We start from the raw sequence: 144,179 nt of genomic DNA, 5'->3' as shown, positions 1-144,179 counted from the left end.
CCTGAACTATGGACAGCCTTTTGGTTATAATGGCTGTGCACACCTGCACACTCAGCCGGCTGATCTCCTGTAAGACATGGACATAGGGTTAGATGTTTGAACTCTTCAAAACCATTTGACTTCAAAACACCAAGAGCAATGTCACAATTTATATATACAGTATATAGCTGACCTCCTTGCTAACTTTCCCCTTAACCCTCAAAAGTTTGGAAGCCATCCCTTGAGGCTTAAAAGGATATTGAGTGACTAGGTCAGGATAGGAACAATTAGGGAGAAACAACAGTGTTTACCAGTAACTAGATAATTATCTAAGAAAGAATACTCTGATGCTGATACAAGCTTTATAATATTAGAGGAGATTCATAGGAACAGAAGTGATGGGAACAGGATACTGACACTCAAAAAGAAAGATCTTTCCACCTTAAAACCTTATGGACCATCAGAGATCATGATTTGTACCTCCAACTTTAATCGTATATAGTATGATTACATTCACAGTGTTATGAGGGGAGTGATTTAAATAACAATCAGGGGCGGACTGACAACTCATGGGGCCCCCGGACAATAGGGGATCATGGGGCCCCTGTGTCCTTGCCCAAACTCAAAAAAGCCTATGAAAAAGGTACCAGGGGCATCTCATGGGGCCTCCTACTGACCCCAGGTCCTTGGGCAGTGCCTGAGTTTCCAAATGGCCAGTCTGCCCCTGGTCACAATACATTTGCCGACACTCTGAATCAGTGTGATCCCGCTAGAGAAGAGATTCTTTTGTATTCACAGTTGACTTTTGCTTACTATTGTTTACACTACCGGTTTGATGCTGTGTTTCCTCTTACGGAATATAATTGTAATTCTTTGGTACACTTGTGAAGCTTCACCTCATTTACTAAGCTCTGGAGCAAATGCCCCTGTAGAGTGCAAGGGCACTTGCAAAGTGCACAGTTTATTTGCCTTTAGTAAATCAACCCCACTGTGTCTTAGGGTGTCTTGCCTCTGGATTGAGGAGGATAAAATAGGGCATGGAGTTAGATGTTTGGACTCTTCAAAGCCACTTGATTTCAGAACACCATTCGGGTTTTACCAAGAGCAATGTCACAATTTATATATACAGTATATACCTGACCTCCTTGCTAACTACCCCCTTAACCTTCAAAAGTTTGGGAGCCATCCCTTGAGGCTTAAAAGGATATTGAGTGAATAGGTCAGGGTAGGAACATTTAGGCAGAAACAACCGTGTTTACCAGTAACTAGATAATTATCTAAGAAAGAATACTCTGATGCTGACACAGTTCTTTCGTACACTTGTGAAGCTTCACCTCATTTATTAAGCTCTAGAGCAAGTGCCCATGCAGAGTGCAAGGGCACTTGCAAAGTTCACAGTTTATTTGCCTTTAGTAAATCAACCCCACTGTGTCTTAGGGTGTCTTGCCTCTGGATTGAGGAGGATCGGAGAAGACACCTATGCACTAGAAGATTTAGATGGACCTACAAATTAAAAGAAATCCCCTACTACTATTTTTATTCCATTGCAGGAACAGTTTTTTTCTCTTTATGATAACGATTTGACATAATGAAATAAACGTTGACTGTTTTAAACGCTGCTGTCAGTGGTAAATGGTTTGTTTCAACGCTCTAACTGCCACCTCTACTTGACAGCTTAGTCTGTTAAAGGCAGCTGAAAAATAACAGGCGTTATAATAAAGGAAAAAAGCCCTAACAAAATAAAACTAATACAGCCATCACATCTAAGAAATGGTAAGTTGCAATATAATACATTTTTGATTTGGGGTTTAATACCAATTTAGGCATGAATGAAATGACAACTTAATGAACATGTGACCTTAGGCAGCACAATACCTGCCCTATAATCAACACAGGAAAATTTTGACACCTAAGTGCAGTCCACTATAAAGCTGTTCTTTGTGTGTACCCCAAGGGAGCGCCTGTCTGCAGGAAAACATAATCAGTATAACATTCTGATTATGTTTTTATGTTGGGGAGAACATTCTGCGGGGTGTGAGCATTTAGAGGGATGCTAAATATAGAACAAAGACTTGTATCAGGAACTGCCTATATAAAGTATTTACTTAATGTAAAGCATGTGAGAAGAGATGTTTAACTAGCACTTTATTTAATTAGAACATCAACAATAACATGACAAGCTGTACACTCATGTACTGAACCATGGAAAACTATGCCCATCTACTTGAAGAAAAACAATATTGATAGTGAATAATGGCAGAATAACCTAAATAATAAATAAACTAAACTTAAATAATAAATAAACTTAAATAATAATAATAACTTAAACCAATGTACTATTCGCATTGCTGAACTAAATTTCCCTCTGGATACTAGACCTAATAAGGTGCTAAATTTAACATAAGAATAACCTTGCCTTCTGGGATATGAGGACAACAGGCATACTGTCACCTCCCTCAATGTCTGGGCAACCTAATGCCAGAAGTGGGCTTTCTTACAAATCCAAATAATGACTTTCAAAACATTAGCATATGCATAAGAATATTTCAAGAGCCAGAATTAGACTGCAGTGGGAGAACACTTTACAGATACCATTGAAACATTATGGTATGTAGTGTCCAGGGGTTAACAAAGTTTATTTCGGCTATAATGTTTTTCAGTCCCACACATAATGCAAGGTCTCCAGTGGTCTGATATAACCCCTTTGGCAGCACTCACAATCCCTGAAGAGCAATGAAGGAGTGTGCAGACAGGCCCAGTGCTAACCTATCCTTTTCTTTTTCCCAAAAAAATGATCCTTCGTGCTATGGGTAGCTTCCCCATAGACTTTAGATCATTGCCCAATTAAGTTTTTAGACCTTAAGTCTATGGGCACCTTTGATTTTACAAAATCTACAGGCTGTTCTGCAAAAACAAGGACATAATAGAAGGTTTTGCTGAAAAGACAGCCTGGAGCAGTAATCTTTATTTGGAATGGCCACTAAATTTAAAAGTTAGAGTTATTATTATCTTTCTTCTAATCTGTAAATCAGTTTTACTTTACATAGTTACATAGTTAGTCTGGCTGAAAAAAGACAAACGTCCATCCAGTTCAACCATCAAAAAAAAATATGTTATAATCCTACACCCACAGTTGATCCAGAGGAAGGCAAAAAAAAAAACAGCAAAGCATGATCCAATTTGCTCCTGCAGGAGAAAAAATTCCTTCCTGATCCCCCGAGAGGCAATTAGATATTCCCTGGATCAACTTTACCTATAAATGTTAGTATCCAGTTATATTCTGTGTATCTAAGAAACAATCCAGGCCTTTTTTAAAGCAATCCACTGAGCTGGCCAGAACCAACTCTTGAGGGAGTCTATTCCACATTTTCACAACTCTCACTGTGAAGAAACCTTTCCGTATTTGGAGATTACATTTCTTTCCCTCCAGAGTGCCCCCTTGTCCACTGTAATGACCTCAGGGTGAATAGCTCTACACCGAGCTCACTATATGAACCACTGATGTATTTATACATGTTGATCATATCCCCCCTTAATCTCCTCTTCTCAAGAGAGAATAAATTCAGTTCCTCTAATCTTTCCTCATAGCTGAGCTCCTCCATGCCTCTTATCAGTTTGGTTGCCCTTCTCTGTACTTTCTTCAGTTCCCCAATTTTCTTTTTGTGAATTGGTGCCCAAAATACTTAGTTTTAATATTGTAGCTCTTCATAGGCCCTAAAGATTCTACAGGATCTGCAAGTAGCGTTTGGAAAACCCAGCTGTCAGATTCCTACAAATCCATCAAAGTTCTTATTAAACAGCTGAAGCTACCATGACCATGAGGCCCCACTTGTTATAGATTGTCACAGTGAAAAAAGATCATTCCCTCTTCTCTGGGAAAAGGAAATTGCTCTTCAAAAAAAATGTTTGGCAGAAAAGTTTTGAAGTGCACTAAACTGAAGAGTTGGCACATTTCAGCTCTGTTTTAATAAATTTGAGTTTGGAAGCTGAATAAATCTTTATAATGGGACAACAGCATTTTAAAGCCCCTCTCAGGAATGGGTAAAGAAGGGAAAAATTCCTGATTATAAGCCAACATTCCCAATAAAACAATAAAACCGGGACATCAGAACCCCCCACAAAAGGCTTCAAATCACAAGGGCATCCCAGGTCACTGCAATAGATGACTATGTAATGAGTAATGATGAAAACATGCTATACATCACACCAAGCTGTCATTATCGTTTGTAAAACAGGGGACCCACCATAAAGTGTATATACCTCCTATAGAGGTGGGGGCTTCTGATGTCCTGGTTCTTTCGGGCCCCAGCTTTATGAGGCTACATTTCTGAAGCATTTATGTCTTTTAACCAATTATCCATTTTGCATTTTCATATACTGTAAGTATATCTACAGATTATAAGGTAATATATGTTGTTATGGATATGAGACATGATCCAAACAAATATGTTTAATCTTGTAGATGATGTCATCCATATGCAGGGTTCTGCTCATTTCCCTGAGGAAGGAGTGGAATCACTCTGAAACGCGTTGGAACAATTAGATTAGTATCTCTGCTTTTTTGTTACATCTATGATGATACCAATTTGTATCTTTTATGACCAGTCAAACACAGTCATACTGGCTATCCGCATCATGTAATTTCATTTTCTGATTGTGTTGCTTTTTTATGACTCTGTATGATGTATTGTTTTGTATGTCTTTGTGTTATCACCTTTTTTGGCAAATAAAATGTGTACTTTTTTAATATTTCTAGTACCTTCTAAGCCCTTAAAGTGCCAGTGTCAGGGGTCTCTCCTTTTTCCAACTCTCAGGAATGGGTGGTTAAAAAATAGTTTTAGGCTGCAATGAGACTTTAATGAAAAGATATACCTGGTAGTAAAGAAGTGTTCTGAACTCTTGGCCCCTGATACGTTGGCCATAGGCATGATGATACCATGACCTTATGATGCCATGTCATTGTTGGGCCTGAATGTCTGTGAAACTCGAACATGAGTTTGATTTTGTTGACAATACCTCAACTTGTGTCTTTCCCCATGTTTTTATCCTGTAGACCCTGAATATAAGGTACACAGAGTAATAGGTCAGTAACATACTGAGAAATGAGCATGTGTGTATTATAAGAAGCCATTCATTGCCCTTAAAAGCAAGTATAGGACTAATCTATCATACAGAAAATGGTTTCATTTTCCAAGTCATACCAACAAATCAAGCAGGAATTCAGTTCCAGTGAATTCCCCAACAAATAAGTACCTTCCACAGAACATAAAGTTTAGTGATCATGTGTAATTCTAGGCTTGGAACATTGACTGTACAGAGCAGGGGTCAAATGCTGCAGCTGGGATGTACTCGAATCTGACACATGACACATCTAATCAGAAAGGAACACCTTCCTTATGCACAACTCTTTCATTATTTCATTCTGAATACAGACTGACATGTTTTGGTTGAAGGAAACCCCAGAAAATGCAACCAATCATTTCTAAATATAGCTAGGCCTCTTATATTTCATGCGTTCTAGTGTACATTCTGTTCATAGAGATTATTTGTTTAACTTTTTTTTCTCTAGTAATATTTTGCGCTTTTTTAAATTTTTTTCAGAAACTGAGATTTAATATGCATTTTAGTTTATAGTATAGTTGGAAATAGTTTTCTGTAAAAATCTTAGCAAATAAATGTTGGAACAGAAAACTTAAAAAGGTTTATTTAATAAAACCTCAGGCATTATTGACTTAAAGCGGAGCTCCACCCAAAAGGGTGCTCCCCCTCTCCCCATTAAGAATTGGCACCTTTGGGAGGTGGGTACCCGAATTTGACAGGTACCCCACTTCCAGTTCGATCGCCTAGGCGATCGGTAGCGGAAGGTGTCCTCCCTCCCCTCCCTGTAGTCTTTTGGGACACTTGACAGGTCCCGGAAGACTACAGGACCATTCAGGAAGAGCAGCACTACTCGCGCATGTGCAGTGGGTACCCGGCTGTGAAGCTGCAAGCTGCACAGCTGGTTGCCCACACTGAAGATGCCGGCCTCCTGGAATACAGGATAGCCAGTGAAACAGGCTGCGGGGGACACACCGTGGGACCGAGGGACAGGTAAGTGGCTGTTTTTTAAAAGTCAGCAGCTACAGTTTTTGTAGCTGCTGACTTTTATTTTTTGACAGGGTGAGTTGAACTCCACTTTAAGCTGGCCATAGATGAATTGAAATTTGGCCGGTTCAGCAAGAACCGTCTGAATTTTAATCGATCTATGGCTGGTTTTACTTGACAGAAGTCGATCTAACAATCAACTTTCATCAAACGGGATGTTAGAAAATTTTTATTCGATCAGCAGCTGCAACATTGGTCAGTGTATTCTGACAGCAGAGGATAACACTAACACTGCGGGGAGGATTCCTCCATCAACCTCAGATGAATGGATGAAGGAATTTATTCCGTTTTTTCGATCTGCCAACTTGCTGATTTAAAAACAAAATGATCCATCTCTGGCCAGCCTTACTACTTTACTACCTTGCTGTGGGAAGCTTTATTTGCTAAGGTCTAATTGACAGTCTAATGTAAACTGGGACTTTGCCAAACCAATCCAAATAACAGCTTCATTTTATAGCTGGAAGCACAAGGAGTACATACTTCCTTCCACTTTCATCTCTATCAAATAGTTCATCTGAGTTGCATGACGGCAACCGCTGATCAGTGTATTCTGGCAGGGGGAGTCCCGCTGTCAGAATACAATAGCTCAGCAGGGAAAGTTCCACTTTAAGGACTGCATCCACATCCCCTCAGGGGTGTCAAACTGACGGCCCTCCAGCCAGTGGTGTATTCAGACTTTGTGCTGCCCTAGGCAACACACAAATTTTGCGCCCCCCCCCCCCCCCAATGAGAGAGCGAGAGAGTCAATGAGTATGTGTGTGTGTATATATATATATATATATATATATATATATATGATTCTCTGTCTCTTCCCTCTCTCTTTCTCCCTCTCTCTCTTCCCTCTCTCCTCTCCCCCCTCTTCCTTCTCTCTCCCCCCCCCCACCTCTCTCTTTTCTTTCTCCCCCCCTCTCCCCTCACTCTCGCCCCCCTCTCCCCCCCTCTCTCTCTCTCCTCCTCTCTCTCTCTCTCTCTCTGCCCTCTCTCTGCCCTCCCTCTGATCTCTCTCTTCCCCTCTCCCCTCTCTCTCTCTTCCCTCTCTCTCTCTCTTCCCTCTCTCTGCCCTCTCTCTTCCCCCTCCCCCCTCTCTCTCTTCCCTCTTTCTCTCATCCCTCTCTCTACTCACTCTCTCTCTCCCCTTCTCTCTCTTCCCCCTCCCCTCTCTCTCACCCCTCTCTCTCTTCACTCTCTCCCACCCCCCCTCTCTCTCTCCCCTCTCGCTCTCTCTTCCCTCTCTCTTCTCTCCCTCTCTCTTTTCTCTCCCTCCCTCCCTCTCTCTTCCCTCTCTCTTCTATCTCTCTCCCCTCCCTCTCTCCTTTTCCCTCACTCTCTCTCTCTTTCCCCCCTCTCTCCCTCTCTCTTCCCTCTCTCTTCTCTCCCTCCCTCTCTCTTCTCTCACTCTTCTCTCTCTTCCCTCACTCTCTTCTCTCTCTCCCCCCTCACTGTATTCTCTCTCTCTCCTCTCTCCCCCCTCTCTCTCTTTCCTCTCTCTTCCCTCTCTCTCTCCCCCTCCCCCCCCTCTTCCCCTCTCTCTCTCGTCCCCCCCCTCTCCCCCCCTCTCTCTTCCCTCTCTCTCTCTTCCCCCCTCCCCCCTCTCTTCCCTCTCTCTCTCTTTGTTTCTCAGATCCTATGGGACTGCACACACACACCTCCTCCAAGGGCTGCTGATCTCCATGCAGCAGGAAGGGAGGGGAGGTGTGTGCAGTCCCATACTATCTGTCAGTGTAGGGAGGGAGTCAGGGAGGCCCCACAGAACACAGCACAGCTCACCTCCTCCGGGTCCTCTCTTCTCCCTGCTCCAGGTTGTCCCCTGGTCCTGGCTTATCAGCTGCTGGAGGGAGAGGTACAGGAGCATCGCTCTGCAACTGCCCTCCCGCACATCGATCCTCCTGCTGTCCGGGCCACTGAAAGAGTACCGAAGGTACCCCTCTGATGGCGGCCCTGCATGGCTCTGTCTGCCACTTCTCAAAAGGTCCTTTCTTCTGGGGGGCGGTGCTGCCCCCCTAAAAATTGCCACCCTAGGCAAACGCCTTGTTTGCCTCGCGTTAGATATGCCCCTGCCTCCAGCTGTTGTGAAACTACAAGTCCCTTTATGCCTCTGCCTTTGGGAGTCATGCTTGTACCTGTCAATCTTGCAATGCCTCATGGGACTTGTAGTTTGGCAACAGCTGTTGCCACAGCTGTTGCCAGCAACAGCTGTTGCCAGTTTAACACCTGTGCTTGATGCAGGGATCTGTCAATTTTTTTTTCGTTTAAATATTTTATGAAAAAAAAAAACTGTATATGTATACCCTGCTTAAAAATATAAATGAGGACAAAACAAACACAGTATAAACTTGAATGGCTTTTATTTAGGTATCGGAACCATACAGGGGTTAAAACAAATTAAATCAACCATTAGCAAGACATAACTTTAAAATAAAACTTCAAAATAACGTTTTAATAAATTAACCAAATTACCCAAAACTGCACCAAAACTGACTATGGCTCGGTCATACCAACAGAGAAATACGGTCCACAATCCACACTAAACTGCATGAATGGGTGAATCTCCCAGTACTGGCAATTACAGTCAGGTCCATAAATATTGGGACATCGACACAATTCTAACATTTTTGGCTCTATACACCACCACAATGGATTTGAAATGAAACTAACAAGATGTGCTTTAACTGCAGACTGTCAGCTTTAATTTGAGGGTATTTACATCCAAATCAGGTGAACGGTGTAGGAATTACAACAGTTTGCATATGTGCCTCCCACTTGTTAAGGGACCAAAAGTAATGGGACAATTGGCTTCTCAGCTGTTCCATGGCCAGGTGTGTGTTATTCCCTCATTATCCCAATTACAATGAGCAGATAAAAGGTCCAGAGTTCATTTCAAGTGTGCTATTTGCATTTGGAATCTGTTGCTGTCAACTCTCAAGATGAGATCCAAAGAGCTGTCACTATCAGTGAAGCAAGCCATCATTAGGCTGAAAAAACAAAACAAACCCATCAGAGAGATAGCAAAAACATTAGACGTGGCCAAAACAACTGTTTGGAACATTTTTAAAAAGAAGGAACGCACCGGTGAGCTCAGCAACACCAAAAGACCCGGAAGACCACGGAAAACAACTATGGTGGATGACCGAAGAATTCTTTCCCTGGTGAAGAAAACACCCTTCACAACAGTTGGCCAGATCAAGAACACTCTCCAGGAGGTAGGTGTATGTGTGTCAAAGTCAACAATCAAGAGAAGACTTCACCAGAGTGAATACAGAGGGTTCACCACAAGATGTAAACCATTAGTGAGCCTCAAAAACAGGAAGGCCAGATTAGAGTTTGCCAAACGACATCTAAAAAAGCCTTCACAGTTCTGGAACAACATCCTATGGACAGATGAGACCAAGATCAACTTGTACCAGAGTGATGGGAAGAGAAGAGTATGGAGAAGGAAAGGAACTGCTCATGATCCTAAGCATACCACCTCATCAGTGAAGCATGGTGGTGGTAGTGTCATGGCGTGGGCATGTATGGCTGCCAATGGAACTGGTTCTCTTGTATTAATTGATGATGTGACTGCTGACAACAGCAGCAGGATGAATTCTGAAGTGTTTCGTGCAATATTATCTGCTCGTATTCAGCCAAATGCTTCAGAACTCTTTGGTTGCTTTTGCAGTATGCTTTGGGTCATTGTCCATCTGCACTGTGAAGCGGCATCCAATGAGTTTTTTAAGGGAAAGAAGTGGAATGTTATGCAATGGCCAAGTCAATCACCTGACCTGAATCTGATTGAGCATGCATTTCACTTGCTGAAGACAAAACTGAAGGGAAAATGCCCCAAGAACAAGCAGGAACTGAAGACAGTTGCAGTAGAGGCCTGGCAGAGCATCACCAGGGATGAAACCCAGCGTCTGGTGATGTCTATGCGTTCCAGACTTCAGGCTGTAATTGACTGCAAAGGATTTGCAACCAAGTATTAAAAAGTGAAAGTTTGATTTATGATTATTATTCTGTCCCATTACTTTTGGTCCCTTAACAAGTGGGAGGCACATATGCAAACTGTTGTAATTCCTACACCGTTCACCTGATTTAGATGTAAATACCCTCAAATTAAAGCTGACAGTCTGCAGTTAAAGCACATCTTGTTCGTTTCATGTCAAATCCATTGTGGTGGTGTATAGAGCCAAAAAAGTTAGAATTGTGTTGATGTCCAAATATTTATGGACCTGACTGTATATTGACACCTAGCAACCATGGCTGTCAGAATTCTTGAACAGTGCCTACAGCAGTTTGGCTGCAGTCACTATTCGGCTGACTTTTTTCTGCCCAGCTCCTTCAATTGCCCAATTGAAGTTTGTAGGGCCATCCACAACTCAAATTACAGCCAATTCACAGGATTCAGACACATTTCTAGCAGTGTATTGACAGCTTGACTCCAGAGTTTTCAGTGATCTGATGAAATCAACCACTTGCCCCCCAGAGGATTTACCCCCTTTCCTGACCAGGCCATTTTTTGCATTACGGCGCTGCAGTATTTTGACTGACAATTGCGCAGTCATGCAACGTTGCACCCAAATGAAGTTTACGTCCTTTTTTCCCACAAATAGAGCTTTCTTTTGGTGGTATTTGATTGCCTGTGTGTTTTTTATTTTTTGCGCTATAAACAAAAAAAGACCGACAATTTTGAGAAAAAAAAATATCAATATAAAAAATAAATCAATATTTTTGACTTTTTGCTATTAAACATGTCCAATAAAAAATCGAATTTCATCATAAATTTAGGGCAAAATTTATTGTGCTACATGTCTTTGCTAAAGAAAAACCCAATACATGTAAATTAATTGGTTTACTTGAAAGTTATAGCATTTACAAATGGCGGTATATATACTGGAACTTTTTTTTTTAACCAGTATTGACGGTGATCAGCAACTTATAGCGGGTCTGTGGCGGGCATTCTGACACTGGGGAGGAACTGATTTGCTGTCACTGACATTCCCCGTGACACCAATGCAGTGATCAGTGCTAACAAAAAGCACTGACACTGTACTAATGACACTGGACAGGAAGGGGTTAACATCTGGAGTGATCAAAGGGTTAACTGTGTGCTGTGTGTGTTTTACTATGGGCTGTGTCTGTGCTTTCCACTGTAAGCACACTGCTTTGTATGGCTCTGCTATGCAGAGACATACAAAACAGTGTGATGGAGCTGACAGGGGAGAGCACTATATTGTTTAAATACAGTTCTCTCCCCCCGTCGGTATTACTCGGCGATCAACAGGTGATTGACAGCCGAGACCGCAAACGGTGGCATGGGTAGGGCGTGCGCCCGGCTGACACACGCCCCCTGCCCGGAAATGTGACATCATGTGTGTATATATATATATATATATATATAAAATATATATGTGTAATTTTGCACAGCCCTGCCGCCATGTAGCAATATTTCTGCTATAGGGCAGCTGTAAAGTGGTCACAGGATAACTTCACCTTCATGGAAAAAAATAGCAAAATAATAAAATATAATAACATAGTGTATACATTTGTGACACGTCATATTGTGATTAAATGTTATTTAACCACTTGCCCTCCAGAGGTTTTACCCCCCCTTCCTGACCAGTCCATTTTTTGCGATATGGCGCTGTGTTACTTTAACTGATCATGCAAAGCTGTACATAAATGAAATTTATGGCCTTTTGCCACACAAATAGAGCTTTCTTTCGGTGGTATTTGATCACCTGTGTGTTTTTAGTTTTTTGCGCTGTAAACATAAAACCTTTTTTTTTTAATTTTGCTATAAAACCTATCCAGTAAAAAAATGTAAAAACCAAATTTCTTCATAAATTGAGGCCAAAATGTATTCTGCTACATGTGCGCTATAAACAAAAAAAGACCGAGAATTTTGAGAAAAAAAATATATCAATATAAAAAATAAATCAATATTTTTTACTTTTTGTTATTAAACATGTCCAATAAAAATAATTAAAAAATTGAATTCCTCATAAATTTAGGGCAAGATTTATTGTGCTACATGTCTTTGCTAAAAAAAAACCCATACATGTCCATTAATTGGTTTACGTGAAAGTTATAGCGCCTACAAATGGCGATATATATATACTGGAATTTTTACTTTCATTTTTTTATGCAAGTAATGGCGGTGACCAGCGACTTATAGTGGGATTGCAGTGGGCATTCTGTCACTGGGTGGTAACTGACTAACTGCCACTGACATCCCAATGACACTAATACAGTGATCAGTGCTAATAAAAATCACTGACACTGTACTAATGACACTGGGAAGGAAGGGGTTAACTTCTGGGGCGATCAAAGGGTTAACAGTGTGTTGTGTGTTGTTTTACTGTGTGTACTGTGTGTGTTTTACTGGGGAGACATGCTGTTGTGTATTGCTATGCTGTGCAGAGAAATACACAGCAGCATGCCCTTGCTGGCAGGAGAGAGACCTGTGTTGTTTACACACAGGTCTCTCCCCTGTCAGTTCTACACGGCGATCGTCGGGTGTCGGCGGGGAATCTCCGGCCGGGATCCGGTGATTGACATTCCTAACCGCCAATGGCGGCGCAGGTAGGGCAGCACGTGTACGCCCCCTACCTAACAATGCAAATCACGTATATATACGTGATTCTGCGCAGCCCTGTCATCCTGTAGCAGTGGTTCTACTATAGGGTGGTGGTAAAGCGATTAAAATGACCTTTCCTTTTCAATCTGCAGGCTGAATTTTTCTGTAAAATGCAAAGCAATATGGCAGCCTGGAGACGTTCTGTACACAATTGGTGTACAGAATGCCCACCTGTCGGAGATCGCCGCGCCGCTGGGCTCGGCGCAGGCGCAGTACACCGCTCTGTACGCGGGCGCCGGGACTTGGCCGACCGCGGCAACCAGGTTCGCGCATGCGCAGTAGAGACCACGGGTGCGCGCCTGGCACCAATGACAGCGCAGGGTGGGATATTTAAACGGCCCTGAGCTGTCATTCAGTGCCTTTTGGTCTCTTGAATCCTGTGTACCTTTGAACCTGTTTAAAGTAAGTTGCTGACCCGGATTGTGCCCTGACCTTGCTGTTTTCTCCTGTTCTTGACCCTTGCTTGCCTGACCTCTCTCCTGAATGCCCCCTATTGGATCTGACCTGCTGTTGCTGACCTGGCGTGTGACCCGACTATTCTTTGCCCGCTGCTCTGTACCGCACCGTCCCCATAGTTACCGACCCAGCTTGTATGACCTTGCACTTGCTCAGTCATCCATCCATCCATCCGTCCCTCTCAACGGGGTCTCCAGACCTCCTCATACCTGGCTCTCTCCCGTGGGAGCCCCTGGCGAATACCCCTACCACTGACGAGTGTCCTCAGTAGTCACGACCTGGTCCTGGGGTACTCCAAGTCCATCCCCACCATCAGGGGCCCTGGTGAACAAGTACTCTGGGGCTTAGACTCCGTGCGCTGGGAACATCCGATCAGTGGAGTGCTAGTGGTACCGCCGGGCGGTCCCTTACACCACCAGACATGTCATTTCCTTTTTATGTGATTGGCTCACTGATTTTCCCGGAAGTCTGCACTAAGACTTAGATCTAAGTCAGATTTTTGGTATCCCCTGAAACAAAAATATCCTTTTTGATAAGATACTCCCAAAGGGAAAACATGTCCAAACGGATGCAAACCCTGCAATTTTCCGTATTAGAGCTCTGCAGTTGCAGCAGCTGATTGATAATTATGAAATCACTCCCATACAGATTCACTCTGCACATGGACACAGACAAACAAACAGCTATTTCTTCAGAATAAAAAAGGTAGGACTCTGCAACAAAGGTTGTTCAAATTTTTTGCAATGTACAGTACATTGATCACCCAGAGGGGAATGATTTTTTCTCAAGGAAATTGGAGTTATTTATAAAAAAAACACAAGGTGAAGAAAAACTGATCCAAAGAAATATATACATATTAAATTGGTGAAATAAATAATATTTAAAAAAGGAGGATTCCGGAATATCAATGGGGCCACAGCTTAAATGCCTAGGTCCATACATTGTATTTCCACAAACAGATGACAACATGTAGAAAATATGCAGAAAATGCAAAATCATTGTTCACTGACTTTCAGGGATGTATATTGTCTGAAAGTTAAAAAGTGGAAGGAAAATAGAGTTTCTGGAATTGGAAGAATTCCACAAAGCAACAATGCACTGTGCACCTGCAACGCCTTATACCAAATTTTACCATAGTTAACAATAACTACAGGAAGTTGGTAGAGACTTGGCAGACAATATATTTGGTTTTTATGTTGACTCAGATGTTTTGGCTGACTAGTTCTTCACCTTTGTTGGCTATTTTTCTTAGATTCACTGTTTAAAAACTAAACAAGCCATAGAAATGTTTGACCTGTAACAAAAGCTGGTCAATAGCTGCAGACAGAAAGCATACATAATGAGCCTTGCTAGCCAGTACAAGAAGTTAACTTTAAGTGCTAACACAGTTAAAAAAATCCACAATATTCATTGTTTACCTACCATTTTGCCAATAATATTGTGTAATGTGATTTTTTGTTTCTTTTAACTCACCATAGTTATTACTGTATAGGACAAAGTCCCATGTCTGAAGTAATATATTTTTTATTATTTTCTGTTAATATTATTATTATTTTGTATTATTGTTGTTATTATTATTATGCTCCATTATGGTTATTTTCTTGGGTTTCATCTCCACTCTCAGGATTTTAATTACTGCAGAATATATTGGGTTTTTTATGACTGTATACATGTAGTGAAAGTATTTACTATATCATGAATTGCTTTTTTCCAAATGTCTTTTATAAATTTCTTCACATTCTCCAGTAAACATAATGGATTTGGCACAAACTATAACCCTGCCAAGGATATTTTAAAATTTAAAATGCATACCTTTTTATTCCTTTTGTTCCTATCTTTTTTTTTTTTTTAAGTTCTCAATGTAACTGCCTAAGCATCCCATATGTCTTATGCACAAAAAATGGAAGAATGTTCAAGACAAATAGCATTTAATTTTTACTTGAGCTAAATGTATATTATGAAGCAAAACATCATTATACATTATCCATATATGATAAATTTACCATACAGTGCCTTGAAAAAGTATTCATACCCCTTGAAATTTTCCACATTTTGTCATGTTACAACCAAAAACGTAAATGTATTTCACTGGGATTTTATGTGATAGACCAACACAAAGTGGCACATAATTTTGAAGTGGAAGGAAAATGAGAAATGGTTTTCAAAATTTTTTACAATCCATATCTGAAAAGTGTTGCGTGCATTTGTATTCAGCCCCCTGAGTCTATACTTTGTAGAACCACCTTTTGCTGCAATTACAGCTGCAAGTCTATTTGGGGATGTCTCTGCCAGCTGTGCACATCTAGAAAGTAGAATTTTTGCCCATTTGTCTTTGCAAAATAGCTCAAGCTCTGTCAGATTGGATGGAGAGCGTCTGTGAACAGCAATTTTCAAGTCTTGCCACAGATTCTCAATTGGATTTAGGTCTGGACTTTGACTGGACCATTCTATCACATAAATATGCTTTGATCTAAACCAGGGATCTCCAAACTATGGCCCTCCAGGTGTTATGGAACTACAAGTCCCATGAGGCCTTGAAATACTCTGACAGCCACAGGCAAGACACCCAGAGGCAGAGGCATGATGGGGCTTGTAGTACTTCAACAGCTGGAGGGCCATAGTTTGGAGACCCCTGATCTTAGCCATTGCATTGTAGCTCTGGCTGTATAATTAGGGTCGTTGTTCTGCTGGAAGGTGAACCTCTGTCCCAGTCTCAAGTCTTTTGCAGACTCTAACAGGTTTTCTTCTAAGATTGCCCTGTATTTGGCTCCATTCATCTTCCCATCAACTCTGACCAGCTTCCCTGTCCCTGCTGAAGCATCCCCACAACATGATGCTGCCACCACCATGTTTCACGTTGAGGATGGTGTGTTCAGAGTGATGTGCAGTGTTAGTTTTCTGCCACACATAGCATTTTGCTTTTAGGCCAAAAGGTTCAATTTTGGTCTCATCTGACCAGAGCACCTTTTTCCACATTTGCTGTGTCCCCCGCATGGCTTTTTCGCAAACTGCAAATAGGACTTTTTTGGCTTTCTTTCAACAATGGCTTTCTTCTTGCCACCCTTCCATAAAGACCAGATTTGTGGAGTGCACGACTAATAGTTGTTTTGTGGACAAATTCTCCCACCTGAGCTGTGGATCTCTGCAGCTCCTCCAGAGTTACCATAGGCCTCTTGGCTGCTTCTTTGTTGGTACGCAACTTCCAGTGACAAACTCATGCAGTGCACCTATATGCATGAGGTTTAAGAGTCTGTGTATTGGAGATTACATGTGAGTGTAAATTCTGTTTCTTACTGTTTTATGGATTAAAAACGCTACTGCACCATGGAGGAATCTTTTTTTGTTTCACTATTATGATCCTGAGTGGGGGTGAGCTATATTGTGGTACCTGTGCCAGGAGGGAGCTGAGCGGTGGTACATAAAGGAGCTTGTGTGGCGTTCATTTCCTGGGACCAGTTTACATCTATTATGATCGGGAGGTGATCCTTAAAAGCGTGCTGGCCCTTAGTGGTCACGGTTTGGAGGTGAGGAGCCATTTCGGCCATTTCCGAGGAGTTTGTTCACCAGAGTGAAGATTACTGTTTTTTCACGGCATCAGTTGCATGAATTATATGAAGATCATGATTATATTTAACTGTTGTTTGGACATTATATTTTTTTATATTTTTTCTGTTCATGTTGATGAGAATTTATACAAGTTTAAGGGGGTTTATTTGTGTCGCTTAACACTGTATTATTTGTCCCTAAAAAGGGATTCAATATTTGTGAGGTCTCATTATTGGGACAGGAGGGGGATTTTTAATAATTTATAGTTTATATTTGTTTAGAAGTCACATGTTATTTTATATAACAGGATCTCCTGTTTTTCACTTTTGTACACGGTTGGTCACGATTGGATACAGATTGTATCTGAGCACTGTGTGTGGATCATTATATCATTTTACAGTGTGTGTGTTATGTAGTTCATTATAGAGCGCTTCACTATTTCTTATTTTTTGATGTTTTCATGCCTATTGGGTCAGGTTGGGTGAAAGCAGCTTTATTTAGGGGTTCCATATAAGTGCAAGAGATATATACATATATTGTTAACTGTATATGGTAAATTGATATATATGGTAAGACAGTTCAGCTAAATTTCTATTGATAGAATATATAATTTTGTCTGATGTCATATGTACTTTTGTATAACATTCAATATGTCTGTACGTGCATACCTGTTTATACATACGATGGCATATTGCCCTATGTTGAGAACATTAGAGCGGGTGCTGTTAAGTGACGGGCGTATACTGGCAGCTGCGTGTTCAGGAAGGGCAGACCGGGGCTGCAGCAGACAGACCTTGGACAGAGGGAGCTTCCTGTATTGTAGTCGGAGACGCCAAGCTTAGAAGGCGGGGAGACAGACTATAAACAGACATAGCTGCTTTTGGACTTATCCCTTTTAGAACTGTATGTTTTCAAATAGGCAGGGGGCCCATACTGAATATGAGGGTCATCGGGACAGTTTAGCCTTCTATACCACATTTGAATACTGGATTCAAGAGCAACCCCTTGCATACCAGCATATTCTTAGAAATCTGATTTCTTTCCAACAAGTGACATTTCTTTACTCGGCAAAATATATTTAAGTAAAACAGAAAATCAGAATGTAACAAGAGCAATTGGTTTATTCGCTGACAGATACATCAACATCTTTTTATCTTTATGCTCCGGTTGCTGCTTTGTAGACCAGATAAAGCCCTAAAGCTGAACTCCAGGTAGACAGCTAAATACACAGATCAAATACATATTTAGGAGCTCTTTATCTGCCAAAAAAATGTGTATTTCTGTCTATCCAGTTCTGAGATTTGCACAGGGTAGGAGACCTAATTATTCTCTGCTGTAGCTAGGCAACACTTGCATGTCTTGTCCCTCTCCCAGCCTGTGACTGGACAGTGAAAAGAGAAGCAGCAGACTGATGAGCTCACCTCTCTGTCATCATTGTCTCTGCTCTCTCCTCCTATCAGCATGTCCCTTGTTAGCACATGAGCACTGCAGCATACATGATTGATGCCTTATGCTGCTTTTCATGCTACCAAGTCTGAGCGCTACTGTACAGGGGGTTGTAAGATGTCGATACTAAGTTACATTCGGTGCTTAAACTGCTTTTATAAAATAAAAATATTTTTCTTAAAGTCTTACTAAACTCCCCACACTATAATCAGTCTGTATATGCAGTAAAGCTTGCTTTTTATAACTTAAGGGGTTAATCCACTGCATTATGGAAAAAGGATGTTTGATCTTGTCTTCTCTGATCCTTCCCTTCTTCTACTGTCCCCAGTCCATCTGCTGATATTACAGAGCTCTAGGAGTCACTCTGCACATGCTCAGTTTAGTGTGTATTGCAAGAGAGTTTGAGATCAGCACAAGGCACAGTCCAGACAGAGGGTCAGGGGTCAAGCAGCCTCATAGGAGTATGAAAGCTCCTCCTACAAGATTAACCAGTGCTCAGCTGGATACTGATAAAAGTCACAAGACTGCTATATACTGCTGTTGAGAAAAGGTATTTAGCAGTTTATATTTACTAAAATAATTGCATTTCCATGTTCTGTGTACTGTTGTAGACCAGATATAGTGAATGCAGGGTCCTGGGTTTAGTAACACTTGAATGTAATAATGAATACAGAGCATACATTTATCTTGTACCAGGACAGGTCCAGCGCTACCACTAGGTGAACTAGGCAGCCGCCTAGGGTGCAGCCATGGCTGCTGGTTTCCCTACTCTCTGCCATGGCTGGATCTAGGGGGGTGCTGGGGTGGGCTAAACTCTTCCAGATTTCAGTTGTGCCCCCCCCCCAGCCAGTCTTTCCATGGACACTGTGCCTGGCCACTGGGTGCCTTTCCCCATCAGCGCTATTTGTGCTAAAAGGGGAGGGGGGAGTTGGGTAAAGTGGGAGGATTATATTCTGTGAAGGGTAATTTGGAGTGATTCCTAGGAGAGGAGGAATTTATCCTAGGTGGCGGGATTAAAGGAAGAGAATTGGTGCTGGGAGGGGGGAATGGGGGGGGGGATTTATGCTAGGACAGGAGACTGGGGGATTTGTGTTCGGAGGGGGGGATGGGGGGATTTGTGCCAGGGGAGGGGATTGTGGGGGAATCTGTATTAGGAGAGGGTATGGGGGGGTTGTGCTAGGAGGGAGGATTGGGAAGTATTTGAGCTAGGAGGGAGGATTGGGCAGGGGGTGTGCTAGGAGGGGGGATTTGTGGGGAAATTTGTGATAGGAGAAGGGATTGGGGGGGAATTTGTGCTAGGAGAGGGGGGTGGGGGGGTTGGGAGAAGGGATGGGGGGTACATTTTCCTAGGAGGGGGATTGAAAGGGTTAACCACTTCAAGGCCGGACACTTTCACCTCCTTCCAGTCCAGGCCAATTTTCAGCTTTCAGTGCTATCACACTTTGAATGACAATTGCGCGGTCATGCAACACCGTACCCATATGAATTTTTTAGCATTTTTTTGAGACAGATAAAACTTTATTTTGGTGGTATTTATTCATCACTGGGATTTTTATTTTTTTTGCTATATTAATGAAAATGTCCACAAATTTTGAAAAAAAAGTGTTTTTATTATAAAATTTTGCAAATAAATAATCTTTCTTCATAAATCTTGGCCAAAGTGTATTCATCTATCTTTTAAGTAAAAAAATAAAATAAAATTAGTTTATAACCAAAAATTGTCCAATCAGTGATCACATGAATCGGAACCTCACACAGAGGTCCTATACAGCGATCTGTGTTCCGCTGTGTCCGGAGGACACAGCAGGCACCGATTACGGTGCCGTGTGATCCCAGGGAGCACACACAGGCAATGGATGTGGGGGGATGTTTAGAAACATCCGCCTGCATCGTCAGTGCTCCCGTCCGGTCATTTATCGACATGGGCCGGACGGGAAGAGGTTAATGAAATAATGAATGCAGAGCATATATGTGTATGTTGTAGATTGGAAACCCTACCAATCAGGGCAGAGCCTCTAATTCTTCCTGCATTGAATTGTGTTGTAACTGTACTGTTGGTCCACATGTTGTAAAAGCGCTGCACAAACTGTTGGCACTATATAAATCCTTGGTAATAATAATAATAATAATTAAAATAAAATTTTATATCTGTCTGGTGTTCAGCTTTAATTACAGAGATAACATATCATCATTGCCAGAGATATAATCAAGGTGTTTATTGTGTGAATGTAGGGCTTGTAAATGGCCCTCCCCAACAGGATATTGTGCTAAACCCGTCAGTATATAAGACAGCCTTCGCTAAGTGGAAGAGTGGAACTGATAATAAAGCTGGCAGTGCCTCCACCGAGGACGGGGCCTCTATGAGCAGAGGGAATTCACTTTCTTGGAAACGAATCAGTAATATAATAAAAGTAATTGGGAGCAGAAGACCTACTGCAACCAGCATATAATATTAACCACTTGAGCTTCGGAAGATTTTATCCCCCATCATGACCAGGACATTTTTTTGCTATTCAGCACTCTGCTACTTTAACTGGCAATTGCACTACCCAAATGAAATTTATATAATTTTTTTGGTGGTATTTAATCACCGCTGGGTTTTTTATTTTTTATTATATAAACGAAAAAATACAGAAAATTCTGGGAAAAAACTACATTATATATACTGTATATTTGAAAATGGATCAATCCTGATGTACTGATGGCCTCATTTTGATGGTTCTCATTTCTTGAGGCTCTAAAATGTCATTATATGAATGATGTGACAGTGATCAGGGACACTGACTGGTGACAGTATGTTTAAAAAAATGTTTAAATAATTTTTTATTACATTTTTTATACATTGTTTTTCTTTTTGTTAACATGTTTTTCTTTTTTTTTTTTACATACTGTCATCAGAGTAGTTCAGTGTTCAGAGCGCCATTTACAGCATCACAATAGTACTCTTTACGTCTGGAGGAAAATAAATTTAATCTCCAAACACGGAAAGGTTTCTTCAAAGTAAGAGCTGTGAAAATATGGAATAGACTCCCTCAAGATCTGGTTCTGGCCAGCTCAGTGGATTACTTTAAAAAAGGCCTGGATTCTTTCTTGGATACACAGAATATAACTGGATACTAACATTTATAGGTAAAGTTGATCCAAGGAATATCCAATTGCCTCTTGGGGGATCAGGAAGTATTTTTTTCCCTGCAGGAGCAAATTGGATCATGCTTTGTTGGGTTTTTTGCCTTCCTCTGGATCAACTGTGGGCGTAGGATTATAACTTTTTGTTTTTGTTATGGTTGAACTGGATGGACTTTTGTCTTTTTTTCAGCCAGACTATGTAACTATGTAATAGTAAGCAAGCTGTCATGAATGAAAGCCATTTATGACTATTTTGCTTACATGTAATCACTACGAGCGATCATCACATGACACCCCATGATCTGCTATGTCCACCAGACACAGCAGTCACAGGATCATGCCAATATGCGCCCCAGGGGGCACGTTAGTGTGCTGAGCAAGGCAACAGTGCACTGCTTAGCCTATAGCTGCCGCATGCCCCCAGTATATGTACTGTGGGTGGGTGGCAAGCGGTTAAAGTGGTATTAAACCCAAAAGAAAACATTTATTGTATTGCAGCTTACCAATTCATAGATGTGGTGGCTACATTAATTTTTGTTTTTAGGCTTTCTTTTATTTTCAGCTGGTGATCTGGCCAGTAAGTCTGTTGTTTTTCAACAGAACAAGCTCTTCTGCAAGTGTAGATAAACCATTTACCACTGACAGGGGTGCTTACAATGCTCAGCTTAAATGTATTTATGTGTAGCACTACTCCCTTAGGAGTTGCTGAGTTGTGGGTCCTCCTAAAGCCCTACACAGCCAGGCAAAATGCATTTTCTTCCACACTTTGCACTCATAGTCAGTAAACAGTCCTTGAGCTTGGTTCTGTGATTTTATTAAGGGGTTTAAAACTTGGATGGGGTTGAAGTGTGTATACGATGCTCTAGGAAACTCCAAACTTGAGGACAAACTCCTTATCAACTATGTACAGATGTGGACAAAAAAACAGTCTTTCCTGTAAGAGCATTCCTGCTCTCTGGTGTAATTCCTCAGACCCCAAATGAATCCTCCTCTTCACGCAGCTGCACTGAGGGTATTCCCTGGGCAAGGGGAAACTCCCATTTCAGCACAGCAGCTCTGGATGAGGAGCTTGTTGGGTTTCCACCTGACTGCCCTCTCCACTTATCTGTCCCAGGGGGTGTAAGAGTACTCACATTGTCCTTTCCTGTCAGCTTGGTGGGTTGGTGGCTGCCTTCAGGCTGGCTCCTTCTGTGCTGCTCAGGATGTCCTCCCTAGGAGATGGGGGCATAGTGAAGATAATCTTCTCCAGCAATTGCCCATAGGTAGGCCCCCTCCCAGGCTCCAAACTCCAGCTCCTCACTCCATCTTCCATCCAACACTCTGCCCCTGCTGCACAGACTGTGCCACATTTGAGGGTTGCCCTGGTCACCATGCCCAGCCTCCTGCCCGGGAATTGCCCAGGGTCCCTCAAACATGTAGATCTGGTCCTCCTCCCCTCTTCCACCCCTTTCCAGAAAGTTCTCAAAGTTTGTGGACCGGTGGGAGGGCTCCAGCAGGCCTAACATGTTAGAGCCTCCCAGCCTGTCCTGAGTTAAACTCCTGTCTCACTCACAGGCTGACTCATCCCAGGCTGCTACTGTGCATACAAAAAAAAAACAAACAAACAACTATTTGGCTAAACTTACATCTATAAAACCTTTATCCCAAAAGGAAAAAAAACTGTTGCTGTAACTGTTTGTGTAACTGCAGTGTGACATCGAATTCGGTTTCAATTTGTTAGCGTATCTAAATCTGCTAGTATATCTAACCAAACTGACAATGCTGCTGTCCAAATGTACCCCTTGTGCTCCTTCATCCAGAGTGGGGGGCACTGTAATACAGGACGTGTGTTATTGGCCAGATCAACATGTGAATTGGGGCTGAAGAGTACTTAAAATGACCTTGGTGTCCTAGTTAAGAGGACAGGACATAGACAGCCCGAGCTGGGAACGTGCCCATGACTGCTAACATAGTGAGTAAGAAGTTGAATATCCTGACATTGTCTACCTTGAAGTTTTCAAAGTAATGCTTTCCTGTCAGAGAAAATTAATTGGACTCGCGTCTTCTCATTACCTATTGCCTATCCTATGAACGGGTACCTGGCTCAGCCGGGATGAATGCGAGGTAAAGAATCAGGCATGGTAATGTACAGGGGCTGGTGAATGCACGCTATTTTGCTCCCTCTAGAAGTGTGGACTTCCACTAGTGCATTCTAGGACAAGATTCCTGTTATCGGTAGCCAGGAATGAAACATTGTAGCCACATTCTAATGGCCCTTCCTACATACCACCCTGCCAACCAGCAGATTTAGATCAGTTCAGTCATCTCCCTGCCTCTTCTTTGATTGGATAGTAAAGGACAGAACCGGTGATACCACTAAGCAAATTAGGCAGCCATCTAGGGTGCAGCCACTGGTTTCCCTACTCTCTTCCAAGGCCGGATCTAGGGGGGTGCTGAGGTGGACTACACCCCCTCCCAGATTTCAGTTGTGCCCCCCTCCCTCAGGCCAGTCTTTCCATGGACGCTGTGCCTGGCCGCTGACTGCCTTTCCCCATCCCCGCTATTTGTGCTAAAAGGGGGGGAGGATTCGGGTAAGGTGGGAGGATTGGATTCTGGGAAGGGTAATTTGGAGGGATTTATCCTAGGAGAGGAAGGATTTATCCTAGTTGGTGGGATTGCAAGAAGATAATTGGTGCTGCGAGGGGGGAATGGGTGGATTTGTGCTAGGACAAGGGACTGGGGGATTTGTGTTAGGAGAGAGGATTGGAGGGGGATTTGTACTAGGAGGGGGGATAAAGGGTTGTACTATGAGGGGGGATGGGGGTATTTGTGCTAGGAGAGGGGATTGGAGGGAATTTGTACTAGGAGAGGGGATGGGGGGGTTGTGCTAGGAGGGAGGATTGGGGGGGGAATTTGTGCTAGGAGGGAGGATTGGGGGGTGCTAGGAGAGGGGATTTGGGGGGAAATTTGTGCTAGGAGAAGGGATTGGGGGGGTATTTGTGCTAGAAGAGGGGGTGGGGGGTTGTGTTGGGAGGAGGGAGGGGGGGGTAAATTTTCCTAGGAGAGGGGATTGAGAAAGGTTGTGCTAGATATGAGTGATTTGTGCTGGGGGGGGATTTAGGTGGGGAGGAAGGGTTGTACTAAGAGAAGGGATTTAGGGGGTTTTGTGCTAGGAAATGGGATTGGGGGTATCTATGCCAGGAGGGGAGTTTTGGGGGAGAGAATTTGTGCTAGGTTGGAAAATGTGAGGGGAAAGAGGATGTGTGCTAGGAGGAGTGACGTAGAACGACAGGTGAAGTTTTGAAGTTTTTTTTTTTGGGGGGGGGGGGGGCGCAAGTAGCTGGTCCTACCTAGGGCACAGAGTAGTCTAGCACCGGTCCTGTTAAAGGAGCAACAGATTAATAAGACCATCACTATTCTCCCTGCTCCTTTGAACATGATCCTTTTCAAGACATGTGCATGTAACATCCGACGGCCATCTAGTTGTAGCCTTTCCCTCTCTCAGTCTGTGCTTTGCAGGGGAGTACAAGATCCTAAGTCAAATTCAAGCACTTGTACTAGTTGCAATTCAAAATACATTTTAATTTCAATAATTTTTATTGAAAATTTTAAAAAAAATTTAACAGGAAGAAGACACTTGGTTCAGTATAAATTGTATGTATACAATATAACTTTAATAGGATGTCACCCCACCTTTTGGTTGGGGTTGGAAATAGAGTTGCGGCATAAACATCAGACGTATGCTTGGGGTTGGACTGAACCGTGAGGAGGAGTAGTAAGTAGTAAGGGGGTATTAAACAGGGGGAGAATAATGGGGGGGGGGGGGGTAGTGGGGAGGGGAAATTGTGGTGGAATGGGGAATGAGTACCAGTCTGACATGGATAGGTAGAACAATTGGTTGTAAGGTATCACAAAATACATTTTAATTTATTCATATCTATATTTTTTAAAATAGCTGACTCTATTCCTAATTGTTATGTTAATAAGCTAATAAAAATATAAATGTATTGTAAAAGTCCAACAGAATGTTAAGCAAATATTTAGTAAAATTATTTCTACATAGTGGAGGAGGTGTAGTCTCTAGTCCAACCAAGGACTAGGAAGTACCAAAGCAGACACTCGAGGGGACAAAACAGGGGAGTATATTCAACCTTTGAGTTCAAGCCATTAATGGCATTTTTTCAAACAAAGGATGTGCTGACTGCTAAGAAAATATTGCACAATAGAAAAAAAAAGTCAGGTTTGCAGTATCTGTAGAGAATGAATATTTCAACTGATAAAAAAAACTGCAAATGTGCTGATTTGGTACATGGCATAATTTTTATTAGCATTGCCCTCTGAAGAGTGATCTATGGTGAACAAGCAGCTGGGCTGTGTTATGTCACTTTCTCCATGGCTGTTTTAAACTCTAAAAGCCCAGACTGATGCGCCACAATGCACACAGTTGATTGGCGGTTACGGTGCAGCACCACTTGAAACAAACATTGCAGTGTTGTCAAGTATACAACCTTATACAGCTCCCTTTGCAGTTTAAGGCTGGCCATGGATAACTTGTTTTTTTTTTTCCTTCAATCAGTTACAGGGTTGATAAAAAAAAAAAAAAAAAAAGAATGGATTCCCCTATCTACACAAGTGAGGTCATCTGCCGAGCTATTATTCTCTGACAGCTGGAACTCCTGATCGAATGAAAATGTTCCAACATTCCCATTTGACAAAAGTCAAACTGAAATTCAGTTCAGCAGGGACAATTTCAATTCATCTATAGCCAGCTTTAGGGGGCAGGAAAAACACAGCTCAGCTGCCTGCTTTTACCTGTTTTTAACACTCCACAACTGCCAGGGTAAAGTTAAAGTGGTTTTAAATAATTAACGGTATGTTCACTAAGAGTAATAACAAATATCTAAAATCCTGAAAATGTAAAAAACATAACAGGTCACAGGCCCCGATGGAATTAAATGGTTCAGAATTTTTATTTTGTTTTATTTTGAATAGCATAATGAATATTTTCCTCCTGCAGCTGCTAAATGCTGGTGGGAGGGAAAGGAGAAGAAGCCGGCGAAGGAAAATGGAGGGGATCAGTTCCTGTATATGCCACTATTACCACCTCTCCTGTCCAAGTGTGATACAGAATGCGACAGGAAGGCCGTATGGGCCCCCTGGAGCATGGGCCCATTGCTACTCCTAACACTACACCAGTGGTTGGGGGCAGTGTAAAAAACACATCTCAACTATGAGGTTTTCCTGCCCCCCCCAAACCACAAATGTAAATGAGCTCTTACTGTCCTGAACAAATAAACCCCACAGGTGTAAACAATTGTCCAAAATCGTCTTTTGTTTACACCTGTGGGGTTTATTTGTTTTGGACATTTGTTGGTTCAATTTTTGATTGTGATGTTTGATTGTTAGATAAAGAGAAAAGTTTATAATTTTTATTACTGTAGCATTTCACATACATTTTGTCCCTAGTGCTTTGTCCTGTGCCCTGCCTGCATTTTACTGTTCTTTCTGCCTGGAAACTGAGAAACGTCCATGGCATCCAAAAAGCATCCCTTTAGGTCAAAATCGGTTTTAGACCAGCTAGAGAACAGCGATAGTAAATCAGAACCACTTGCAGAATTGAGTGATAATGATTCGTGGGGAAATTCGTCATCAGACACTGAAAACGATTTTGCGACTAAGATCAGTGATGTGTGAACTTGGCGCTATATTTCAAATTTCAGTGTTTTTGGCTTGATTACATTATTGAATTACATTTATTATTATTGTATTATAAATAAATAATTATTTATTTAAAACAAATAAAAATTATAAACTTTTCTCTTTATCTAACAATCAAACATCACAATCAAAAATTGAACCAACAAATGTCCAAAACAAATAAACCCCACAGGTGTAAACAATTGTCCAAAATCTTCTTTTGTTTACACCTGTGGGGTTTATTTGTTTTGGACATTTGTTGGTTCAATTTTTGATTGTGATGTTTGATTGTTAGATAAAGAGAAAAGTTTATAATTTTTATTTCACAAAGAGAAAAAGCATGCAGCGCTAGAATATTGAGATTACCTCGTAATGCAATATGACAAACTCAATAGAGATAAACGCAGCTAGCATATAAGTACTAGTATTTACAACCCATACTGAAACACACTCTTAATCAAACTAAGGTGTACATGGTGACATGGGTGTCAAAGTCAATACATCAATGGAGTAACATAAGGAAATCTGTGACTTTTGCGGTAGGTAGTGTGGCTGTGGAATGCACTAACCAGATAGCGCATTTGATAGCGCATTGGAGTAAAATGACCTACTCCTGGTCACTGGATAGGGAACTCTGCCGGAGTGTTGGTAGTCTCTGCCACAGTCACCAGAAACATCTGTATCGATAAACGTTCATCCGATATGTTGTGGAATCCTTTCTGACAGCAACCTCCAGGGGGTGCAGTGCACGCTCATAAGACAGGAGTCACCTTGAAGGATGATATATTCACAATTCCAGGTAGGTACAAGAATGGCCGCCCGTATCAAGGTGTGGACCATGTGGACAGTGGTGATAAGTCAAATAGCATCTCCCTAACGCGTTTCGTGGCAATGGCACGAAACACGTTAGGGAGATGCTATTTGACTTATCATTACTGTCCACATGGTCCACACCTTGATACGGGCGGCCATTCTTGTACCTACCTGGAATTGTGAATATATCATCCTTCAAGGTGACTCCTGTCTTATGAGCGTGCACTGCACCCCCTGGAGGTTGCTGTCAGAAAGGATTCCACAACATATCGGATGAACGTTTATCGATACAGATGTTTCTGGTGACTGTGGCAGAGACTACCAACACTCCGGCAGAGTTCCCTATCCAGTGACCAGGAGTAGGTCATTTTACTCCAATGCGCTATCAAATGCGCTATCTGGTTAGTGCATTCCACAGCCACACTACCTACCACAAAAGTCACAGATTTCCTTATGTTACTCCATTGATGTATTGACTTTGACACCCATGTCACCATGTACACCTTAGTTTGATTAAGAGTGTGTTTCAGTATGGGTTGTAAATACTAGTACTTATATGCTAGCTGCGTTTATCTCTATTGAGTTTGTCATATTGCATTACGAGGTAATCTCAATATTCTAGCGCTGCATGCTTTTTCTCTTTGTGACTGTTATCTTATGAGGCGTTTTGAGGTTTGCCTTTCATGCGAGCTGCTTTATATTCTGTTCTGTTCTAATATCATCCAGCGCTCGTTTTACCCCCTTTTGTTTATTTATAATTTTTATTTGTTCAGCCTTCAAGGGTGGAGGTGGATCACTTTTCTGGGATATTACACGGGATTTTGTGCTGTGTATTTTAATATAAATGCTACAGTAATGTTTTACTTTTTAAAATTTTTTAATTTCCTGCCTGTTTCGTCCCCCATACATCCCGACATCACAGGGAACGGAAGCCGGAAGAGGGACGCTGCGGGGGGGACATTGCGGAGCGAAGGACAAGGTAAATGATCAAGGGATCCCGGAGCAACGCTGCAAGGTATTCCTGAGTGTAGCTCGGGGTTACCGCTTGTGGTGCTGAAACTTTACCCCGAGCTACACTCGGGAATACCTCCAGGGAGGTTAATTAACTCCAGTCAATCTGTAAAAAAAAATAAGTCAGCAACAACAGAAACTGTAGCTGCAGACTTTTAAAAAACAGCCACTCACCTGTTCCTCGATGCTGCGGTGTCCTCCCAGCAGCACGTTTCACCGCCTGTCCGCTGTTCCCGGTGCCGGCATCTTCCCACTGTGCATGCGCGAGGAGTGCTGCACTTTCTAAATGGTTCCACAGTCTGCAGGAACCGCTCACATGTCCCAGAAGACTACGGGGAGGGAGGGGGGAGGACAACTTCCACTTCCAATCGCCTAGGCGATCTCAGCGGAAGTGGGAGCGGGTGCCTGTCAAGTTTGGCTACCTGCTCCCCAAAGGTGCTGATCCTTAATGGCGATCGGGGGACCAGTCTTTAAAGCTCTGCTTTAAATAAACTTTGGAATGCAAAAACAAGCTTTTTGTTTTGCAAAGTGGTGAGAAATCTGTTATTAGAGACACAGAAGGCAATAAATCCTGAAAGATATTCCTTAAGCTGGGTACACACTATAATAAAATCAGGCGAATGACTTTCCAGTTTTCCTCGATATTTTACAGCAAGTCAAACCCAAGGATGGTACTAATTGTATGAAAATTCTCACATGACAAAGGTTTTTTTTGTTTGACATAGAAATGAGTGTTTATCGTTTCTGATCATTCGCAAACTTTGGTATCTGATTTTTCTTGTACAAAAACAGTACACATTAAACAAACATTGTTAGTTCTGTTTAAGTACGAGAAAAATTTGGAAAGTCTGAATCAGAAGTTGAAAGTTGTGTACAAACTATACAAACATCGAACAATCATTCCTCATACAGAGTTTTTCTTTTGATTTTCCTATAATGTACATCCATCTGTATTTACAATTAAAAAAATAAATAAATAAAAAAAGTTGAACTTGCACCTTAAAGAGACCCAATTGATAGAAAATTAGTTTCAACAACTGTCTTCCTATTAGATTACATGTGCATGTAACATATTTTATGCGTGTTATTTATCTGTAAAAACCTTCCTTGTGCAGACCGCCAAAAAGCCCCAAGACTGCTGTTGGGTGCCACCATCTTGGGTGAGATGTCAGCACCTCCAGTAGACTCAGAACTGTCAGTCATCTGTCATTCTTTACCCTAGAGCAGGGATCTCCAAACTATGGCCATCCAGCTGTTGAAGTACTACAACTCCCATCATGCCTCTGCCTCTGGAAGTCTTGTCTGTGGCTGTCAGAGTCTTGCAAGGCTCATGGGACTTGCAGTTCCTCAACACCTGGAGGGCCATAGTTTGGAGACCCCTGCCCTAGAGGAACCCTTGAAATAATTTTTAGGACCCTTCTCCCTAGAGGCACCCTTAAGAACATTTTTATCTCTTAGGGTATCCCTGATAAAACCAATGTTCCCTTGGTTCAGTGGGAAAAGTGCTCCTTACCTTGTTGGTCAGTAGGAATAATGCCAACCACTCAAGTGACGCTTTATAGTAGTCACCTTCACTCCTTCCCCAGCAGCTACATGAAAGGTTATGTAGGAAGCTGAGGGGAGGAGCAGAGGAGCTTACCCAGCACATGCAACAATTAGACACTCCTAGATGAGGAGAGGGCTATGGCAAGCAAGAAGGGAGGGCTGCACTGGGAAACTGACTCTTGCATTTGCTAGTAAGTTCAGAGGCATATTGCAAGTGATCGAAAATTATTTATGGAGAGGAAAAACACTGCAAGTGAGCATTTAACCGCCTCCCGCCGGCCATATAACAAAATGACGGACAGGCGGTGGTTCTCTCATTCTGGGAGGACGTCATATAATGTCCCCCCACTGTAACTGCGCAGCACGGCGATCAGTGGTGCGCTTTGTCCCTGGGACACAGCGGATCATCGATCAGCCGAAAGAGCCGATGACTTCAGCTCTGTCATGTGATCAGCTGTGTCCAACCACAGTGCCCATTAGTGCCACCTAACAGTGCCCATCAGTGCCACCTAACAGTACCAGTCAGTGCTGCCTATCAGTGCCAGTCAGTGCTGCCTATCAGTGCCATATATGAGTACTGCCTTTCAGTGCCCACCAGTGATGTCTGTCAATGCCCACCAGTGATGCCTGTCAATGCCCATCAGTGCAATCTACCAGTGTCTCCTCATCAGTTGCGCCTATCAGTGCCCATCACTGCAGTCTCATTAGCGCACATCAGTGAAGGAGAAAAATTGCTCATTCACAAAATTTTATAACAGAAACTAAGAAAAAAACTTTTTTTTTTCCAAAATTTTCAGTTGTTTTTTTATCAAAAAATAAAAACCCCAGTGGTGATTAAATACCACCAAAAAAAAGCTCTATCTCAAAAAAATGATAAAAATTTCATATGGGTACAGTGTTGCATAACCGTGCAATTGTCATTTAACCACATGCCACTCAGCCACTGTAGAAATAAGCTGGCAGGGCGGCACGGCTGGGCAAAACCACGTTTTAAAACGTGTGTTTTCAAAACAAGTATGGGGCGCGCGTGAGGCGCGCCACCGCCCTACCTGTCCCTCCGATCACGGCTGCGGATGTCAGTCGCCGGGTCACAGCTGTTCGTTACCGGCTGTGTCCCGGCGATTAGCGGCAATCACTGACAGGGAGCAGGGCTGCAGTAGCTCTGCTCTCTGTCAGTTCCCTGACAGCTCCTGACAGGCTGATTGGGAGAGAAGAGTTTATCTCTCCCGATCAGCATTTCCCTGTGCAGTACACACCCCCGCCCCCTAGTAAAACACTCCCTTCACACAGTTAAGCCTTTCACTGCATAATAAAGTTAACCCCTTCCTCCCCAGCGCCATTAGTACAGTGTCAGTGTTTTTATTTTGCACTGAACACTGTATTGGTGTCACTGGGGATGTCAGTGACCCCAAGTCAGTTCCCCCCCAGTGTCAGAATGTCCGCCGCAGTCCTGCCATAAGTCGCTGATCGCCGCCATAAGTCACTGATCGCCGCCATAAGTTGCTGATCGCCGCCATTATTAGTATAAAAAAAAATTAAAAATCCCAGTATCTTTCCCGCCATTTGTAAACGCTATAACTTTCACGTAAACCAATTAATTTACACCTATTGGGGTTTTTTTTTAGCAAAGACATGGAGCAGAATGTATTTTGGCAGAAATTTATGACTAAATTTGATTTTAAATTTTTTTTTTACTGGACATGTTTTATAGCAAAAAGTCCAAAATATTGTTTTTTTTTCCTCAAAATTGTCAGCCTTTTTTTTTATAGCGCAAAAAATAAAAAATGCACAGGCGATCAAATACCACGGAAAGAAAGCTCAATTTGTGGGAAAAAAGGATGTAAATTTCATTTATGTACCGTATTGCATGACCGTGCAATTGTCCGTTAAACTAGCGCAGCGCTGTATAGCAAAAACATGGCGTAAATTGCAGTATTTATACCATAGTTTGTAGACGCTATAACTTTCACGTAAAGCAATCAATATACACTTAGTGGGATTTTTTTACCAAAAACATGTACAGTCAGGTCCATAAATATTGGGACATCGACACAATTCTAACATTTTTGGCTCTATACACCACCACAATGGATTTTAAATGAAACGAACAAGATGTGCTTTAACTGCAGACTGTCAGCTTTACTTTGAGGGTATTTACATCCAAATCAGGTGAACGATGTAGGAATTACAACAGTTTGCATATGTGCCTCCCACTTGTTAAGGGACCAAAAGTAATGGGACAATTGGCTTCTCAGCTGTTCCATGGCCAGGTGTGTGTTATTCCCTCATTATCCCAATTACAATGAGCAGATAAAAGGTCCAGAGTTCATTTCAAGTGTGCTATTTGCATTTGGAATCTGTTGCTGTCAACTCTCAAGATGAGATCCAAAGAGCTGTCACTATCAGTGAAGCAAGCCATCATTAGGCTGAAAAAACAAAACAAACCCATCAGCGAGATAGCAAAAACATTAGGCATGGCCAAAACAACTGTTTGGAACATTCTTAAAAAGAAGGAACGCATCGGTGAGCTCAGCAACACCAAAAGACCCGGAAGACCACGGAAAACAACTGTGGTGGATTACGGAAGAATTCTTTCCCTGGTGAAGATAACACCCTTCACAACAGTTGACCAGATCAAGAACACTCTCCAGGAGGTAGGTGTATGTGTGTCAAAGTCAACAATCAAGAGAAGACTTCACCAGAGTGAATACAAAGGGTTCACCACAAGATGTAAACCATTGGTGAGCCTCAAAAACAGGAAGGCAATATTAGAGTTTGCCAAACGACATCTAAAAAAGCCTTCACAGTTCTGGAACAACATCCTATGGACAGATGAGACCAAGATCAACTTGTACCAGAGTGATGGGAAGAGAAGAGTATGGAGAAGGAAAGGAACTGCTCATGATCCTAAGCATACCACCTCATCAGTGAAGCATGGTGGTGGTAGTGTCATGGCGTGGGCATGTATGGCTGCCAATGGAACTGGTTCTCTTGTATTTATTGATGATGTGACTGCTGACAAAAGCAGCAGAATGAATTCTGAAGTGTTTCGGGCAATATTATCTGCTCATATTCAGCCAAATGCTTCAGAACTCATTGGATGCCGCTTCACAGTGCAGATGGACAATGACCCAAAGCATACTGCAAAAGCAACCAAAGAGTTTTTTAAGGGAAAGAAGTGGAATGTTATGCAATGGCCAAGTCAATCACCTGACCTGAATCCGATTGAGCATGCATTTCACTTGCTGAAGACAAAACTGAAGGGAAAATGCCCCCAGAACAAGCAGGAACTGAAGACAGTTGCAGTAGAGGCCTGGCAGAGCATCACCAGGGATGAAACCCAGCGTCTGGTGATGTCTATGCGTTCCAGACTTCAGGCTGTAATTGACTGCAAAGGATTTGCAACCAAGTATTAAAAAGTGAAAGTTTGATTTATGATTATTATTCTGTCCCATTACTTTTGGTCCCTTAACTAGTGGGAGGCACATATGCAAACTGTTGTAATTCCTACATCGTTCACCTGATTTGGATGTAAATACCCTCAAATTAAAGCTGACAGTCTTCAGTTAAAGCACATCTTGTTTGTTTCATTTCAAATCCATTGTGGTGGTGTATAGAGCCAAAAATGTTAGAATTTTGTCGATGTCCCAATATTTATGGACCTGACTGTACATTTTGGCCTAAATTTATAACCAACTTTGAGTTTACTATATATTTTTTATAGCTGAAAGTAAAAAATATTGTTTTTCTTCAAAATTTTTGGTCTTTTTTTGTTTATAGCGTGAAAAATAAAAAGCGCACAGGTGATCAAATACCAAAGAAAGCTCTATTTGTGTGAAAAAAAGGATGTCAATTTTGTTTGGGTGCAGCATTGCATGACCACGCAATTATCAGTTGAATTAGTGCAGCGCCGAGTAGCAAAAAGAGGCCTGGTCATTAAGGGGGGTAAATCCTCAGGAGGGCAAGTGGTTAAAGTGCGACAACACTGAAAGCTGAAAATTGGCCTGGGCAGGAAGGGGGTGAAAATGCCCGGTAGAACAGTGGTTAAAGTACTTTATTTTTGTGTGTTTTTACCTGCAATTTTTTATGACAGGGTCTCTTTAAGCTAAAGAACAGAAGCACAATGTGTTGTTCACTGCTTTCATTCTTTTTAGACAGGTAAAAGAATTTGGTATAGTTGTATCTTTTTTACAAGTTCATTTCCAGTCCCCAGGGAGATATTAAATCCTCTGAGCAATCTTAGTCATCCTATAGTAGTTTCCTCTCCTGGGTCATCACTATTACTTTTTTTTATTGCATCCAATGGGAAGCATTCCCATTTGGCTTGGTGCCTGGGTGGAAGATAAGACAAGTCATATGGAATGCAATGTCTGTTTAACCCCTTCGTGCCAGTGCCTCTCGGCCATTTAAGGGTTTCAGAAGCCGGGAGGTGGGGCAAGGTTTAGGGTCATGTGACCGCCGTGACATGCCGTCATGGCGGTCACATGATCGGGAAAGGTTCCGATTGAAAGAGGAGATCGGGACCTTTCCGTAAGTACTGGACATGTGTGCAGGGCACGCGCTCTCAGCACATATGTTTTTTTTTAATAGAACGCAAATGTGCGGCCGCTCGGCGTCCCAGAGGTTAAGTATCTTCCTCAGATTGATGGTTGTTATGCACCTATTCAAGATCTCTTTGGCAACCTTAATTAATGCCAGACGTTGTGATGCACCTTAGCAGGTATGAAATGATTTCCAAATTGGAACTCAATATGTTCACACATTTCTCCATTTGCTCTTCTACAGTATGTAGCTTGAGGTGATTGTAGCCGTATCAGTGCACTTGCGACGGAAACAACACAGGTGCCATTTAGAGATCGATTTGCATTTCCTCAATAAATACAAAGCACTCTCTGATTGGACAAGATGGAGAGGCGGGGTGGTGATGTCACACTCTCCACCTTATCCAATCAGGTGAGAAAATGCAAAGCGATCTCGGCATGGCACTCGTGCCAACCTCCTGTGTTCAGAATGCAGGAGGGAAATCGCTCAGCACAGAACCGGAAGCAAGTGGAGATCACTGGGGTAGTGGTATCTACTTCATTGATTTCCAGATTCCAGGGACATTGACCAGGTATGGTATATACATAGTTACATTGATCCAAGTTGGACCAATTCAAACTATTCACAAAGTATCCATAGTTGGAATTCTTCTTTCATTTTTACATGGAAGAGAAACAATTGAGTACTGTCCATGATACTTTTTTTATTTGCACTAACATACAATTTTCAGGACAAGCTTTTGGGGTAAGTCCCCTTCTTCATGGTCCAAGCAGTACTACTTCACAAAGTTTTAGCAGAATGTTAAGAGACACAATCTCTGAGGGGGAAAAAAAACAACAGAAAACAACACACACAAACAAATGTACACAGCAATGGTTATAAAACTAGGATTAGACTAGAGATAAGACACAGCAAAAGCAATACAACCCAGCACTAGAAGGAATAAGAAAAATAATCAAAGATTTACAACCCATCATAACAAAGGATGGAACTCTGAAAGAAATATTCCAGCAACCACCAATACTGGCTTTTAGACAACCCCCAAACCTCATAAATAAACTAATCAGTAGGAAACTTCCTTCGGATTATGAGGTCACAAATAATGGAAGCAAACCCTGCAATAAAAAATGCTGCAAACTGCAAATTATTCCATCAAAAAGTGTCAGACACTCAAAAGGGATCTTCAATATTACCGGATCATACAGCTGCACCTCTAGTAATGTTGTGTACCTTATCCAGTGCAGAAAATGCAGCAAAGGATCTTACGTTGGTGAAACAGGACAGAATTTGCAAAGATGAATTTGCACAAACATACCATCAAGGAACATAAAGAAGATGACTTTTGCACACCTGTGGGACACCATTTCGCACAACCAGACCACAATATGGAAGACCTCAATATCTTAGTTCTTAACCACCTGCCATCCGGCCACTGTATATAAACGGCGGGACAGTGGCAGTCCAGGGGCGTGTTGCCGTTCATAAACGGCACCCACCATTATGGACTGTGCCCGCTCCCTGGAAGCGCACAGCACCGCGATCCGGTGCCCATTGTGTCCTCCAGACACAGTGGAACACCGATCGTCGTACAGGCCCTCTGTGTGAGGTCCAGATCATGTGATCACTGATTGGTCAATCAGTGATCACATGCAGAGTAGTAAGCACTTCTGACATCATTGCTTACTACGTGTGAAATCTGTGAATGATCACAGAGGTCACATGGTACAAGGCTATTCACAACAGCCTTGTACCATGTGGCAAGCTGTGACCAATTACAGCTCACACAGTATTTCTCAATGGCTGCAGGAATGCAGTCAGAGAGAAGGAGAAATTATTGCTTTTACAACCTTTATAGGTATAAAAGAAATCGGTGTAAAAAAAAAAAAATCTTCATCACCCTCCACAAGTAGTACAGTGTCACCATGGTGACACTGTACTACTAGGGTGACAGTATGTAAAAAAATAAATAAATAATAATAAAAATGTAAAAAAAATGTAAAAATTATAATTTTTGGTTATAAACTAATTTGGGTATGAGGAAATATTATTTATTTGCAAACTTTTATAAGAAAAACACTTTTTTTCAAAATTTTTGGACTTTTTCATTTATATAGCAAAAAAAAATTAAAAAATCCCAGTGGTGAATAAATACCACCAAAATAAAGCTGTATCTGTCTCAAAAAAATGCAAAAAAATTCATATGGGTCAGTGTTGCATGACTGCGCAATTGTCATTCAAAGTGTGATAGCGCTGCAAGCTGAAAATTGGCCTGTACAGGAAGGGGGTAAAAGTGTCCGGACTGGAAGTGGTTAAAGGATATTTCAAAACTATCCAGGAAAGGAAAACATCTGAACTAATGCAGGCCATACATGCTTCAAATTCCGAATGATTTTTCGTCCAAAAATTGAAAACGCTGTTTGCTCGGTATTCTGACTCAGATTGTTGTGATAGCAATTTATCCCTTGCGAGACCTCTATGCCTAGCCTGTATAAGCAGATATAATCACTGTGGGCAATCCTTATCAGATAGCTTGAACTCACCAATACTGTGTTCATCCAGAAGTTGCTTTATTCTGTACATGTGACAACAGGATACAGCAGAATGAATGGTTTCCAGTATTATGCGGTCAAAAGATGATACTTTCTGTAGCGTACTATGCAGAATACATGTGTCCCTGTTACATGTGGACTGTTAGCTGCATCCATGACACAGGAAGTGCTGTACTCAAGAAGAAGGGAGGAGCTTCATATACAAAGGAACTGTGTCATAGATCTCAGGGAGGTAATATAAAAAGCAAGTGCATTACCAAATAAGGCCACTGGATGGCAGCATAACTAACTATAGAAATGTCCATAGGAAATGGTACAAAGAATAAACTATACGAATTCTCATGTACATTAACATAAATATTAACTGTGTAACAGCATACTCGGTAATCCGATGCTGCCATCAATGATTTTGAAAATTGGCCGACTAAGTCATAAAGTTCACCCCATATAACAGGCAAAACTTCTGTTTTTTCCAGGTCACGGCTCATGCACATATTCTTATCGGAAAAACGATCGTACGATTTGACCATCATTGAGTTGAAAATTGGTAGTTTTTCACAAATTTTCCAACCTGCCCAATCACCGAAAAGGGGAGGAACCACAAAAATCGGCCGGTGCCATTGACCCACTAACAGAGCGAAAATCGACCAATTATTCTTAGGTCCAATTTTCGGATGAAAAATCGGTTGAATTTCGACCCATGTATGGTCGGCATCAGAATGGTATTTCTATTTAATCAAAAGATAATGGCCTTAATTTGAACATGGGATTCCTCACTCATTATCGAACAGTTTTAGGACCACCTCTGTGAGTGTTGTCCCAACACCCCTCCTCCCCCCACTACTCAGTCTTTGCTTTTGCTGTGTCTTTTCTCTAGTCTAATTCTAGTTTTATAACCATTGCTGTGTACATTTGTTTGTGTGTGTTTTTTTCTGTTTTTTTTCCCCCTCAGAGATTGTGTCTCTTAACATTCTCTTAAAACTTTGTGAAGTAGTACGGTCGGCATCAGAATGGTATTTCTATTTAATCAAAAGATAATGGCCTTAATTTGAACATGGGATTCCTCACTCATTATCGAACAGTTTTAGGACCACCTCTGTGAGTGTTGTCCCAACACCCCTCCTCCCCCCACTACTCAGTCTTTGCTTTTGCTGTGTCTTTTCTCTAGTCTAATTCTAGTTTTATAACCATTGCTGTGTACATTTGTTTGTGTGTGTTTTTTTCTGTTTTTTTTCCCCCTCAGAGATTGTGTCTCTTAACATTCTCTTAAAACTTTGTGAAGTAGTACTGCTTGGACCTTGAAGAAGGGGACATACCCCAAAAGCTTGTCCTGAAAATTGTATGTTAGTGCAAATAAAAAAAGTATCACGGACAGTACTCAATTGTTTCTCTTCCATGTAAAAATGAAAGAAGAATTCCAACTATGGATACTTTGTGAATAGTTTGAATTGGTCCAACTTGGATCAATGTAACTATGTATACCACTACCCCAGTTATCTCCACTTGCTTCCGCGGCTTCCCTCCTGCATTCTGAACACAGGTTGGCACAGGTACCATGCCAAGATCGCTTTGCATTTTCTCATCTGATTGGATGAGGTGGAGAGTGTGACATCACCGCCCCGCCTCTCCATCTTGTCCAATCAGAGAGTGCTTTGTATTTATTGAGGAAATGCAAATCGATCTCTAAATGGCACCTGTGCCAAGCAGCCGATCTACAATGTTCAGAATACAGCAGGCCAGCCACTCGACACGGGACCTAAAAACAAATGGAGATCACTGTAGTAGCAGTGACCACTACAGTGATTTCCAGCTTCTAGAGGGATCCCACAGGTATCGTATATTCATAGTTACATTGGCCGAAGCTGGACCAATGTAACCATGTTAAAAATCCAGACCTGGAATTCCAATTAAAAAAATAATTTAAAATAGCTGAGCGGCGGTATTACCACCCCCCAGCCACCCACCCAAACTGTAAACTAACAGTTAGATGGGGCTGTATACATGCCACAGCTGTGATATTTTACTTTGCAGCCATAGTATTTTTAACTCTGGGTTCAGAGTTTGACAAGCAGTGCCATTCACAGTCTTCACTGAAATATCACGTTTGGCGGCTTCAAATGTGTCTCTGCACTCCGGGTGCACGCCATTTGGCGCGCTCCCTCAAATGCGCAGTTTGCGCTAATGCAGAGCGGCGCAGCAGTGCGATCTGTCACCGGCCGTGCACCTCGGACACGGCCGATGACAGATCCGAGTACCGGCTCCCGTTGCTGGTACCATGTGACCTGCTGTGACCAATCACAGCAGGTCACATGACAGTTGTATACAATGGATGGCTTCATTCATGCCATCCATTGTATACTAGTGCCTAGCTGTGAATGGTCACAGCTAATCACATGCACATGTCATGTGATTAGCTGTGACCAAATCACAGCTAAGCACAAAAAAAAAAAAAAAAAAAGCTAAATGAATCGATTTCATTCAGGTAAATGCTTGCTTATAGCAAAGTAATTCTTTGCTATAAGCAAATTGTGTAAAAAAAAAAAAAAAATACTGATCACTTCCCCAAAGTAGTACAATGTTACTATGGTAACATTGTACTACTTTGGTCATAGTAAAATATGAAAAAACAATCTTTAAGAAAATAAAAAAATGTAATAAAAAATTAAATATAATAAAAAATTTAAAAAAATAAAAAAAATATATATATTTTTTTTTTTTTCATACTGTCACCAGTCAGTGTCCCTGTTCACCGCCATGCCAGTTATATGATGACGCTGTACTGCACTGGTGACAGTATGTGAAAAAAAAAATAGTGAAAATAATTTTTTTAATTTTTTAATTTTCCGAAAAATTATGACAAAAAAATACAACTTCAAAAAACTCGCCATTCCTCTTATGAAGTACGTCGGACTGTCTACTCTGCAAAAAGGGGTCATTTGGGGATATCTGTACTATTCTGACATTCTTGGACCTCAAGAAATTAGATTGGCTGTCAGTAGTTCAGGATTGATCAATATTCAGATCTATACCATAGTCTGTGAACTCTATAACTTTCCTACAAACTAAAAAATACATCCTAATTTGGGTTATTTTCACCAAAGACATGTAGCAGAATACATCTCGGCCTAAATTTATGAAGAACAATTATTTATTTGTAAACTTTTATAACAGAAAGAAAAATGTTTTTTTTTCAAAATTTTTGGTCTTTTTTTGTTAATTTAGCAAAAAATAAAAACCCCAGCGGTGATTAAATACCACCAAAAGAAAGCTCTAGTTGTGTGAAAAAATCTATAAAATTTTAGTTTGGGTACAGTGTTGTATGACCGCGCAATTGTCATTCAAAGTGTGAGAGCGCTGAAACCTGAAAACTGGCCTGGGCAGGAAGGTGTAAAATTGCATGGTATTGAAACGGTTAAAGTGTTACTAAACCAACAACAGTAAAATCAGTCTGTATATGCAGTGGAACCTAAGGGGTTATCCTCTGCATTGTGTAAAAATTCTGTTTGATCCTGTCTTCTCTTTTTCCAGTGCCCCCGCTTATCTCCTCATAGGACATATGGAGTGGAGACCCTCTGCACATACTCAGTTTGGTGTGTATTGCTATAAATGATTTTTTTTTCTTGGGAGAGTGCATGTGATCAGCACAGGGTCAATCAGCACTGTCCAGACAGACATCAGGGGTTCTGCATCCTCCTAGAGCAGAATGAAAACTCCTCTTACAAGCTTTATCCAGTGCTCAGCTGGACACTGACAGAAGTCATAAGTCATAAGACTGCTCTAACTGCTGATGAAAAATGGTATTTAGCAGTTAATATTTACTAAAATACAGTAATTGCATTTCCATTTTCTGTGTACTGTGGGAGACCAGATATAGTGAATACAGGGTGCTGGGTTTAGTAACACTTTAAGTCTTTATTACCTAGTCAATGGTAAACGGAAGTTGTTGGGGGGTACAAATAGGTGGTCAAGCCGCAGTTTTACAGCTCCCTGGCCACCCAACTGAACTGCAAAATAAGTCAGATGGGGCTGTACACATGCTGTGCCCAAAATACTTTCCTTTTTGGCATTTGTAACTGCGTTTAAGTGCAGAGTTTGACAAGCGGCACCTCTTGTAGCACTTATTTATTGAGTTCAATGGGGCCATGCCGCAATTACGTACAGTGCTGCGGTATTAGGGTTAAATCTCAATCAGTATCGCTCTTTGGAGGGCACTGCACTTCACCACATGTATGGAAAAGGCCTATAGTGTCCAGAACAAATATAATTTGGCTTTAGTTTGAAGTATAGGGTGGGGTGGACTACTAAAGGAGATAGAATAAAGCTGGCAATAAACTATTAGATTTTTTTCATTCAACCTGCTGGCTGAACTAAAAAAAAGTCTAATAGATCAAGTAAATATATCAGATTCCTTTATCAATGCTTTACAAATTTTACAGCTGGGCTATTAGGTACAGTATGTATTTGAAGGAAGACTACTCTGTGTAGAAGTAAATATAAGTTTGGAATTTTGGCACCTTTGACCATATGTTCAAATTACTTTCTATCAGGGGCGGACTGACAACTCATGGGGTCCCCGGGCAATAAGGGATCATGGGGCCCCTGTGTCCTTGCCCAAACTCAAAAAAACCTATGAAAATGGTACCAGGGGCATCTCATGGGGCCCCCTACTGACCCTGGGCCCTCGGGCAGTGCCCGAGTTTCCAAATGGTCAGTCCGCCCCTGCTTTCTATAGTCAGGTATTCTTTTATATACCAATTTGGAAGTGGCCATTGCAACAAATTCGTCCATCAGAATGAGTATTTAGTATGTTATGAGGATGCTCACATTAACTGAGAATGGGTCCTTTCCCCCTTCCTTTGTCCTTCTGACACTCTTCTGTCACAGATTCAAAAAGTTCCCATCAATGGACTACACACTGCACAGTATTTTTTAGAATTATTGTGCCACTAGGAGTCTCTGAATTTGTTTTTGTCACGTAGTCTTCATCTCATTTGATAGTTCCAGGATCTCCACTGTCCTGGGGTGACTTGTGGGAAATATCTGTCATTTAGTCTAAGGGAAGTACTGAAAGACTTGCAAGGGATTCTAACACAATAGAACTGGTTTCAGCAGCTGGTGTAATCAGGCTGTAACCGTAATATCACAAATCAGACCACATCATCTCTTGTGAGTGACAAATTAACGGATCTACAGACATTCCAAATCGCTTGCCATGAGAACAAAGTCTGTTGTGCCAGCTTTATCTGGGAACCAGCCATCTGCAGTTGCCACATAATCCACACAGTCACTAGAACTAATTAAACCAGATTCAGAGATGCAGACAGGTACTTTCTCGCAAACTGGCATCACATCTGTAGAACTTTGTTTAAAAATGTCATTTTCAGAACCTTCTTTCCATTATCTAAGAGTTAAAGGAGATGATTTGACAATCTGTTTTGAGCAAAGCAAGTGAAAAAAATCAAAGGGCAAAGATTAAACATTTTTGTTGAATCTAATAGGAACATATTCATTTCTAACTGTTGAATTCCCTCCTGGTAAATACATTGTCAAGCTTGAACAAAAAGTCATTCGAAATTAGTCAAGTCCATAAAGGCACCCCTTATACTCCTCTTTACCCTACCCTGATCCCCTCCTCCTATACTCTATACTCCTCTGAACTCCACCCTCACCACTTACACTCCTTTCCACCCTACCTTAATCCACACCCCTTATTCTCTTCTGCATCCTATCCTAATCCGCCTTCACTCTTTTTACTCATCTTCACTTTTCCCTCTTTCCCTCTAACCCTTTATACTCCTCTCTACCCTACCCTCTTATACTCCTCTCCACCCTACCCTGATCCCCCTCACCCCTTATACTCCCTTCTCCACCCTACTATCATCAATTTTACTGCTCTTCACCCTGCCATGATCCCTCCTCACCCCTTATTCTCCTCTGCACTCTACCCTGATCCCCACCCCTCACCCCTTATACTCCTTTCCACCCTACCATGATCCCCACCCCTCACCCCTTTTAGTCCTTTCCACCCTATCCTGATCCGTTTCATCCCTTAGTCTCCTCTCCACCCTACCCTGATCCCACCTCACTCCTTATAATCTTCTCTATTTACCCTATCCTGATCCCCCATCACTCCTTATGCTCCTCTCCATCCTACCCTGATCCCCCTTCACCCTTTATATTCCTCTCCACCCTACCCTGATCCCACCCCTTACCTTTATACTCCTGTACACCCTATCCTGATCCCACCCCTTACCTTTATACTCCTGTACACCCTATCCTGATCCCTATCCTCAAAATTTATACTCCTCTCCACCCTACCCTGATCCTCCTTCATCCTTTATACTCATCTTCACTCTTCCCTGTCAACCCCCCACCCACCCCTTATACTCCCTCTCCACCCTACCATGATTCTCCCTAATCCATTTTACTCCTCTCAACAATACCATGATCCCTCCTTACCCCTTATTCTCCTCTCCACCCTACCCTGATCCCCAACCTTCACCCCTTATACTCCTCTGCACCCTACCCTGATCCCCACTCCTCACCCCTTATACTCCTCTCCACCCTACCCTGATCCCCGCCCCTCACCCCTTTTATTCCTCTCCACCCTACCTTGATCCCTCCTCACCCTTTATTCTCCTCTCTACCCTACCCTGATCCCCCTTACCCCTCATTCTCCTCCCTACCCTGTTCTCATCTCTCCCCTTATATTCTTCTTCATCCACCCTAACCTGATCTCTCCTTACCCCTTATATTCCTCTCCACCCTACCCTGATCCCCATTCACCCTTTATAATCATCTTTCCTCTTCTCTGTTCCCTCCTCTCCACTCTTCCCTGTTCCCCCTTCACCCATTCTATTCATCTTTACTCTTCCCTGTTCCCTCCTCTCCACTCTTCTCTGCTCCCCCCTCACTCCTTATACTCCTCTCCACTCTTCCCTGTTCTCCCTTCACCCCTTATACTCCGCTACAACCTAAAAAAACAGAGTAAGTGAGCGCTTGAATAGATATACAAATAAATAGCAGCTGTACACCAAAAAGGTACCATATAAAACCTTCAAAGACGTAGATATGCAAAAGGAGGGGGAGGTGCAGCGCTATACAAGCTAGCAGACAATAATGAAGTTCAGAATCAAAATCACATAATAAACAGTGACTATGTGCTAATAAATAAAGCCACTGGATGGTGGCTATAAAGTGAAGGAAGTGCAAAATAAATGAAAGAGTCCAATGAAGGGGTGCTCTTAAAATCCGAGATGATCCTCAGACGTCCAATATTTGGAACCGCAAGGTGATAAGTAATGTAAAGATTGCGCACTCACCAGATACGCAATCTTTATGCGCATTTGTATATAATATCACTGGACCTCCGGTGTCATCAAACTGGTCTGGTCAGATCTGGTCAGCATGACTTTCACTGCCTGGTACTCGGATGGATGCGGCTGCTCTGTAGATCTGGCTGGTTCTCACCAGAACTCCTCCTCAGTTGGCACACACTCTCCAGGTCTCACGCTCCAACCATTAGCATTCTTGAAAAAAATATCACTTCTTCCGGGCTACATCCTCTACAACCTACCCTGATCCCATCTCACCCTTTATAATTCTCTTTACCCTACACTGATCCCACTTCACCCATTAGTCTCCTCTTCACTCTTCCCTGTCCCCTCTTCACCCTTTATACTCCTCTCCACCCTACCCTGATCCCCCTTTACCATTTATACACCTCTTCACCCTACCCTGATTCCCCCTAACCCCTTATACTCCTCTCCACCCTACCCTGAACCTCCCTCACCCATTATACTCTACTCTGCTCCACCCCTCCCTGATACTCCCTCATCCCTAAACTTCCTCTCCACCCTACCCTTTACCATTTATACTGCTCTCCACCCTAACCTGATCCCCTCTCACTCCTGCTCACTCATTATTTCCAACTTATCCCCTGCCCCAGACATTCTATTCATTATGTATAGACTGCCAAAATTCAGGAACGGAACAAAAAAAACAACATAGAGCATTTTATCCCCATGTAGTGCATAGCAATGCTCAGTAGTGTTTTACTGTACATTGGAGATTCACTCCTTTAGTGTTTTGGGGTGCCATTCACATGTAGCCTGTCTTGACTTGTTTTGCAGTAGTGTGCTCATTGTTGTGTTACTGCAGACATCTGTGTAGCTCACAGCCCATCTACTAATTGTGAGAAACTGTACTGCACATATACCTTTAAAGTGTATATAAAGCTAAAATGTTTTGATTGAAATAGGTGGATGAGGGGTTAGAATCTATTTCAGGTTTGTCTTCTGTATCCCCGCTGGGGATATTCCCCGCTCTATTTCTCCTAGTGACCCTTATGATAAGGTCAGAAAGTAGTGGAAAATTCAAAATTTTGAGCTGTCCCAGAATATGAATAAAGAGGAAATTTTCCAGGGATGGCACTTGATCAGGTGACAACTGTCCAAGGCCAGATTCGATTCACACCTATGTGTTTACTCCCTGGTTCGGTTTCCCCTGAAGTCAAGAGAAATACATCAAAACACACGTTAAAGAACACCATTGGCGTTCATCGTCATGTGTTTTTTAATGCGTGTTGAAATCCACTAAATGTGACCACGTCACAACACATACCCAAGTGCATCAACAGGATTTGTACTTGGAGGGAGGATGAAAGGTGGGCAAAGATATGTGCTTGGAGGGCAGATTTCAAAAAGGGGGAATTTGTGCTGGGAGAAGTGTGAATTTTGGCATCTTTGTTTGGGAAAATGTTTGCTTTCAGAGGGAATTTGTACTTGGGAGGCGTGACTATGCAGCTCAGTTAATTTTATTTATTTTTTCATGGGGGAAGGGAACATTTTTGCTGAGACTCCATTAAAAAAAGCCAATGGGTATATTATTGGTTATGTGTTAGAGAATACACTGGTAGCTTGTGATGAGGCAGAACACTGTTTTAGTTGTGTGGCTTAAGTTGCAAATATACAGAACACATTTCAGCAGACATCTTGGTTTTGAAGAGAGAGGAAGAGAGGAATAGGAAGAGAGAGAACCAACAAGTTTTACACATATGCACAACTGGTAACCTTAGTGTACAGTGCCATCTACTGGTCAAGTGATATTAACACACAATACTGTATAGTACATGCTGTTGCATTCCCAACATATATTACTACTTTAAGCTCCTCCCGCTGGTAAGATAATTTGGGCACACCCAATGTTTGCTGTAATGCACTGCATGCCCCATATTACTACTCTCCCAAAAGTGCCCCAAGTATTTTATAATACTAGCAACACCCTGACCCGCACCAGGGAAACAATCTGGGTACACACATACAGTTTGTTTTGGTTCAAGGAGTGGCTTGAATGAAAAAGGTATTAACAGATCCCTGCATCAACATCGCTTGTGTATTCTGAATTTGTATTCTGACAGAGGGACTCGCCCCTTCTCAGAATACACTGACTAGCGCTTGCAGCATATGGCTGGCTGCGCAGCCATTGGGAGGTAGGCTGTATTCCCAGCACAACCAGAAAATTGACCACACTGGGAAGGATGTGCTCCTATGCCTAGTGTTGTCAGTTTGAAATACGAACGCAAGGGGACTGGCAGTATCATCAAGCATTTCACACAAAGGAAGAAATACAAAGAGAACAGGATACTTTTTAACACAAGTACATGGTGCAGCAGACACATATCAGGAACATGAAAAGTTGGAGTAACATATTCTTTAAGTGCCAGATACCAAGGTTAAGCAGCTCCAGAAAATTAGAATCTAGAGTTCCTTTAACCCTAATTTTCCACATTTCCTAATATACCTGTCTACCCCCTCCTTTAACAGAATTGCATCTATTTTTGTTTGTTTTTGGTAAATCCTATTTTTGAGATTCCTGTCCCTATACCTCTGTATTTTTCACATGGAAAGAATGATGTAGCCTGTACTGTGCTCACAAACTCCTGGGATATGAACGTCATAAATTCCAGGAGTCTTCAGGCACTCTTTATCCTTTAAGTAAATATGTGCTTCCAGTACAGTACATGTGCACCCAGCGCTCTAGTTGTCATAGTATCAATAACATATAAGGCCCCTTTTAGACGGGACGGATCTGTCAGCATGAAACACCTGCTCAGCGGGGGATCTCTCCGCTGCTTCCCGCTGAGCGGGTAGATGACAGGTTTCTGTCTGCTCTGCAGCTGCAGAGTGGACACAGACACTGCCTGCTGATTTCAATGGGACAGTCAGATGGAAACAGACCGTTTGTCCGTTTCTACCCAATTGTCATCCAATCCGAACCACTGAAAGGATAGGGAACAGATCCCCATCTGTCTATTTTTGGAGTACAGGATCGGATGCCAGCGGGTGTCAGCGGACTATTGTCTGCTGACACCCAAAGGTCCATAGAAGTCTATGGATGGACCAATCGGGTCCACCTGAAAAACGGACAGGAGGACCCCATCAGTCCACTTGTGTGAAAGGGGCTTTAACAATATGATTTCCATGCTAGAGTACTGGGTGTGCATGCGCAGGATTTGCGGTTCATGCAGTAGCTGTGTTGTATACATATTGGCAATATTATGGGTAATGTGCAAACAAAATAATTCCCCTGCTAAAGCACTGGATGTGCGGTAAGTCATTGTGAGGTTCAGCACAGCAAGCCAGGAAGTTAACAGGGGGATAATCCTTTGCCTTTATTAAAAGCATTGTTTAGGTAAGAAACTAGCCACTCCTAGCATTTCTAGCTGTGACCATCTTGAGCAAGGACAGATAATTAACCACTTACCCTCCAGAGGATTTACCCCCCTTCCCGACCAGGCCATTTTTTGCGATATGGCGCTGCGTTACTTTAACTGACATTACGCATTCATGTAATGCTGCACCCAAATTAAATTTATGTCCTTTTTTCCCACAAATGGAGCTTTCTTTCAGTGATATTTGATAACCTGTGTGTTTTTTATTTTTTGCGTTATAAACAAAGAAAGACCGACAATTTTGTACAAAAATATTTTTGACATTTTGCTATAAAAGATATCCATTAAATAAATTTAAAAACAATCTAATTTTATCATAAATTTAGGCTAAAATGTATTCTGCTATGTCTTTGCTAAAAAAAAAATCCCAATACATGTAAAGTTTACGTGAAAGTTATAGTGGCAGTACAAATGGCAGTATATATACTTGAATTTTTTTTTTTAATTTTTATACTAGTAATGGCGGCGATCAGCAAATTATAGGGGGACTGCGGTGGGCATTCTGACACTGGGGGGAACTGACTAACTGACACTAATACAGTGATCAGTGCTAATAAAAAGCACTAACACTGTACTAATGACACTGGGCAGGAAGCGGTAACATCTGGGGCAATCAAAGGGTTAACTATGTGCTGTTTTACAGTGTTGTCTGTGTGTGCTTTACTGTGCTTTACTGTGTAAGCATGCTGCTTTGTATTGCTCTGCTATGCAGAGCAATACAAAGCAGTGTCCTGGTGTTGACAAGGGAGAGATTTATACTGTTTACATACAGACCTCTCCTCTTTCAGTGTTCCTCAGCGATCACCGGGTGCCAATGGGGAATCTCCAGCTGGGACCCGGTGATCGCCAGCTGTACAAACGATAAAGCACTATTTCTGAGTATTCTGTTTTCTACGGATCGCAAGGGAAAGGAGGAGGACAAGATTCAAAGTCTGCTGTGGGAAGGAGTGCCAACAGGGGAATCTGCATCTTATTCTGTCCCATTTAGAGGACACAAGCGTGGCGTGAACAAAACATTGTATAATGTGAGGTCAAAAGCTCCAGGTGAGAGCACAACTTGGATGTTGGTGGAGGAACACTGTTTCATGTCTTATGAAGATAAAGTGGTGAAAGATTAAAGTTACGTCAAGATATAAGGGACTTTATATATTCACAATTGTGCACAAGATTTTTTTGCAAATATGTATATATTTATGATTTTTTTTGGTAATTGGAAGGCTCTGCACTAATTTGTTTAGTTTTGAGACACATTGATGAGTATGTGCAGGGTGTAAGCGACTTTTATTGGAGTGATTATTGATTTTTTTTTTTTTTTGTGTGTTTTGGTTGCTTGCAGGATTTTTTCTATATATTTTGATCGACAGCTGTAGCTGTCAATGGCAGCACGGGTAGGGCAGCACGCACATGCCCCCTACCCAGAAATACAAAACCCATGCATATATACCTGATTTTGCACAGCTCTGCCACCCTTTAACAGTACTTCTGCTATAGGGTGGTCAGGAAGCGGTAATGTAGTATTTACTTCCTGGAATCCATCTGTCCTTAGCTCAGGCATGCAGGCAGGAGGGCATGCTTAGCTGATAAAACCTCTCCTTCAGATGAAAGAAATAAATTTACATGAAGACTCCTGAGATGTATAAAATCATTTTGGCCTAGTTCAGAAACCAGGAAGCAATTGAAGAAATATATTAAAAATAAAAAGTTTAAAACAGGTATAATATATTTTCCTATCTATTTACTAATGATAGCAGCAAAAGGATTAAAAAAGTTAATGTTGATTGAGAGAGTTTAGTTCTGCTTTAAGACAAAGTGCACTTATTTTTTTCCCCTTTGCTCTGACATAAACCAACCCACCATCCCACTTCATAAATGCATTTTCACCTAGATTCAATGGCCGCGGCATCGGGTGATTAGCATCCTGGCCATGCCTGCACATTACATTCAGATCTCCTTATTTGTATGCTTGGGATTTTGGGTTGGTGAAACAAAAAGTACTGAAGCCATGAAATCAGAATGACAGCCAAACAAGCAGTATTTTCAGAAGTGGAGGAAAGCAATGACAGCCTCCATACTTTCTCAGAAAATATTCCCTTTAAGACACTAATAAATAAAACATTCCATTACTATGTAATGGAAAATGAAGGATACACACTTTTTATTTTATAAGATTCAGGCAAGTAAGTATATGGAAAATTTCAGTTCTTGATTAATTCCCACGAAGTCTGGGTGGCGATAGCTCGCTGCTTTTAGAACAACACCTCTTGGAGTTTATGTAATCCCATGGTATTATTTAAATGACTTGGTTAACACGTTGGCTGTCTCTACATTAATAAATATACTCAATGAGCATTTTTAAGTTAATTCCATAAATGTATGCAAATATTCCTGTGTTTTGAAAAGTCCCGCATGCTGCTACATTTGTGTGCTTTCAAATCCTCACCAAAAATGCACCTCCCCATTGAATGAATGGAAAACGCATAAAAAACGCACCACAGCTGCATTTCTGGTGCATATTTTGAGTCACATGTCCATGTTTCACAGGTGCCAACCAGAAAACGCATCAGAAATACATAAAAAATACATATGCATTTTTAACACATTTTTTAAACAGAGCAGTGTAAAAGCACCCTGATTGGAATCATGTAGGCTTCTTATTCCTCTGTGAGAGCTCCCTGAGGCCTTGCCTTAGTACCAGACTCTCCATTCATCAAGAGAATTGGTCTCCAAACTGCTCCTCCTTTTCTTGCCTTTATATGGCCCTTGGGGCACTGTTCCTCCCACCAATGATGGGGCAACATTCCACCTACTAACATCATTAATAGGGCACTGTTCTTCCCATTGTTACCAACAATGGGGCATTATTCCTTCCATTAAAACCAATGATGGGGCACTGATGCCAGGGCATTTTCTACTCCTACTAGCCACATTTTGGCCCTCCTAAAACCTAAAGGGCAGTAAACTGGTGCTTGGCTTAAAAAGATTGGAGACCCTTGATATAGAGTTTGAGTGTTCTGCATATCTGGATGTATTCCCATTTTCTTATTGTAATCTTAGTATTATAAAAAAAAAAAAATTTTTAATTTCTCTTATTTTTCTCCAAGTTTTTTTTGTCACTCAGGATTGTAGGGTATGGCTCTTTTGCCTACACTGAAGTCTAGGTGGAGGATGTGTGGTCCTTAGGTTTCTTTCTCCTCTGCCTTGGGGGGAAAGCCCTCTTTTGTGGTTGGTTGGCTTCTACTTACCATGAGGAGAGAGAAACACCAGGCCTTTTTGGTTAGGTGGATCTGAGTGTGCCTTGCCCCTGTCAGGAGTCTCACACCCTGGGGGTTGGGGAAGGGTCCTCCCTCTTCAGGTGGGGGCCACATGGAGCACCCTATGTGCACTTTTTTGTGTGTTGACATGCACATTTTTGGAATACTTTGGAGTTTTGTTTTTGAGCGCTGTGGATAAATAAAATAAAGTATTATAAAATGTAAAATTAGATGAGACTGGTATAAAACAGTCTATAAAACAGTCTAAGTATGTTGCTGCTTATTGACTTATTTTATTTATTGTATTTATATAGCACCGGAAATCTACACAGCTCTTTACATACAGTATATATTGTTCATTTGCATCAGTCCCTGCCCTCAAGGCGTTTACAATCTACGTTCACTACCTTACATGCATACATAACCATACTAGTGAAAATTTACAGTAGACAGAGCCAATTAACCTATGAGCATATCTCTGAGATGTGGGTAGAAATCTGAGTTCCCAGTTTCTTTTTAATTTGACTAATACTTGTACATTATTACTTGATTTCTCCAAAACATTGCCAGATGTGTAATTCTATATTCCATTCCGCTCCGTGTGTTTAAAAACCAGGAATTGCCTTGAGCTACTGGAAGAGGTAGCACCACTGGGAGATGCCATTCATGCTTTTTCATAATAACACAAACACCATTGCATTTCATGATCGCTTCCACATGTTACTATATGCTAGATTGCTATGATGCACGATAATGCAGAGAAAATTGTAGCCATTTCCGCACAAACACCCCCGTGTGCGGGAATGGAACATTGCTCGTCTCCGAATGGCATTCTATTTATAGCAAAAACACCTAATATAGCACAAAACTTCGGAAATGATTATGGAAAAAGATATATATAGTCTGTACATAGCGTTAGTTTGAAACGGTAATTAAAAAGTACTACAGCTGCAGCTTATTGGAAATATTCAACAAAGTGAGAAAATTGTATTTAACATAGAAATGTGAACTAAGAATATTAGATTTGGGTAAAGGTACTGGGGCAATTAGGCTGAAGTTCCAACTGCAACTGATGTCTGTGTTGATATCCAAAAGCCCTAAGACTCCTGTTGGGCACCATCTTAGCTGTGATATCAGCAGCCCCAGGAGACTCAGAGCTGTCATTCAACTGACCTTCCCCAGCAACCTTTCTCTTTATCCTAAAGGAATCATTGAAATAATATTCAGGTCTCAGGGTACCCCGATAAACTCAATTCACTCAGGTTCAGTGGGAAGAAATGTCCCTCACATTGGTGGTCAAAGGGAAGAATTCCCTATTACAGATAGCTAAAAAGATCATTGGTGTCCTGGCTCAGGACTCAAAACTATGCAGGCATCAAATGGAAAGTTAAGCTACAGCTTGAGATACCCCTAACAATCATTGGAGGAACTCTAGTCAAGAATGACTGTCCTATAGTATTCTTCTTTGCTCCTCTATTAACAGCTACATTAAAAGTTATGTGGGGCGGCGAAGGAAAGGGTAGAGAACCTTGTCCAGCATAGACATTCCCAGAAGACGAGAGGGCTATGATCTTCAAGGAGGGATGGGACTGTGTTAGAGAATTGATCAGTCAATATTTCTAGTGGAAGAACATCCTCAATCACACCAGGACCAGAAGCAATAGTAAACTTAAAAAAGGCAACCATGTGTTGTTGATTGCCAACAGTAAGCAAATGAAAATTCAAAGCATAAAATAATTTTAGGGCTGGGAAAAAATGAAACCAATTTAGTTCACCCCATTTTTATAAATTCTAACACTGGTGGTCCTGAGGAGGGCAAAACAAAGCTTCACACAGAAAGCTGCTAGCACTTAGCCCTTTCGTAGAGTTTTTTTATTCCTAAATGTATAAAAAAAATAACATATTAAAATGTTATTAACCAATGTATCGGTATGTCAGTCAGTCATCTGCAGGTGTACTGTGTCTCAGTGTTCCCTCTTTGCAGGTATCACGGACACTTTTCAGAAAGGTTATAGCATGGGATCCACCAGTGCCCTTTTCCTGTTGTTCCTGATTTACTTCTTGGTTTTTCTTTATCCTGGCCCGGATGCCAGCTGTGGTCACATATTTGGAGACAATGCGGATATGGACGGAACGGATCTCAGTAAGCGCAGAGATGCATTGATTGAAAATGGAGAGGAGATCTGGGTCCTCACTCCTAAGTACATAGTCAGGGAGCTTAGGAGCCTCTTGAACCCAATTAATGAAGTTCCTATGAGCAGGCGGCATGTAATGGCGCATCTTCAGGAGAAAATCCGCTGTAGGGAGGACAACAATTTAAGGCAGAACTTTACCAGTAAGCACAACACCCTGGAATATAGTCATAACCTAACAGAGATATCTAAAAGTTAATTGTAGCCATATTAGAACACTTTCAAACCAAACAACTGAGCACTGTCTTTGATATTTTTTTTTGCCTTTGCCTTTACATTTTCAGGACAAGCTTTTGTTGTGGTTCCCTTCTCAGCTCAAGAAGTATTTTTTATAGAGGCAAGATAAGCTGCAATCCTGAAAGGGAAAACACAAAGTCAAATTTTTTTTTATCCTTAAAGTGGTTGTAAACTCTTATATACACTGAAGTGACTGACCTCAGGTGATTCACGGTGATTAAACAAATCCCCTTACATAACTTGCACCTCTTTCTCTACAGCTCTCTCTTTTCTACATCCACTTAAAGTCCAGAATTTAAATAGCTTTTCTGAGCTTCCAGAGGCAGGGAGCAGTGTTCTGATGTCACACACTGCACAGTTCATAGAGGAGAGCTGAGTGTAATCTGAAACCTGAGTGGAAGGAAAGGACACCCCCTCCCCTGCAGTCTCATAGGGAAAAATGCACATCTGAGGCAGTCAACCAGGTTGTGTACTGGAGCTCCTTTTCCTGTTCCCGTAGAAGTCAACATCAGCCTGTGAGAAACTATAGCAGAGGAGCAAGACTACAGACAGGAATCCCACTCAGTGCTTTGGATTAAGGCAAGTACACACTATAGAAGGCTATGCCTTGTTAATTTTTTTATGTCAGATGTTTACAACCATTTTAAAGAATAAATGCACTTTTGCTATACAACTAAAAATTAACTGTAATATTGCCAGCAGTCCTAAACATTATTTATCTGCAGTACATGTTTTTCATGAAATGTCTTGAAGAAAAGGTGTAAAAAGAAAAGGGGGGGGAGATGTAGCAAGAAGTGCTTTCCATGATGTAAGAAAGCATCCTAGAAGGACATGTTGCCTGCTCAGCCCTACAAGTTGAATGACAGCCAGCCCAAGGATACCTTTTTCATTTTATGCCATATGCAGAGAACGCTATGGGGTTGATTTACTAAAACTGAAGAGTGCAAAATCTGGTGCAGCTGTGCATGGTAGCCAATCAGCTTCTAACTTCAGATTCTTAAATCAGCTTTGACAAACAAACCGGAAATCCAGTTGGTTTTTATGCAGAGCTGCATTAGATTTTGCACTCTAGAGTATTAGTAAATCAACCCCTATGTCTGCAGAAAGTTATACCATGAAGTTAAGTGAAATGACAAAAAATACTAATGATTCTATTACATCTCTCCTAGGACAGCAAGAGAGAGTAAAATCAGATTCTTTTACAAGCTTGCTTGATTTGCCCAGATATAATAATTGAGCGACAGTGTGTATACATGTATTGTTACCATAATGAGAATAATTTTATTCTATATGATTTTGGTGTTGAATCCCTAAGGAAAGGTGTATATAAAAGTACCATTTGTAAAGTGCAAAAAAAAAAAATTTTAAAAACTATATTGCCAAAAGTATTGGGATGCCTGCCTATACACGCACATGAACTTTAGTGGCATCCCAGGGTTAATCTGTAGGGTTCAATATTTAGTTGGTTCACCCTTTGCAGCTATAACAGCTTCAACTCTTCTGGGAAGGCTGTCCACAAGGTTTAGGAGTGTGTCTATGGGAATGTTTGACCATTCTTCCAGAAGCACATTTGTGAGGTCAGGCACTGATGTCGGATGAGAAGGCCTGGCTAACAGTCTCTGCTCTAATTCATCCCAAAGGTGTTCTATCGGGTTGAGGTCAGGACTTTGTGCAAGCCAGTCAAGTTCTTCCTCCCCAAACTTGGTCATCCATGTCTTTATGGATCTTGCTTTGTGCACTGGTGCGCTGTCATGTTGGAACAGGAAGGGGCCATTCCCAAACTGTTCCCACAAAGTTGGGAGCATGAAATTGTCCAAAATGTCTTGGTATGCTGACGCCTTAAGAGTTCCCTTCACTGGAACTAAGGGGCCAAGCCCAACCCCTGAAAAACAACTCCACACCATAATCTCCCCTCCACCAAACTTTACACATGGCACAATGCAGTCAGGCAAGAACCATTCTCCTGGCAACCGCCAAATCCAGACATGTCCATCAGATTGCCAGACAGAGAAGCATGATTTGTCCCTCCAGAAAACACATCTCCCCTCTCTAGAGTCCAGTGGTGGTGTGCCTTACACCACTGCATCCAACACTTTGCATTGCACTTGGTGATGTAAGGCTTGGATGCAGCTGCTCAGCCATGGAAACCCATTCCATGATGCTCTCTACATACTGTTTTTGCGCTAATCTGAAGGCCACACAAAGTTTGGAGGTCTTTAGCTATTGACTCTGTAGACAGTTGGTGACTTTTGTACACTGAGCGCTTCAACAGGTGCTGACCCCGCTCTGTCATTTTATGTGGCCTACCACTTGGTGGCTGAGTTGCTGTTGTTCCCAGTTGCTTCCACTTTGTTATAATACCACTAACAGTTGACCGTGGAATATTCAATAGCAAGAAATTTCATGGATGGACTTATTGCACAGGTGGCAACCTATCACGGTACCACGTTTAAATTCACTGAGCCATGGAAGTGATTGGAACACCTGAATCTAATGATTTGGGGGGGGGGTGTCCCAATACTTTTGGCAATATAGTGTATTTCCTAATGCAATCAGAGCACCATTGAGACCAATGGCAAGTCATACTTACAGCTGTTAGGCCTATGCTGAATTCCCAGTAGTTCATCAAAAACATGATAGATTGTACACTGTGCTGCACTTCCCCCTGAGAAGTGAAGAGGCTCCTCGGACACACCCTCATAGATCAGACCTTCTGGCATGCTGGGATTATCCTTCCAGCTTCAAAAAAAAAAAAAAAAAGGATATACATAAAAAAAATGTTAATTTCTACGTGGAAGCTTATCTGGAAATATGTATACTTCTTAGCTCATAAATCTTAGTACTTAAGTTATGCATCTTAATGCATTAATGATTGTAAAGGCTATGCTTGTTTCCCCCCTCCCCCCCCAAAAAAAGACGTTGCTACTTACCTGCTCTGAGAAATAGCATGGCACAGAGCAATTCTGAACCTCCTCTTTCGGGGTCCCCCACCAGTGCTCTAGGCTCCTCCTCTTCTATGTACACCACCACAGCAAGCCTCTTTCTGTGGGGGCACACGTGCACAATTGCTTCCAAGCTGGGCTGTGTGTGTCCATAGACACACACAGTGTGGCTGGGCACCCTCCTCTGCTCCCTCCGCAGAGAATTTGACTGACAGCAGCAGGAGTCAATGGTTCCCACTGCTGTCTCTGTGTACTGTGAGAGAGAGACCAGCGCTGCTGTATACGGGCACAGTGCTGGACCAAGGACTCAAGTAAGTATACTGGGGGTGGGGCAATACTACTGCTGGGATACTTTTTTTATCTTAATGCAGGATATACATGAAATTAAAAAAAAGTTCTGCTTTTAGTACCACAATAAGTTCACATTTGTTATACCTTCAGAGATTGATTGCTTATGTGTTGCCTTCAGTACCTATTGTGGTAATCAGCAATGTACCCCTTCATAAAGGCTTCTTGCATGCGGAACATTTCCCCATCTCTCCTAGATGCCTTTCCTTCTAGCAGTGGCATTTTGGCAGAAAAAAACGCTTGATGTTTGTAAACACATGTAAATGCAATTATTATTCTGGCCAATTAAATGAATTAACACTCAAGCACTAAACACGCCTGGCGTTAAAAACGCGTTTAGATGTGTTTACAATCCTCAAGCATCTTTTTTTTTTACAAAAATTGATTTTTCTGCCCCTGGACACACCGGCAGTGTTTTTTTCCCTGCCTCTAAACACCTATGTGTGCATGGACACATATTCTAACATGGAGTGGCGTTTAGAGGCAGAAAGAAAAAATATATATATATATATCAGGGGTGAATACAGATGGGAAAACACCAAGACATGTTTATTAACCACTTCAGCTCTCATACATGAATATCCCTTTTGGACCAGGACAGTTTTTACATTTTCACCATGGGCCTGTTTATTCAGGCTCATTACAGATTATTCAGGCCCATTATTTAACCAACTGCCAACCTCTCACTGTAAATATACTGCGATCATATGTAAGTATACAGTATATACGCGATCTGCCTTCTTCCAGGTTTGAGGCGAGCGCATACACGCCCCCTGTTGACGTGTGCTGTGATTGGACACAGCACAAGTTTGGCAGCTAATTTCAGCCAATGATTTTGGCTGAAGTCAGCTGATTGACTGTGTCCAATCACACACAGAGTTCTGTTTGCAAAAAACTCTGTGTACTGTGAACAGCAATCTGGCTGTTTCTTCTCCCTGCAAAGCAGGGATAAAAAACAGCCAGATAGTAAAGTAAAAGCAACACATATTACACACATTACACATTTTAAGGCACACAATTAATCCCGGTTTGCCCCTAGATGTTAACCCCTTCCCATTCAGTGTCATTAGTACAGTGACAGTGTACAGTATTAACAATGATCACTGTATTAGTGTCACTATTGATGTCAGCCAGGGTACCTCCCAGCCAATATCATCTAGTGCCAGATTGCCCACCACACTAGCACTGTCCCACTAGAAGTCGCTATTCACTGTCATTACCAATATAGCGTCATAGCTGCATAAATGCAAGTGCATATACATATATATATATATATATATATATATATATATATATACAAATACACACACACTCTGTAGACTGCAGACTTTTACACACTATATCTTTCACACAAACCAATTAATGAAGATATTTTTTTTTACCAAAGACATGTAGCAGAATATATTTTGGCCACAATTTATTAAGAGATTTTATTTTTTTTATTGCGTATGTTTCAATACAGAAAGTAGAAAATAGATTGGGGGGCGTTAGTAAAACTGGTTGGCTCAGAATCTGGTGCAGCTGTGCATGGTATCCAATCAGCTCCAACCTCAGCTTGTTCATTTAGGTTTTGGCAATAAAACACGGAAGCTGCTTGGTGTCTATGCAGAAGTACACCTGATTTTGCAGTGTCCAGCTTTAGTAAATAAACCACATTGTTTGTTTCCAAACTTTTTGTTTATATAATAAAAAAACATTTTAAAAACCTAGTGATGATCAAATACCACCAAAAGAAAGCTCAATTTGTGTAAATAAAAAGATATAAATTTCATTTGTGCACAGCCTGGGTCAGCAACCTGTGGACCGTGATCTACCAATTGACTTCGGCCAGATGACTGGTAGATGACCTGGGCTTGCCGCCTTGCCGTCACATGCCATGGATGAAGGTGCAGGAGAAGCAAGAGAACTATTTCCAGACATGTAGTGACAGCTGTGTGAGCAGAGTCGCAGCGGCAGCTGGTCCGCGGAGGCATCAACCGGACACATAAGCCGATTCCTCTTCTAAAGCTCCAGCAGCAATGTCAGGCGGAGTGATACCAACAGCATTCCGCCTCTTAATCCTGGCAGCCATAGGATCAACAGCATGAAGCGGCACTCCATGCAATGTCAGTGTCAGTGGGATTAAGGATATTGGACACAATAGTAATCTTATGGGCACAATATCAGTTATATGGGCACAATAGCATCTTCATATAGATGTTGTTGTGCCCATATACTGCAGCTGTTGTTGTGCCCACATAGCTGCTGTTGTGCCCATATAGATGTACAAAAGCAACCATATGGGCACATTTTGCAGCTATATGGGCACAACAGCATCTATATGGGCACAATAGCATCTTTATGCTGTTGTGCCCATATAGATGCTGATGTGTCCATATTGTTGCTGTTGTGCATCTATATGGGCACAATAGCATAAACATGCCTTTTGTGCCCATATAGATGCTATTGTGCCCATACAGATGCACAACAGCAACTATATGGACACAACAGCAGCTATATGGGCACAACAGCAGCTATATGGACAAAATAGCACCTATAACAGGGCTATAAACTATTAGACTGGTTTTCACACTGACGCGCTGTGGACAAGGGCGGACTGACCATTTGGAAACTCGGGCGCTGCCCGAGGTCAGTAGGGGGCCCCATGAGATGCCCCTGGTACCTTTTTCATAGGCTTTTGTAAGTTTGGGCAAGGGCACAGGGGCCCCATGATCCCCTATTGCCCGGGGGCCCCATGAGTTGCCAGTCTGCCCCTGGCTGTGGATGCAGCGCAGTGTAACCACAGCTTTCAGCTTTCCTGTGGGTTAGAAATAGAATTCTATTATACCCTGAGTCTTTGGTGCGCTTTCTGAAAGCACACCATAACTCCTGAATGCCTTGCTAGGTTATCTTTCCAACAAGACCCTGTGCTTGGTGATCTTCGATTTCAGCCATGTTGTTCAGGTAGATCTCTCCCTCTCAAAGGTTGTCTACCCCTGGTGTACAGTGTTGCATGATTGCACAATTGCCAGGTAAAGTAGCACAGTTTACATTATAACGCAAAATACTATTCTGGTAAAAAACTATTTACAAATAAAATAAAGGCATTCTTTTCAATTTTGCCATTTTGTTTTAAAAAAAAAAAAGAAAAAACAAAATGAATAAAAAAAAATAATGGTTAATAAAAATAAAAAATAAAAAAATCAGCTGCTGCTGTAATAGATGTGAGATTCACAGACAAGTGTTTCCCAGGGGTGGTTAGCAGTGGTGGAGTAGGAGAGGGCATGCGATGTCTAGAACTATCTATTCAAGACAAAAAACATAAGCACCTGATATATACGGCAGTGTAACCTAGGTCTAACCTGGCAAACCATGCATGTGTGCTGATCTGTACTAGTCTATACACTGATCTAAAAAAGAATTTAGACTACGGTATCCTAATGCAAATAAATATAAGCAGATGTCAATTTGTTCCTCTTGCCCTATTAGACAGTGGCCTCCTGCACAAACATAGCACACAGAGTTCCAAGGTTTAAGGGATACATGTTTGTAGGGCCGCAGGGGAATATTTAGGATGTTTCCAAAATAAATTGAATTTTCATGGGGGGGCTTGAGAAAGGGAGGAGGCAGTTAAAAATATCATGGAAAACAAAGTCTTAAAGTGAAAGAACAAAAGGGATGAATAACTGAAAAGCTGGTTGGGAAGAGTGTCCTTTGGTTAGGTGCAGAGTGGACACTGTCCAAAATGAAGGATAAGTGCTGCACCTCGAAGAACACTATTATATGTAGTTAGATAGCAAACCCAACACAATGCTAGAGTTTATTATATCTGGACAGGTGTCTTCCATCTATAGCACTACCCCTTTAGGAGTTGCTGAAGATCTGGGTCCCCCTATAGTCCTGCACAGCCAGGCAACATGCATTTTTCACAGACTTGCATTCTGGAGACAGTAAACAGTCCTTGAGCTTGGTTTTATTAGGGGTATTGAACTTAGATAGGGTTGAGGGGTGTATAAGATGCCCAAGGGAATTGTAACTGAGGACAACTCCTTAGCTCTCTATACAGCAAAAATGGTTTCTTCCTGTAGAGCTCTCCAGCCACTCTTGATGTACCACCCCAGATGAATCCTCTCCTCATCCAGCTGTACTAGGTGAATCCTTGGGCAAGGCAATCCAGAATCTGTCTCTTTAGATCTCACAGTCCCAGATGGGGGCTAGTCAGTTTTCCCACTTGAATGCCTTTTCCCCTTATCCAGCCCAGTAAGAGTACTCACTCTTCCTCTTCTGTGATTTTGTTGGGTTGGTGGCTGCCTTCAGGCCTTCTGCTGGGTTGGCTCCTTCCCTGCTGCACAGATGGTCCTCTCTCAGGGGACTGCTGAGGTTGAGAGATCCTCCATTCAGCTTTAGCCTAGAGGTAGACCCTTTTCCACTGGTCCTCCTCTGAGGCTCCAGCATCCCAGCCTCTCACTTTATCTTCCACCCTAACTCTCCTGTTGCTGTCCTGATCCCATGCCAAGCCTCCTACTTGGGGATTGGTCAGGATCCCTTAACCACTTCCCACCCGGCCAATGTACAGAAATGGCCAGGTGGAAGTTTCCCCATTCCGAGAAGACATTCCTGTATGTCCCTCAGAATGTGTGCCAGCGCGTGGCCCAGAGGCCACGCAGCAGCACAATTCTGTGATGGCTGTGTCCCTTGGAGCACATCACAGATCAGAATATGGGCTCTCTGATTGGCCTCCCGATCACATGATGGCTGTGTCCAATCACAGCAATCACTGAATGTAAACAGAGACACTTTAGCCTGTGACAGCTGATATGTGTAGCTGATTATTTTATTGTTCAGCTAGACAGATCTGCAGCCATCCCACACCACTGCACCAAGCACCATTTGTCCCTGTCCACAGTGGTCAACATCTGTCAGTGTCCCATAAACATCTGTCAACATCTGTCAGTGTACAAAAACATCTGTCACAGTGTACCAGTGCTTGTAGACTCTATAACTTTCACACAGACCAAACAATATACACTGATTTGGGTTATTTGTATCAAAGCAATATAGAAGTATAAATTATGGTCAAAATTTAGGAAGAAAAACTACTTAATTGCAAAATTTTATAACAGAAACCAAAAAAAATGTGGGTTTTTTTCAAACTTTTCGGTATTTTTCCATGTATAGCACAAAAAATAAAAACCCCAGTGGTGATTAAATACCACAAAAATAAAGCTCAATTTGTGTGAAAAAAAGGATAAAAATGTCATATGGGTACAGCGTTGCATGACCGAGTAATTTTAATTCAGTGTGAGACCGCTGAAAGCTAAAAATTGGCCTGGGCAGGAAGGGGGTGAAAGTGCCAGGTATTTAGGTGGTTAAAAAATCTGATTGTACAAAATTTCCTTAGATTTTCCAGATCTATGGAACCCACCTCTCTACCCAATCACTCTGTATCCAGTCAGGCAGGCCCTTGCACTACATAGTTGATGGTAGATCTAGAGGAGATTGTACAATCAGATTGTATAGCGCATGTGAACTCTACAGAACCCAGAACACGATTCTCCTGTTTTCAATATGGGCACAATACCCTATCCACATAGGCTGTTATCTGTTCAGTCAGCACACTATGCCACATAAGTGATCTATGCAAGATGAAAGTTAAGGTAGAAAAACAAAAAATCGATGTCTGTGTATTTAGTGAGAACAGTGATCCATGTACACTGATTGATTACTTTTCATTTAAGGGCCCTCGAACCCCTCGTGTATCACATTGTATTAGTATTGTTCTGTCACATGTTCTGTCCCCCTTTGTAATGTACAGCGCTGAGCAAACTATTTGCGCTTTATAAATACTGCATAATAATAATAATAACAATTTAATATTCGTGCACCTGGAAGTGGGTGGGAGGTAGAAGGGTAGATGATGCAGGGTGTGTACTAATGAGGTCAGCTGGTCAACTCCTTCCTGTGTCATGATCTATAGTCTCTGCAGGAAATAAGGCAGAAGTAATGGATAAACGTTTCAGACGGCCATCTGGACACTGACATAAAGGTGGGTAGAAAAAATGGACAGCTTTTGAATTTCTGCAAAAAGAAGTATATTAATGCTATATTGGTACATAAGGGAGCTGGAATTTAGAAAAAAACAAAACAAAAACAAAATGAACAAAAGGTGAACTCATCCATTAAGTATACAGATCAGTGCCTCCTCACCCCTGCCCACTACCTCCTAGAAACTTCTCAAGTCTCTAAAGCAGGGGGAGGTCTCAGGGAACTTATATGCAGTGCCCTCAGCCCTAACCTAAATTGACCCGACAGACTCACACCCAGGCTGACTCATGCCCAGGCTGCTATTCATCCTTCCTAGCTAGCTCCCCCTGGCTAATTAGAGGAGCGCTACACAGCTTTGACAGAAGTACACAAAGATTGGACTAGATGGGAGCCCTGAAAAAGTGGAGTTGGACTTTAAAATGGCCATTCCAGTTCAATCTGCAGATGCTGTAATTATAACTGCTAAAAAGATTTCTGGAGAGTTCTGAGCACAAATGGTGCACATAACACTTATGTCGTCAAATTTTGGGAAGCAAGATCCGAATCTTTATTTCCTACTTATGTGATTGGCCTATTGCTTTCTCCAGATGTCTGTACTGAGCTACAATCCCATCAACTGGGCTGGATTTCTGCATAGCCAGCATATACCATGGCGTAGGGTAGCATGGCTACTATGAGCAGCACACAACCATCCACAGACACTTTAAAGCTGAACGCCAGCCAAATATTTTTTTGAATGAGGAGCTGACATTTTTATGAAAGGAGGAAGAGGAGCACACATAGTTTTTTGCACATGAATTAAACACTTAAAAATTAACGGTGAGAACCTTTGGAGGACTTGAAGACTTTATAGTATGAATATCCTACATGACTGTGAGAAGGGACTTTTTGATTTATGACGGATTTTGATGCTGGGTTCTAGTTTATAATCATAGCTTCCCGGGGGGGGGGGGGGGGGGAGTAATATCCTGGCGATTGGAAATTTCACCTATTTTTATATCATTTGTATCTTGGATTTTGTGTATTCTATAGATATTTGGGGGTGACAGTGAGCATTGGTTTACCCTGGGTGTGGATTTTATTATACAGTGTTCAGTGTATTTACTGCCCGTCTCCCCACACTTAAATTAACTAGTTTGTGCTGCTTACCTGGGTAAGTATGTAAATGAGGACTGACTTTGCTCTGACTTTACTGATTTGCATAACTTTTTCAGGGCAGTGACTTTAACAATAGGGGTCAGTGAAAGATCCAGATAACTACCATCTGCAGGAGGGAATATGCAAGGCAGCACCTAAGTAACTTGGAAAAGGTTTAATTCAAGTAAATGTTATCATGACTCAGATGTGCGCCTGCTGAAAATATAGTTTCCTCATAGAGGTCACTGTACAATAGCAGAAAGATTAAAGTTATTATGGATCCCCAACTGACAGCACTTGAACACCGAGGCAGCTACAAGTCATTTGGCAGGCAAAATGATACTCTCCAGATAATTGTTAATATTAATAATTGTATCTAGGACAACACAGACAATAATTCAACAAGGAGCAAAATGTTAAATGTAAGATGTTCTTCCAGATTTATCTGATGACTAAATGGGAATTGTGCTCTGGGAAAATATGATTATATAACATTGGTTTTGTATTTCTCCAGCATTAACAATACATGGGGACATCATCCAAAATTAATTATTTTTGCTGCCTCTAAAAATAACTGTGGCATGTTCAAATCAGGTAAATTACATTTTTAGGAGATGTACTCAGGGCAGGGACAAGGGGTGGGCAGGAGGGATGGCTGCCCTGGGCCCCGTGGTATCATCTGAGGTGGGGGGGCACCATGAGGAGATTGGGGAAGAGTTTTTGCGTGGGGAGGGGAAATTTGAGGGGCAGCAAGGAGTAAGAATTGTTCTAGAAGGGGAAATTAACCCCTTGATGCTGAGCGCACGCAAATATGCGGCCTCTCGGCATCTGGGCCTTGACACGAAGCAGCCAAATATTTGCATGCAATTAGAAAATACATATCTGCTGAGAGCACGCGCCCTGCGAGCTCCCAGCACATATGTCTGTGACTCACGGAAAGGTCCCAATCTCCCCTTTCTCCCCTAAAGCCCCGCCTCTCGGCTTCTGAAACTCTTAAAGGGTCGGGAGGAGCCGGCGCGAAGTAGTTAAGGCAGGTGTGCTAGGAGTGGTAATTTGGAGGGACTTGTGTTGCGAGAGGGGGGATTGGGGAATAGAATTTGTGCTAGGAGGAGGGATCTGGGGAGTTTGTGCTACAAAAGGTGATATGGTAGAGGGGGAAGGGGATGTGTGCTAGGAGGCGATTATTTTTGGTGGGAGGTTGTGCTAGTAGGGATGATCGGGGCATATTTGTGCAAGAATGGGGGATTGTGGGAGGGAGATTTGTGCTTGGAGGGGAAATTTGAGTGCTCAATTTTTATTTTTTTTTGGGGGGGGGATTTTTGCTGACACACGATGGTCACACACTCTGGGGGGGGGGCAATTTGGCATGTTCGCCTTGGGCTTTCGATGACCTTGTCACAGCACTGAATGTACTGTATATTAAAGTGCAAATAAGTGCACACAGCCTGGAAAGGTCAGTCTACTCCAACCTGATATTTGAGGTTTTGGTAGATACCGAAGCATTAACTGACAGTGTCTTATAGCTATATATATATATATATATATATATATATATATATATATATATATATATATATATACACACGTTACAAAGATTCTCAAATCCTTGCCTATATGCATTCCTGTATTGGCTGTTTTTTTTACTACTCCTTATCATAGTGCAAGTCTATGAGCTGGCTGACTGAAAATAATGCACTTCTAGTAATTAAAAGCCTAATTCTATGTTTAATGAAGTTTAAGTGGTTTGGACCAAGTTTACTTCATTAACACATGCAGCGGCTGTGTACACTGTATGAACTGTATGTAGCCTCATCTACATACAGCTGTGTTCCAGCAGCAGCATGGAAACTTCTTGCCCCACTTCCAGAACATAGTCGAGTGAGGTTGAGAGCTGCTCAGCCATGCGCAGGAAGCTTTGTATTTTCTGATTTACTGCATAAATTAAGATACTACAAAGGATACATAAGTGTAAAAGTGGCAAGACAGTTTTAATTAGGAATACTAGGTCTAACTTTTTTTATCTATAAGGACAAGGGGAAGCCCAAAGAGCTAGCAATCTATATAAAGTACAGTTTCCTAACTGACCATAATCTCTCCCTATGCAGTCTGTCAGCTATTCCTATGCTTTCCCAGCAATGGTTTCCAATTCTTTGTCTCTATGACTACTCTGTGCCCCTCCTTTTATAGTAAAGGGTTGGCTTAACCATAAGCACCCTAATTGTTCCTTCTAAGCCTGCTGGCCATAGATCAAAAGTCATGCAGTGCATTATAGGTTTTTAAAAATTATCCTCTGCAAATTTGCACATAAATCAAACAAATTTCAAACTCATGACATTCACACTAAACCCATGATAGTGGTGGCAAACACAATCCTCATCCTTGGGGATGGTGGGGGGGGGGGGGGTAATGGAGGGAAGAAATTACAGAAAGCTTTGAAGAGTTGAACTAGAAGTTTTAATTTTAAGTAACTGGCAGCACATGGAAGGATTGAATAAGATTGTTGGAGTACAGTGTTCATGTATTTTTGTGCAACAACTATATCAGTATTCATTAGAGATATATTCTTCAACCAGTAGATAGCAATGTTTTTACTTTTGTAGCTGCATCTATTGTATACTCTATGACTTCTATCTGAATAAAGTTTCCTGTTTCCTTGTCGTAGTAAAGCAGAAAAGCACACGTGGACTGTGCACTGTCTGTTCTGTAGGGCTATATACAGCATTTTTAACACAAAGGAGCACCACTGAAAGTGAAATTAGAAGTGGATGTGTACAGCAGCTGATTTAATCACTTACTGATTATGCAGCTTCTTCTAATCCTTGCCTATGTTCTGGGGTGGCTCCTTTCTCTTAGAGTATCCTATAGAGGCACTTTTTTTTTAATAATGTGTTTATTGAAAGTTTTTCCAAAAAAAAAAAAAAACAACAACACATCAGGTAAGTATGGCCAATACCCTCAACAGCTTGACCATCCTGGACCAGCCAAGGGTACACAATTACAGAATGAACTATACCAAGCAAAAGAAAACAATGATATCAGCTGCACACCAAGTATCTGACTGATCGCTTCTCGGCCTTTTGGCTAAGATCAAGTGTAGTATCTGTTCTTATCAGTGTCCAGTAGGGGTGCTCCACCATCATTTCTGCTTGCGGGAAAGATTGGTTGTATAGTACCCCCTGGTAGGATGGGGGTCCTGATGGTTAGTACAGGCTGGAACAGAAACCGAGGTGCCCACAGGCTGCTGGGGCCCGGGAATAATTCCCCCTGGAAAACCGGAGGGGCCCAGTTTCTCCTGATTTGAGCGGATCTACCTTGTCTGGCCAGGGGCCGGGGAGGCAGAGAGTCCGCGAACCAGTGCCCCCTGAGAGTGGTCGCCTCAGGGGTGCTCTTAGTAACACTTGGGTGTGGGACCCCAACGTGTGAAAAGGCACATGGCCACTGTTTCTAACACTTTTTCTGCACTGCGCCTTTTAGGGCTGGGCCTTTTGGCTAAGTCCTGGGCAATTTTTGCTACGGGCCTCAGGGCCTGGCCAGTGCACAATCTGCACGGCCACTTTATTTATTTAATTTATTTTTTCCCATGTTTGTCACTTTCACTTTTGTGTGTGTTTTCTTTCTCACAGGATGGTAGGGTGTGGGTCCTCGGGCCTACCCTGAAGTCTAGGGGGAGGATGTGTGGCCTTTTGGTTTCTTCCTCCCCTGTCACTAGGGGGTTTTCTCTTCGGGAGAGCCCCCTTACCAAGTACTTGGTGGCTGGCTTCGGCTGGCCACAAGGAACGGGGTCCGCCAGGCCTTTTGGCTAGGCGGACCACATGGGAACCTTGTCCCTGTCAGGAGCTTCATGCCCTGGGGGATCAGGGTAGAGGTCCATCCCCTTTGGGGGAAGGACAAAGCACACCCCTAAGTGCACTTTTTTGTGTGGTGTTTTGCACTTGCACGTTTTTTGTGAACACTTACGGGTTTTCGTTTTTCGCACGTTCGCGGACATAAAAAAAAAAAATCTGACTGATTACATTCCAGAAAAAAGAGACCATTGGACATCTTCTATGAGGACTACATTATATCAGGCCCAGAATTATCAGCAGGAGTTACAAATAAGCAAGCAATCCAATGGCTTGGATTTTGATGTGAAAAGTCAGTATAAGAAGAAAAGGGAAAAAAAAGTCCACCAGCAACCCTATTTCTATTTACACTGTGTGCATCAATAGTCCTGTAGCCTAGGATGGCAAAGCACTCCCCTGCTCCTCCATTGTCTTCCCCCCTCCCTTCTCTAAGCTAAAAAACTGGCTAGAGACTGCATTGTCCACTGTTCTCTCTTTCCAGTGAAGACCAGAAGTTCACAGATGCAGCACAGAAAACAGGAGTCTGCAGTATTAAAAACTGTAACCTGCAAGTGCTGGAGTATGACAAAAGGGGAATGTTAATTTTATATTTCAATATTTTTATTAAGAGACTACAAAATGACAAATAGATCAAACAGATTTTGTTTCACGGAGAATCATTATGACAGAAAATCAAAATTCTACATCTAATGAGAAATCCATTGGCAGACCCATCGGCAGATGAGCAAAGAATCAAAAAAATTATTAACTCAGACATAAATTATATGTAAGATAGAGATAATGGCAATCATCAAACTAAATAATGCAAGCCCAGCCCACATGGGACCAGAAACAGAGTGATACCTGACAGCAAAAAAAGTCTGATTTTTGAAAACAGTATATAAAGTTGCAGTAACAATTGTATGGTGGGGAGAAAAGTGGAAGGGGAGGGGGTGGAGGATAAAGGGTAAAAGAGGAATCACTGTCCACTTACTCTGAGAACATAAACAGGTCTCAAGCCATAAAAGGCTTCAGAAACGTCTGCAATCAAATTAGGCAATGTTAATTTTATTGTGCTCAATATTGTATACTAAAAATGCAGAGGGTTTAATACTACTTTAAGATAGGAATGAAGGATAAAAAGATATGAGGAATGTGCTGGGAAAGAACAGAATCACGTAAACATGTGGCAAGACAGAGGATGAACTTGTGATGGCAAAAGAAGTTAGTGGGAGACATTTGGCAACAGCAGGGTCATTCATGTCAATGGGAATGCTGAAACCACTCATATTGATAGTAGGGATGTGAGGCGTGCAGAGAAAGGGTCCACAAATTATCTGGCAGGATTTAAGATATATAAATAGTAAAATAAAAAAAGGAGGAGTAGTAAGTGGAGCAAAGATCTCAGTCTATGTCAAGAGGAGTAGTAGTAGTAGTTGTTCGTATGTCGTAGCCTGGAGAATTGGGACTGTAAGCATGATATAGAGAAGTGGTCTCCAAACTTTGACCTGGGGGCCAGGGGAGGACTGACCATTTGGAAACTCGGGCACTGCCCGAGGGCCCTGGGTCAGTAGGGGGCCCCATGAGATGCCCCTGGTACCTTTTTCATAGGCTTTTTTGAGTTTGGGCAAGGACACAGGGGCCCCATGATCCCCTATTGCCCGGGGGCCCCATGTGTTGTGAGTCCGCCCCTGCTGGGGGCCAAATGTGGTCCTTTGGTCACCTTTATCCAGCCCTTGGGACACCATTCCATCCACTGGCTGCAAAAGGGCATTATTCTTCCCACTGATACAAATGATGGAGCACTTTTCATCCCACTGACACCAATGATGGGACACTATTCCTCCCACTGATACCAATGGTGGGGTGCTATTCCTCCCACTGACACCAATGATGGAACACTATTCCTCCCACTGATACCAATGATGGAACACTATTCCTCCCACTGATAGCAATGATGGAGCACTATTCCTCCCACTGACACCAATGGGGGGGTGCTATTTCTCCCACTGACACCAATGATGGGACGCTATTCCTCCCACTGATACCAATGATGGAGCACTATTCCTCCCACTGACACCAATGATGGGGTGCTATTCCTCCCACTGACACCAATGATGGGTCGCTATTGCTCCCACTGACACCAATGAAGGGGTGCTATTCCTCCCACTGACACCAATGAAGGGGCGCTATTTCTTCCACTAACAACGATGATGAGGAACTATTCCTCCCACTGAGACCAATGATGGGGTACTATTCCTCCCACTGACACCAATGAAGGGGCACTATTCCTTCCACTGACACCAGCAATAGGGCACTATTTCTCCTATAATACCAAGAACAAGGCATTTTCTACTTCCATTAGTCACGGTTCGGCCCTCCTAATGTCTGAAGGACAGTAAACTGACCCTTTGCTTACCAAGTTTGGAGACCCCTGATATAGAGGGCTGAAAGTAGCCATGACTGTTAAATATAGTATCTGACATGAGAGGGAAAAACAAATGGTGAGGATTGAAGCTGTGCTTTCAGTATTCTTGAGAAACATTACTGCATCATGAAAAGGAATGAAGAACTAAAACCAAACACCAGTCTCTAATTACAGAAAGCACAAATCTAGCCTGGGAACTAAAACTGCAGGATACACAAATAACCTTAATAATGCCACAACTTCACATTAAAGTGCGTCTAAACCCTTGAACGAAAACTTAATATATTGCAGTTTACCAGTCCTTAGATGTAGTGGCTGCGCTAGTTTTCTCTTTCAGGCTCAGAACATTTTCATTAAGTACAGAAAATACCTGTTTATCCTGCTTGAAACGCAGCATCCTTGATACTTCCTGTGATATACTGTAAGCTACAAACAGATGTAATGCTACCCCTTTAGGAGTTACTTGGTAATTAGGGTTTTCTGTTCTGAGCCTCAGATGCAAGAACAACCTCAGCCAACCTGAAGCACCTGGTTGAATGAAAGTTACTGCAAGCACTTATAAGTACAGGAGTATAAATACCTTTGCTGTGTTGTAAAAAAGTAACAGGAATTATTACCAGGAAATAGACATTAGACCATTTGGTGGTAAATTAACTCAGTGTATTGGTACAGGTTAGAATAAATGGTGGTTTGAGCATAAATGAACACACAGAAGATAGGTTCAGACACAGTCCGCTAGACAGTATAATCACTATGCCAAGATAATTTGGGATAGATTTCTGCACCACTAGACTGGGATTAACTCATAAAAAAGCAAAGTCAGCAATAAACAGTGCATATAAGCCCTTACAGCAATGTAAATAATATTATAACTAGTTTAAAATGCAGGTAAGGGTCTCTGTGTAGCAGATGTAAAGGGGTATTATTATTATTATTATTATACAGTATTTATAAAGCGCAAATAGTTTGCTCAGCGCTGTACATTACAAAGGGGGACAGAACATGTGACAGAACAATACAATGATAGTCTTTAGTCCTAACTCTTCAGCTAGTATTGGGGCCCAGTTATACCGTTGGTGCATATGAGTGTAGTCCCAGTCACACCTGCAGTCAGCAAATAAGGATACTAAGTGGCAGGGCAGTGGATTTGGGGTACCACCAGTCCTCCTGTACAGATCCCAGGCCAGCAGGGGGGCCCAGGCAGCTGGATGAATCAGATGTGGGCAGGAAGGGTGATCGGCAAGGCAGGGGGGGCAATAACTGGATCTGATCCCCTGTATGATTCTCTCTGCAGCTGCTGAAAACTGGCTTCTTCCCCTCTCCCTCCCACTGGTTTCAGCGGCTGCAGAGACAGCAATACAGGGGATTGGTTCTAGTAATTGCTCCCCCCTTTCACCCTCCCTTTACACCATATGTTTCCCCTGCTGCCTAAGCCCCCCTGTGTGCCCCACCCCTGCAGTTCTGCCGGATGCCCTCCTCTCCTTCCCATTGGCAGATGCAAGCACACAACAGGATCCTTCAGGATGGAAAGTGGGGGAAGAGTTCAGTAAATATGTCACCTTTCCTTTCCTAAATGAACACAATGAGTGATTGGTATCAGTCACTCACTGTGTTCGTTTATAATTGAAGCATACTAAACTGTGCTTTTTGGGGGCAGGAGGCGGACCTGTCAGGTTGACTGTATGGTGCCTCGTGGTTTCTAACAGCAGCCATGCTAAATGGCTGTATGGTCAGTTCCTAAAAGGGCTCAGTCTGTCTATCAGTAGACAGTAAATGCCCACAGCGGTAGTTCACTAGTCCCAGTGGTATGGCAGCTTACTAACCAGTCACTTGCTTTGCACCCAGGTGACTGTCTGTCAGCACCCCCAAACTCAGCTCTTCAGATCCCGCTCAGGCCAGTGGTAGGCACCTTCATGGCAAGAGGAAGCTGTGTCCTTAGAAAATTCAGCTCCTTCCTCTCCTCCTGGCAATCTCTACCTGAGGAATAAAGCTCAAAAGCTTTGGATTACTCTGCAGTGTCTCTCCTTAGTACTACAATTCCCATAGTGCACTGCTGCCTAACTGTCTGTTGAACTCTTCATGCTCAGCAGCTCCTTCTTACTGATATAGCTGTAAACCAGTTCAGCACCGCAGGGTCAAAGCTACAGAAAGCAGCTGCAGCCAGTGTTTCCCTCACACTCATTCTTAGCCAAGCACCTTGCCCACACAAAAAATCTTATCTTTCTTGTGTAAACTCAATCCACTATGAAATGGAGATGTTTGAAGTCTATCCTATGTGACAAACATGGTTACTTTCATAGATACAGTGTAGTGTGCATAGCCACCCAGGAAAAACAAGTGTGTTCTTTGCAGGATCGCTGTCACGGACCATCGCGACGCATGGGTCTACACATGCGTAGGCGTCTGTCAAGACGTGCAGGTAGCAGGGCACTAGGACCCAGGCGCACCCGTCGTCTTGACAGTACTAGGCAGGCACTGGGACCTAGGCGGCGCCTGTCAGGTGCAGGGCGGGCTACTTAAACCAGCCCTGCACAGACGCTTGTTGCCGAATGGTCTTTTGTATCCTGTTGCCTGTGTGTGAGTACTCTGATCTGGATTGTCTGACCTTGTTGCCTTCTCCTGTCCTGACCACTTGGTTTGCCTGACTCTGCTCCTGGATGTTCCCTTATAGATCTGATCTTTTGGTATTGACCCTGCGTGTGACCCGACTATCCTTTGCCTATCGTCTTGTACCTTACCGACCCGCTAGTCACCGACCCGGCTTGTTTGACTCTGACTTTGCTCATCCATCCTGGAGCCCTTGGCAGACTCCTCTACCTCTGGTAGAGATACCTAGCAGCTGCAACCTGGTCCCGGAGCGCTCCAAGTCTATCCCCTCCATCAGGGGCCCTGGTGAACAAGTGCTCCGATACTTAGACTCCGCACTCGGGGGAGGCTCTATCAGTGGACTGATAGAGGTACTGTCAGGCGGTCCGTTACAATCGCCATGTGAAAATAAAAGAGGAAAAAAGCCTGAAAAAGAAAGCTAAAGCTGCCACCTTACCCAAGCACAAGTGGCTTTACTTTGGCTGTACTTTTCCTGTGGATAACAGGGGTGCAGTTAGCTCTGCACTCCTGTGACCCCTTTTTCAGCTGACAGCAGACTGGAGTCCGGGTTGGGATCCTCGCCAGAGTCTGGAGCAGCACCTGGCTCAGCCTCTCAGCAGACAGAGCAGTGACAGTCCCACTCTGCTCAGAGTGGCTGTGAGAACTCAGGGATCAGCAGTCATGTGATCGCTGAGTTCTCACTCTTAGAGCCGGCTGGGGACAGATGCTGCATCCACCTAGGTAAGTATAATTGGGGGGGGGGGGGGGAGACCTACTTCTCTTTTAAGAAGTTTTGGGGGTTTAGATAGAACTTTAAAACTTCAGCTATCTATAAACAGTATCAGGTCTGTAAAGAACATAAAATGATCCTAATATAGGTCTTGAAGCCAGTCTGCTTTTTGAGATACACAAAGTGGTAATTACAGTTGGCAAATGCGTGAGGAATAATTATCTATGTGAGAATGTGAATTATACATAATGAACCACATTATTGAATGACTGAATGAAAAGTGCTACAGATATAAAAAAACACATCAGATAAGTTAGCTTTGTTTCAGTTATAGGTATTCCATATTTGTAAAGGTTATCTCCTGCAAAAAATAATTCTCTTATTATTACAGTAAATGTCTTACTTAACACTATGTGGTTGCATTTAATATCTTTTATAATGGACTTTAAATGCCCAGCTAGTGTTATACGTGATCGTCCCTTAGAATAATTAAAAAAAAGCTTTTTTTCATACAAAATATAAAATTAAAAATTCCTCCCCCATTTTAAAAAAAAGATCATCTAGGTATATCCAAGTTACAACCCTGATAGGTTCAGAATCCATAGTACAATGGTCTAAAAGGCTTGAGCGGCACAATATATCAGTTTACATGTTTCACAGTGTTACCCCTTCTTCAGGACTGTTAAGCAAGTCTTCTTGTGTAATTGAAGTGACCATAATTCATCCATGATGATCAATGGGCCTTTCCACCTACTGTAGGTGTGGTAATGGAGCTCCTACTAAGACCTCCTACCCAGCTTGCGGGAGTAGATGAGACATCCAAAGATGTATAAAGGTAAAACTCATAAAATCACTGTTTAAATTATTAGGTGCTGTGAGATATATCTACACTAGGAACCATAGCAAAGGCCTCAGATGCAATTACAAGGCACCTAAGGGGTGTACTTAAATTCAAAAGTGCTGTATAATCAGGCAAAATAGTTTATGCTCAAGATGGAAAAATAAATATATCTCTATCACTTATACTACTAGATATTGAGGGTATAATTGAAATTATAATTGGCTATCTCTATCACTTCTTATATCACTACTAGATATTGATGGTATAATTGAAATTATAATTGCATCATCTCAATAAATCAAACCTTAGGTGAGATTATCAAAAAAAGAGTCCTTTATCATCAAAACTTCCCCTGTCTCAACCCACCTTACTGCCCTTCCTAGGAGCCTGCCCACACACTGTGTGACTTAAAGGTCATAAGAAATGTGTGTGACTGAATCTTCATAGGAAATGTTCTGCAGTTGTCTCCACATGCACAACAATGTGATGAAGAGGCCTGCACATGAAGGAATTTTGCCAGTGACTAATGTCACGGACCATAAAAAAAACTTATTTTTGGGTCTTCACACCATCTGGTCTGCTGTGGTACATGATTATTATACAGGATTTACAGTATATAGCACCAACAGTTTGTGCATCAGTTTACAATATAAGGGGGAACAGTACAATTGCAATGCAGTTCAATACAGAAGGAATAGGAGGTCCCTGCTCATGAAGCTTACAATCTAAAAGGGAGGGGAAGATGGTACAAAAGGTAATAGCTGCAGGGGATGATATGATGGAGGTGACTCAATACCACTTTTTTAGTTGGAGATGGGGTAGGCTTCCCTGAATAAATGAGTTTTCAAGGATCAGCTAAATGAGGACAGGGTAGAAGCTGACCAGACATACTGGGGTAGGGAGTTCCAAAAGATGGGAGATGTTATGGAAAAGTCCTGGAGGCAAGCATGGGAGGAGGTAACAAGAGAGCTAGAGAGCCAGATGTCTTGGAAGAGAGAGGAAGATTTGGGTGCTATCTGCAGATGAGGTTGGCTGGGGGAAATGTTATGGATGGCTTTGTACATTGTGCTTAGTATTTTGAATTTTATATGTTGGGCTAGTGGAAGCCAGTGAAGACATTGGCAGCATTACTATGGTTTGGTTCGCATATTACCGTTCATTTTGTTAAGGCAGCCGATTCATTTGAATGAGCTTCCCAGCACACCACAATAGCCGATAGCTGAAAAATTTTGCATGCAGTATTTTTTGGTAGTGGGCAGCACTTTAGAACAGACTGCTGCTAGCTCTGTGTTGCTTTGAAATATTACTATGCAGTAAATGTTATTTTACTCCACATTATAGGTTACCCCAGTAAACGTTATTAAAATTGGTAACACTATGTTATGAAAGGTTTAGAGCCACCATGTATTGTTCTATTTAAATTGGCGCCTGCTTTATTTATTTTTTGCCTTCCTGTATCAAATGTTTGCCTTGATCATTTTTTTATACAAATAGAGACATGAAAAAAACATTTTAAACTCAAAATTAAACATAATCTCATTGTAATTTTTTTCTAAGCTTAACAATCTAAAGAAAAAATAAGGAGGCATGTTATCTAAGTTTTGCAATAGTACATATTTGAGAAGTGATCTCTATATACCAAAAGAAACTCCATTATTATAAAACTTCTCTTAAGTCTTAAGACTTTAAAAGGAAATATTGTCCACCGAGCCATTCAGTGGTACAGGATGTTGGACACATGTCGTCAAGAATATGTATATACTGTATCTGGTAGGCACGCAATACTTGAGTGCAATAAAAAGTAAGCATTTCTGGGAATTACGAAATGAGAAGATTGCAGTAACAGTCTTTTTAATGCCGGGAATTCTAATTCTGAAATGATCCCCAGAGGTTATAGTGTTACGGGTCCCTATGTGGCTTTGGTGCCTGTATGCAGTTACATTTTATTCAAATGCACCATGGATGATTATGATACAATTTTGCACTAAACTGGAAGCACAGTTCTCACACAACCTCACATGGGTACATTTGCATCAAAACTACATTTCCTAAAGGGGATTTCTACTTTAAACCCCTGCTAGAGACTAAACTGTGTAGCTAAAATGAGTCTTGGGACCAGGAGCCATGAACTCAGAGATCTGAAGCAGTGTTTTACTTTCATTTAAATGGGTTCACCAGTTCAAACTTAAAGTAACACTTTTTTATTTCAAAAGAGAAGGTTCCCATATATCCATTATGAATAGTCTTTCTATGAAATGTCAGATTTCTGGGGGTCCTAAGGCCACCCTCTAAGCAGCCATCTGCACGTCTCCTTAGCGAACCGTGTGCGAAGGAGACATCCGTGTGTGCTCCCTTCCAAGCTTTATGCATCTATAGGGGGGAGGCAGGGGTGGTAAAAGCAATAGGACTTTTTTACCTTGACGCTCTGAATGCATTAGGTAAAAAAGTGTAGCCTTTAGAACTACTTTAAGCAGAATTTAATAAAATATGAAACCTTATAACAAGAATGTGAATCTCATTTGAAACATGGGAAAAGGATATATTTGGTCATTGTAATTTTTCTAAAATTAGAATGCATTCTTTTGTGCAGTTTTCTAGCAAACAACTAAACATCTGCATTGAGATCTTGTAGGACACCATCTGTCCTATGGAATGCTTCGTCCATGAGTAATTGTAATCTGGAATATCCCTCAATTATCCAGGAAGTGGATGAATTCCATTTATAGAACTGGTCTAAAGCATGCATTTTTTTCTTTAGAGTTCAATACTTAGCCTGGATGACAGCCAAGAGTCTTAAGAAATACTTGTTGACACCATTAATTAAAAACTTCCATTGCCCATTTTTCTTGAAATGGTCAAAAAAGATAGAAAACAGTCTGCTTCATTCAGTACAAAAGAGATCATCGATTACCATTTTGAAATATACAGTATATCTCAGATAATCATTATTTGTCAAATGTACTGCTATTTTTAGGTGTATGTAGACCCTACCGATTCTACTCAAGTTTTGTTCTTGGGTGTGACTACACTTTCAGTAACGAGATCCAATGAGACCTGAAAATAGCAATCACATGGCTGAAAATAAATCAGCATAGCACAAGCTACACGTGTTATAGCTTCTAATTCATGTATCTCTCACCGTAACTATTGCAACTCCCTCTTTGTTGGCCTTCCTCTAAGTGGTCTAGCCCACTTCAGTCTATCAGGACTGCTGCTGCAAGACTCACACCTAACCAGCCACTCAGCGTCTGCCCTCTCCTGCCAGTCCCTACACTGCCTTTTGCTCACCCTATCTCCGCCACTCTTCCCCAAGCTTCATCACCAGCCTCATCGTAAAATATCTTCCAAACCACCCTCTTCACTCCTCTCAAGTTCTCCTGCTCTCTAGCCCCTTTGTCACAATTTCCAGGATTTCTCCAGAATCTCTCCCTTCTTTGGAAATCCCTACCCCAGTCTGTCCTACTATCTCCTACACTGTCTGCCTTTAGGAAAGCCTTTGAACACTCATTACTTGGAAATAGGGAAACCTTTTCCACGTCAGCCTAAAAACTGGACTTTCATTTTCTCCACTAGCTCATTCCTTACAATGAATGCCTTTTGTATCACTTGCCTTTCACTTTGATTGTAAGCTCTCGCAAGCAGAGCCCTCTGAATTCTCCTGTATTGAATAGTATTATAACTGTATAGTCTCCATTCATTTTGTAAAGGTATGCATAAACTTATAATTTTCTTTGTGTCAATGCAAATAAGTCTTTTCAAAAAGAAAAACACTTCTGAATAGCTACCATATTTACATACGGGAAAACCACCAGGAACAGGTAAGTGTTTCAAGGCAGTAAAGGTCATATGATGCTTTAAGGAATAATAAGGGGATGATAACTTGAATGTCTGCCATTTAAATATAGCACATTTCTCAGAAATCATTCCTCCTTTTAAAAAAGGTAACATCGTCCAAGAACTACTGGCTGAGGTCTTCCTACTTTCCCTTGATCTGGCTGAACATGTAGCAAGCAATGGAGTCTAGATGGAGTTGGCCAAAACTATTTCCATTAGGAGAAGATCTGTTCTTAGAAGGGTAATGTGAATAAAATTATGTAAAAAGCCAGCAGATTGAAAATTTTCCAGCTTTTTACCAATCCTGAGCATAATTTAGTTATATGCAAATGCATTTAAATGAAAAATGTAATTGACTTACACCCACCTACCAAACTAAACAGATAAGGGAACTTCCAACTTAAGAAATCAGTAAAAAGCCACATCACCACTTATGATAAGCCAGATAACAACATTTCATTGTGAGTTAATGATTAAAAACAAAAACTTATGTGTGTGGGTGGGGCTCTGTGAGCCCTAAAAGGGAGAACTTTTCTCACTAAGGCCCAACTAAGCAAGCGGAGGCCACAATCTGAGAAATCTGCATTAAGGCAGCACTCCAATATAGAAACAAGCACCACTTTGTGGCACAATTGACTCTTTGTGTACCATTCACTTTGCAGTGACTTCACACTTGTGTTACTGTAAGACTTCCTCATATGCTGCATCACTTTTTGAGGGATTTACATGGTGCCTGTATCTCGCCCTCCAGCCCAGTTTTGATGTCACCTCACTCCCAGTGACATACTTGAGACTTTACATTTAATATTACACAATAGGGTTGATTTACTGAAACTGGAGAGTGCAAAATCTGGTGCAGCTCTACACAGAAACCAATTAGCTTCCAGGTTTTTTTCGTTATAGCTTGATTGAACAAACTGAAGTTAGACGCTGATTGGCTACTTTGCACAGCTGCACCAGATTTTGCACTCTCCAGTTTTGAGGTTCCATATTTCTGAGGATCCTCCTTCACATCCTTCCCCATGAAATACAGGCTAGATACAATACATAGGGGCTCCGTGCCATGATGTCAGCCCCAGGTATAGGGCACTAGTCATTAGGTAGCGGCTTGCACTTAGAAACACTAACTAAAAGAGCACTCCCCAGATAGGCTGCCTCCCCTTGTATTTAAAGCCCACCACATGGGGGCAGGGCTATGAACACCTGCGAGTTATCAGGCTTCACGTCTGCCTAACCCTCTAGGCACCTGCCTTCAAGTATACCAAATTACCAAACTCTCATATAATTCTATTTCTAAAGCCATGGTTGTCACAAAGGTGCTGCTTTTTTTTTTTTTTTTTTTTAGATATTTCTCCTGTTATTAAGTAGCCCTGCTCTCAATAATTCCCTCAATAATTGATATCCTACATTGCCTCTCTATCTTATGCCAACCATCATTGCACAGGCATATTCTGCCATTGTTACCATTAGGAAATCTGCAATGAGCAATGACATGCAGCTGCCAGTGGAGCACATGCATATAGACAGGGAGCTACTAAAAATTGCTGGAAGAGATCAACAGCCTCAAGGCCAATGGTCCATTAGGCTAGCGGCCTTGTATATATACTGTGTATGTATATATAAATATATATCTATATATATCTATATATACCCCCCCCCCCCATCAATACAGTACTGACACATGTCCACAGACAATGAGTACTATACTAAGATAGCCAGAATCATGCCTACTAAACACAATAAGTACTATGCTAACATGTCCACAGTGATGCAATGAGTACTGTACACAGCCATAAAGATATCAAAATAAACGAAAATTAGTACTGTAATAAAACAGCCAGAAACATCTCTACAAGACACAGTCAGTACCAAACTGACAGCCAGAAATCCAAATGGGTCTAACCAGTGCCGACACAAAGGTCATCCAGTGTCCATGGGGAAGATTCCAAACTGCTCTTCATCTTTTTGGTCCCTCTTTATAGTGCCAAGCTCCCCTGGCCCACTGGTGCCCAGTGCCCCATTTTTCCTGCCTGCCCTGACCCAGCCTTCTTTGCCTGCTTGCTTAGTGCATGGCTGCATGGCTCATCATGATTAATGAGGAAGAGCTGCGCACAGCATGTAGACACAAGGCCAGGCTGCCTTAATGGATTGACAAATGGCTCTCCCCCATCACACACACACACACACACACACACACGTACAAACACATGTACAAACACACACAAACACACACACAAAGTGTCCCTAGAAGTTGTACCTATTGCATCCCAGCCCTGGTCTTAACAGAAAGTATGAGTTCACATTTTTAGCTCACGTGGTGAAGTATATGGCGGAAGGAAAAAAAAAAAGAGGTTTATTTGAAAAGTTACCATTTCATGCTGTTGGGTACAAGTTTGTCACCAGGATCTTTTGGATTTTTTTGCACTCAGATTTTTGGACTATACGTGGTTTATTTAATAATTTGACATGTGCTGTAATAAGTGGTAGCGCCTTTTTCTGTTTTGCTTATAAAAGCATATACGGTGGTAGATGAAATCCTTACCAATTACCAACTACGCTGCAAAATACCATGTTCCACATATACTGCATAAGTAGCACTTGCATTGTTGCAGCATAGGCAGCATAAGGATTTTGCAGCATACCATATGCTTCAATAATCAATGTGCCACCTATGCTTAAAAAAACAGGTCATCTATGTGATTATTTATAAAGAAATATATTTAACATTTTTATTTTAATTTGTAAAATGTCCCAAATAAATGTTTAGGAGACCTTTGTCTAAAGTAGGTGCCTAGAAAACCAGGCAGCAGGCAGGAACAAAGTTTTAAGTGCCTTGAGTGGAAAAAACAGCTTTGAGCAGAACTGTAGAAACAGTAAAATACATGGCAATTGTTTATGCTGCACAGTGCTTTCACAAACCAAAGATGGTTTACATCTACCTTTAACTTTAGGAAGATTTTAAAAGAATAATAATGTTACCATCAGGAACTGTATAAGCATGCATGCCCATTAGTTCTGCCAATTATCAGTACAAAATATTTTCTTTATAGTATACTTCCCAGTCTCTGGCTAAGCAGTAATTAAAGCAAAGTGCTGAGTGTGTATGTTGTGAGACATCATTTCCTCAGCCCCATCACTCATTAGATTATTTAATAATGGGAAGTATGGTTGTTACATTTCTCGTATTACTGATTTAGAGGGGAAACAATACCATGATTTGTAATCAAGGTTGCACTTAAAACCTTTCTGCAAATAACTTTAAATGCTGATAGGAATTCCATAGGGGCATTGAAACTGTTCTTTACGTTTGATGTGTATCAACTTTACCATAAAAAGGAGGAGAGCAAAGCTGTCCAGACAGAAATAGGAGTCCAATTATAATAACAGAGAATGAGACATTCACAAACAAACATTCTATGGTGGAGAATAAATCACTCCCATTGAAAACACATGGACCTGGACGATTCTCCACCAGAGATTGAGAATGCGTTTTTCATCAAGTCTGCAGACTGAATGAAAGAAAAAAACAAAAACAACCACTTCATGAAATAGCTCTATGGTAGGTGTGCATGTAAATTTATGTCATCCCTAGACATACAGTACCAGGGGCGGACTGACAACTCATGGGGCCCCCGGGCAATAGGGGATCATGGGGCCCCTGTGTCCTTGCCCACACTCAAAGCACACCCAAAAAAAGCCTATAAAAAGGTACCAGGGGCATTTCATGGGGCCCCTACTGACCCTGGGCCCTCGGCAGTGCCCAAGTGCTTAAATGGTCAGTTCGCCCCTGTGCAGTACATTTGAGCAATTTAACACACACACACACCATAGTTTGTTGGCTCTAACTTTCACAGAGAAAATATTCAATGATTTACCGTATTTTGCGCTCCATAAGACGCACTTTTTTCCCCCAAAAAAGGGGGGAAAATGTCAGTGCGTCTTATGGAGCAAATATAGAGCCGGTCCGGTATTTACGCCGCCGACACCGTGTCAGAATACTGGGCCGGCCGCTCAGCTCTTCCCTGCAGCAGGACCTTACCTTATTCATCCCACGCCGGCATCTTTAGTGTGGGAACCCGGCTGTGACAGCCGGGTGCTCACTGCACATGCTCGAGAAGCGCTGTGCTTTGTGAATGGCCTGGCATCTTCTGGGACCTGTCATGTGTCCCAGAAGACGCCGGGCCATTCACAAAGCGCAGCACTTCTCGCGCATGCGCAGTGAGCACCCAACTGTCACAGCCGGGTTCCAGCACTAAAGGGAAGACACCTCCGTGGAAGTGGGAGCGGGTACCTGTCAAATTCAGGTACCCGCTCCCCCTCCCTCCCCAAAGGTCCAAAGTCTCCTTGTCATCCCTTTTACTGTCTGCAGTGTCTGGTCATCCCCTGTACTGTCTGCAGTCTCTTGGTCATCTCCTGTACTGTCTGCAGTCTCTGGTCATCCCCTGTACTGTCTGCAGTCTCTGGTCATCTCCTGTACTGTCTGCAGTCTCTGGTCATCCCCTGTACTATGTCTGCAGTCTCTGGTGATCTCCTGTACTATGTCCGCAGTCTCTGGTCATCTCCTGTACTATGTCTGCAGTCTCTGGACATCTCCTGTACTGTGTCCGCAGTCTCTGGTCATCTCCTGTACTGTGTCCGCAGTCTCTGGTCATCTCCTGTACTGTGTCCGCAGTCTCTGGTCATCTCCTGTACTGTGTCCGCAGTCTCTGGTCATCTCCTGTACTGTGTCCGCAGTCTCTGGTCATCTCCTGTACTGTGTCCGCAGTCTCTGGTCATCTCCTGTACTGTGTCCGCAGTCTCTGGTCATCTCCTGTACTGTGTCCGCAGTCTCTGGTCATCTCCTGTACTGTGTCCGCAGTCTCTGGTCATCTCCTGTACTATGTCTGCAGTCTCTGGTCATCTCCTGTACTGTGTCCGCAGTCTCTGGTCATCTCCTGTAGTGTGTCTGCAGTCCATTGGTTCAGAATATTTTTTTTCTTGTTTTTCTCCTCTAAAACCTAGGTGCGTCTTATGGTCAGGTGCGTCTTATGGAGCGAAAAATACGGTAGGTTATTTTTACCAAAGAAATGTAGCAAGATACAGTTTGGCCTAAATTTATGAAGAAAGATTATTTGAAAATTTTTGTAACAAAAACTAAGAAAAAGTGTGTTTTTGTTTTTTTTTTTAATTCCATATTTTTCGTTTATATAGCAAAAATAAAAAACACAGTGGCGATTAAATACCACCAAAAGAAAGCTCTGTCTAAAAAAAAAAAAAAAAAAAGATAAAAATGTGTTTTAGGTAAAGTGTTGCATGCCTGAATAATTGCCATTCAAAGTGTGATAGTGCTGAAAGCTGAAAATTGGCCTGGGCTGGAAGTGCATGAAAGTGTCTGGACCAGGGGTGGACTGACCATTTGGAAACTCGGGCACTGCCCGAGGGCCCAGGGTCAGTAGGGGCCCCTTGAGATGCCCCTGGTACCTTTTTCATAGGCTTTTTTGAGTTTGGGCAAGGACACAGGGGCCCCATGCTCCCCTATTGCCCGGGGGCCCCATGAGTTGTCAGTCCGCCCCTGGTCTGGACTTATGGTGGTTAATTGAACTATAGTCAAAATAGAAGAAAACATTTTCTCTATGTTTTTTGTCTATAAATTACATAGAAAATTAAATAATTTTTGCAACACAATAATGGCAAAAAAAAAAAGCCTAGTATGTCCCTACAAAGACCTATGGATTTCTTTAGTATCTTAGGTAATGACAAAGTTATTATTGTGTAGTATAAATGTAATGCAATGTAAAAATGCTCCGTTCTGTAAGGGGTCTAAAATGTACAAGAGCTGAAGAAGTTAAAATGTAATCTGTCTCTATGATGTTCAATTTGTGATGCGCTGGAGCATGAATACACAAAGGGACCATACACTGGGCCATATTTGTTTCATACATTTATCCTTAGTAGAGATGAGCGAAATTTTTCAAAAATTCGATTCGGCTGATTCGGCGAATTCCAGGAAGAAATTCAATTCGATGCGAATTAATTCGCTACGAAGTTAACTTATAAAAAGGGTTTCTAGGCTTCAGAGAGCCTTTAAATTAGTGCAGAACACTGTACCTTTAATTTAAATGCCCTTGGAGATGAGGAAGGAGAAGGAGAAGGAGAAGGATGAGAAGAAGGAGAAGGAGAAGGATGAGAAGAAGGAGAAGGATGAGAAGAAGGAGAAGGAGAAGGATGAGAAGAAGGAGAAGGATGAGAAGAAGGAGAAGGAGAAGGAGAAGGAGGAGAAGGAGAAGGATGAGAAGAAATAGAAGGAGAAGGATGAGAAGAAGGAGAAGGAGAAGGATGAGAAGAAGGAGAAGGATGAGAAGAAGGAGAAGGATGAGAAGAAGGAGAAGGATGAGAAGAAGGAGAAGGATGAGAAGAAGGATGAGAAGAAGGATGAGAAGAAGGAGAAGGATGAGAAGAAGGATGAGAAGAAGGAGAAGGATGAGAAGAAGGATGAGAAGAAGGAGAAGGATGAGAAGAAGGAGAAGGAGAAGGATGAGAAGAAGGAGAAGGATGAGAAGAAGGAGAAGGATGAGAAGAAGGATGAGAAGAAGGAGAAGGATGAGAAGAAGGACAGTTCTGTGACAGTTTCTGTCTATTTCTGACAGTTCTGTGACATTCACTCCATACAGCGGTTTCAACCGCTGTATGGAGGGAATGTCCCAGAACTTTCAGAAATAGTCTATTTCTGACAGTTCTGGGACATGTATGGAGTGAATGTCCCAGAACTGTCAGAAATAGTCTATTTCTGACAGTTCTGGGACATTCACTCCATACAGCGGTTTCAACCGCTGTATGGAGGGAATGTCACAGAACTGTCATAAATAGTCTATTTCTGACAGTTCTGGGACATTCACTCCATACAGCGGTTGAAACATTGTATCTATTTGTTTCCATAAATGGATCCATTTATGGAAACAAATAGATACAATGTTTCAACCGCTGTATGGAGGGAATGTCCCAGAACTGTCAGAAATAGTCTATTTCTGACAGTTCTGGGACATTCACTCCATACAGCGGTTTCAACCGCTGTATGGAGGGAATGTCCCAGAACTGTCAGAAATAGTCTATTTCTGACAGTTCTGGGACATTCCCTCCATACAGCGGTTGAAACATTGTATCTATTTGTTTCCATAAATGGATCCATTTATGGAAACAAATAGATACAATGTTTCAACCGCTGTATGGAGGGAATGTCCCAGAACTGTCAGAAATAGTCTATTTCTGACAGTTCTGGGACATTCACTCCATACAGCGGTTGAAACATTGTATCTATTTGTTTCCATAAATGACATTCTGCAGATACACTTAGAGGAGCTCTGCAGATACACTTTTTGCCGGCTTGGAATTATTCTTATTTTCATCCTACTTCTTCTTCTTCTTCATCCTCATCCTCATCCTCTTCTTCTTCTTCTGAGGATGAGGATGAGGATGAAGAAGAAGAAGAAGAAGTAGGATGAAAATAAGATTAATTCCAAGCCGGCAAAAAGTGTATCTGCAGAGCTCCTCTAAGTGTATCAGCAGAGCTCCTCTAAGTGTATCTGCAGAATAGAGGAACTCTGCACATACACTTTTTGCCGGCTTGGAATTAATCTTATTTTCATCCTACTTCTTCTTCTTCATCCTCATCCTCATCCTCTTCTTCTTCTGAGGATGAGGATGAAGAAGAAGAAGAAGAAGAAGTAGGATGAAAATAAGATTAATTCCAAGCCGGCAAAAAGTGTATCTGCAGAGCTCCTCTAAGTGTATCAGCAGAGCTCCTCTAAGTGTATCTGCAGAATAGAGGAACTCTGCACATACACTTTTTGCCGGCTTGGAATTATTCTTATTTTCATCCTACTTCTTCTTCTTCTTCTTCATCCTCATCCTCATCCTCTTCTTCTTCTGAGGATGAGGATGAGGATGAAGAAGAAGAAGTAGGATGAAAATAAGAATTCCAAACCGGCAAAAAGTGTATGTGCAGAGTTCCTCTATTTCTGACAGTTCTCTGACAGGTTCTTCACATGTACAGCGGTTGAAACATCTGTATCCTAAATGGAAACTAATAGATACAATGTTTCAACCGCTGTACATGTGTTCCTTCTGTCAGAGAACTGTCAGAAATAGCGGAGCTCTCTGCAGGGACACTTTTGCCGGCTGATCGGGAAAAATCCGATTCGCGCACCCGAAGTAGGCAAATATTCGGATTCGCCGCGAATCGAATTTTTCCTGAAATTCGTATCGAATTCCGGTTCGCCTGGTTCGATTCGCTCATCTCTAATCCTTAGCAAACTGTTCTACAATAGATTTACTCATGTTCTGAGTTTTCCCCTTAATGGAATCTAAGCAGTGAAACTTACCCAGAGAGGAATGTGCGGATTGTATTGTAAAACACATCTGAATCCACATAATCTATAGGAAAACAAATGAGAGAAGAGTGGCTGACAGGTAGAAAAAATGGACAAAAATCTATCCTACTGATTAGGCTGTTTCACACCTCTATTTCTTTGCATGCATTACCCCTATGCTAGGTTCACCAAAGAAGCAAGTAATTGCACCAATGAAGCAGGGAGCAGAACATTTTTCTTAAGCAACATAACAAAATGCAGAGGTGGAAAATGAGCTTTGGGAGATGAGAATGGTATTTAAGGTAGTAAAAACGATGGGCGCTTATGTGGAATAAAATGTTTCTCATAGCAGCCTATTACAGTCTCCCTTTCCTATTTCTAGCATATGAAAGGGAAAAAACTAACTGGTTTGCATGGGCAACACACTCCGCTTTCACAACTCGTTTATGACATTAGGTATTCTCAGATTGCTTTGACCTTTTGATTAAGATCAACTGTAGTATCTGTTCTCATCAGTGTTTAGTAGGAGTGCTCTGCCACCATTCTGGTCCTTAGCCTGTGATGGGAATTCTAGCTGTATAGTATCCCTATACTTTGTCTGGCCAGGGTTCGTGGAGGCAGCGGGCCTAGTGTTAGGCGCCCCCTGGGAGTGGTGTCCCAGGGATGCTCCTAGTATCACTATTGGTTTGGGATCTCACTGTGATAAAGGGCACTAGGCAACAACACCGTTTGATTTTTCTGCACAATGCCTTTTGGCCAAAACCAGGGCAATTTTTGTTACCAGGCCGCAAGCTTTGCACCTGTGCGGGCACCTTTTTATTGTTTTTTTTTTTTCTTCACATGTCACTTTGCACTTATATGTGTGTGTGTGCGTACGCGCTTTTTTACACTCAGGATTGTAGTATCAGCTGGGTCTTTTGGCTAGGTGAACCTGAATATGCCTTGCCCCGGTCAGGTGTCTTTCGCTACGACAGACAGGGAAGGATCCTTCCTTTGAGAGGGAACCATATTACAAATCCTATGGCACTTTTTTGCGTGTTCACATGCATTTTTGGTGCACTTCGTTTTTTTTTCACACCGTGGGTTTAAAAGAAAAAAAACACACACCCCAAAACACTAGGTATTCCAGGTGGCTGGATTTCTACTTACTGTATACAGTTCAGTCACAAATATCACATTGCTATAAAAGCATGCCACTATTTTAATTATCTTTCCAGTACTTTTCCATCAAAGGAAAAGGTAAACCAGCCACACACCGATGACTGTAGATCATTCACATTGGGCTTAGTCATAGAGGTGGAGGTGCCAGAAGAGAGGCATCTTATGTACTTTATGTGCCTGCAGTGTATATAAAGTGTCTCCCTTCTGGCACGACCACTTCTACGACTAAACTTGATGTGACAGAAACGTAGCAGAGTGGGTGATCTCCAGGCAGGGACTATGGCAGTGGTGATTGCTAGAATAAAACTTTGATTACCTGTGCATCTGTGTGCAGCTGCTTTGCTTTTTCCTTTGGTGCACTTGGAGTGAGGAGGCTCAGAGTAGAGTAGACTGGGAGATAGTAGGAATTTATGCTTTGAGTGGAGGATACCTGCTTTCCTTCTTAAACTGAGTTTTTCTTTGCCATGTTGACTTGTAAGATACCCAAACAAAGATGATCTTTGAGCAAAATCAACTGGATTTTATGTGTTTTACTACATCTATCAATACTATGAAAGGCATTGAAAAGCCATAGTAGTTGAAGAGCTATAGGACCCTGTAATGAACTTTGTTTATGAGACCCATTATTTATTTTATTTCAGGTACTTATATAGCGCCGTCAATTTACGCAGCGCTTTACATACAGTGGGGATTGAAAGTTTGGGCACCCCAGCTAAACATTTGTATTAATGTGCATAAAGAAGCCAAGGAAAGATGGAAAAATCTCCAAAAGGCATCAAATTACAGATTAGACATTCTTATAATATGTCAACAAAAGTTAGATTTTATTTCCATCATTTACACTTTCAAAATAACAGAAAACCAAAAAATGGCGTCTGCAAAAGTTTGGGCACCCTGCAGAATTTATAGCATTCACTGCCCCCTTTGCAAAGCTGAGACCTGCCAGTGTCATGGATTGTTCTCAGTCATCATCTGGGAAGACCAGGTTATGTCAATCTCAAAGGTTTTAAATGCCCAGACTCATCTGACCTTGCCCCAACAATCAGCACCATGGGTTCTTCTAAGCAGTTGTCTAGAAAACTGAAACTGAAAATAGTTGACGCTCACAAAGCTGGAGAAGGCTATAAGAAGATAGCAAAGCGTTTTCAGATGTCAATATCCTCTGTTCGGAATGTAATTAAGAAATGGCAGTCATCAGGAACAGTGGAAGTTAAAGCAAGATCTGGAAGACCAAGAAAAATATCAGACAGAACAGCTCGCAGGATTGTGAGAAAAACAATTCAAAACCCACGTTTGACTGCACGATCCCTCCAGAAAGATCTGGCAGACACTGGAGTTGTGGTACACTATTCCACTATAAAGAGATACTTGTACAAATATGGTCTTCATGGAAGAGTCATCAGAAGAAAACCTCTTCTACTTCCTCACCACAAAAATCATTGTTTGAACTTTGAAAATGAACATATAGACAAGCCTGATGCATTTTGGAAACAAGTTCTGTGGACCGATGAGGTTAAAATTGAACTTTTTGGCCGGAATGAGCAAAGGTACGTTTGGAGAAGAAGGGGCACAGAATTTAATGAAAAGAACCTCTGTCCAACTGTTAAGCATGGGGTTGGATCAATCATGCTTTGGGGTTGTGTTGCAGCCAGTGGCACAGGGAACATCTCACGAGTAGAAGGAAAAATGGATTCAATAAAATTTCAGCAAATTTTGGATGGTAACTTGATGCCATCTGTGAAAAAGCTGAAGTTAAAGAGAGGATGGCTCCTACAAATGGAAAATGATCCTAAACACACCTTGAAATCCACGGGGGATTACATCAAGAGGCGTAAACTGAAGGTTTTGCCATGGCCTTCACAATCTCCTGACCTCAACATAATTGAAAATCTATGGATAGACCTTAAAAGAGCAGTGCGTGACAGACAGCCCAGAAATCTCAAAGAACTGGAAGACTTTTGTAAGGAAGAATGGTCAAAGATACCTCAAACAAGAATTGAAAGACTCTTGGCTGGCTACAAAAAGCGTTTACAAGCTGTGATACTTGCCAAAGGGGGCAGTACAAGATATTAACTCTGCAGGGTCCCCAAAATTTTGCAGACGCCATTTTTTGGTTTTCTGTTATTTTGAAAGTGTAAATGATGGAAATAAAATCTAACTTTTGTTGACATATTATAAGAATGTCTATTCTGTAATTTGATGCCTTTTGGAGATTTTTCCATCTTTCCTTGGCTTCTTTATGCTCATTAATACAAATGTTTAGCTGGGGTGCCCAAACTTTCGATCCCCACTGTATATATTGTACATTCACATCAGTCCCTAACCCTCAAGGGGTGTACAATCTAAAGTCCCTAACTCTCACAATCATACATATACATACTAGGGCCAATTTAGACAGGAGCCAATTAACCTACCAGCATGTCTTTGGAGTCATACCCATCATAGAATTAAGCTGCTGTTTCTAGCATTAAGAAAATTCTGTAAGACAGCAAAAAGGACAGGACAACCTTCCCCCTTAAAGTTAGCTGCCCTAGGAAATAGTAGATCAGTATGGCTTTCCCTGTGCCTTGTCCATTCTTAATAATGATTGCAGGAAAGAGCAGGCAACATGCAACTTTCCTTCCTCCAATCAGAAATCCAGGGGCAGGTAGAGGTAGCACCAACAAGAATAGCGAAAGTGGCAAGGAATTTGGCTTTTTAGAAATGGCATAAATCAGCAGAGAACCATGAACACTGACTAGTTGCACTAAATGCTGGGAATAAAAATGGGGATAGTTTGATCTAATATAGAGGTGTGGTAAAGAATGGGTATAGGAATAAAGTTCATGCTTACTAACCGTACATGAGATGGAGAGCCTCTCTCATCATGTTTATGGAGTGTTCCATGTCCTGCAGAGCAGAAAACAGTGCTTGCTTGTCATCAGACTCCACAGATTTTACTGCCTGAATGACGGCCTGCAAACAAGACAGCAAAATTTAGCAAATTCGTCACACTGAATTTATCCTATCAATTTAATATCTGTATTAAGCAGGGGTGGACTGATTATTTGGAAACTCGGGCACTGCCCGAGGGCCCGGGGTCAGTAGGGGGCCCCATGAGATGCCCCTGGTACCTTTTTCATAGGCTTTTTTGAGTTTGGGAAAGGACACAGGGGCCCCATGATCCCCTATTGCCCGGGGGCCCCATAAGTTGTCAGTCCGCCCCTGGTATTAAGAATACTCATATCTGGACCAGGTATTGTGGTATGCTAAGCATAAAGAGAACCACGCACAACTATTCTTTTAAAAAATCTTAAATGTTTAGACTTTATGCGACCTCTGACTTGGCATAAAAAAAAATGAAAAACATGCATCAGAAGGTGTACCTTTCTTTATCTTTCATGCTTCCTAGTTTTGGGGGCACGCTACAAAACAAAGAAATTAACGTAAAAGGCTCTTTTTCTCATTTTACTGTCTGATTTTAAATATTTATGTCAAAATCCTGGCAAGGTTAAAAAAAATACAAATTAATGTAAACATCTATTCATTAAAAAAATTTAAATATGTTTTTAAATGCAGTTATTTAGAATTTGTCTTGATGGCTACTGTAATCCCTTTCACAGGGAAGCTCAGACTAAGCGAGGGTGGGGCAGTACTTATCAGGAGTACTCATCAGGAACATGCCAACAGAAAGACAAAGCAGAATAAGCAGAGAGATGTCCAAATAAGACACCTGCTTCTTTGTCTAACAATCATATCTATAGGTGATTATTGATCATCAGTCATCCAACCAAATATAAATGGTGGGACAACCTATTGGCAAAGTGGAGCTATTTTTTTTCCACAGGCTAAACCCCCTCCAAAGAGTGCTGAGAACGCTTATCTAGAACATGTAAAGCCATGTCTACCATATGAACATGCATGCCTATTAGACCATTCAATTAAAAGATACAAAGACTGTTCAACATTCACACTCTTGTTCAGTGGTCTGTAAACTACAGCCCAGTGGCCAGATGTAGCCCTTTGCTTGCCTGTATCTGGCCCTTGAGGCACTATTCCTCCAACTGACACCAATGAAGGGCCATCATCCCTCCTACTAACACAATTGGTGGGGCATTATTCAACCCATTGATACCAACAATGGGACACTATTCCTCCAACTGACACTAATGATGAGGCACTCTTCCTCCCTTTGAAAGCAACAATGGGGCACTATTGTCCCATGAGAATGATGGCACATGGTTGCCTGAAGGACAGTAAATCCTTGCTCTTGTTGAATGCATTCACATTCTTATAAATATGTATTTCAGGTATTTACTGTATATAGCACCGACAATTTACTCAGCACTTTACATTTGTATATTTGCATCAGTCCCTCAAGAAACCCACAATCTAAGGTCCCTACCAGAATTCACATACTATGGCCTATTGGCATATATTTCGAGTGTGGGAGGAAATTGGAGTATCTGGAGAAAACCCACAGAAACACGGGGAGAAAATGCAAACTCCATGCAGGTAACATCCTAATTGGGAATCAGAGGACCCTAGTCCTGCAAGGCAGGAGTGCAAACCACTAAGCTATTGTGCATTGTGCAATAGCTAAGGCCTTTCCTCTTCCAGAATGATATTGGTTTTCATCATCAGTTTGCACAGTTTCATTAATTGCATTGCAAACTCTTTGTATACAGTCAAAAATAGCACAAAGGCGTTCAGATTAGTCAGCAATGCTTGATGTCATCAATAAGTGTATAATGTTTTGAAAAAGCTGAATGTATCAGTGGTGGTGAAAGCAAACAGAGAAATACAAACTGTATCCAGGCAGCCTACACTTCACAGGCGTCATTACAGGGCTTGGGATCTATTTACTTAGCACATTTTATCACACTACGATAAGATCTCACCTTAGCAGGCTGAAGAATAGACTTTTTATGCTTTCCTGCCACTACCTACCTTGGCTGCCGGGATGGCTGCCACTTCCACCATCAAGGTGACCAGTACAAAGCCCTGCAGACTGTCACCTCCTGGAAGAGACACAATGGTGGATAGGTTCCTATGGACAAGACATAAGAAATGTGAGCTGTGCAGAGAATTTCACTTGTGAATTGCTGGCCATACATTATAAACAAATGTCAGCCTCACTACCAATAACTGACCCCCTTCTCCTGAAAATACAAGGTTCCTAGCTGTCATGGTGATCCAGTGATTTCAGCATTTTCTGCCTCACAACAAGTATGCACATTAGAAGATCTGACTGAGCGGTGGCTTTATTAGGGAACTTTAGCTTAGACCATGTTACTTACAAGCAATACAAAGGTTTCAAAACCACCAAACTGCAATATCTGAAGTTTATCAATGAACATATAAATGAATTAAACACTTATGAACCCTTTGTAGTTTGCAGATTCGAAGCCATCCCCTTCTTGAATCTGGTCAGATCTGCCCACAAGACCTTCACCCAAGACCTTCATCACCTGACTATATTAGGGTACCTGTATGTGAGTAACAGAAGAATGATTGTGCCTATGTAGCAGTAAGCTACTTCAGGATAACAAGCACCTCTGAAAATTAAAATAATTGCTTAATACAAAGAGGTTTTATAATGCAATATAGAAATCTCTATCTGCATTGGTTCTGATCTTTCCCTTTTCTTTGGAGAAAGAGGAATGCCACAATCACCATTAAAACAGGAAAAGGTTTACAACAGAACCTGGCAGAACAGAAAAATTGCTTTTGGTGAGACATATAGGCATCTATGCTCAGTGTTAGGTGACCTAAATGTACAAAAGTCACTCCTTGTCAGAATAGGGATCCATTACTGTTCTGTGAAAGGTCACATCACATCATCAATAACTCGTGTCCCTCTGTATTCTCAATACGACCAGGGCCAGGACCAAGCCAGCTAACCACTCACCCCTTACCCTCTTGTGGTCAAATCACATGTAAAAATAGAGATACTCAAAGTTTATATAAGGTCATTTGGGATAGAGTATGGAAGGTATAGACAAAAAGATAGATATTTTCTATTGAGGTTTCACTGAAGATTTACTCCTTTATTTGTCCTGGTGATCACTGTCACCTTGACAAAAGTCATAAGTGCACGTAGTAGAAGGAGGGGGTGAATCTTCTAGTGCAGGGGCCTCCAAACATTCTAAGCAAAGGGCCAGTTTACTGTCCTTCAGAATTTAGGGGGACCAGATGCTCAGTGGCAGTAAACAATGCCTGATCTTTGATAGTAGGGGGAGAAATAGTTGGTGTTGTTGGGAGGAATAGTGCCCCATTTTTGTTGTCAATAGAAATGATTATGCCCCATTGTTGGTGTCAGTGGAAGGAATAGTGCCCTGTTGTTGGTGTCAGTGGCAGGAATTAAACCCCATTATTGGTATTAATGGCAGGAATAATGCCGCAAGGGCCCAATAAAGGCACACATTCAGCCCCAGAGCTGCAGTTTGGAGACCACTGTTCTAGTGGGAAACAAATGTGCTGATGACAACTGTCTAAGATGAGAATTCTTTCCACTCTGGGGACATCCTGGCATGTCTCCAAGACAGGAAGTGAAGAGAAATCTCACCAGAAGAACAGAGAGAGCAAACCAAATAGAATGCTAATCTATGCAAAAATGCATAAAGAAAAAAATTGGGATTTACATATTTATTTATTTTAGGTACTTATATAGAGCTTATATATTGCTTTACACATATATATTGTACATTCACATCAGTCCCTAACCCTCAAGGGGTGTACAATCTAAGGTCCCTAACTTACATTCATACATACACATATTAGGGTCAATTTAGACAGGATCCAATTAACCTACCAGCATGTCTTTGGAGTGCGGGAGGAAAGCGGAGTACCCGGAGGAAACCCACGCAGGCACAGGGAGAACATGCAAACTCCAGGCAGGTGATGCCGTGGCTGGGATTCAAACCAACGACCCTAGTACTGCCAGGAGGAAGTGCTAACCATTTAGCCACTGTGAATTCTGAAACAGTTTATACAGTATTCTTGAGGGAGTGAATTCTTTATTGTATAACATACTACTGGGGGGGTTGGTCAGGGTTCTAAAATACTTAATACATCTTAGTAGACTCTAAAACATGGATATAATAGGTAGTATACAGGACACCAGGGATGGGTCCTGAAAGGTAGATAGGTTTGCCCACTATTTGAGTCATGGTCCCTTTAAGGGGGGTGATAACATACATTTTTGGAGTACTCCAGGGTTCTGGTTCTCACCCATCCAGGTTAAGAGGGTTCCTGGGTGGTCCAGCTGCAGAGGAGAAAACAGGTTTACAGTTCTCTTAGGGTGATAAAGTCCTCATTTGGGACCCAGAATTCAGAGTCTCAGAGAAGCTTTGTGTGGGAAAGAGCCTCCAAACCTTGATTACAGGGAGTTTGGTCCAAAAATGGTTAACCTGCCTACAGGTTAGTCCTGAAAAGAACAGGAAGCTGCCAGTAGGTGTCTATGAGGTAAGTATATCAAACCAGCACTCATAAACCTATTTGTCTCTCATGTTAGTACATGAAGTGTGCTCACAAAACAAATGCACACTCACAAGAGGTTTATGACCCCTTATTACAGGTAGCTCAAACTGTGCTTTAACTCTCAAGGATTCTTTCTCTTTAAGGTGTTCCCCAGATCCTTCTTTATTATGATGGCTGTTCACTCACTCAGTACCAAAGCAGGAGATACCATATAAAAGCATCATAGTGTAGTATTTATTGTAAGTAATAAAACGAGTATAAAACAAATAGGGGATTGAACTCCCATATTACAGTGCCTCTATGACCAGCACCAGTATATCCTCTTGCAGTCCTCCCTATAGCAGATTTTGGTCTTGGGTCTTCAGGCTCCTACACACGTTATTCCATGTACCTATCCAAAAACATGCTAAGTAGCCACTACTATATTGTCCAATTCCTGGCTTATTCTCATATCAACAGAAAATTGCAACCCATTTGTTTATTGCTGCAAAGCGTGCCATAGCTAGGGCTTTGAAGACACCCTCTGACTTGTTTGCAGTGGTGAAAGGCAACCTGATGACCCTTATGATAAATTAAAAGATGTAAAGCATCCTCCATGACTCCTATGCCAAATTTTTGAAAGTTGGACCCCCTGATGGTCGTATGCCCTGCCCACTTTGCACTCGACCAGCCTTGGCAGCCTTTAGTTGTTGATACATTCGCCCAAGCCTGCAGGAACACCCTTCCCTGTCCCTCTCCCCTCCCATCCCTCAGTCTTATTCCTGCTAGAATCTTTCTCCTTCACTCCCTCTTCCTATTCCATTCCCCCTACCAGGACTGGCATGTCCGCTCACCAACCTCCCCCTTCCCATCCTTTTTTTTTTCTTATCTTTTGGTATATCCCTGGGCACTGGGGGGCCCAGGGAAAACGTGTAGACTGATGACTTTGTTCGTACGGTAGTCCCTTAGCAAACTTAAAGTAAAACAAATTGTTACACACCATGCTTAGTTAACTCAATTCTTGTTGTATTCCCCCTGTGTGGGTGATATCTTGTACGTTTTATCTTTGTTGCAACAATAAAAAATGATTGTACCAGAAAACTAAAACTAGAAGTTCGGAATCAGCATGATTGAGATTTGCAGGGTAAGTTGATAATGCACATAGTAGAATAAAAGTATAAAATTGCTTGTTTAATGAAAATAAGAAAAAAGACTGCTTTAACCAATACAGCTGGCTGGTGTTTCTAAGTTTAAATATTACAGTGGGTAATAGCATGCAAACCCAGAACTCATAAGCATTGTTGCCCTTGCTTAACTATCGAGAAATTAAATATGGAATTAAATAAATCCTCTTTAAGAAACAAAGCATGATCCACAAAATACTACACTGATATATTTTTGGATATATCCACTGATATATTTTTGGATTCGTTCTTTCAAGATTAAAAAAACAATAAAAATGCATGTGACAAAAGCAAAAAGTAGCTATGGCTTCAGGTGATCAGTTAAAAATAAACAAATGCACAAGATCCAATGCACTTCTTGCAGCCATAAACCTCAACAATGATGAGAGCGAAGGTGACCAAATGACGGCTGGTGCCATCAGAAATGTCTAAAAGTTGCAAAGCACCATCAACATACCCTTTAAAAGGCACATAGAGACATCTGTCAAAAACTATGCAATGTTTTGGGGCTGCTGCAGAATCCTTTTTTTCCTCAAGCAGTAGTGAGTTACCATTAAATGTCCCTATGTACACTTTAAATTGTGTGCTGGGACACTTTCCGTCTTTTGGAAATCCATCAACAAACCTATTTCTTTGAATAATAACAAAAACACTTTTCCTGTGTTCTTATAAACCATGTAATTTTTTTCCCAAAATACAAAGAAATGTTTCACTTAAAAAAAAATCTATGTAGTGTATAAAAAACAAACAAGGACTAATGAATAGGGTGAAACTACAAAAATCTGTAGAACGGCATGCAGTAATCTTTCATCATGCTGGGAAATGTGTGTGTCGTTCAGATATAGATTAACTGGAAAATAGGGCTTATCTGAGAAAAAAAAAACAAGGTCAGTAGGTCGGTCACTGTTGGACTTTAGTGAAGCAAACAAAAGCCCCTTGACACAGGTGCTTACTAACCCAGAGCAAGTATTCAGCCAGTGATGTCTACAGGTTGGTAGCTTCAGAAGTATTAAAACCCAACTCCAGTATATTAGCAACTGCCCTCCAACCCCAGCCCAACCTCCATTTAACTTACACTAAGCCACGATCATGTAATGATTCTTCTCTAGTTCTGTTTACTTCTGGGCTCCTTCTTTGGGTGTCTGTCCTATTTACGGTGGTGACACTTAAAGCAAATCCTCACTTATAGACTCCAGAGACAGGAGAACTCACAAGGGTGGTGAAGGGACCAAAACCCAAGAAGATAACAAGCAGTAAAAAGGTTTGATCCCCAGAGCAGGAAGTTATCCTGGCTCATAGAGGAAAGTTTGACTTGGATCCATTACCTTGCAGGCTGCATAGGAAGGTGGCAATGGATGCACAATCCACTAATTAAATTTCATATTTGCCTGGAGCTGGGCTTTTAAACAACTCTGTGGCTAATCTCAGTGTGTAATATAAATATGTATTTTTCACATTTTCAACCACATACAGTGAACAGTCCGTGAACTTGGTTTGTTATTTTATCAGGGGAAATAACTTGGATAGGGAAATAGGGATTATGTTATGCCCAGTTTGGCTTGAATAAATGAAGGGAGGGGACAACTTCCTTCCTATATACAGAAACAGATCCTGGACTGTTCACTTTCCTTGAAAACCATCAGTCTTTGTGGGTCAGTAGCTACAGCCCTTTACGGGTGAGGAACTAGCAGCCCCTCAAAATCAGCTTAGCTTCTTATAACTACATGCAGAGATGTCTTCTCTCCCCCCATAGAACTGCTCCCAGCTTCACAGCCTGCAGACACTACCAGCCCTCCTGGCTGCTCTGAAGATCTCCTGGGACAAGGATAAAGGATTCAGACCAGGGCTGTCCTTTGAAAGCTTGCTGCATGTGGCAGTCTTTCCCCTTGTGGATCCCAGGGTGTGCTGATGTACTCACTCTGTCCTCTTTGCTCCCACTGCTCCAGGTCTGGATCCCATTCATGCTGCATTGCTGAATGTATATTCCTGAGCCCAGCTTGGAGGCTGCACTCCCCCCCAGACTGAGGGGACCCCTACCAGGCACCAAGTTTTCTCAGTACTCCATCTTCTCCCCACATCGACTGTCAGCCTGACTCTCCCATATTTATGGGCCAGTCCACCACTCTACTCTGCCTCCAAAGCTGGGATTGGCTGGACTCCCATAAACATGCAGATTAGGTCTCCACCCCTTCCTGCTTACCGACTTCTGGAAGGTTCCATGGTCCCCCAGAGTCAGAAGGAGGTGATAGAGCCACAACCTGTTAAGTCATCCAGCTGGCCTGCAATAACCCAACCTCAATCACAGATTCACACAGCTACCATGAGTCATACACAATGATTTTACTTGCAATACACTACACTATTCTAGTAGCACACTAGAAGGTGCTACACTAGGGACAGTTTACCAAGCAGCATGTCTTTGTGGGAGGAAACCAGAGTACCAGAGGAAACCCACGCAAGCACAGGGAAAACATGCAAATTCCAGGCAGGAGGTGCCGAGGCTGGTATTCGAACCAACGACCCTAGTGCTGCCAGGTGGAAGTGCTAACCATTTAGCCACTGTGCTGCCCCTCAAATCCTGTTGAGTCTACAAGGTAGGTGAAGGGAATTCTTCCTAATGAGACACAGATGGAAGATAAACACAAACACAGACACACACACAGTGGATTTAACCCTCCTCTACTCTAACCAAAATGGCTTTACATATTGTACTCACTCCTCCCAAAAAAGGCTGCATGTCACTTAGAGGCTAGGGAGAAGAAAACAATTACTTTTTTTGGCTGAAGTTCCACTTTAGCTTAATAGACGTCACAAAAATGTGATATCACTGGTCACTATGGGTTGCTTTGCACATGATAGTGCATTTTTGTTTGCCATCGTTACTGTATAGTACAATGATTTTGGTATTCAAAAAAAAAAAAAAGCATTATTTATTTACTGAGCAAGAGCCCCTAAAAACTAAAATACTAGGGGCATTTACAGTGGATGATTTTTCTTAGTAGAACAGGCAGCCTTTCAATAGACTTGTGATCATTTCCTAAACCATTTATGATGGTACAGATGACCATCATGTCTATGGGTAATCCTACTGAACAATTTCATGGTAGGATCCTGTAGAAAGTACTAACTTTCTAGTACCCCACAGTGTTTTATGTTACACACCCAGAAGACCACAACAATCAGTGCCAAATTCCCTGTTCCCCAATAAAGTAAACCTTTAAGTACTTCAAAGAGTTGTATAAAAGAAATTGAGTTTCACTTACTCTATTGTTAGAGGCCTTCACAAGAGTCCCCAGGAGCAAAGGAAGGAAGGAAACAAACAATTAGTATGGACACACATTTTCCAGAGGTTATCCCAATCCCAAACCGATAAACTTTGTATTGTGTCCAAAATCTTATTGTGTAAGATTTCACAATAGAACATGTGTGTTCTATTAATACAGAAAGATAAAGATGTCCTTATGTCTTTAAATGAACCCTATGACATGAAACAACAAGGAGTCATAGAGGTGATCATACCCCAGTAGGTCCTTTTTTTTCCAGTTGGCCAAGACAAAATCAGCATGGATCATGATTAATGGCACACCAAGAGCTAGTGAGATCTGATGATAGGGCACTGCCAGGACTCGAGGTAAAACCTGATGGAATAAAAAGCCTCATTACAAAACAGGTCTAATAAAAGAACTGAAATTGACTTGGCAAATGAATTAAAAGCTTCAGCATGTGCATGGCTGATGGCTGGAGGAACTTGGACTGAAAGACATTTGCAGGAAGACACTTTTGTCAACAAAGAGTGTCACATGGAAGCTGAGTGAATGACCACAACAATTAGTGCCAAATTCCCTGTTCCCCAATAAAGTCCTTGGATATTGTGAGAAGGATCTTGGCCTGGGACTCCAGGTGTGCATGTGGTTTGGGGGTTAATGCTAGAAGTTGCTGCGAGGACTGGAACTGCTCATACAGAGTCTTAACTGGTTATCCCTTCCAGGGGTGGACTGACAACTCATGGGGCCCCCGGGCAATAGGGGATCATGGGGCCCCTGTGTCCTCGCCCACACTCAAACCACACCCAAAAAAGCCTGAGTACCCGAATGGTCAGTCCGCCCCTGATCCCTTCTATCTCCATCAAAGGCTGCTGCTACCAGATTTGTGCTTGAGAATCTGTCCTGGGACTGTTTTGCATTTTGGAGTTTCCTGCACCCTCACCCCTCTCTCCTGTTAAATACTGCAATAAATCCACAAAAAAGACATCCCCTAAACTGATCCTGTGTTTGTTGGTGTGATTGAAACTGGTATCTGGGCCTGGCAGCCTCTGAACAGGTAAGGGAGACCTGGGTCAGTTCTAGTGGCTGAACTGATGAGTTCGTTTAGCCCCAGTGCACAGGGCTCTGGTGATAGCTGCTTCAGTAAAATGGGGCTGGACAGCGCACTCAGCGGTGCTTCCATTTAGGGCCCAGGGACAAATGTCCAGAATGCAAAAAGTCTGCATTCTTGGCAACTGGGTAGAATGGCTTTTCTTATCAGTCAGTCACTAATGTGTCTTTCAAAAACTGGCTAACTTTGTTTTGTGTCTTAAAAAAAATTATGACACACACACATGCGTTTTAATGAAGAGATTAAAAAAACATAAATTTGGAAATTAGATCGCAAGAAGATCGCAGCTGGTTCTAATACCGTGGGATTCATACAAGGATGGGAAGGTTTCTTACCCCTCACTGTGCTTATGGTTTATCGGGTCATGATCAAAATCAACCTTAAAATAATGGCGATTGATATTAAAGGATCACTGTATCAAAACATGTCTCAGTCTTGTATTACTTAGTAGCTGCCATCTTGTATCTATTTGAGACCCCAGAGGAAATAGATGTCACTGCCATAGTTCCTGGCACTGTGCCACCCACCTTGGAGTTCTGAGTGAGGCTGCACAGTGTTTCTTGGCTCCAGAGACCCTGCCAAACATAGTAGTGATGCAACTCTCATTTGAACATCAAATTTGGATTGATAGGCCATTTAACAAAGTATATAATAAAAAGGACCACAAAAGATTCAAATTAAACATTCCAAAAGAATACATTTGATGATACAGCTAAAGATTTATATTATAAAAATACTGGAAACTGAATTAACAGTCCTAAACAATGCGTTACCTGTTGCAGCATCAGTTATTGCAATGAGACAGTGAAATGGACCACTGGTCAATGTGATAATGACTACAGCCTGGCCAAGCATCTGTAGCAAGTAAATGAATAAACCTCCTGGTAATTCTATTACTGGGCTGCAGCTAAAGGGAGCTCTAATGATTTGTAGTGTGACTTCAGGAGACTAATACCAACAAGCTCGCATTAAACCCAGAATGCAAGTGAGCAACACATGTTTTGTGCTCTCCACTTTTATACAGGTTAGTCACACTTTGTTTATGCTATCTTTGTTCAGTTTTGTGTTTGTTCTGACATTTGCTTAGCATTCTATATGTTAGTAATGGTAACTCTCTAACACGAATTGAAGCACTTTTCCATGTGGCCTGTGCTGCCACTATAAGCAAAGTAATCTGTATAAAATGATCCATTTCTGTTTAACACATTAAACCAGGAATGCAAGTGGGCAACATGTGTTTTGTAGTCTCCTCTTTGATACAGGTTGCATCTGTTTCATAGCTAGCACTCAGATCACCAATAAGCCTGTAGCACATCCTTAACCTATGGCTTGGCGTTCACACAAATTGAATAACATTTTAAAAAATTATTGAACAATCACATAAGGCTTAATATATCCAACATATGCATAAACTGTTAGAATTAAAAGCAAAATAAAAGCACAAGGGGCAGTATTTATCTTTGTATCCTCCTCTTGCCAAAATCCTCCTCCTCCACTGCTCCCCAACCTTGCCGCTATAATCTTCCTCTGCGATGGGTTAATAGAACTAAGGGGCTGTGACAAATATTCATCAAGAGTGCCCGTCTTTGCCTGCCCTTTCCTCCCAGCTCCTCCATTCCTAGATGACACTACTACAGCTTCCATGAATGAAACATGACTTATGACTGAAAGGCAGGTAGATCGTAGATCACTGATAGGTCCACCCCCTGCATTCATAGATCAAATTTCATTCATACAAACTGTAATAACTTATTCCCTGTGTCTAAAAGTGGTTTATAGACATTACAATATGACTGTGCAATCTCCTTGAGATGTGCCAGCAACAATTTGTCCAATTTATATTCAATCAGGTATTCCCTTGCATTACAAAATGGCTATTAAATGGGAGATTTTGTAGCTTGATTGCAGTGTCCATGGCCAAATGTAAAGTGATTGTAATGGTACACACATAAAAAAAAAAAAATAACAAACATGTTATACTCACTGCTCTATATAATGGTTTTGCATAGAGCAGCCCCAATCCTCCCCTTCTCAGGTCCCCTGCCATCACACCTGGCTTCACCCCCCTGCTGAGTGCCCCCATAGCAAGCCATTTGGTCTGGGGGCATGCGTGTGCTGATTGTGTGTATATAAGACACACAGTGTGTGGCTTGGCCCTGCCCCCACTCTCCCCTCACTGGCTGTGATTGACAGCAGCAGGAGCCAATAGATGCAGTGTCTGAGCCAATAAGGAGGAAGACTGAAGGTTTTTTTACCTTCATGCATAGATTGCATAACCACTTTAAGCTCACTAAATAGTAGAAGTCATCCAAATTGTCATAGACATACCAGACATCTTCAGCAACAATATTCTGAGCTGGAAAAAAAAACTGTTGTCTGACAATGTTTAATGCAACCAGTCAGCCCATGAAATCAGCTAGACATCTGCTGTGTCAATAGAAATAGAGGGAGTCACCCAATGTGGCCAAAATTTGGCAGGTAAACATGTCTATGGACATTTTATTGCTTATTTTGAACCCTCTCTATAGTTAAAGTAATTTCTCCCTGTAAATAAATTATGATTCATGGTGTTAATCATGCCTTTGAATTTGTTAACCTCATTTTTAATTAGCGATAAACAAGTGAAATTGAGGAAACCAGATGTATTATACAGGATGTATTATACAGGATTTATATAGCGCCAACAGTTTGCTCTGTGCTTTACAATAGAACGGGAGACAATACAGCAACAATACAGTTCAATACATGAGAGTTTGGAGGTTACAATCTAAGAGGGAGGGGCTAGTGGTACAAAAGGTAGTAACTGTAGGGGATGGACTGGTAGGAGGAGTAGAAGATTCCATTATTAGCTGAGGGCAGGATAGGCTTCCCTGAAGACAGAGATCACCTAAAAGTGAGCAGAGTAGGTGATAGTCTGATAAATTGGGGTAGAGGGTTCCAGAGGATGGGGGAAGCTCTGGAGAAGTCCTGGAGACGAGCATGGGAGGAGGAGACAAGGGAGCTAGAGAGCAGGAGGTCGTGCGAGGAGCAGAGAGTACGGTTTGGGTGATATTTGGAGACAAGATTGGTGATGTAATTTGGGGCAGAGTTATAAATGGCTTTATATGTTATTGTTATTGTTTTGAATTTTATTCATTGGGCAATGGGAAGCCAGTGGAGGGATTGGCAGAGAGGGGTGGCAGATACAGAATGGTTAGTAAGGTGCATGAGTCTGGCAGCAGCATTCATGATAGACTGAAGAGGGGATAGCTTGCGATGAGGTAGGCCAATGAGTAGGGAGTTACAATAGTCAAGGCGAGATATAACCAGGGAGTGAATACATTGCTTAGTGGTTTCCGAGGTTAAGAACGGGCGTATCTTGGAGATGTTGTGGAGGTGAAGTTTACAAGAGTTGGACAGTGATTGGATTTGGGGCTGAAAGGACAGATGGGAGTCTAAGATTACACCTAGTACCCTGGCATGAGGGGAGGGACTGATGGTTGTGTTATTGATCTTGATGGAGAAGTCGGGGGGGGGGCGCGGGCTGGAGGGAATACTAAGAGCTCAGTTTTGGAAAGACTGAGTTTGAGGAAGTGGAGTGACATCCATGCCGATATGTCACTTAGTAGGTTAGTAATGCGAGAGGAGACTGAAGGAGAAGTGAATATTTAATAATAGTATGAATATCTGCAAAGATAGAAAAAAAAGGGACAAGCTACCTAGTATAGTGGTTAATTGAAGTAGAAAAAAAAACCTTTTTGGGTAGAGTGAGGGTCAAATATCTTTTTGGCATTTTCCCTTTCACTTCTCACATAGCCAAAACAAGAGATGAGAAGAAATCCTCCAAAGTGATTTGGTGGTTACCAGCATTAGCAGAGTGATGTGTCCTCACTGGAAGATTTCCCATTGTGATAATGGTAAGTAGGCCAAATAGAGAGGGTGACAATACCCAACGGGTGCACAGACAGTAATAAAAACCTGACAGGTGTTCTAATTCCTAATCTGCTTGGGGAAGAGATGTTGTTGGCCACCAGACCCTTTCAGCCCTGATGTCTGTGGAGTGTGACCATGCAACTGGATCAAGGCCTGCTTTGAGTTTAGTTTGTGTAATATGGTGATCAAAGTACCAGGGAAGAACCCCAGATGTCTTGAGTAGCCAGATCAGCTCGAATCTAAAGCTTGGAAGCTTAGACCTCACTGGAGTATAGAGTTTTCTCCCCAGGGTGTTGACTGCTGAATGGTTAGGTGCCCTACTATCAGAATCTACATTTATAGAGTGCCAAGTCAGCTTTAGGGAAGTGCTTTTGTCCCCCCAACACTTTTTTGGGAGTCTTCTAGTGACTATATACGATTACCCTTATATCTTCTATATTACGGAAAAAAAAAAAAAAAAACAGAAGTCACTGTGCAGGTAAATTAGGTATTTGTGAATAGGGACTCAGCTCACACAAATATTACAGATTTAACTCATGGTTAACACTTTATGACGCATTCCCTTTTAAAAGCGAGTCATGGTCTGACCATTCAGTGAAAGTTAAATCTCAGCTGCAGATGAATCTTCAATGTGTTTATTGTCCAAATATGACACAGAAGCTATATCTAGTCCATGGGTGTCCTGTATCGTTACCGTCTCTCTCCCTTGAGTTTGTGTGTGAGTGTGTGAAGCAGCCCAAAGATGATTTGATTTTCTTTTCTTCCGCCATAGGTGGAAGGAAAGGAAATCGCTTGATTCCCCCATCAACACAGCCAGTGTTGATGAGGGAATCCCTCCCGCAGTGCAATTATATCCTGCCAGCAGGGAGCTTTCTCTATCTGGAGAACACAATGATTACTGCTAGCAGTAGCAGTTATAGCCACTGGCAGTAATCACATGTAAAAAATCCAACAGGCTGGTTGAACCAAAGTCCATCAATGGATCGACTTGGGTACAACCAGCCTGCCTATAGATGGATCAAATCTCTCCCCTTTGGAAACAGACAGATGCAACCCATTTATGGCTGGCTTAAATAAATTCTTCTTTTCCTCTAAGAGCTCATGTACACAAGCAGCTGCTAAACGCAATTTGGTATTTTTTTGCCAAAGCTTCTAAACTCAACTCCATAAAAGCCTATGTGCCCATATACACGTAGGCTTTTAGCAGAGTTTAGCAGCTGCCGCGGTTAGGTGAGGTTAAACCTCCCTTTCCTGAACGCGAAAGAAATGCGTTCAGGATAGGAGTGTTTTGACTGCTGACCTCGGGAAAACACAAAACACTGCAAAACCGCGGCAAAACACGGCAACTGCAGTACCGTAATTTTGCCACGATTTGCAATTTCCCGCTGCCTGCGGCCAGGGTAGGCTTGTGTACATGGATCCTAAAAAGTGATTGGTGCCCATGTGTACACATTGATCCACTATTGTTGAGGACCACACCCTGATGTTAAATGCTAGCCGACCCTGTCCCTGGGAGTCCTTCTTGCCTTTGGGGCACTAATGAAGCTCTGCATGGAGTTTATGTTCTCTTTGATTTTCTTACAAAAGACAAACTGGAAGATTAATTGCTTGTATTCAGACTGTCCTTAACATGTACAGTACATAACTGTTGAGACTTTTTACTCTCTCAGTCAACATTCCTGAGTGCTGAGCTGCCTACTAGCATCAGGTCAATAAAACTGAACCAACTCAGCTTTACGTCAAGTGATCTCATTGCCATATACGCACTGCATAAATGTCAGCTTTCCAATGAGACAGCTATTTTGCCTCTTGACAGTTTAACCTTTTGTCAGCCGGGGCAATTTAATTTTTCTCCCTATGCACATGTTATAAACTGCATTTTATTGCTAATAGTCACTTTAAACCCCCAAACAATTATGTATATATATATATATATATATATATATATATATATATATATATAAAATTTTCCCTCCTAACTGAAAGCGGAGACACTGGAGAATGAAATAATAGAAGTTGCACTTTTTTCATTTCACACAATATTTCCACAGGTATTTATCAAACGTATATTTTCAGGAACAAATACAGTAAAATGATCGTTAAAATTATGGTGCCCAAATGTAATTATTTTTACTTTATTTTTTTAACACAATTTGATTTTTTGCTTTAATAACTGGTTCACACCTGAATCACACAGGAACGCAGTCCACACTCCTGCATGATTTTCAGCCCATTTATTTAACTGGGCTAAAGTCGCATCAAAAGTAGTGCATGCGCTACTTTAAAAATGTACTTCAACTGGAACGCATGGTACTGCAGTACCATGAGATCCAGTGCAAGCAAATGAACTGCGATTGTGATCTGCATTTGGGGTGTCATTAGGTATACATTGACACCTACAGCAGATCACACACCCAGTGCATTTTGAACATGATTTGGAAAACTCGCATAGAACACAGGTTTCCTGCATCGCATTCTAGTGTGAATGAGCCCTAACGTAATTGCTATCATAAGGGGAGCCAACAAGCCCTTCACTAGATTTAAAGATTAATACCAAGTTCATGGCTGCAGCAGCAGCCGTGAGCTTACCTTAACCCCTTGAATACAGGATAGTTGCATACTTGTTTCAGTTCAGATTCAGAAAGTACTGACACCAGAGACAGCCAGCCAAGTAGAATTTTAAGGAGGTCAGCAATGGCAGCTGTCTGTATATTTCCCATGACAGATTTGGTTAAAAAAAAAAAAAATTGACTACATACTATCAACAGACCCAATAAGCCAAAAATGGCCTAATTAAGCCGATCAGTGTTCCCCGTGTAGGTTAAGAGTGATAGGTCTGCATCAAGGCGGTGGAGCTTGCCCAGGACCTCTAATCACATAACTGATATGGAGGAAGCTGTATTCTGTATCCAGGCTCTTAAACCGGCCACAGGACAGATGTATGGGCAGGCTGGTTGCACTTATTTTTTTTATTTATTTCAGGTACTTACATAGCACTGTCAATTTACACAGCGCTTTACATATATATTGTACATTCACATCAGTCCCTAACCCTCAAGGGGTGTACAATCTAAGGTCCCTAACTTACATTCATACATACACATACTAGGGACAATTTAGACAGGAACCAATCGACCTACCAGCATGCCATTGCAGTGTGGGAGGAAATCGAGAGTACCCGGAGGAAACCCACGCGGGCACAAGGAGAACATGCAAACTTCAGGCAGGTGGTGCTGTGGTTGGGATTTGAACCAACGACCCTAGTACTGCCAGGCAGAAATGCTAACCATTTAACCACTGTGCTGACCATTAGGCACCATGCTTCAATTTCAGTACAACTAGCCTGTCAGGTTTTTTTCGTACAATCACTGCCGTTGGCTATAGCCGGCAGCATTGATAATTGTATTCTGACAGTGGGGAAACCTCTGACTGTGTTAATGTGGGAATTTAGTTTTTTTTTTTTTTTCCCTTCCACCGATGGTTGAAGGAAAGAAAATTGCTTAATGTATGGTCAGCCTTACCTTAACTCCTCCAGTCTCTCCATTCTGCCAGACATAACCCATGACAATGTGACTAAGGATTGTCCTGGCCAGACGCTGCTGCCGGTGTCCTTTTAGTTGCTGTATGTCCAACTCTGGCATCTACAAGGCAAGGAGAAACCAATGTTATTATATTTAGATTAATTGGTATCCAACACCATTGTAAAATTAATACAAGGTGGAAATGGTGAAACATTAGGGGAACATATTACCCTGTCCAATTCATATTATACTTGCCAAGTTTACATAAACGAAGGAAGAAAGTGTTGCCTACAGCAGCCAATCAGTTTTTACTCTGTTTTCAAACCATTGTTTGAAAAATGAGAATTAAATTATTAAATCATTTTCTATCCACCCGCATTGTAAAATTAATACATACCTGTATTTAATGGTCATAACACACTCTGCAAGTTTATGTAATCTAAGGAACAAATAAATGCTTCCTACAGCAGCCAATCAGCTTTTATTCTCAGTTTTCAAATCATAGTTTAGGTGAAGAATGACCAGGTTCAGTACTCAACAGGCCTTTACAGAACTGTGGGACCCCAGTGGGGAAACTTCCACCTCCAGCCCAGCCATACAGACAGATGCCTTGAAAACGTATATCATCTTGGAGGTGGCTGCGTTTATTTTTGAAAACTCCTATAAAGAAGCTTCCTTGTTCAGAATGACTCTGTACTTTTTTTTGTATAAGAATGACATTTGGATTTCAATGACAGCAAGTACCTGGACTGTGAGCCTGGTTTTACACTTGTGCGGTGCGGCATATCGCATGTGATTTGCACAGGAACCACACCTCATTCCTGTGCAAATCATGCGAATTCTGTGTGGTGCGATTTGAGCTATACATTTTGTATGGCTCAAATCGCACTGCATCTTCATCAAAAAAGTGCAGGACCCTTTTTTGGTCCGCTCTAGAATCAGATCGCATGGATATTCATACCCATGCAATCCAATTCTGCACATCGCACTGCGTTTTGCAAACTGATTTCAGGGTGTTGTTAAGATAACATACACACCCGCAGCAGTTGTCATGAACAGGGTGCGACTGTGATGCGGTGTGGAATTCGCACAGAAACCGCTGCAAATTCTGCACCGCATCAGTGTGAACCCAGGCTGAAGACTGAGGCTGGGTTCACACTTGTACGGTGCAATATATGGCATGTGATTTGCACAGGAACCACATCGCATTCCTGTGCAAATCCTGTGCGGTAAAGACCAGGCAAGGGAGATCCCAGAGACCTGTAAAGACCAGGCAAGGGAGATCCCAGAGACCTGTGAAGACCAGGCAAGGGAGATCCCAGAGACCTGTGAAGACCAGGAAAGGGAGATCCTAGAGACCTGTAAAGACCAGGCAAGGGAGATCCCAGAGACCTGTGAAGACCAGGCAAGGGAGATCCTAGAGACCTGTACAGACCAGACAAGGGAGATCCCAGAGACCTGTACAGACCAGGCAAGGGAGATTGCAGAGACCTGTACAGACCAGGCAAGGGAGATCTCAGAGACCTGTAAAGACCAGGCAAGGGAGATCCCAGAGACCTGTAAAGACCAGGCAAGGGAGATCCCAGAGACCTGTGAAGACCAGGCAAGGGAGATCCCAGAGACCTGTGAAGACCAGGCAAGGGAGATCCCAGAGACCTGTGAAGACCAGGAAAGGGAGATCCTAGAGACCTGTAAAGACCAGGCAAGGGAGATCCTAGAGACCTGTGAAGACCAGACAAGGGAGATCCCAGAGACCTGTAAAGACCAGGCAAAGGAGATCGCAGAGACCTGTACAGACCAGGCAAGGGAGATCCCAGAGACCTGTAAAGACCAGGCAAGGGAGATCTCAGAGACCTGTGAAGACTAGGCAAGAGAGATCCCAGAAACCTGTGAAGACTAGGCAAGGGAGATCTCAGAGACCTGTGAAGACCAGGCAAGGGAGATCCCAGAGACCTGTGAAGACTAGGCAAGGGAGATCCCAGAGACCTGTGAAGACCAGGCAAGGGATCAAAATTTTCCCCTGCTCCATTCAAAAAGAGGAAAACAAATTGTATTATTTGAGGTTTTACTTTAGGCTCACATTAGATTTTCACATCTAAAGCATTTTTTAGAATCACAAATATTTGCAATGTACTTCAGTTCAGCTTTTTACTGTAAACTGATCCTTTTCATTAGTCTTACAGTATTAGTGTTATATATGCTGGGAACTAACATTTCCTGTGCTGAAAATGCAGTCTGATGTGAACACTTGCACATATTTTGTACAAACCAGGGAACAGTAAGCTAGTAAGATTTGAAAAATGTGAAATGGACTAGTAGGATTGCCATGATACAATGTTGTGCTACCCTCTGGTGGTCAATGTTTTTAGTGCAGTCAACTTCGTAAAGGCATAATTTCAGAATTCATTAGGAACATGTTATAGGTTATATCTGTATTTGGATGTAACATATAACATGTGCCTAAGCACCCGCTACCTACCCCCAGAGCCCCTCTCCTTGTGACAGAATGCCACTGGAGCCACTGTCATTTAAAATCGGCTGTGCGGGGCTCCATCTGCAGAGCTGCAGCCTTCATTCACAGACATCTGTGAATGAATAACTACTGTGACAGACGGACGTGTAGTTTCAGTGAACCACAAGAGTGATAATAAGCCCAGTTGTAGTCAATTGATGCTTCCTCCAGAGGTACAGGTAAGGAGGTGGAGGAATTGTCTGCAGGAGCCTGACATTGCACCTATGATCCATTGATTGTGAATGCAATGCTTCACAAGCTCCTGTGGAAAAAATAATAAATACACAATTTTATTTTTTACCTGCAAATAAATGTGAATTTTTATTTTTTTCTTAAAATGTGAACTTGGCCTTTAAATACTCATTGAGGTCATGTTAACTGCATTAAAAATTTGGTGACTTGTGTGGATGAATGTCAGTGAATCGACTGTGGAATTCACTAAGGTTTTCAAAAGTAATCCACCCAAAATAAAATTAGATACAATTTAACAACATTTTTTCTCAACAGCTTTTCAGAACCAATTTCCAAAAAACAAGGTCCTGAAAGCTACGATTAATGAATTGTGTTTAGTTCAGGGGCGAACTTACAACTCATAAGGCCCCCAGGCAATAGGGGATCATGGGGGCCCATGTGTCCTTGCCCATGCTCAAAGCACACCCAAAAAAGCCTATAAAAGGTACCAGGGACATTTCATGGGGCCCCCTACTGACCCCGGGTCCTTGGGCAGTGCCCGAATGCTCGAATGGTCAGTCCGCCCCTGGTTTAGTTCATTATATTTCAGGAGGACTTTAAGCGCAAAACAAAGTTCAGTTCAGAGTACAGCTTAGGCACAAACATCACATTTCTAAATGTTCCTTATAAGATAGCAGATCTTCATTTACTGAGCCCTGGTCCACTTTAAAACACTGGTTAGGATTTAAACTTACAGTAAACCTTTGGTTAACAAAGCTTGTACTAGAAACTAAGAACTTTAGCTGGTTATAAGCTTTTTTAATGTGATGTCCTTCAGACTTTTCATTCATCCTTCTGAAATGTCATGTGGCTTTCTCATATCTTCTTCACTGTCCAGCTCATGACAAGGCTTGGGACTGCCGATAGGTTGTTTAGGTGCCAGGGCTTGCATTATGAGAAGGTCAGAAACAGGGGTGGACTGACAACTCATGGGGCCCCCGGGCAATAGGGGATCATGGGGCCCCTGTGTCCTTGCCCAAACTCAAAAAAGCCTATGAAAAAGGTACCAGGGGCAATTCATGGGGCCCCCTACTGACCCTGGGCCCTTGGGCAGGGCCCGAGTTTCCAAATGGTCAGTCCGCCCCTGGTCAGAAAGCTGTCTACTACCAATGGCAGATCTTAGTTGACCAAACTTGTGTAATCCACAAGTTTGCTTTAATGGAAACCTGAGCTGAGAAAACTAACGAGGCTGACACTCATTTCTACTTTCTAAAATGTCTACATCCCTGGCTGTCACAAATTATACAGGTCAGAAGTTGGACAAGTGTTCTGCATCTCTTGCAGGGTGCTCTATGCAACAACTGCAAGCAATGCTTTTATTTAAAGTTCTGATGCTGCAGTGCCATTAACGCTGTATCTGCTGACAGAGTCCAGGGGCGGACTGACCATTTGGAAACTCGGGCACTGCCTGAGGGCCCGGGGTCAGTAGGGGGCCCCATGAGATGCCCCCTGGTACCTTTTTCATAGGCTCTTTTGAGTTTGGGCAAGGACACAGGGGCCCCATGATCCCCTATTGCCTGGGGGCCCCATGAGTTGTCAGTCCGCCCCTGCGACAGACCTCAGATATTGCGGCAGGCCTACAGCGCAGAGTAAAGGGAGATCCTTCCTCAGTTCTGATGCATCACATGACACAGTTGAGGGAAGAACTTCTCCTTGCCTGGAACTAAAGTGAGGCCTACAAGACAGACCATGGAGTAAGGCAGATATGCACTAACATATTTGTGTAATGATGTGTACTTCAAGGGAAGGGGGTTGTAATGCATGCTAGCTTGTACTCCTGACCCCTGCACTCTGCTGGTTTATATACTCTGACCCCTGCACTCTTCGTGTTATGAACACCTGACCTTTGAATTCTGTGCGTTACACATCCCTGACTTCTACACTCTTTTCATTATTTATTCCTGACATTTGCATTCTGTATATTTAGAACCTCTGACCCCCCCACCATATGCATTAAACACTTCTGACCTCTGCATGATACATACTCCTGACCCCTACACTCTCTGTGGTACACAAGTATGACCCCTGCACTCTTTGTGTTATGAACACCTGACCTTTGAACTCTGTGCGTTACACATCCCTGACCTCTACACTCTTTTCATTATTTATTCCTGACCTTTGCATTCTGTATATTTAGAACCTCTAACCCCCGCACCATATGCATCAAACTGTGGGTATAGGATTATAACTTTTTTTTTTTTTTTTAATGGTTGAACTGGATGGACTTTTGTCTTTTTTCAGCCAGACTAACTATGTAACTTCTGACCTCTGCATGATACATACTCCTGACCCCTACACTATCTGTTGTACACAAGTATGACCCCTGCACTCTTTCTGCTCTATTGTACATTAAATACTCTAGACCAAAATGTTTGTTCTGGCAATAGATGCTAGTTGCTAAGTGCTCACCGGCTAATTTAACCCCTTAATGTTGACGTAACACAAATATGCGGTCTCACAGAACTGCGCTTTTTTCTGTGGGGCCGCATATTTGCGTACCTGTCTTTGTGCTGGGAGCACTCCACACAGAGCGCTCCCAGCACAAAGACCCGGATGTCACTGAGAGCCCCAGGTCCCGTTCTAACAATTGGAACACGGGACTCCTGATTCTGGGTCACATGATAGCTGTGATAGCCTCTGATTGGCTATCATAGTGATCAGTCACTGTACAGCCCGCTCCCCCTTGTTTTTTTTTTTTTTTACTCTATGAATGGAGGAGAGAGGTACATTATTTCTCTCTCTCTCCTTGCATAGAGGTGGGGGAATATATGTTTGTTAAATAAATAAATAAAATATTACAAAATAAAAGATAAAATAAAGAAAAAATACCTAGATCAAGGTTTGATCTAGTTCAGGGCCAGGGTTAGTGTTTGGGTCAAGGTCAGGTTTTTTCTGTTTTTTTTAATTGGTATCAGTGTCAGGTAGTGTCAGTGTCAGTGTGTTTTAGGTAAAAAAAAAAAAACAACCACCAAAAAACAAAATGCGCACTTTTGTTTCTTGGCTTTACTGTGGGTACAAAAAACAAATAACATACACATATATGGTATCGCTGCAATCGTCAAGAGCTGGAAAATTTATTTTGGGTTGTTCTTTGGTGGTAGGTTATGGTAATAACAGGAAACACACAGCTAAATTTTAAAACATGATTTTGTTTTTACTATTTCAGGCCAATTTTCCTTTCATGATAAAAATAAAATCAGGAGATATCCATTACTATTTACCACCAAATGAAAGCCCAATTTGTCCTGAAACAAAACAAGATATAATTCACCTGGATGTACAAAGTAGTTGTGTTGATATGTACGGTTTTACTAACACATGTCAACGTTGCAAGATTGTGCTTCGGCATTAAGATTTGTTTTACCCTTAGGCATGAAGGGGTTAATAAATGAAGGTCCAGAATGCAGAAGACCTCTGTTCTGGACCTTCATCCCTAAATGTACAAGGCCCTAAACATGGGCTCTACTTGGTACAGCCTTCAGCCCCATCCAGCCATAGCCTACCATTTACTTTCACAGGCTTCCAACAGTGGGGCAGGATGCTGCACTTGCCCCTGGACAGCGTAAAATTTCGGAAGTAATTTTCAGACAAAAACTGTACTGATTAAACAAAAATTGTACGATCTGGTATCATATGAGAGAAATTTTCGCACTTATCCCTTTGAATAATTTTGGATGAAAGCTGTGTACTAACGATTGCTTTGAAAGCGGTATTTTTCGTACAATTTTCTGGCCGTGTGTACTAGACATTAAACAGCTACCACAGCACACCCAGCACATTGCACTTTTTTATTGCTTTCCTTCTGCCCCAAATTGGAAATCATCCCAGCAGGGAGCTTTCTGATGACGCGATTCCACAAAATGCATCGAGGCCTGGCCGCAGTCGACACTTCCAGTCACCATATACTGTACATGACTTCCGCTGATTTGGATTCAGCGTGTGGAACGTACACCGACTCAGACAGTAGGAGTGGTGGTGCTGAGCGTTGTGCACTCATGCTATGCGAGTATTCTAATGCTTGAAGCTGGATTTTCAAATGTGAGTGTAGATCTATTTTTATCTTTTGCATTTTCAATAAAATTTTATACACTATGGGCGAAATCTTTTCTTTATGTGTGTGTATTGTCATACTACATTGATTAAAACAAGAAGAGCTTGATGACGTCCGCTTCCTCCTCAATCCTTTTGGTTACTGTATATGGTATCCATGAAAAGATGGAGATCTGGTAAACCTTTAATCATACCGCACGTGGTGGTGATTTGTCAACGTGTGGAATTCTACACGGGTGTTGGGAACACAGTGGAGTGGAGGTCTATGGAAGACCATTGAATGAACTATTCATTTATTCATTTTTTGGATACTATGAAATTCAAGATTTACGGTAAGTTATTTATTTATAGAGGCAATTATTCATTTGGTTCAGCCTGGGTTCACACTATGCAGTGTGGGACAACGCATGCAATTTGCACAGGAATCGCAACACATTCCTGTGTGAATGTCATGCAAATGTCTGTGCATTGCGATTTCTGTGCAAACCTCACTGAATCAGCACCGGAAAGGTGCAGGACCCGATCCAATTCTGCACATCGTACCGCATTTTGCAGACCAATTTTAGGGTGTTGTTAACTTAACATACACACCTGCATGAACGGGGTGCGATTGTGATGCGGTGTGGAATTCGCGCAGAAAAAAAAAAACGCATCCGCACCTTTTTTAAATTAGCACTAGATTTGCATCGCATGGGTGTTCTCACCCATGCAATACTATTTCTAGTAATTGCATCGTGTTTTGCAATCTGTTTTGGGGTGTCATTGCTTTATCATCACCAGATTGTATGAGTGTGATGCGATTGCAATGCAGTACAAGAAACGCACCGCGTTTTCCGCAGTGCATTGGTGTGAACTTGGGCTTTTGGATTTACACACTTTCTTTGGGGCTTATTTACCAAAGCTGGAGAGTGCACAATCAGGCTCACTGCTGCACAGAAACCAATCAGCGTCTAACCTCAATTTTTTCAATTAAGATTTGGCAATAAAACCTGGATGCTGATTGGTTTCTATGCAGAAGTGAACCTGATTTTGCACTCTCTAGCTTTAGGCTCGATTCACACCTATGCAGTTTGCGTTTCATCCGTTCCTGCTGTGCATTTTTGCACATGCGTTTTTGACACACTGTGGATGCGTTTTGTTTTCTTTAACTTGTTGCTGGGCAGATACACAAAAGGCATAAATAATGCATTAAAAATCGTCAAAAACGCACTACATGCTTTTCTGCAGCGTCTCCATTGAAGTCTATAGAACCAAAAATGCAACGTTTTGCATTTAAAAAAGTCCCTGACCCTTTCCAAAAAACGCACCATGTGAAAACGCAGAGATGTGAACCTGTCCCATAGGAAATCATGTTAAATGGACTGCTGCGCATTTCCACAAAACGCAACGGAAAACGCATAGGTGTGAACCTAGACTTAGTAAATAAATCCCATTGAATAGTATTTTATCACAAGTGGGAATAGCACTTTTTTTTCATTGATGGAAATTAATGGTGCTGCACATTTCAACCACATGTCTGCAATAAGTCTAACGTGTTCAACAAAAATAAAAACTGCAGTTTGAATGGATTCAAGCTGGTAACACTCACCTGATGAACTGCATCCCGTAGTTTTTTGGTCTCAATCAAGACAGTCAAATGTTCTGCAATATCTATCCAAGGTTTGTAGTAGTCAGGAAGTGTATCCTGTATCACAAGGAAAAGGAAAGAATTTATTATTAAGAAAAATGTGAGTGGCTGGAATTTATTAAACTGTTTGTATGGAAATGGTGAAACAAAACTGAGAAATTTTGCCGCTTCAGCTAAATGCAATGGGTGGAAAGGAAAATTAAAGGATAAGTTCACCTTTAACCTCTTGCCCTCCAGAGGATTTACCCCCCCCCCCCCCCTCCTGACCAGGCCATTTTCCGCGATACAGCACTGCGTTAATTTAACGGACAATTGCGCGGTCATGCAATGCTGCACCCAAATGAAATTGATGTCCTTTTGTTCCCACAAATAGAGCTTTCTATTGGTGGTATTTAAACACCTGTGCATTTTAACTTTTTTTGTGCTATAAAACAAAAAAGACTGACAATTTTGAAAAGAAAAAAGAAAAAAAACTATATTTTTGCTATAAAACATATCCAGTAAAAAAAACTTTAAAAATCACAATTCATCAAGAAAGTTATAGCGTCTACAAATGGCGGTATATATACTGGAATTTTTTTTAGGTTTTTTTTTATACTAGTAATGGCGGCGATTAACGACTTGTAGCGGGACTGTGGGACTGCGGCTGGCATTCTGACACTGCGGGGGAACTGACTAACTGCCACTGACATCCCAATGGGCAATAGGCTACTTTCACACTGATCCGCAGCAAAAAAACAGCAAAAACGAATAGGCATTTTTACCATGCTTTTTGAGCATTTTTAAAGGACAGGTGACTTAAAAACTGCACCAAAAACGCTTTTCAGAGGTGTTTTTGAGGCACTTTTCAGGCGGTTTCCATTGATTTTAATGGGAAGAGGCGTTTTTGGGGCTTTTTTTTTTTCAACTCCCCACACTTGCCCCAAAGATGCTGAAAGCAGGAGTTTTTACACCGCACTCGCAATGCCTCAGTGTGAACACATACATAGATATACATTAACATACACAGGGAAGCATTGTTTTTGAGCTTTTCTGGTGCTTTTTTTAATGCAAAAACGCTTCAAAAACTCCTCAGTGTGAAAGTAGCCTAATACAGTGATCAGTGCTAATAAAAAGCACTGACACTGTACTAATGACACTGGGCAGGAAGGGGTTAACATCTGGGGCAATCAAAGGGTTAACTGTGTGCTGTTTTGCTGTGTGTGTGTTTTACTAGGGAGACATGCTGCTGTGTATTTCTCTGCTATACAGAGAAATACACAGCAGCATGTTACTGCTGGCAGGAGAGAGACCTGTGTTGTTTACACACAGGTCTCTCCTCTGTCACTGTTCCTCTTTGATCACCAGGTGACAGCGGGGAATCCCCGCCCGGGACCTGGTGATCAACATCTGCAGCCGCCAATGACGGCACGGGTAGGGCAGCGCACGCCTGGCCCCTACCCGTAAATGAAAAATCACATAAATATACAGCCCTGTCACCCTCTAGCAGTAGTTCTGCTAAAGGGTGGTCGGGAAGCGGTTAAACAAAAAAAATAAATGTACATTTTTTTGCAGGTAAAAAAAAAATGCGCATTTCCTATTTTTTTGTTTTGGGAGCTGCAAAGGCTGTCGGACCTCGTAGTCTTCTGATTAACAGAATACTGCGAAAGAGTGATGCGGCGGGGTGGGCAGAGCCCTGCAAGGCCACTTTTTTATTTTTAAATTGTGACAGCTAGCAGGAGGAAGCAGATCCCCTGCTAGCTGTCACAACAGGGGATTGGGGAGGAGCGGGGGCTGGTCCTTTCTTAACATGTTTCATGATGTAACATGTTATGAAAGGTGAACTTATCCTTTAAGGCTTTTTTTGTCATTTTAAGAGTATAGTGAGCCTTAAATCATTGCTGAGAGTTACAGAAGCTTCTTTCAACTTCTTTTGTACCAAAGCTGCAATATTTTACTTTTTTCACAGAAAGAAAAAACAAATAGGGAAAAAAAAAAAAACATTTAAAAGCTACAGTATTCAAATAGTAATCACACACACAAAAAAGGGAAAAACACACACACTTTTAAAGAATGCTAAATAAAATATACTGCCCCATAACCCAAACCCTCTAAATGAAAGCCTAATTCCACATTTAAAGGCCAAGTTCAAACTAAAGTGGTTGCAAAGGCTGAATGTTTTTTTTTACCTTTGTGCATTCTAGAGTCTAAAAAATATTCAATGTGCAGCTCCGACCCAGAGCCCCCCCAATACTTACCTGAGCCTGATCCTGTTCCAGCGCTGTTTTTGAGAGCCTGAGCTCTCCTGGGTCTGGGGGGTGGGACTGAGCCACACTCAGGATCGGGGCTGCTCTGTGTAAAACCATTACACAGAGAAGGTAAGTATAACATGTTTGTTTTTTTTAAGAAAAAAACCTTTATAACAACTTCAAGCACCATGTAACACCCATATTTAGGGTTCAACTCCCCCCTCAGCCACTGTCTCATTTAAAATCCGTGTGAAGCTCCATCTTTCCAATCATTTGACTTGTGAATGAATGAAACAATACAGCAGCCGGAGTTGTAGTTTGTAGTTCTCAATGGACTATAAGAGCACTGATCAGTGCCCTCGTAGTCTATTGACACTTCCTACAGTTCATTAAATGTCTGCCAGTACAGAGTAAAGGGCAGAGAGCTGTAGCAAGTGTCTACAAGAGCCTGGCATTGCTCCCATGATCCATTGATCATGGGTGCAATGCTCTGCAGGCTCCTAAGAAAAAAAAAATAAACGTACAATTGTTTTTACTTGTAAAAACATGCATTTATTTTTATTTTAATGGTTTGGCCCAAACAGACTGCACTTGCTGGGTGCACTGTAGTAACTGTACTTAGCCTCAGATACATATAGTATACAGCGATGTGTTCCAGCAGTGGGATGGGGACTTCCCTTCTCTCAGCACAAGGCTGAGTTGGCCTGACCTACATGTAACAAAGTTCATTGTAGCTGAAATGTGCAGTGGGGGGCAGATCTAGGGGGGTGCTGGGGTGGACTGTGCCCCCCTTGATTTTAATTGTGCCCCCCTAGATTTTAGCTGTGCCCCCCAGGTTTCTGAGAGTGCATACACTGGTCCATGAGCCAGTTTGATGCAAGCCAGTTTTGACTCCGTGGAGTCTTTTCTCTGTAGTACACTTATCCTAAAAAATGTTTGGAGCACTATTTGCATGTTTAACCTCCCTGGCGGTATTCCCGAGTGTAGCTCGGGGTAAAGTTTCAGCACCACAAGCGGTAACCCCCGAGCTACACTCGGGCTTACCATGCGACGCTGCTCCGGGATCCCTCGATCACTTACCTTGTCCTGCGCTCCCGCGATGTCCCTCCTGCAGTGTCCCCGGCAATGTAATCCGGCAGATGCCGGCATCTGTCATCTGGGTTCCGTCCCCTGCGAGCGTCGGGATGTACGGGGACGGAACGGCGGGAAATTTGAAAATGACAAAAAGTGACATTCACTAAAATCACATAGTAAAACATTACTGTATCAAAGCATTTCACATACATTTTGTCCCGAGTGCTTTGTCCTGTGCCCTGCCTGCATTTTTACCGTTCTTTCTGCCTGGAAACTGAGAAACGTCCATGGCGTCCAAAAAGCGTCCCTTTAGGTCAAAAGCGGTTTTAGACCAGCTAGAGAACAGCGATAGTAAATCAGAACCACTTGCAGAATTGAGTGATAATGATTCGTGGGGGAAATTCGTCATCAGACACTGAAAATGATTCTACAACTTTGCTCAGTGATGTGCGAACTTGGCGCTATATTTCAAATTTCAGTGTTTTTGGTTTGATTATATTATTGAATTAAATGTATTATTATTATTATTTTATATGATTATTTATTAAATTATAATTTATGATTTCGTGTTTCAAATTTTAACATACTCGGGATGTTTACTAGACTCTTGTTCGGACAGATTTCAGTGAGTTATTCTTAAAAATTACAGGCCTACGATATAAAACGCCAAATTTCCATGCAAAATAATGGTACCACTTTCAACACCAAAAATCTGAAATAATCATACCGCCAGGGAGGTTAAAGGGGACTTTCTTTGTTTCTGGTTTCATCATTTTTTGTATTTGGACACAAATTTTATATTTTTTTCATTTGGGTGGTTTTGGACATTTATTTTATAACCACATAATTTATTATGATTTGTGTATAATTATTTTTGATTCATTTCATGTTTTGCACTGTTTTATTGTTCCACTGATTTTTTTATTTTTAGCAATCTTTTTAATTTTTATCAAGGCACAGCAGCATTCACTTTCAAATTTTTCACATAGTTCTTGTGGCGCAGTTTGTTTTTGTTTTAGTTGATGTAAGGAGGCACTCTGATGGGGACAATCCATGTAAGGGGGCACTCTGATGGGGGTACCTAATGTAAGGGAGCACTCTGATGGGGATAACTATTCATATGTTAGTGGACACTTCGATGTGGACACCTGATGTAAGGGAGTACTCTGATGGGGAAACATGATGTAAGGGGGGGGGGGGGACTCTGATGTAAAGGGACACTGTGATGGGAACTCCTGATGTAAAGAGGGACTCTCATAGGGACTTCTGATATAAAGGGGCACAGTTTCCATTTAATCATCTTAATTTATTGACAACCTACTACATACTTGTCAATATATTAGAACAACGCTCCGCAGAATGTATGTCTTGTAGCATAAAAATGCAGACCATATTTAACAAAAAAATCTTAATGTGCAACAAAATTATTGTGCAAAAAATATTTTCTAGCCATCAAACATAATAAATAAATTTTATATATATATATATGTGTGTGTGCAAAAGATATTAAATATTGCATTAAGAGAAAAACGTTTTTAGCTTTAGTATCACTTTAAATCAGGAGGGTTCATACTGTATAAATTAGAAAGCCCAGGAAAACACAAGACACTGGTGTGTGGAAAAGGGAAGGTCCTGTCAGAGAGCAATAGGGAGGAAGATACAGGGAGACTGCAGTACATGAGAGATGATGTTTGTCAGTGCCAGAGAACTGAGGAAGCTGCTGCAATCTGCCAAGTCCAGCGCCACTGTCCGCTGGAGCCGGGGATCATCCTGAGTGCTAGTACCAGAGCTGCCAGAGATCCAGACCTGCTTATTTCTGCTGTGACACTGTCGAGCCTAGCTAAAGGTTGCTGCTGCATCACAGAGGTACCGCTGTCTGACTGCTATAGAAGTCCACCTGGAATCAATCTCATCTTGAATGATCATTGCAAAGCCACTATCCCTCTTAAAGGCACCACCTATTATCCATTGATGTTCTGAAACAGCCCTGCTGCTCAGAATTGTAACCTTGAACATCTGAGATATATCTTATATTATACCTCTGATAATTAACCCATTTCCGGACAGTTCTCCATTCAGTTCTCTTAGGAAGTGTTCTACAATCCTTTTCCATGCTGCAGAAACTATCCCTTCCTCTAGCATGCCAACATCCCCCCTGCTGTGTGGCAGAGAGTTGACCAATCCCAACAGATATAAATCCACTGTTAGAGGTACCTGAATAGTAGTAACAGAAAGGATACAGGCGACCACCGACTTCCAGAAGAGCTGAATATGTGCACACTGCCAAAAAATATGAATGAAGTCAGCTGAGGTCGCTCCACATCTCCAACAATCAGCAGGGACTGAGCAATATATTCTATGAAGATCTATAGGGGCGAGATAAATACGGTGCAAGATTTTGAACTGTAGAGAGACACAGACCAATTGATGAAAGGAACATTCCCATATACTGTATCTTCCCAGTATTCATCGTCCAGTTCTGGGAAGTCAACTAGCCACTTAGTTTTAAGAGCTTCAAGTCCCTTACGGACAGAGGGAAGCAATTCTTTATATATGTTAGATAGACGTTTAACTAAAGTTTAGTCTCTAAGTAAAGTCTCTAAATCAGAGTCATAAAAGGCAACCGGTGTTACTGGAAATGGAGTACAAAAGGAGTGTCTAAGTTGTAAATATCTAAACAAAAATGTATTTGGGAGGCCATATTGTTATTTCAAGCTGTCAAATGTGCGTAATTCCCCCCCAGAACACATTTGGTCAATATACTTAATGCCCTTTACGGCCCAAATATGTGGGTCGAGGATCAGAGCAAATTCAGGCAACTTAGAGTTGCACCATAGTGGGGTATGTTGAGAGAAATGTCCCTCAGTAACCAACTGGTCTGCCTGGGCTGTAAGCCATGCCCGCAATACCGTTTTCATTGCTCCAGTCAATGGAAGAGGTACAGCTGGGTCAAGATAAATAAGGTTCCTCAATGCCTCCAAGGAACCCAAGCAGGAGGCTTCCAATATCACTGAGGCATTGGATTCATCCGCAATTAACCAATTATGAGCATGCGTGAGCATAGCCAACAAATACTACTTAAATATGCCAGGGCATGCCAAGCCTCCCTGTTGCCAGGGTCGCTGCAGCGTTGATAAATGAAATCTCCACTGTCGCGAACCCCAATGGAGTTAAAACAGGTATTGACCAAGCAAAAATATTTTTTTGGAATCCAAACCGGTGAGTGTCTAAGCACATATAAAAAAAACTAGGCAGCAATTTCATTTTGAAGAGATTAATCTAGCCCACTAATGTCAGGGGAAGATTATCCTAGGATTTCAATTTATTTTTCATGTTATATAACAAGGGGGCTAAGTTCAGTGTAAAATAGTCAGAGGCGGAAACGGAGATCTCAATTCACAAATATTTTTTTTTCAGCCCACACTAAAGGTAGGACAGGGTCAACCAGACTGCTGGAATCAGGGTCAATAGGCAGCATTTGTGATTTTTCCCCAACTGATGTTTAACCCAGAGTAGTCAGAAAACCCTGATATAATCGTTAGGGTCTCCTTAAGAGAAGGACGTGGGTCATTAAAGAATATAATGAGATCATCAGCATACAAAGCTACTTTTTCTTCCAGGACCCCAACCCGAATACCAATCACCATTGGGGGGAGTCTAAGAGCCACAGCCAGAGATTCCATTAAAAGGGTCTGGTCAATACTGACTAGGAAAGACAAAAAATTTCATTAATCTGGTGGCCAATATTTTAGTTAAGATCTTTAAGTCATAATTGAGCATAGAGATAGGCCTACAAGAGGCACATTGGGACCAGTCTTTACCGGGTTTAGGTAATAAAACTGTATGAGCCTGATACCTTAAGGGTGGTAATGTCAATTGTGTTTTAAAGTCTGAGTAGGGCCGAAGGAGCCTAGGCACAAGTGTAGCAGCATACATTCTATACCATTCCCCTGGTATACCATTAGGACCTGGAGTCTTATTACCAGGAAAGGAGCATATAGCTGACTATTTCCTCAACCGTAATGTCCCTGTAAAGCTCCAAAGCTTCTTCCTGTGAGGGCCGAGGAAGACCCAAATCAGATAAACAGTCATGAAGTTCTGAACCAGATACACTGGAGCTGGCACCATACAGACCGCCTTCCTCGGGATCAACTGTGGGTGTAGGATTATAACTTTTTTTTTATGGTTGAACTGGATGAACTTTTGTCTTTTTCAGCCAGACTAATTATGTAACTATGTAGCGATGTAATAATCAGTAAATTCTTGTAATATACGGTCAGGGTCAGAAGTTAAAGTGCTGTCTGAACACAGCTGATAGTAGATAAGACCGTCTGATCCTTGGAATCTGTTACCAGATTGGAAAGTAGTTTGCCATTCTTGTCCCCAAATTCAAAAACTCTACCCACCAGGGATCTGAGATCTAAATGGGTGGCAGAGGTTAAATGAAGAGACAAGTGCGTCTTGCCTGGGCAAGTAAACTAAAATTGTCTGAAGTTGGGGAGTCAGGAAAGGAAAGGATCTGCAAGGAGAGGTCCTGTCTAACCATTTTAATGGCTGATATACAGTTGTGTTCAAAATAATAGCAGTGTGTTGAAAAAAGTGAATAAAGCTCAAAATCCTTCTAATAGCTTTTATTTCCATACACACAAATGCATTGGGAACACTACACATTCTATTCCAAATCAAAACCTGAAGAAAAATATATCAAATTTGTGTTGTTCAAATTGAAGAAAAGTGAATATTAGACTGTTCAAAAAAAATTGCAGTGTTTGTATTCTTCTTTACAAACTCAAACATATAAACTGAAAAATGTTTGAAGATTTTGCTTTCCTTTGAATCACTTAATGAATATTTCGTTGTATAAGCACTGTTTCTGAGAACTGCTGTACATCTGTGTTGCATGGAGTCAACCAACTTCTGGCACCTGTGAACAGGTATTCCAGCCGAGGATGATTGGACTACATTCCACAGTTCTCTATTTCTTGGTTTTGCCTCAGAAACTGCATTTTTTATGTCACCCCACAAGTTTTCTATTGGATTAAGATCCGGGGATTGGGCTGGCCACTCCATAACGTCAATCTTGTTGGTCTGGAACCAAGATGTTGCACGTTTACTGGTGCGTTTGGGGTCGTTGTCTTGTTGGAACACCCATTTCAAGGGCATTTCCTCTTCAGCATAAGGCAGCATGACCTCTTCAAGTATTCTGATGTATTCAAACTGATCCATGATCCCTGGTATGCGATAAATAGACCCAACACCGTAGTATGAGAAACATCCCCATATCATGATGCTTGCACAACCATGCTTCACTGTCTTCACAGAGTACTGTGGCTTGAATTCAGTGTTTGGGGGTCGTCTGACAAACTGTCTCCGGCCACTAGACCCAAAAGAACAATCTTACTTTCAGTCCACAAAATGTTGCGCCATTGCTCTTTAGGCCAGTCAGTGTGCTCTTTGGCAAATTGTAACCTCTTCAGCACATGTCTTTTTTTCAACAGTGGGACTTTGCGGGGCCTTCTTGCAGATAGCTTGGCTTCACATAGGCATCTTCTAATTGTAACAGTACTCACAGGTAACTTTACACCTTCTTTGATCTTCCTGGAGCTGATTGTTGGCTGAGTCCTTGCCATTTTGGCTATTCTTCTATCCATTCAAATGGTAGTTTTTCGCTTTCTTCCACGTCTTTCAGGTTTTGGTTGCCATTTTAACGCATTTGTGATCATTTTAGCTGAGCAACCTATCATTTTCTGCACTTCTTTATATGTTTTCCCCTCTCCAATCAACTTTTTAATCAAGGTACGCTGTTCTTCTGAACAATGTCTGGAACGGCCCATTTTCCTCAGAATTTCAGACAGAAATGCACTGTAACCAGCATGTACAACATTTGCTGCCTTCCTTCCTTAAATAAGGGCAATAATTGCCACCTGTTTTTCAAAGAATGAATGATCTCACTAATAGAACTCCACACTGCTATTATTTTGAACATGCCCCTTTCAATTAGTGATTCAATTAAACAGAATCAGCAGCATGCATGTCATGACTGTCGGGTCTGTTGGATTTCTATTACTCTACTACACCTGCTAGTAAATTATTTGCCATGTAGAAATATCATTTCTACCAAAAACAGTGATTGATCAGATTAGTGATGTCTGACTGCTATTATTTTGAACACAACTGTATATACCCCTCGTACATGTGCTTTAAATGCATCCCACACCATGGGAACCAGGGCTGAGCCCTCATTAAATTCCCAGTATAGGAACATTGCAGGAGAGATCATTTCCCCAATCTTTAGGTCCTGTATCCACCAGTTTGTCAGACACCAGCAGCCGAAATGGCAGGCAGGTGATAAGGTGACACTATAGGCTCTATAGGGAATGAACCGATAAACCCACAAGTAAGTAGGAGATCACTAGCACCGCTGATAAGGCTCGGGCATTGCCAAAAATTAGGTCTATACAAGAGGCTGATTTATGCATGGTTGTGAAACAGGAGTAGGCTCTAGTGGACGGGTATTTCCATTTCCATTGTTCAGTGTACTCAAAAGCCTGAGCCCAGTGAAGTAAATCAGGGTTATGCGCTCTAAGGAGGTTAGAGGAATCAAGTTGTTCATGGAAAATCTAATTGAAATCACCCGCAATGTACAGTTGGGAAAACTGCAAAGGGGCTAGTTTTTCGTATATGGTATACAGGACCTGCTGGTTTAAGTGAAGAGGGATATAAACATTGACAATAGCAAACACAATAGCTCTGATTTCCAGTAACAGTATTATTTACGGCCCTGAGGGTCAGAGATAAGATGTACAATCTTGTATGCTAAGGATCTATTTAGGAGAATGGCAACTCCCCAAGCATAGCAGGAGTAAGTGGAATGAAATGTATGTTGAGTCTAATATCTTATTTCCCATAAGATGGGTTTCTTGCACGGGCAAGATGTGTGGTTTGTGATGCTTTAAATATTAAAACATAGGGGACTCAAAGATACATTTAAAAGAGTGCTTAACATTCTACAATATTAATTTCAACTCCATATAAGAAGAGAAACAGGAAAAGCCAAAACCAGATAGCCCCAAATTAGAAAACAATGCTCATCAGATAGCCCAGGGGAGTGCCTAAATCCAAAGACCCCAAGGGAAGTGAGTATTGGTGTCTTGTATATTGCAGACCAGATCAGTAATGAAGAATGAGCGTGCAATTTCAAAACAGTATACACCCTACTGACCATAATACCCCAACAGTCAGCTAGGCCAGTTTAATTCACAAAACTGGAACTGTAGCTTGGACGGTGAAGTCCAAACTGAAATAGAAAAGGAGGGTTCAATAGAAAAGGAGGGGGGGGTAAGTAGAACTTCCCAGTGTCTCATTGTGAAATGCTCCCAAACAACAGGAGTCTGAAAGGGGAAGGCAGTGTGAGTTGGGGAAAGCGGGTGGTAACAGTAGCGATGATCAAAAAATACACCCCAGCATGATACAAAAATCAGGTGTCCCCATGTGCAGGAGCCACAGCAGGCCCCAAACATAGAAACATCTGCAGCGTCATCTAGTTGAAATGAGCATGGCCGTCCAGAAGAGCGATGAGGGAGCTGAAAGAACAAAGAGAAGGAGTCCATGCCCCATAAACACAGGAGCGGTGATAGGGCATAATAAGTGCAAACATGGAGGAATCCTGTATAGATCTTACAGCAGCATGGTCAACTAGGAGTTCGCCTCGGGTGGGGTATCAAAGAATTTTGTTGTCCCCTCATGTTGCTTTCGCAGGCAACTCGGATAAAGCAAGCCATATTTGATTTTGTGGTCCTGCAGACGACGATGGTTATCGGTAAAGGGCTTCTGCTTCTTTTGCAGCTCATGAGAAATCCAAGAAAAGCATGATGTGGGCTTTGCCATATTGTAAGGAGGGATGCTCTCTGGCTTCCACTAGGATGTCTTAATACTGATAATTTAAGAATCGAACTAGGAAAGGGCGAGGGGGGGGGGGCCCAGTAATAGAGCAGCCCACTGGTACCTGGTGGGCCCTTTCAACCACATATATGGGGGAGACTTTGGCCAGATTTAGGAGATCTTTGAAAAAGGTCTCTGCGAACTCTGCTGGTCATTCCCCCTTCAGGTAGGCCCAGGACCCGTACGTTGTTACGTCGAAGACGGTTTTCAGCATAGTCAGGAGACTCTGATTCCCCACTCTCCTACATCTTGGTTATCAGGGCCTGTATCTTCTTGGCCAAGATGGCATCGACACGTGGAGTGGACGCCGCCACCGCCACCGCCGTTTGTCCTTTGCTCGACTGGGCTGCAGAGGAGCGATGCTTAGGTGGCATGTCTCTGGGAACTGTGCAAAAGAGGTGATGGTGGTATCCAAAGAAGAGCGTGGGGGAACCCTGGGTGTCTGGGATATATAGAAATTAGATCAGGATATCGGGAGCTCCACTCTGACGCATCTGCTCAGGTCCTCATCTGGCCATGCCCCCCCCGCCAAACACTTAAGGACTGTGTTAGAGTACCTGTTATCCTGCATAGTCAAGAGTTTATTACCTTGCAGCTTAGCCTCCTCACCATAAATTACTCTAGGTGACATAGCCATTATTCTATTGATACCGAGTTCACCGTCGCCTTCTGTTGCTCATTCCTAGTGGGAATACTACAGTTTATGCTCACCTCACCAAAACCTAAGGTGGCATTCCTACTACATTGTTTGATATCTGAAACTGTATGTGTCAATAAGTGTTCGGCTTTGTAATCTTCTGTCAATTGTGAGTACTCATATTCTCAATATATTTTGTGATTATACTCCAATGTCTCGAGTCTCATTTCAGGGTGACCCTGAGGCACTAGCCAAAAGTCATCAGTCTATGTCTATTGACGTGATAGAAAAGAATGAAGCGAGCGCTCCTCAAATACAAATAAATAAAATAAATAGAATAAAATAGCAAGCAGCTAAAGCACAGGAGGAAATCACAATCACCTCACGTCCTTCAAATGGTAAAATAATAGAGTGCAGCGCTAAATGAATAATCGTCAAAATTCGTCCAAAAGTTCATGCAATAAGTCAACTTATAAGTGGTAACAAATGAGCACTTCCACAGCTGTAGATATCTCATAAAAGCTTATGATCAAGGAAATAACAGAAATGCGCACTCACCGACCGCGCATAGGAAATACGCATGGTATTAGAACCATCCTAGGCATATATTAAATTATATTATAAGTGAATCAAAAACTCGCAGAACTAAATATCAAGAGACCCCATCACTAAAATAAAATGCAATATAATGTCACATAATTGAGATAAAAACTGTACTTAATACTAAAATATATAAATAATTTTAGTGATGGGGTCTCTTGATATTTAGTTCTGCGAGTTTTTTATTCACTTAGAATATAATTTAATATATGCCTAGGATGGTTCTAATACCTTCCATTTTTTATATGTATTGTCTCACATCTAGCAGTGAGTGACAGCAGCAGGAGCCAATGGCTCCTGCTTGCTGTCTCAGCCAATGAGGAGGCAGAGACCCGGAACAGCTGAGACTGTCATTCACATCGCTGGATCACGATAGGGCTCAGGTAAGTTATGAGGGGGCTGGGGGCACTGCAGCACACAGGTGTTTTTTTTATCTTCATGCATAGGGTGCACGAAGGTAAAAAACCTTCAGCCTTTACAACCACTTTAAGGTAAGAACAGAGGCCATACACAATGGTTGTGCTCTATGGCTCCTTATCCCAATTCCAGTCTGAATTTTCCAACTTATGAATTAAAATTTGCTTCATATGTGGCTGTTATCTGTATCTAACTGACACAAAGTATATGTAATGGGGCAAACACAGCTTACTTTATTAACTAATCTACATATTTCTCTATGTCCTGTTAAACGTCCTATCAGGGGTGGACTGACAACTCACGGGGCCCCAGGGCAATAGGGGATCATGGGGCCCCTGTGTCCTTGCCCAAACTCAAAAAAGCCTATGAAAAAGGTACCAGGGGCACTGCCCGAGTTTCCAAATGGTCAGTCCGCCCCTTCTTCCTATATTACTCTATTGTCGTCAGGATGCATAAACAGCAATATTTCAGGACAAACAAGGGAGCTGGAGAATCAGACACTGTACTCTGTGTTTAGTAGAAGCCCATGCCTCTACTAATCAGCCTTGCCCCCTTGTCCAGTGATCCAAACCACAGCACTAGGCAAGTAGCATGTCAGACTGCTGGAGACTCAGATCACTGCACTGTTAACCACTTGACCTCTGGAAGCTTTTACTCCCTTCATGACCAGGTCATTTTTTTTGCTATTCAGTACTGTGCTACTTTAACTGGCAGTTGCCCAGTCGTGCAACACTGTAGACAAATTAGATGTATATCTGTTTCACACAAATAGAGCTTTCTTTTGGTGGTATTTGTATCTAAAAAAAAAAAAACAAAACAAAAAAACTAGCTTTGATAAAACGGAAAAATGCCAAAATGTAAAAAAAAAAAAAAACAACAAAAACCCACATTTGTGTTAGTTTCTGTTGTAAAATTTTGCAAACAAATAATCTCTTTATACAGTACATTTAGGCCAAAATTTATTTTGCTACATTTCTTTGGTAAAAATAATAAAAACAACCCATATCAGTGTATATTATTTAGTCTGTTTGAAAGTTATAGAGTCTACAAACTATAGTATATACAGGTTATTTAAAACATGATCAATCTGATGTACGGACGCTCCTAGAATGCAGTACAAATATCCCCCAAATGACCCCTTTTTGGAAAGTAGATAGTCCAAGGTATTTAGAAAGAGGCGAGACTAGTTTTTTGAAGTTGTAATTTATTGGTCACAACTTTTAGGAAAATTAGGAAGTAAAATCAAATGTTTTTTTCCCCTTTTTTTCACGACTGATGTGGCAGTGATCAAGGATACAAACTGGTGACAGTATGTACAGTTGCAAGAAAAAGTATGTGAACCCCTTGGGATTACGTGGAATTTTGCATGAATTGGGCATAAAATGTGCTCTGAACGTCATCTAACTTACAACAATAGAAGAACACAGTCTGCTGAACATAATACTACACAAACATTAGATGTTGCCATGGTTTAATTGCACATAACAGGTAAACATTCACAGTGCAGGGAGGAAAAAGTTTGTGAACCTTTGGACTTAATAACTGGTTGACCCTCCTTTGGCAGCAATAACCTCAACCAAACATTTCCTGTAGTTGCAGATCAGACCTGCACAACGATCTGGAGTAATTTTGGACCACTCCTCTTCACAAAACTGTTTCAGTGTAGCAATATTCTTGGGATGTCTGGTGTGAATCGCTCTCTTAAGGTCATGCCACAGCACTTCAATGGGGTTGAGGTCAGGACTCTGACTGGGCCACTCCAGAAGGCGTATTCTGTGCTGTTGCAGCCATTGTTTTGTTGAATTACTTGTATGCTTTGGGTCATTGTCCTGTTGCATGACCCATCCTCTGCGGATCTTCAGTTGGCGGACAGATGGTCGTACGTTTTCCTGCAAAATGTCTTGATAAACTCTGGAATTAATTTTCCCATCAATGACAACAATCCATCCAGGCCCTGAGGCAGCAAAGCAGCCCCAAACCATGATGCTCCCTCCGCCATGTTTCACAGTGTGGATGAGGTTTTGATGTTGGTGTGCTGTGCCTTTTTTTCTCCACACATAGTGTTGTGTGTTCTTCCCAAACAACTTAATCTTGGTTTCATCTGTCCACAGTATATTTTGCCAGTAGTGCTGTGGAACATCCAGGTGCTCTTTTGCAAACTTCAAACGTGCTGCAATATTCTTTTTGGACAGCAATGGCTTCCTCCGTGGTGTCCTCCCATGTACTCCATTCTTGTTTAATGTTTTCCTTATTGTAGATGTGTCAACAAAAATGTTAGCATGTGCCAGAGATTTCTGTAGGTCTTTAGCTGACACTCTGGGATTCTTCTTTACCTCATGCAGCATTCTGCGCTGTGCTCTTGCAGTCATTTTTACAGGACGACCACGCCTAGGGAGAGTAGCAACAGTGCTAAACTTTCTCCATTTGTAGACAGTCTGTCTTACCGTGGACACATGAACATCAAGGCTTTTGGAGATACTTTTGTAACCCTTTCCAGCTTCATGCAAGTCAACAATTCTTGATCGTAGGTCTTCTGAGAGCTCTTTTCTGCGAGGCATGGTTCACATCAGACAGTGCTTCTTGAAACCGGTAAACCCAAAACAGGTGTGTGTTTTTTAAGGGCAGGACAGCTGTCAGCAACACATCCAATATCATCACACTGATTGGAGTCAAGGTTGGCTCACTCCTGGCTCCAATTAGCTCTGGGAGAAGTCATTAAGCTAAGGCCTCACATACTTTTTCCTCCCTGCACTGGGAATGTTTACATGTTATGTGCAATTAAACCACGGCAACATCTAATGTTTGTGTAGTATTATGTTCAGCAGACTGTGTTCTTCTATTTTTGTGACTTAGATGACGTTCAGAGCACATTTTATGCCCAATTCATGCAAAACTCCACGTAATCCCAAGGGGTTCACATACTTTTTCTTGCAACTGTACATTTTTTTTTTATTTTACATGCTGTCATCAGACTAATTCAGCTTCACTGTACTACTCTGAATATGGGGAGAGAGGGAGATTAGGGATTTTTTTTTTCCGCTGTGATTGCTTATTACAGTGATGATCACTATAACAGCAATCGTATGAACTGTCATGAATGGCTTTCCTTCATGATTCATTGTAAATGACATATTTACTGGCCTCTTCCTCTGCTCTCCATCCTTACACATATATGGATGCATGGAGATGGAAGCCTTCAGTGCAGTGGGAAGGGGGTGGCACAGAGACAGGGGGCATACGGGGGGGGGGGGGGGGGTATCAGAAGCAGTCAGAACAGGGAGGGTGGATCAGTGCAGAGCAAGAAATTACAAGACCAATGTTCTGTGTGTGTGTCTCTCCCTGCAGCAGCTGAAAGCCTGTGGGAGGTAGAGAAATCGGCTTTCAGCTGCTGTAGTGAGGGAGACTGGACATTGCTGTCCAGTGTGCACCATCACTGCTGTATAAGGGTGGCCTGAACGGGATCCGGAGTTCAGAGGTGCCGACAGAGTCAGCTGGGGACAGCAGAAAGTGGACTTATCTGTGTTTGACCGGATGGTGAGCTGCTGCTAAGCCCTTAAAGAACTGACCATACAGCCATCTAGTAGCCTTACTGCTGCCTGCAGGCTTGACTGGGACTATTCTATTGTGCACCAACGGTACAGCTGGGCCCCGACCCTAGCCTACTGAAGAGTTTGATAGGGCTAATAACTGTCCCTTTAAAAGCATCTACACAGAGACCTTTCCCTATTGCTTATGGTAAGGGGTACCACTCAGATGATATTGCACCATTTTATAGCTATTCTCTTAGAGTGCACTTTAAACTAGTTTTAGTATTATTATTCACACTGCAGTTAATGCGTATATGCACCGTTTGTTAATGAGGTTGTTTATTGATGAGCTAATCCCAGCCTAGTGGTACAGAACTCTACTCTAAGTTACAATGGTACAGTGATTATACTGTCTTGTGGCATAGTAATTACAACTTCTGTGTGTATTTTTATGCCACAAGACAGTATATTTTTATTCAAACCATCATTTATTCTAACCTGTACCAAGACACTGAATTAATTTACCACTAAACAGTGTTGTGTCTATTTCCTGGTGCTATATTTCACAGCATTAAGTGTAGCTATATTCACAGCTAGCAGTGACTTTTATACAAACAGGTGTGTCAGAGGGGCTAAGGTTGTGCTTGGAGTTGAGGCGCACAAGAGTCCAAATTACCAAGCGGCTCCTGCAGTAGTAGCACTGCACGTTACAAGCATGAACATACAAGAATGAATGGGGACAGACTGCAAGACAGTGGGAACACTGGACGTATAAAGATCACAGAAAGGCAATAGGAGATGCTTGCAAACAGACACCAGGAACAAGGGGGATACAGCCACAGAATCATGAGGAACCAGGGGCAGACTGACAACTCATGGGGCCCCCAGGCAATAGGGGAATAATGGGGCCCCTATGTCCTTGCCCAAACTCAAAAAAAGCCTATGAAAAAAGGTACCAGGGGCATCTCATGGGGCCCCCTACTGACCCCAGGCCCTCGGGCAGTGCCTGAGTTTCCAAATAGTCAGTCTGACCCTGTGAGGAACATTAGGGTCACTAGGGAGTCTCTCAGGACGTAAAACACTAGTGGTATAGGGGTCACATAGAATCTCCTCAGTAAGCCAGGGCCATGAGAAAGCACTGTGGTATACTAGGAGTCTACTCAGGACACCAGGGACATGGGGAAGCACTGGGGTGAACTAAGAATCTTCTCAGGAAGTTAGGGACATGGAGAAGCACTGAGGGTACACTAAGAATATTCAAAGGAAGCCAGACACATTATAAAACTACTCCACTAGGAAACACAGGAGCACTAGAAATCTTCTCCACTAAGAAATATGGGGAACACTAACATCTTGGGATTTGCTTGGCACACTAGCTGTTGCTCAGGCAAAGCCTGAGGGAATGAGCAAAGCTTGAATAGAAAGGTAGATGACCTGGACGTGTAGCTAAGCAAATCAACAAGTAGTTAACGAGGCTTGAACACGTCTTGTGGGATAACAGATAGCAGCAGAACCTTGAAAGTTAAAGCTATTGAGCATGTATCAACATACCTGCTGGTCTTTGAGATTAGACGAGACAGATCTGTGACACCAGGTAGGGTAAATGCATAGTTACATTTGGTCCAAGCTTGATCCAAGTTGGTAATTTTGGATAGCGTACAAGAGGGTTATACCCCGTCAGGTTTTCTTTGGGGGTTTTTTTGCCATTTGTGTTCAATTGGGGAGTCTTCTTTTGTCCCTTCACTTCCTGTCCCACAGCCAAAACAGAGACTGATAGAAAATCCCTCCAAAGTGAGGAAAATCTCTGGCTGATAGCACGGTCACTGGCGTTAGTACACCCAATGGAAGATTTCCATCCAGTGATAGCAGTAAAAGAGAACAGAGAGGTGAATCAGGGCACAGGCAGCAATAAAACAGTGATAGGTGTCCACTATATTTAAAACTAAAAAAAAAGTTTTGCTTTTAGGCCCCCTTTCACATGAAGGGTCCAATCAGGTCCAACTGTCACGTTTCCAGACAGACCTGATCGGCCAGTCCATTTACTCCTATGGACCGATAGGTGTAACCTGACTTGTGTCCATTTACACCATTCTACCCCCGGTCCAATCCAGTCCACTAAAATGGATAGAGGAGTTTGTTTACCCCCGACCTTCTAGACCAGGGGTGTCAAACTGGTGGCCCTCCAGCTGTTGCAAGACTACAAGTCCCATCATGCCTCTGCCTTTGGGAGTCATGCCTGTAACTGCCAATCTTGCAGTGCCTCATGGGACTTGTAGTTTCACAACAGTTGGAGGGCCACCAGTTTGACACCTGTGTCCTAGACAGAGCTGTGTCCATGTCCACCCTGCAGAAACTAAGTGGAAACAGATGGTTCATCCACCCCTTTCTTCCTTAATCAGCAGATAGATCTCCTGCTGATCTCAGAGGACTCTGACCTGTGTGAAAGGGGCTTTAGTTATCGTTTAAGCTTAAGATAGGTTTTTCTTACCAGAGGGTCCTGTAGGATGAATCCATATTCCTCAGAAACATAGCAATCTGCAAGAATTTGCTTTTCCATTTGTCCGCTTAGTCCTGGGCACGTCTGCTCACCTTAACTTCAAAATACCTTATGAGCACCCACCCCCGCCCCCTGTCCTTTTATATGAGGCCAATGTGCTGATGAGACTAAAGGGTCAGAGTCTGAAATCAGGAAAGAAAGGACAAGGACACTGAGGCTTAGAGAATGATAACAAAAAACAACTTTCCTGAGATGGAGTTTTTAACCAAACTGGAATATGCCTATCATTTTTCATGACTCAAAACTCTATACATGGCCTGTAAAAATAATGTTTGACCCCTTGGAAGTTTTTATGCTGTCGTAGAACATTTAATCAGTGGGGATTTCACATAGCTCCCAACTGTCCTTTATTTGGAGGTACTGTCCCTCTTTTGGAACAAAGTCCCTCTTTCCTTCTCATTTTGGTCTGATTTATAGGCCTGTAAGAAAAATGCACTATTTTCAGAGACTGTTATACAGTGCCAAACCTTATATCCAATTTCTAAATTGTTGCAGTATGAAGGAATAGTAGTGGTAAAAAAAAAGCACTTGTGGGTTTAAAGTGGTTCTAAAGGCAGAAGGTTTTTCTACCTTAAGGAATTCTATACATTAAGATATAAAAAAATTAAAAACTTTCTGGGTGCAGCTCCCCCGTTTCCCCTTATACTTACCTGAACTCCATCTCATTCCAGCAATGTGCTTGAGAGCTGCGGCTCTCCCAGGTCTCTCTCTCCATATTGCCTCCCACAGCAGTGGAAAGCATTACCCCTGCTGCCGTCATTTACAGCCAGTGAGCCAATGAAGAGCGAGCAGGGGCGTGGCTCAGGAGCAAACCTGCTCCAGTGCCCTATAGCAAGAGGCTTGCTATTGGGGGCACTTGGCAGGGGAGAGGAGCCAGGACAACCGGTGGGGGACCCAAAAAGAGGAGGAACAGGGTTGTTCCATGCAAAACTATGGTACAAAGCAGGTTAGTATAACATGTTTATTTTTTTAAAAAATACAACCTTTAGAATCAAATTTAACCAATAATTTATTGTGTTTTAATTCCTCATTTAAACAGGAGCATGCACTTTGACCTGTTTTATTGCTTTTGGCACTGCTCAAAGTAGAGGTGAAAGCGAATCACTGCACTCCAAAGCATGGGGTGCAGGCATGTCCTGATACCAATCCAGAGGAATAGTAAATCTAAAGGGTAAAGGATTGATGCTACACCTAACCAGGAGATAAGGAGCAGCCTCAAGCCTACATGTCTCCACCAACCCACACACCTTTGCCTACATACCTTTTGCCAATAGGTGTCCCTCGTTCCCACAGCCGAAAGATGTGAGGTATGATTAATTTCATTTTGTTTTAGATTTTTACACTAATTAACAGAATTACACTCATTCAGGGCTGTTTACACCAGACGCAGTCAGATGCATTTTTAAACGCAATACAAATGCACATGAAAGAAAAATAAATGCATTCCAACAAGTCTAGTTTATATCCTTATCTGCATCCTGCATTTTTCCACACTGCAAACATGTGCAAATGGGTGTCAATATAACTTAAATTGAGAAAAATTAATACAGGATTTAAAAAAAAAATGCACTGCAAATGCATGTAAATGAACTGAAAGCACAGAAACATGCATGCAGAAAAGCACAGAGAACACATGTCCACATGCATGTTGCTGCGATTTCGACATGTGTTTACAGTGCATTTTTCCTAAGTGTTATTAGAGGCTTGTCTGCTTGCATTTCTTTTGAGGCCGCTTCCTTCTCATTTTTTTCTTTGGGCTTTTATGTGTGCTGAATTGCGTTTACATGGGTTTTTATGAATTTATACACATTTACACATGCTTGCATTGCGAAAAAATGCAGCTTGTTGTACTTTCAACTGTACTGCACTGGTGTGAACTATGCCCATTAGATAACATGGATTGTGGACTGTATATGGAGTGGGAATGTGTTCAAGAACACATCCCACTGCACCTGGTGTTAATGGCCCCAGAATGTCGAAATGAAAAGAGATATCCAAAAGTGTTTTGAATGAATGACAAAAACAGTGTTATTGTATATCTATGGTAATATTTTGATCATAGATATCCTGCACAAATAAGTGTTTGCATATAGTAACACTGTAATTGCACATATTTTTATATGTAAACACCTGGAAAAGCTTCTTAACCACTTGCCCTCCAGAGGATTTAGCCCCCCCCTCCTGAACAGGCCATTTTTTGCGATCCGGCACTGCATTACTTTAACTGACAACGGCGCGGTCATGTAATCTTGCACCCAAATTAAATGTATGTCCTTTTTTCCCCCGCAAATAGAGATTTCTTTCGGTGGTATTTGATCACATCTGCAGTTTTAATTTTTTTCGCAATAAACAAAAAAAGGCCGACAATTTTGAAAGAAAAAAAAAAAAAACAATATTTTTTACTTTTTGCTATACAACATGTCCAGTAAGAATATTTAAAAAAAAAAAAATCTAAATTTTGTCACAAATTTAGGTCAAAATGTATTCAGCTACATGCCTTTGCTAAAAAAAAAAAAAAAAAACACAATACATGTAATTTAATTGGTTTACGTGAAAGTTATAGCGTCTACAAATGGCGGTATATATACTGGAATTTTTTAAAAAAAAATTTATACTAGTAATGGCGGCGATCAGCGACTTATAGCAGGACTGCGGTGGGCATTCTGACACAAACATCCCCAGTGACCAGTGCTAATAAAAAGCACGGAGACTGTACTAATGACACTGGGCAGGAAGAGATTAACATATGGGGTGATCAAAGGGGTTAGCTGTGTGCTTTGTGTGTTTTAGCATATCAGCATGCTGCTTTGTATTGCTCTGCTATGCAGAGAAAAACAAAGCAGCATGCTGGTGCTGACAGGGAGAGATCTGTATTGTTTACATACAGACCTCTCCCCTGTCAGTGTTTCTCGGCTATCCCCGGGTGCCGGCGGGATCGACAGCTGTAGTCTCCAAAGGCAGCATGGGTAGGGTGGCATACACCCGTCCCCTACCCGGAAATGCAAAATCACATACATACACACACACACGTGGTTTTGTGCAGCTGTGCCGCCCTGTAGCAGTATTTCTGCTATAGGGCAGCGGGGAAGCAGTTAAATAAAAAGTTTTGACTAAAGACAATAAAAATACAAAATGGCTGACAGCAGAAGTACACATTCTCCTCGAGTTCATAAGTAGTAGGTACATTTTTGGCAGCAATTACGGTTCACACTCTCTCTCTCCCTATCCCAACAGCAGCTGAGCTCAGCGATGTTAAGATATAGGAAGAGAGCACACTTCACTTTTGATCAGGAAGCACGCTCACTCCTGGGTGTAAGTCAGGACGTGGGAATGTAAACATTGGGAGTATTTTGGCCAGGCTTCTTGTTGAGAGAAAATGTCTACATGTATGGCATTTGCATGAAGAAATATCTTTACATACGGCACATTTTAAACTCCTTGTCTGCATGGGCCTGTAGGCAGATGCTGGTTTTCCTCTATCCAGTAGGTGATGCTGTGCCCATATACACACGTAGGGGGAAAATGTTCCTTCGGGAACTTCTTAGGTGTCTCAGAGGTAGCAGCTGTCTGACTGGACACTTCTGGTGACCTCTGGCAGCCATCTTGGTGTGGGACCCTATAAAGGGTACCATGGTCATTCAGGCATGTCTGGAGTCAGTGGTAGGTGGGGGACAGATACCCCACTTGTTAGGGAGAGTAAAGAGTGCTGGGAGAGGTTCCTGTTTGAGTAGGGTTAGTGGACATTCCAGTATCCGGACCAGTGAAGCAGGGCTGCCTTCAGCAGCTTCAGAATGCCATCTCCATATATTGTAATCCAGCGGTAGCTGTCCTTTGGAATTACAGGCCCAAGCATGGTGATACTGTACAAATACCAACTGCTATACTGTGCAATTACCAAACACTCTATTACCTCTATAGCAGCAGCTATAGAAAACTGTCCCTTTTTGTTACTGCCAATCAGGGGCGGACTGACCATTTGGAAAGTCGGGCAATGCCCGAGGGCCCGGGGTCAGGAGGGGGCCCCATGAGATGCCCCTGGTACCTTTTTCATAGGCTTTTTTGAGTTCGGGCAAGGACAGAGGGGCCCCATGAGTTGTCAGTCCGCCCGTTGCCAATCTAACTACAATATGAAAGATAAATTAATATACTGTAAATTAACTAACACTGTGTGTGATCTTTCCCAGACTGGGTACCCCAACCCTAGGCCCCACCTACAGGCCAGTTTATATAAAAGGTGAACTTAGCCTTTAACCTCTTCTCGTCCGCCTTATAGCAGAAATACTGCTACAGGGCGGCACGGGTGCGCAAAATAACGTGTGTGTGTGTAATATACACACACACACTTCTGCATTTCTGGGTAGGGGGTGCGCACGCCCTGCACGGCCGCGGCTGTCAATCACCTGGTCCTGGCCGATAATTATGTGATTTCTGAAGATCTCAGATGGGGAGGAGGACTGTTTTGTTTACCAACAGCCCTCCTCCCTGTCAGCTCAAGCACACTTCTTTGCATAGCTGTGCACACTGACACAGCCCCCTAGCAAAACACTCCCTGCACACAGTTAACCCTTTGATCGCCCCTCATGTTTGTAGCGGTTTAACCACCTCCCGTCCGGCCGTTGTATATAAACGGCCGGACAGTGGCAGTGCAGGGTCGGGTGGCCGTTTATAAAGCACGCAGCACCGCGATCCGGTGCCCGCTGTGTCCTCTGGTCACAGTGGAACACCGATCGTCAGACGGGACCTCTGTGTGAGGTCCCGATCATGTGATGACTGATTGACCAATCAGTGATCACATGCAGAGTAGTAAGCAAGATGTCACTTGTGACATCATTGCTTACTATGTGTGAAATCTGTGAATGATCACAGAGGTCACATGGTACAAGGCTATTGACACTGTACTGCTGGGGTGACAGTATGTAAAAAAAAAAAATAAATAAATTTAAAAAAAATTTAAAAAAAAAAGTTTAAAAATTATAATTTTTGGTTATAAACTAATTTGGGTTATTTTTTTTTTTTTTACTAAAAAGATAAAAATGGAAAAAATTTTGGCCAAGATTTATGAAGAAATACTATTTTATTTGCTAAATTTTATAAGAAAAACACTTTTTTAAAAATTTGTGGACTTTTTCATTTACATAGCAAAAAAAAAAAAATCCCAGTGGTGAATAAATACCACCAAAATAAAGCTTTATCTGTCTCAAAAAAAATGCTACAAAATTCATATGGGTACGGTGTTGCATGACCGCGCAATTGTCATTCAAAGTGAAAGCTGGAAATTGGCCTGGACAGGAAGGAGGTAAAAGTGTCCAGAGTGGAAGTGGTTAAGCAGTCCCTGACAGTCAGGTGTTCTTTTTCCCGTGAGTCGCACTAGGCATGAATGAATTAATTTAGTGGCCAAAATGTCAGTGGAAAGGTACTCCAGTGAAGAGGCCTACAGGATTCTGAGCATGTCAGGTGAGAGCGAAGGGGAAGACTCACTGACACAATCAGCCTCAGAACACTAGTACTCGTTGGTCGGCATCGGCTGATCATGAGGAGAGAGGTCCGCTGGGCCCTTTGGCTAGGTGAACCTGAGTGTACCTTACCCCTGCCAGGAGTTTTGCACCCAGAGGAGGAGTCAAGGAAAGGTCCTTCCTCTTTGGTAAGGGACCATTTGACACACACACTAAGTGAATCTTTTTTTTTTGTGTGTGTGTGTGATCATATACTCATTTTTTTTTTATCATATATTTCAAAGGTGATCACAAAAAAAAAAAAATTAAAGTAAAAGCATTCCGCTAAAGCAAATAAATGAGGCTTTTACTTTGAAAGTTTTATGTATTGTGCATATTCTTTGGGGAGGAAAAAAAAATGTTTCCTTTTCAGAGAAGAACATGGAGGCAAGTGACTACACATTCTGCAGATGTTAGTTTCCCGCCAGTTATATTTTCAATCTGCAGACAGCTTTCTGTTCCATTTATCAGAAAAATTCCTGCCAGCCCGTACAACAACCCTTAACCACTTTTTTGGTTAGAAAATTTATTTTAGAACCCCCAAACATTTTATATTTTCTGAAAGCAGATATCCTGGACAATAAAATGGTGGCTCTTGCAACTTTTTATGTCACGCGATATTTGCACAGACGCAAATTTGCAGGAAAAAAAAATTACACTAAAATGAATTTTAGAGCACACCAAACACATTATAATACAATACCATCTTTTTGGTAAAGAACAAAAGATAATGTTGCGTTGAGGAAACAGATACCAAACATGTCAAGACTCAAAATTGCATGCACCTGAGAAATGACTACAGTACCTAAATATTTTCATAGGTGATGCTTTAAAAGCCTTTTTAGGTCGTTACTGCAGAGCCAACAAGTAGGGCAAGTGTGTTCTTCTAAAGACCAACTCCGGCCTAAAAAAATTAATTAGTTGCCTTCCTCATTATTGCAGGAAAGACACCTGGTAAATGCTCATGACTCCCGTCTATGTAAAATGACACCCACTCAAAGTCTGATGTGTAAGGGAGGCTCCAAATAGCCTATGGGGTTCACTGAATATACCAGATATACACCTCTGTGGTATGCTTCCTTCCCTGAACTCAGTAAACCCAAGCGCTTTCAGAGATGGGAGAAGGCTGGAGGTCACTCTTCTCCATTTACATACAAACAGGTGTCCTACATTCTTCTAGGAACTGTGTGGATTTTGAGCTTGATCAGAAATGGTTCTACCAGTATCTGCAGCTACAGCATGCTCTTCACACCCAAAATATAACCCATACCATTCCTTCTCCCCTACAGTTTTATTTGATAGTCTGGCCCAAGCAAATAGCACCAATGGCCTTATATTCGAAGCATACATTCACCAGCCACTTTATTAGGTACACCTGTTCAATTGCTTGGTAACACAAATTGCCAATTAGCCAATCACATGGCAGAAACTCAATGCATTTAAGCATCTAGACGCGGTGAAGACGAATTGCTGAAGTTCAAACACAGCATCAAAATTGAGAAGAAAGGGGATTTAAGTGACTTTGAACGTGGCATGGGTGTTGGTGTCAGATGGGCTGGTCTGAGTATTTCAATAACTGCTGATCTACTTGGATTTTCATGCACAACCATCTCTAGGTTTTACAGAGAATGGACTGAAAAAGAGAAAATATCCAGTGAGCGGCAGTTGTGTGGATGAAAATGCCTTGTTTATGTCAGAGGAGAATGGGCAGACTGGTTTGAGATGATAGGCAACAGTAACTTAAATAACCACTTGGTACCACCAAGGTATGCAGAATACCACCTCTGATTGCACAACATGTTGAACGTTAAAGCAGATGGGCTACAGCAGCAGCAGCAGAAGACCACAGCGGGTGCCACTCCTGTTAGCAAAGAACAGGAAATCTGAGGCAATAGAAGATTGGAAAACTGTTGCCTGGTCTGATGAGTCTCATTACAGCTGCGACATTCAAATGGTCAGAATGTGACATAAACAACATGAAAGCATGGATCCATCCTGCCTTGTATCAACGGTCCAGGCTGGTGGTGTAATGGTGTGGGGAATATTTTCTTAGCACGTTTTGGGCCCCTTAGTACCAACTGAGCATCGTTTAAATGCCATGGCCTACCTGAGTATTGTTGCTGACCATGTCCATCCCTTTATGACTACAGTGTACCCATCTTCTGATGGCTGCTTCCAGCAGGATAATGCACCATATCACAAAGCTCAAATCATCTCAAACTGGTTTCTTGAACATGACAATGAGTTCACTGTACTCCAATGGCTTCCACAGTCACCAGATCTCAATCCAATAGAGCACATTTGGGATGTGGTGGAGTGGGAGATTTACATCATGGATGTGCAGTCAACAAATCTGCAACTGCATGATGTTACCTCTGAGAAATGGTTCCAACACCTTGTTGAATTTATACCACAAAGAATTAAGGCAGGTTTGAAGGCAAAAGGGGGTCCAACCGGGTACTAGCAAGGTATACCCAATAATGTGGCCAGTGAATGTGTATACAGCTGTTTGATACATTTTGGCTTAGCTTGACCCTACCCTACAAGCAGAGACAGAAAGAGGACCTAGGCCCCATCTCAGAGGAAGTTTTGGATGGTGTCCTGCAATCTCCACAATTAGTGTCACCCCCCTCACATAAGTTGGCCCAACTCTTCATTCTCCACAGTGTGCATCACACACCCGAATTCCTTCACAAGATTTGAATACTGGCTGACCCCCACTGAAACAGATGCAGTAACCACAGGGCAATCTCATTCACCGCTTACAACACTGTCCTAATTTGAAGAGGTATTGGGA

General features: G+C 42.0%; 1 protein-coding gene and 1 pseudogene across 2 annotated transcripts; one reads left to right on the top strand and one right to left on the bottom strand.

The window, feature by feature from the left end:
• Positions 1 to 50,321: 50,321 nt before the first annotated feature.
• On the bottom strand, positions 50,322 to 135,932 carry LOC149450041 (indoleamine 2,3-dioxygenase 2-like). 2 transcript variants are annotated; one of them, XR_016315323.1, is made up of 11 exons: positions 135,822 to 135,932; positions 116,871 to 116,966; positions 108,490 to 108,609; positions 100,202 to 100,320; positions 99,946 to 99,960; positions 92,988 to 93,087; positions 90,896 to 91,013; positions 86,910 to 86,961; positions 56,452 to 56,600; positions 51,424 to 51,621; positions 50,322 to 50,502 (listed from the first exon to the last, which is right to left on the bottom strand). XR_016315323.1 is itself a non-coding variant. In XM_089692474.1 (10 exons), exons 1-10 carry the CDS (start codon positions 135,888 to 135,890, stop codon positions 53,371 to 53,373), a joined length of 1,197 nt encoding a protein of 398 aa, XP_089548600.1. In that variant the 5' UTR covers positions 135,891 to 135,932; the 3' UTR covers positions 51,706 to 53,370. The 2 variants fall into 2 exon arrangements, 1 of the variants encoding a protein (XP_089548600.1); XM_089692474.1 differs by lacking the exons at positions 50,322 to 50,502; positions 51,424 to 51,621 and adding an exon at positions 51,706 to 53,729.
• LOC149450042 (U2 spliceosomal RNA) lies at positions 67,374 to 67,490 on the top strand (annotated as a pseudogene).
• Positions 135,933 to 144,179: the final 8,247 nt, after the last annotated feature.

Source organism: Staurois parvus, unplaced genomic scaffold, assembly GCF_062004578.1.
Source record: "Staurois parvus isolate SC_StPar_1 unplaced genomic scaffold, SC_StPar_1.0 ptg000586l, whole genome shotgun sequence".
In the NCBI taxonomy this organism is placed as follows: Eukaryota; Metazoa; Chordata; class Amphibia; order Anura; family Ranidae; genus Staurois; species Staurois parvus.
Note: the sequence above shows the minus strand (reverse complement) of the source record. Positions and strands in the feature narration are given on the sequence as shown.

What these genes read in the sequence shown, in the direction of transcription:
- LOC149450041 (XM_089692474.1), bottom strand. Translation starts at nt 135,890, where the DNA reads ATGGAAAAGCAAATTCTTGCAGATTGCTATGTTTCTGAGGAATATGGA. An exon ending in GAGAGACTGGAGGAGTTAAG is followed by an intron (nt 100,321 to 108,489) that starts GTAAGGCTGACC and finishes TTATTCCATCAG; the next exon opens with GTTTTACCTCGAGTCCTGGC. An exon ending in CAGCCATCCCGGCAGCCAAG is followed by an intron (nt 91,014 to 92,987) that starts GTAGGTAGTGGC and finishes TCTTGTTTGCAG; the next exon opens with GCCGTCATTCAGGCAGTAAA.